At 42.7% G+C, this 125,528-nt stretch overlaps 2 protein-coding genes across 3 annotated transcripts; one reads left to right on the top strand and one right to left on the bottom strand.

The window, feature by feature from the left end:
- Positions 1-29,090: 29,090 nt before the first annotated feature.
- Positions 29,091-33,938, bottom strand: TIMM21 (translocase of inner mitochondrial membrane 21). The gene is made up of 6 exons (XM_084887174.1): positions 32,992-33,938; positions 31,827-31,889; positions 31,633-31,730; positions 30,107-30,180; positions 29,914-30,019; positions 29,091-29,810 (listed from the first exon to the last, which is right to left on the bottom strand). Exons 1-6 carry the CDS (start codon positions 33,284-33,286, stop codon positions 29,715-29,717), a joined length of 732 nt encoding a protein of 243 aa, XP_084743300.1. The 5' UTR covers positions 33,287-33,938; the 3' UTR covers positions 29,091-29,714.
- Positions 33,939-34,173: 235 nt separating this feature from the next.
- Positions 34,174-72,173, top strand: FBXO15 (F-box protein 15). 2 transcript variants are annotated; one of them, XM_084887167.1, is made up of 10 exons: positions 34,174-34,355; positions 40,617-40,727; positions 43,450-43,554; positions 44,980-45,222; positions 45,736-45,945; positions 47,312-47,438; positions 48,790-48,872; positions 49,968-50,110; positions 68,023-68,147; positions 71,854-72,157. In XM_084887167.1, the coding sequence occupies exons 1-10, from the start codon at positions 34,246-34,248 to the stop codon at positions 71,878-71,880; spliced, it is 1,284 nt and encodes a 427-aa protein (XP_084743293.1). In that variant the 5' UTR covers positions 34,174-34,245; the 3' UTR covers positions 71,881-72,157. The 2 variants fall into 2 exon arrangements, with proteins under 2 accessions (XP_084743293.1, XP_084743292.1); XM_084887166.1 differs by having other exon boundaries at positions 34,233-34,355; positions 71,792-72,173.
- The last annotated feature ends 53,355 nt before the right edge of the window (positions 72,174-125,528 follow it).

Genomic DNA, 125,528 nt, shown 5'->3' with positions numbered 1-125,528 from the left:
TGTTTTTCAGAATCATCATTGTGGGTGTGTCTGCAAAAGGAGTAGTAAAACTAAAGGGATTAAAACAAGAAATGTGTGCTCATCACCAGGGCTTTCTGTAATCTCAGAACACACTCCTAAGGAACTGTTGCTAATATATATACCTACCAGTAAGATTAAAACCTTTTATTTGGATTTCATGTGGACCCATATCATACACACTCAAAGAGAGACCACACAGCATCGCCATTGGGGAGAAGAAAGCTTGTGCAGGGCATAAAAACCTTTTCTTGAGTATGTTCAAATTTTAAAGTTATGCCAGGTGAGGTATTTCTTCTTGTGTGTGTGTGTGTATATATATATATATATTTTAAGTTTAGTTATGACTTTGCTTTAGTTCTCTAAAGGATATACTCAAGAACTTCATTAATACTAGAGTCATAATGGTAATTTTATTGTTCATCTTGTATTATTACTGTGTTAATGAAAATTTAGGTGAATACAATTTCTCGTAATTATGGTTTATAGGGTTATGTGTTTATATGTAATATTACTGTCGTTTTTCTTTTGAGCACTTCCTGGATGCCAGACACTGCCCTGAGAAATTGACATGAATCACATCCTTTGTCTTTGTAATTTCTGCCAAATCTTGTTTTGCAGTAGCATGGCTAGGATTGCAACCTAAGTCTGTGTGGCTCCAAATACATTTCCTTTGACTACAAGACTCGTTGCAGGTTTACATGCATATTGAAAGACTTCTACCAGGGTGGCTCCATGCTATGCACTATGAAGGATGCACAGGAATTGGATGCTAGGAGCTTCTATCTCGTCATGGAGATAAACGTCTGCACAGACCACTGTGACAGGAGGTGTACCAAGAGACTATAGAGCAAGTCCTAGGATGCTGCAATCCTAGAGGTATTCCATTGTGTAAATGTATTTTGCTTTTTTATTCACTCATACTGATGGGCACTTGGGCTCTTGGGCTGTTTCCAGATCTTGGCTACTGTACCTAAGGCTACAGTGAACATAAGGCCGTATATTATTTTGAATTAATTTTTCGGGTTTCTTAGAATATAGAAGTGGAATTGCTGGGTCATAAGGCAGTTCCATGTTTAATTTTTTGAGGATTAAACTGCATACTGCTTTCCACAGTGGCTGCATTCTGCATTCCCACCAACAGTGCACAAGAGTTCCCCTTTTTCCACACCCTCACCAGCACCTGCTGTTTGTTAACTTATTAATGATAGCCATTGTGACAGGTGTGAGGTGATACCTCATCATGGTTTTAATTTGCATCTCTGATGATTAGTATCAAGCAAAGTTTGGTTGGAAATATTAGGTCTATGAAGCCTTTCCTCGAGACACTTCTCTAAAGTAGGGCTCTACGCTTGCTCTTCTGATGTGTATCTGCAGTGAGGGCAGTTGGGCCTGTTGTGAGTTCAGATATAACATGTAATCGGTAGTGGAGGTAATAAATTAAATTTAACAGTATCTCTTCACTATCTTGAAAAATGCCTCCCTTCGGAGAAATGGTCTGGGAAGACTACTGTCAGACAGGTCATAGTATGAATTTCTTTCTCTTTGAGTGTGTATGATATGGGTCCACATGAAATCCAAATAAAAGGTTTTAATCTTACTGGTAGGTATATATTTCTGTTATAGAGAAGTATGATAGGGTGACAAAGACTTTGAGCCATAATTATCTTTTCTTTGGATAACATTCTGGAGAAAAAAAGTGGAAACATGAGGTCAAGGAGAAAAAGGGACTTTGTGAAATTTCTGTTGGTGATGGATGTGTGGCAAAGCCTATTTTACCAGAAGGAGAATGATGATGGCAGATTGCTCTGAGATTTAAATTGTACTGAGCACATTTAAGTGATGTTTCAGCTTTCTTTTAAAATGGCAATATTTAAAATATACCAACATTATGCCCTTTACAGATATTTAAATTCATGATGAAGAATTATAAAGGACAAGTGAACATTTTGTTTTAATTCTCTTAAGGTATAATCTACACAGGTGTGTGAAGATTGTGGTCTGCTACCCTGTTTCCCCGAAAATAAGACAGTGTCTTATATTAATTTTTCTCCCAAAGTTGCACTAGGTCTTATTTTCAGGGGATGTCTTATTTTCGGGGAAACAAGGTATGTGCTCGTCCACTGTTCTGCCACAATAGGAATTCAAAACATGATTTTAAAATAGGGATGGTATATGTTGAGCAATGTTCATGCTGCATGCTTAATTTTATTTATTTATCCTCACCTGAGGATATTTTTTCCATTAATTTTTAGAGAGAGGGGAATAGAGGGAAGGAGGGAGGGGGAGAGAGAAATATCTATGTGAGAGAGATATATCAATTGGTTGCATTGATATGTCCCCCACTGCAACCCAGGTACGTGCCCTTGATGAGGAATCGAACCCTCAACCCTTTGGTGCTAGTGCTCATGCTCTAACAACTGAGCACACTGGCCAGGACTGCTTGTGTAATTTTAACATCAGGCTGCCTAATTTTTCTTATTTCTTTCAAAATATTCAATTGGATTGTGTCAGTAACAGGTATTGCTTTAGTTCTCTAAACTAAACAGCCTGGCTCACAGAAAGCATTTGAGGATTTGAATTGAAACTACATTGTGAGTTGTATTGAATTTTCCATGGCTTACAAGTCTTTAAAACCCTTCTTCCCCCTGAACTGGGGACTGCTTCATTGGAAACACTACATCTAACAATATTGTTTTTAGGTGAAGGTAAGTGGGCATCTCTGAGGGTGCTACAATGGAAACCACCCACTCTTTCCGGAAGGCATCTGCCCTACTAAATCCAGGTCAAGATCCAGGAGAGAGGAAGTCTTGGCCTAAGACCTCAGGTGGAAACCAGTTGCCTGATTTGGAGTATGTTCCTATCCTCCCCCCACTCTCCCACCCCTTACCCCAAATCTTACTTTCCAAGTTCATCATTTGTGAGCAGTGCTGCTCTTTCCCTCAATAGGAGGAGCCTCACCCATGTCAGAGGGTCCCACTCTGACCCCTGGCTGTGCCCCTCCCTGTGGGGCCAGGCACTTTCCAAGCTACACTTGTTGCCCTGACCTCAGGGTACCTGCGCATGGGCCAGTGTGAGTCTCTTCTCCCAGTCCATCCTCCCAAGGACCAACCAGGATTATGCCCACATCTTGGCCTGAAGGGTAGCCAAGGGGTTAAGGTTTCCAGGGAGCTTGGATAACTCAGGTTAACAGTCTGGGAGCCCACAGGTGGTGGTGTCCTGCATGTGCTGGGGCTCCTTGGCAATGTGGGTATAGTGGCATCCGAAGGGAAGGTTGAATGAACTGGTTCTCCAGGCACCACTTCTCCACAGAACTGAGAGGAATCTGAAAATCCTAAATTCAAGCCCAGCCTTTAAGGCATTTGTCAAGATAGGAGGAGATACATTTTCCTGGGCAGACTTGTTAGCAGACTTATAGCATTAAATTCTCAGACCTGCTATGTACGTTCCTCCATCTATCCCTGCCCTGCAGATGTGAGGGGCCAGAGGCTCTCAGGGTTACTGTGGGGACCAAACTGACTGGCAGGCCTGCCCCCTCTGCCTGGCCACATGCATGAATGTTTGCACTCTCCCAACTGGGTTTCTTAGACCTGAGCTTCTCTAAAGCAGGACAAGGTCTGTGGTGTCTCAAATTTAAACAAAACGAATTGTAATTGTGTTATTTACAGTTTATAGCCATGTCATGTCCGGGTATAGGAGTCTGAGGCTGGGCCACCCAGTCTTCAAACTCCCATGTCTGCTCTTCTCTGACTACGTGTGTGTCTTCTCTCTGTCACCTTATCTGGAGGCGCCACTGGGTTTGGCTCCCTATCAGGGTGGGGAGCTCTGGTCCTTGGGATAGTAGAGTCGCCCTTGAGAAATGAGGTTGGCTCCTGGCTATCAGCATCAGCTGTCCTGTGGGTGAAGAGGGATGGATGGTCCCTGCCTTTGGCCTGGTCTCTGCTCTCTGTGTCTCTGGGAGGGGGACCATGTGAGTGAAGACGAATGACATCCACGGGGCTGGACTTCCGTTCTGCCCAGTCAGCTGTTCAGAGGCAGGGGCAGACTGTGGGAGGAGCAGCAGGACAGAAGGATGTTTTATGTCAATCTCAGAAACTATGGAAAAGGGCACAGGTGTTCCCATGGCAATGGGGGTGGTGGTGAGAGGGTGCTATCAGAAGATATACTTGGCGGTCAACCAACAAATTGAGTGTCTGAAAGAGATCACGAAATCCTTATGTCAATTCTGAAACATAAATCACAGTCTTATTTGTTTTGGGTTGTCCAATGTGAAAATTACTATCAAGAGGGAAAGCAAGTCCCAAGTTACAGGCGGGACACTCTCTCAGGGCAAGTGTCCTAGAAAATGGAGAAATATGGCGCTGCCCTGCCTCCCTCCACTCTTATCTCAGGCCTGGGTGTCTTCCTAGTCCCCTCTTCTTACTGAAGCTGATGACAAAGACCCACTGAGTCAGGAAAGTCAGTGTGAACCATAGGACTTCTGAGGCAAAAGGCAGTTATGTTAAGGAGGGTGGGTGGGGAAAGACCTTCCTGATGCCACAGGTGGTCTGGTCCCTGGCAGCTGCTGGTATTTGGTATCCTAAGAACCAGGCTGAAGCTGTCTCAGGGGTTGGCCTAGAAACCATTATACATCCAGGGTGGTGCTGTGGGGCTCTCTGGTATCCCCGTTCCCTTTAAAGAAGCAACTGAAACCAGTTGGCTGTGTCTGTGCTTTAGGTGCTCCAGAAAACCAAGGCAGAACACACAAAGGCAGGCATTTCACCTCCAGTCCAAGTCATTTTTGGTAAGAAAGTTTGCTGGTGTGTTTTAATATCCTTGGAGCCATGAGGGAACTCTGGAAATAACATTGCTGAAAGTCCTGGGACATAGCAGGTGCTGGCTGACTGAATAACTGAATAAACGAATCAATGACCCAAGTCCCTTAGCTGCTTTCCCACCTCCCATCTCTGTGTCTTACTCCCATCATCATCCCGTTATTTTTACTAAAACACCACTTTTCACTCGTGCCACCAAGTCCACGGCAGTGCCCCAGGGGCTCAGCAAACTACTGCTCTTGCAGGCAGGAGGCTGACTCTGACGTCCTTACGTGGGAGCCCGGAGCCCACGTGCCTTTAGACTCCAGTGCTTTTTCAGCCCGGTGGCTGGCGGGAGGCTGACAAAGATGTTATCTGACAGAGCTCTGATACTCTCTGTGTGACAGATGCTGTTGGCTGGTGAAGCCCTGTGGAGGCTCTGTGAGTGCCTCCATCTGGGAGCCCGGCCAGAAGAGTGAGGGCCAGGGAGGGCACGGGGTTATCAGTAGCAAACAGATGGAGGGCAGGGCGGGCTGCGTGCCGAAAGGCCAGGGAAGTTCTGTGAGTTTGATTAATTTCTGCTAAATTATTCTTTATCTCTGCCAAGCCGCAGTATCTTGTGATTTCAGCAAATACGCCTCAGACCTAGCTAGGTCTGGAGACTCTTAACAAGCTGCTAATTTTACGTGGCAGTAAGCCCTGTACCTAAAAGCCTTCCCTTTGAACTAAAACCCATTGATTTGGGGGGGGGGGGGGGCCTCCAAGTGACACTTTCCTCCTGGGAAAATAGTTTTTATTTCAGCATTCTAGACTCGCTACAGAGGCCTAGTGATCACTAGAGACAGTGTCTCTCTCTTATTGTGAGCTCCATCACCAATTTACCTGAGGGATGTGCAGAATTTCTGGGAGATACGATTTAGAGCAACTCAGTGTTTCTGGTTGAAGTTTCCATGTTACAGAAAGCAATGCTTGTAGGGAAATAGAGCCCATTTAATTTTCACAATCATTGCTATGGAGCCGTATGCCCTTTCTTGGGTGGTTTCCTGTATTTTTCAAGTTTATGTGGATCCCAAAACTTTTGTTTCCCTTCCTGTGAAGGTCTCCTCACGGAGGTAAGTTCTAGTCAAGCGTCTCTTCACCTGTGTGGCCTCGGTTTCCAGGACTCTCCTTCCAGACACAGAAGAGTCCTTCTTCACCAGCAAGCCCTGCGGAGTCTCGCAGTCGGAAGATGGGAGTGTGATGCGTGACCTCTTTATAAAAGCTCATTCCAAATGCTCACAGAACTTCCCTCCTTTCCTTTATGATTTCAGGCAGCTGTCTCCTCTCCCTGTTTCAGATGTTTGGATGATCAGAGTCCGGGAAAGTCATCAATTTATTTTCACTTATTTTAAGTCATTCAAGTGTTCATTCATTTGTCAAGAGCTTTTCTCTGAGTGCGGACCCACTGGTTGCATAACTAAGGCGCCATTTTAAATTTCCCTTCAAAGTAGAATGAGAACCGAGAGAAGCTTCTGGCATCCCTAGAGTTTCAGAATTTCCTACCTGGTCTGTTCCCACCCACTTAACAGCTCCTTTAAAAGCATCCAACTTAGCCTTTGCCATCTGTATGGGAACATCTTTTGCACAAACATTTTTTTCAAGTTGTGTCATACTTAATAAAATAGTGTAATTGCAGATATAGATGTCGGTAAACTAAGCAGCCTGGGAACCTGTACAAGTGATAACCATACCCTCACCAAGTTGGAGTAGGGCTGTGGGCACTCAAAGAGGCAGAGTCTTGGTGGCCGTGGGCTTTGGGTCTTGTGTGTGTCAGAGGACAGGAGACAGGCGAGTCACTGGTGACATGATTAGGCAGAGCTGGGTTGACAGAATGCCTAGTATAGATGGTTCTGCTGAAGCTAAACTATTGTTTCATTCTTGCTCATCTCAAGCTCAACTTGTGCATTTCCATTTGCAGTTTGTGTGGGCGTCTTATAAACAGGTGTCATTGTATGAGAGAGTCACCTGCCCCTCAGGGAGAGAAACCCAAAGGAAAGACCTTTCTGGTCACTTCTGGCCCAGCTGAAGTGGGGCCCAGATCAGCCAGTGGAGGTGAGTTACCGCTCAGGAATCCCTCTTCCTGTGGGGACATCCATACCTCTGGGGGGTGTAAAGATGGAAACCTGTGGGGAGTGGTTGCCCCTGACATGGATGGTCCCTCATCCTAACATCAGCATGAGGGGAATGTGTGCCTTCACACACGTGTTGAGAATAGATGAAGAGGACGCAAGCTCACACAGGTATTTGAATTTTTCCCCTTTAAGTGACTATTTGGGAATAGCCAGAAGGGATTTGGGTGAGGCCAGGTAAGCCAGCAATACCTGTGTTTCAGGCTGAAAGAAGGCTTTCCAGATTAGGCTATGAATGGTTTATACTGTTGGTTTTTCCTGCTCATCTTGCTCCATAAGCTGCAGAGTAGACGTGAAGCCGTAGCTGCTTAGAATAGCCCATCAACTTTCACCACCTACCAATTATGTGCTTTGGGGAAAAAGGAATCGTAAATCAGTTTGCATATACGCCATTCCTATGCCAAAGATGCCCATTTCCTCATTTTTTCCCAACTGCTCTCCTATCCTGGCAGAGGTGCTGCAATACAGGGGCAGGAGCCAGCAGGGCCTCATGAATGTTTACCCATCTTCTACCCTGGCCTTGCTGGGATGAGAGCTTGTCCCCAGCAGGAACAACTGCTTCATAAGCCAAAGAAAGCAAAACCTGGGCTTTGCATAGTCCCATGAAGGTCAGCAGAGGCCTCTCGTGCTTCTTGGTTTCCCCATCATCAAACAGTAATTTGGCCTGGCTGTCATAGCTCAGTGGTTGAGCATTGACCTATGAACCAGGAGATTACAGTTCAATTCCAATTGGGGTACATGTCTGGTTTGCAGGCTCGATCCCCAGTAAGAGGTGTGCTGGAGGCAGCCGATCAGTGATTCTGTCTCATCATTAATGTTTCTATCTCTCTCTCCCTCTGAAATCAATAAAAATGTATTTTAAAAAAAAAACCCAAGCCGGAACCGGTTTGGCTCAGTGGATAGAGCGTTGGCCTGCGGGCTAAAAGGTCCCAGGTTCGATTCCGGTCAAGGGCATGTACCTTGGTTGCGGGCACATCCCCAGTGGGGGGAATGTGTAAGAGGCAGCTGATCGATGTTTCTCTCTCATCGATGTTTCTAACTCTCTATCCCTCTCTCTTCCTCTCTGTGAAAAATCAATAAAATATATATTAAAAAAAAAAAAAAAAAAAACCCAAAAAATAAACAAAACCCAGTAACTTGGACATGACATTATGGTGAAACCTGATGCTGACCAAAGTTCAGAGCTAAACCTTTCAAATCAAAGTGCTCGCTCTCAGGGCGGGGAGATGAAATGATGCTGTTTATTAGTAAAACGTGGTCACCTTTCTGTCACTCCTACTGACCGATTTGCCTGTTTTTAAACTCTGTCTCTAGGAAAAGTCACAAGCTCCTTATGAGCCCAAACTTACACAGGACACCTTAATTTTTTATACGTACCCAGTTAGGTAATCACTCTCATTGCCAGGGCCAGAGTTCAAATAGCCCTAAAGTCCATGTGCATTCATTCTAAAGGGCTGCACAATGAAGAGTTACTTACGGTTTTAATATAGTGAGAGTCAGGTGTGGAGAAACTCTTAGCGTTTGCTTTTCTGATGTGGGCTTTGCTGCCTCACGGCTGTGTGGGGTTTGATATTCAGATGAGAAAGTTATGCTCATTGGCATGGCTTACCCTTAGAGCAGTGATCGGCAAACTCATTAGTCAACAGAATGGCAAACCGCGGCTCAAAAGCTGCATGTGGCTCTTGAGCTGCAGTTTGCCGACCACTGCCTTAGAGACTAAAGGCCTGAGCCAACATCTGGCCTCACTCTTCTTCTTTTTTTTTTTTTTTTTAATTTTTTTTTATTGTTTGAAGGATTACAAATAGTAGTACATATGTCTCCTTCTTTTCCCCCCTTGACCTTCCCAACCTCCCCTACCCCCCCCCCCATATGCCTTCACCTCCCCCAATCCCCCCCCCCCCCCCATGTCTTGTATCCATTGGTTATGCTTACATGCATACGCACAAGTCCTTTGGTTGATCTCTTACAGCCCCCCCCACCACCCCCATCCTCCCTTGCCTTCCTGCTATAGTTGGACAGTCTGTTCAATGGTTCTTTATCTCTATAACTATTTTTCCCCATTTTTTTTTCTTTGAAAAATCTTGCAGCTGCAGACCAGAAATAATCAATTAAAAACCTCTCACCTGCTTGGCACTTCCCATGCAGGTGACTTAGCATCTAGCTGGGAGCAGGGCTTTGCCCAAAGGTGCTGTCAGGCTAGGCCTGCCCCAGGCACCTTGTCTGTGGCTGGTATTCTCCTCAACCACTGAGGTCACTAGAAGTCAACTGAACTCAGATTTCCAGTCTCGAATGGGAAGAGCGGTATTTGAAATGGATGCAGTGTTGTGTATTTTTGCCTAAAGCTCTGTATTGAGTTTGTGACTGAAATGATTAAAAGTGACAGCTCCTGTCAGCTAGTGCTCACTTACCCATGAACATCCCTTCTCAAGCCAGCAATGGACTGGGCCTTCTGTTAGCTTAAAAAAAGTACCTCATCCTGGCTGGGGGGCACAATTGTTTGGAGTGTTGTCCCATACACCAGAAAGGTTGAGGGTTTGATTCCTAATAGGTGAGCATTTAGGAGATAGCCGACCAATATTTCTCTCTCACATTAATGTTTCTCTCTTCCTCTCTAAAAAAAAAAAAAAAAAAAAAAAAAGTTAAAAAATTATATCCACAGGTAAGGATTAAAAAAAGAATCTCATCAAAACTTCCTTTTTCTGCAAAATGTTGACCATGTGATTTTCAGGCACAGAATTGAGTCAGGACGTCACAGAGAAAAGGTAGGAGCGAGTATGGCGGCTGGCTCAGGAGTGCAAGAGGACCGCGCCAGCTCCAGGGACGAGGGTCTTCCTGTTTCTGGTAGCCTCACTTCTCAGTAGGTGTTTTGCTTTTTCCTCTCCTCTTTGCATTGTGTGGTACAGATGCTGGCAGAAGCTAGCTTCTTGGACTTGGCTACCTACTGGCTAGAGCCTTCTGCAGCTACTATTCCCCTTTAGGAGGGCTCAAGGGTACCTGAGTTCCCAAGCCTCACTGGGGCAGGAGTTACTGTCTGTACCCCACCTGTGTCCTTGCAGCCTGCTATTGATCTAATTTGGGTCAGTTCTAGTGGGAGCTCTTGGATTGCTGCATCTCTGCCTGACAGCATTCTCTTGACTCTGCCTGGGATTGTGGCTGACCCTCCAAAGGGTAGGGAGGTCATATACTAGTAAATAAATCACTCTTAATAACATATTAAGTTAAAAACAAGATATCAAAGGGCATTTTAACATACTTAAGACACTTTCTGAGTTAAAAGCAAGAAATACATTAGCACTCCAATAGCATAGATATAATGTTATATAATAATAGCAAACTATCTGTTAATATTCTTCCAACAGGTATTTTAAGCATCCTACTTGCCAGCTTTTAGTTTATTAGAAATCTATACTAAAAACTATTGATCTAATTTTGTTACTGATTCACATATACTGCCTGCTTGGTGGAATAGATCAGCAAAACATGTCACTGTCATGTCATCTTACAACTAGAGAACTGTCACACTCTAGAATGTGCAATGATTACTCATTACATTTGATCATTTATGTTTCTTTTTACTGAGAAAATATTTATCAACTATGACCATGCATTGGAGACAGTTTTTACTCGGAACACAGACCTGCATGCACCCCGTACAGCCGGAGGCACAAGCATAAAGGAAGGGGACTGGGTGGGCTCTGGGCTGGGACAGAGGTGGGCCCAGCACAGTCCAGGAGAGCCCAGAGTGAGAGGCAGACCAGAGATAAATTAAATATACTTGACACATAGAATCTGAAATATAACATGCTTTCCCTACCCAAAAAGAGCTGGGGTTGTCCAAAGCCTGGCCTCCAATCAAACAAAATTTTCATTTCGAGTCTGGCATGTTGCAATTCCAATGGACATTTCAAGCCATCTTGCAACACAGGCTGGATGGCTCTGCGGGACTGACTGCCCTCAGGGGACACTCTGGGAGGCCTGTGCTTTTGCCTCACTGTTATCTCCCAAATCATCCATCGGTGAGAACATGCCTGTAGCCTTTGGCATGCTGCGTGGGATGAAACAGAAAGGGTGTTGGATTAGGAGCTGAGAAAAGTGGGCTTTTAAATTGGATTTGGCCTGTACATGACTGTGACCTTGGCCAAATAAGTGGTATAACTTCTTTGGGTCCAAATTTCTCCAATCATGGATTAGTGGAACAGTGATGGGCATATTTTGTTGCACAAGAGGCAGTTTAAGGAAAACATGGTCGTCATAGATTCTGACCATGTTACCTAATACTGGGTAAGGGGATGGGGGCACCGAGGGAAGAGGAAGCTTGGTTGTGCGAGGTGGGGACAAGTTGATGAAGCTGCAGGCTCCGGGATGCTGGTCTATGCTGGGTGCAGTGTTCCCAGAATTACAGTAAGTCCTGCAAAGTGACCCAGAGCTGTGTACTTCAGGGTGGCAGCTATATACAAATCTCTTCTACAGGTTAAGGGTCCAGAGTGGGTGGTCCTGCTGCCTGTAAGGCCAGCTGTCTTGGGTTGAACAATAGCTGTGTGTCTTGCTGAAGGCACAAAAAATTCTAGGGGAAAGGTTGCTGGGTACACGTGTGCGCCTAATGAACATCCTCCTGCCCTGAATGCTCAGTTCAGGAATAATAAAATAATGGAATATTTGAAAAGTGATTTTCAAATTAGGAATAAGTAAAATCTTAAAGTATGAGTATTTGTGAGGGAGTCTTTTTCACTTTAAAATATTTTTAAATTTGATTTTAATTTTTTAAAATGTTTCTTTTTTATTGATTTGAGAGAGCGTGAGGAAGGTAGAGGGGGAGAGAGAGAGAGAAACATTGATGAGAGAGAAATATTAATCAGCTGTCTCCTGCATGCTTCCTACTGGGAATGGAGCCTGAAACCTGGGCATGTCCCCTGACCAGGAATTGGAACAGCCACCTCTCTGTGCATGGGATGACACTAAACCAACTGAGCCATACTGGCCAAGACAAAAAAGATTTTTAATTGTGGTAAAATACACAACAAAATTTGCCATCTTAACCAATTATAAGTGTATAGTTCAGTGCATTATTGTGCAAGCAATCTTCAGAATTTTTTTCACAAACTCTATACCCATTAAACAACTCTTTTTCCCTTTTCCCCAGGGCCTGGCTGCCACCATTCTACTTTGTTTCTGTAAAGTACGGCTGTATTGAGCTGAGCAGCATGTCCATTATGTAATTTGCTTTTAACATGCAAGCATGTAGCCAAAAGACTCAAATAGCTCCCAAGGCTGTAAAAAGTGAGTTTTGTCATTCTTAGCCTCCAGTCCTTCTGTTAAGTTCTGTTATTTTTCCAAAGTTATTCTGTGCATTTGTAAATGTATTTCGTATATTGCCCTAAACACACACATATACATATCACATTTAAAAAATAATAAATTTATTGGGGTGACATTGTTAATAAGATTATGTGAGTTTCAAGTATACTATTATGTTATACATCCTCTGTATATTGCACTGCACACACCACTTTTTAAAATAGGTTTTTTAAAATAATAATTTATTGATTTTTAAAAAGAGATGGAGAAGAGAGAAACATCAATGTGAGAGCACAAACCTGCAGGCCATCTTACATCAAGATGTTTCAAATATTTTGTTAATCCTTACCTGAGGGTATTTTTCCATTGATTTTTAGAGAGTGATTTTTAGAGATACAGAGAGAAAGACTGATGTGAGAGAGACACATCGAATGGTTGCCTCCTGCATGCACTCTGACAAGGTCCAGGAATTGAGCCTGTAACCAGATTTGAGCCCTTGACTAGAATTGAACCAGGACCCTTCAGTTAGAGCACTGATCCATCAATATTGACTAGGACAAAATTGTTTTTCAATAGGCAAGTATTCACCTAGTATTTTTGTTCTTTGGGATTTTCTTTGGCTCTTAGATTTTTCACCCACCTGAGGATGAAATATTATTTTGCCCATAGGAGGTGAGTTAGGAAGCCCACTTTGCTTTGGTCCGGGTGGTGGCTGTGCAGTTGTCTCAGCACCACTGACTGACTAGTGACCTTTTCTTTCTGTTAGGAATCCCACCTCTATTATATCCTGATTTCTTATATGTACAGGGGTCTGGTTCTTGATGTTTGGATTCTGTTACTTTGGTCTGTCTTTTCATGTACCAGTACCAAACTATAATATTTTAAATACTCTAGTTTCATAATATGTTTTAATGTCTGGGAAGGCTAGTTCCTGCTTCATTTGGGTTCTTTTTTCAGAATTTTCCTGGTTATTCTTGGATGTTTAGGATGTTTATTTTTCCAAATGAACTGTAGAGTAGCTTGTATCATCTTTTTTTTTTTTTTTTTTTTTTTTTTTTTTTTTTTTTACATTATTTTCTTTTTTAAAATAGTTAAACAAATGATCACCTTTATTCTGATTTTCAGATTCCAGAGAATTTAGGTAAATTGTAGTTTGGTTTATCTACAATAGCAAGTTTTAGCCATCTATCTACCAAGGAATTTAGGGCTTTTCTTTATCTTTCTTTCTCTCCCTCCCTTCCTCCCTTCCATCCTGCACTGAGTCTCTCCCCTTCTAGTTCTGATGCTTTGGAGCTGGAGGAGTTCCTTGGTAGCACAGATGCAGGATTAAGAGGAAACTACCTTTGCCTTCCTTTCTGCAATGCCTGAGACTGAAGGAGGAGGATGTGCTTTATCCTACTGGGAATCCATCCCACTGGACCAGAGCAGAGGCACAGAAATAAGGCTTTTTAAGCTGTAAATGGAACATGAGATAATTATAAAACTCTAAATATGGGTAGGTTCTGAATGATATTGAGCAATTACTGTTAATTTTTCTAGTTGTAATAGTGACATTGCTATGTAAAGGTTAAAGATGCATATTTATAGGTGAAATTATATGACCTCTGAGGTTTTCTTTTAAATAATCACTCAAGATTTTTATAATTGTTGAATTGGTAAATAAACATGGGAGCTTATTATACTATTTTCTATGTTTTTGAATATATTTGAAAATTCCATAATAAAAATTTTAAACTGGAATAAAAGAAAGAAAGACCTGGTTGATCAGTTTCCTTTACAAAATGAGAGATGGCAACTCTTAAAATCAGGAATTGTAATACTCTATCTGCCTTTGAATGCAATATTTGCAATTTCATTCTCTGGAAATTATAGAGTGTGTTTTGATGGCAGCAGTTAATGAGCAGAATTTGCCTTGGACCTCGTGCAGCCTTGCAAATCCCCAGGCCGCTGCTCTGCCTCAGGTTGCAGCTAAGGTTGAATGACATCTTTTGAAATCCTTAATTTGTCTTGAAATGATATGTAAGGGTTGCAAAAGTGGCTTGACATGTGCTTACCTTTGTCCAGTTCTGAATCCACTAGTGAGCTGGGTGTTGTCTTGGGGATCAGGGTACACATGAGGGAGAGGAGCTAGGCTGCTGACTCATCCAACTCTACTCAGAGCCAGTCCATGGTCCCCAACATTGAGATCCACTGTGCCCAGTACATCACATGAGGACTGATGAACATTTTATTTGTTTTTTTAAAGTGTTACATATGTCTCTTTTTCTCCCGATTGACCGTCCCCACTACTATTCTATTTTTGTTGATGAACATCTTATCTGACATAAATATTTGCTTGTTTGATTGTGCTTACATCACATTTTCTTTCCTTCTGCTGTTTATTCACATCTGAAGTTCTATTTACAAGTCACAGAGTTCATTCACAAGCATTGCTCCGAGTCGTAAGGACACTCACCCAGAACTCAGCTGTGGGAGCACAACCTGCCTCACTCCTATGGGTTCTGCTCATCCCCAGCCTGCAGTGCAGGGAGCGACCCTTTGCAGTTTTGCTATAGAATCTAGTCCTCACTTGTCCCTGTTGGGTTCTGTGTTATTTGAGGGTTACCTTCATAGGCTCCATACTGAGTGTGCTTCCCAGGCCTCCCAGGTGGCTGCCTCTGGCCCAGCTCAGCTCAGCTAGCAGGAGGTACCAGGCAGAAGAGCAGGGGACAGGCAGGCATGCTGACGAGATTCAGCACTAGGGGCATGACTGTGGCTCTAACTCTGCTGGCCAGGCTTGCAGTGAGTGCAGGGAATCTGACTCCACTCTCCTCCCCTCTGTCCCTCTATCTGTTCCTCTGTCCCTCTGCCCTTCCGTCTGTCGGCTTGCCTCCCTGGCCCTTGTGTCACTTCGGAGTGCTATCACCTGCTTGGCAAAACTTCCTGCATTGAGTGCACTCTCTCTAAAATACCAGCATGGTGTCCGTTCTCTGATCCAGCCCTGGCTGATGCAGTGGGTCTTACACCTTCATTCTATCATTGAGGAAATGGAGGCAGAGACCATGTAGCAAATTCAAGGTGTGAGGACCAAACCCAGGTCTTCAGACCCCAATATCAGAGATACCCAGAGACCAGCTCACCTCAAGTCCAATACAATTGAAAGCTGAACATGGACCATTCTACACTCACATTTCCCCATAATATCAGGAGTCCAAGTAGATCGGTTTAGAGGAGTAGCATGATTTTTAAAAATCAAATTGGGAAAAATGTAGAAAGCAGATTGTTTTAGATAGATTTTTTTTTTATTCCCACCCTCCTGATCAGTTAAGGGCAACCTTGAATGCATATTTTTTAAAAGGTCTTAAGGAACAATGAAGTGCCTCTAGTCTGTGAGATACATTCACTTCCTGATGTGGAAAAGTAGTTTCTGAGTATTTCATCTCCTCACATTCTCCATTCCTGGGGCAAGGCCACTTTTGCCCCCACCCACATGCCATAGCAGTTACTTATCTAGGCCATCCCACCACCTGGTGGCCAGTTCAGGAAACAGCCCCAGGCAGCTGCCTCCCCTGGACGCCAAGTTCATTGAACAGCACCATCTTTCTGTTGCTGGTATACAAATACTCCTTCCATCCCTTCCTTCCCTATCCTGGCAAGAAAACCCTTCCCTTGCCCTATAATTTCATCCCTTGTTTCATTGAAGATCAAAAGTATCATGGTTGTGAGCTATTCTCAGCGTTTTGGTGGTAAGTTGATGGTTAGGCACATATTCTGTGCTGGAATTTTATCATTTTTAGACTAATGAGACCTAAATAATGAGCCATAATTTAAAAAAATATATATTTTTATTGATTTCAGAGAGGAAGGAAGAGGGATGGAGATAGAAACATCAATGAGAGAGAGAGTCATTGATTGGCTGCCTCCTGCATGACCCCACTGTGGATCGAGCCCACAACCCAAGTATGTGCCCTTGACTGGAATCAAACCTGGGACCCTTCAGTCCGCAGACCCATGCTCTATTCACTGAGCCAAACCAGGTAAGGCATGAGCTGTTGAAGGTATAGCTGTTTTATCCGTGATTGTATATGCCCTATTTTGTTTTTTGTTTTTAACATTTTTATTGAGATATATTTCACACACCAATGCATGCTCTATTTTGAGACTGGAAATATTCTAAATCTGGAATTCTGGCCTAGATTGAAATAATAAGACCATGGGCATGCAAAACTAAAAATAGAATTTTTTGTACATCATCTCCCACAGTTAGCACTGCGTCTGGTTATTTCAATATATACTGGTACTTGCATTTTCCAAAGTAATCTGTGTTACACAGTAGGCACAAGCTCCGATGAAACATTTTGTAATAGTTCTTTTACTTTGACTTATATCTCTCCAAGGAAGATCTTTAATTCTGAGTGCATGCAGCATAATAAAAGTCTTTCATCTCACTGATCAGTGTTTATGAGAAACTAGTGAAAAAAATTAAATGTGGGTATTTATTTTCTTAAGCTGCCTTTGCTCCCAGCACTGAGTTGAACTGAGCAGGATAAACAAACAATTTCTCTGTCCACTGTTTACCGCACAAAACACTGATGGGCCTTGCACTTCCTGGGATTTTTAATTTCTACTGTTAGCATGACATGGTTATATGTATCATGGGCTTAGAAATAATATTCCCATGTTATTATACTTTTCCTGGTATAGTTTTCCTGGTTGAACACTGATTATTTTTTTGGTTGACAATACTCAGGATCCTAAAACATTTGCTCTTTAGAAGAGAAAAATGAAATGTCGCACAACCTGACCTGTGTTGCTTCAGTTCTGGCATCCATGTGAACACAAAAAGCTACTGTGCTGCCTCCCCCTCTCCCCCAATCATGGCTGCCTTTATGCTGCTGATTTTTCTAGAGGGGATTCCTGGGTGCTCAGTCATAGCTCATGACAGACAAAATTCCTCCTAATCTCATAGATCTGAGATAAAGTGAGCTACTCACGCCCGCCCAGGCAGGTACCGGAGCTTTTAATTTCCAGGAAGTTCAAAAGTGCTCTTTAAATCCGAAGATCATGACCAATTACTTCTTAGTAAGTTTTGACTGAAAAATAACATGTCAACGAGCTCAAAGTCTGCCCCTTTGAACCTCACGTAGAGTTTCTTATACTCAAGTGACATTATTCACATTAGGAAATTTGAAAATTTTTTTTTAATGTAAAAACTCCTCTCCTTTCTTTAACTTAATTTCCAAAGATTTAATTGTTTTCCTCCTGTTATTATTACTATAAGTTTCTATTCAGAATAAATGAGGCATGATATTTTTGGTTAATGATCAACTTATTTCATGAGATAACTAAAACTGTCCCAAATGGTCAGTTACATTTCAAATTATTATTATAATTTATAATAGTTACTTGAAGCCCTGTGCACAAAATTTGTGCACTCAGGAGGGGGGGTTGTTCCTCAGCCCAGCCTGCACCTTCATCGGCCCTAACCCAGCAGTTGGACATCCCTCTCAATATCCGGGACTGCTGGCTTCCAACTACTCAACTACTCGTCTGCCTGCCTGCCTGATCACCCCTTAACCACTCCCCTGCCAGTCTGATGCCTAACTGCTCCCCTGCTGCCCGATTGCCCCTAACTGCCTGCTTTTGCAGGCCAGTGGCCCCCAACTGCTCTCCTCTACCGGCCCAGTCACACCTAACTGCCCTCCCCTACTGGCCTGATCACCCACAATTACCCTCTCCTGCTGGCCACCTTGTGGTGGCCATCATTGACCACGTAGGGTGAGGGTCAATTTACATATTACCGCTTTTATTATATAGGGTTATTACAAATTTATTATTGCGGAAAACAGAAGGTAAACAATATTTGCCATAATTGGATCTTCAAAATTAAATATCAGAATAATACATGTTTAACATAAAAAAGTTAATAGAACATACCCAAGCCTGGATGGTTTAGAGCACATGTGTCAAACACAAGGCCCGCGGGCCAAATCCAGCCGCCAGGCCTTGCAATGTGGCCCGCACCGCGCTGTCATCACTGCACTCCGCTGTCAGTTTATGACATTGTCAGTTTATGACTGTTTAGTAAACCATTCGGCCCACGATTTAGGCTGGATTTTAGATTTTGGCCCCTTCTCTGATTGAGTTCGACACCCCTAGTTTAGAGAGTGATGGGAACCAGGCTATATGTCTCTTTAATTCAGGGGGAACGGTGAGTGTTAATGATCTCAAGTATTCTGATGAAGACTCTATGGACTTAAGAGGCTAACTCACCCAGTGACTGAGCTAGTCAGTTTAGAAGGCCCCCTAAGCGGGACAGGTCTTTCTGATCACAGGATCCTCAGTACTTAATACCTGAAATGTGCCTTCAATACCTGTTGAGAACCATGTTTCTCAATAGCAGTCTCAGCATTGAGACTCTGGAATAAAAACATATAGGAAACTGAATAACGTATGTTCTAATCTCAGTAAACTGTCATAAAAAATATAAGCACTCCTAAATTGTTTGCTTATCATTTGGACATTGAATAAAAAATGATTCTCAAACAGGATTCTATTTGGGTCATCACTTATCAGGCAAGACTCAAAGCTCTTCAGAAAGAATTTGTGATAAAGAGTCCCTGACAATTTTATCCTTAACTGGGGTCTGAATTTTCAGTACTTAAAGACCTGTGACTTCACTGATAGGCCTCTGGGGAGGTGAGCAGACCTTGCTGAGTGTCTCCCTCCACCTGCACCCTGTGATGCATGTCTAATCTACAGGTTGCTTGGTGACAGCCAGCACCCCTCCTCTCTAACCCCACCCCACCTGCCACTTCTTTGGGGGATGGGTCTTTGTGGCGTGGGTGGAATTGTTGGGCTCTCTCCAAGAACACAGTTGTGGAGTGTGGAGGGTGGTTATCTCCCAGGACTTCCTGGAGGAGGAGCCAGGCCCCGAGGCCAGAGTGGCCAGCTGTCTCCAGGCAGTGAAGGGAGCCAGCTGCTGAGAGCAAAAAGTTCAGAGAGGAGATTCCTGCTGGTGTCAAGGCCCAGCCCCAGATGTCCTTGCAGCCCAGCTACAGCTGTGACTTTCCTAGTATCCGGCTCTTTGATTCCAGGGGCTGTTAAATTTCTTTTATGCCTAAACTTGGTTTCTGGTACTTGAAGCTACAAAAACCTGACTTATACAAATTAATTTATTAGATACAATGTCAGTTTTATTCCCAAATAGCATACAGACATACACATCTGCTGTGGTTGACCCGAGAAACTGAACTCAGAGGAGAAGGCGTGCAGGTGTCAGGGAGAAGGGATCTGGGTGCTCTGAGGGGGGTGTCTTCTAATAACTGTGGTACTCACACTGCCATGGAAGCCAGAGATGGAAGGGAACTTGGAGATTCCCTGGCCTGTGTCTCATCTTATAGACCTATCATGGAAGCCTGTGAGGGGACTGGCCACTGGCCACACAGGTCCTCTGCCATCACTAATGAGGAAAATCAGCTCAGCAGCTCCTTTCTGCTCATCACCAAACTTCCCACACCAACCTGGCTGGGATTTGGGTCAATGGAAACCTCCAGTCACTAGCTCAGACCAAGAATCTGTCCCATGGGACAAGATGTCTAGAGGGGCAGGCCAGTGCTGTGTGTTATTTGGCTGCTTGTTTTAAGTCAGATTCATCAATGCCCAGGAGCTCTCACCTTTGAGTTCTCAGATAGCAAGCCCTTCCTGGATTTATTGGCATTCCCAGACCTTGGGGAAGAGGAAAGAAAAGGGACCATATCTAACACTTAATCAGCCTTCAGTTACATAATCTCATTTAATCCTCATAAGCAGCCAGTGAACAAGGTCTTTTACTGTATGAGCTTCTTGGGTTGCAGAACAAAATACCCGGACAGGGAAGCTTAATGTGATAGAGCTTTATTTGCTCACAGTTCTGGAGGCCAGAAGTCCAAGAGCAAGGTGTTGGCAGGACCACCTTCAGGGGGAGGGTTTCCAAGCTTTGCCTCCATCTCTCCTGTTGTCTCTGTGTCTTTTCTCCTGTTATAAGGAGAAGGTCATTGGATTTAAGGCCCACCTGAATCCAGTAAGACCTGCCTTAATTCACATAGCAAGGCTCTTATTTCTAAACTAGAGGCCCGATGCAATAAAATTCATGCACTGGATGGGTGTGTGTGTGGGAGGGGGTCCCTCAGCCCGGCCTGCCCCTTCTCACAGTCCGGGAGCCCTCAGGGGCTGGAGGTGACCCGGCAATCGGGAAGGTGACACCCCATCACACCTCTGCAGCTGCCATTGCCAGCTATGTAAACCTCAGCCAGCCCTGGTTACCTAAGCCCATCCAAGGTTTGCCTGGTTACCTGGACAGCTGCCACCTTAGGCTTGCCTGTGCCTCAGGCCACCCCTGGGTGGCGGGGACTGAGGGAACTGGGAGATTCCAGCAGCAGTCGTGTGGAGCAGCCAGATTTGCCTAAGGGAAGGCCCAGCCATGCCTTGCACCTGCCACCCCAGCAGGCCTGAGGGGACTGGGTGCTGCCATCTTGTGGCTGTGGGAGCTGCCATCTTTGAGGGCGAGGCAGTCAATTAGCATGTTCCCTCCTTGGCTGTGGGCGCCACCATCTTTTGAGATGGCATGAGGTCAATTAGCATATTCCCTCTTTATTAGATAGGATAAGGCCACATCTAACCCCCACCAATTACCATCATTTTTCAGGTGAGTGAGCTAAAGTTGAGAGCAGTGAAGTCACTTCTTAGGTTTTAGTTTGTAAGAGGTGCAGAGCCAGATTCAAAGCTGCTACTGTTCAGGGTAGAGCCAGGGCCCCTCTTGCTGGCCAGGAAAGAAAAAAAAAATCCCTTTTGCACCTGCAGCATGTGCCTAATGTTCCTATAACCCACCCAGGTAGTATCATAGCAATTTGCTCTAAAAAAGGTGCTGATACCAAGTGTCAATGCAAGTCAGTGGAAGCAGCCTCGCCAGGGTGCTGGGGTACCCAGGTGCCAGCTGCCCTGAGGAGACCAAGATGCTGCAGCCTCTTCTAGGGACTTAACAAAATGGAGAAGAAGTAGATGTGAAATTAAAACTAAAGGAAAAAAGTATCCCAGGAACAAAGGTCCCATCTTTAGAGGAATAAGGATACTAGTTTTAACCTGGGAATATAAAATAAAAAATTGCCATTTAATCTTTTGGGCTGCTAGTTCCATGACCAAGTGATTGTCAGGTGGCCCTTTATTGAGGTGCCTGTCAATTGTCAGACTGTCACACCTCAGCCATCATAAACTTGTCAACTGTTGGCCACTAGAACTGAGCTTTCTTGAGGACAATTTCTCTGCTTGACAGACAGGTTAATGATGTAAATACGGTTTAAAAGATGTCTCTAAACACCGAAGTGACAAATGGAACATACTTAATGCCCAGAAGCATAATTTAGCATTGGTATGCCATTTACTGGTCATTCGTATGAATTCATCAGCTCACATCCCCTAAGATGGGAAGCATGGCTTAATTTTAGTTATTAGATGTAACTGATTGTAACCTTATTTGACTTGTACTTGACCTCTATTCTTTACAGACTTTTGACTAGTTCCAATTAGCTTGTTTCTTAGCCCCTCACATTCAGGATCTTTCAAACCAAGCTGTTCTTTGGCAACTTGTCCCTTGTCCTTCAGGTTCAAAACTTCGCTGACATTTTCAAATTGACTTTTACCTCCAGCATCCAGGTCATTCATAAACCAAGTCCTATTGATTTTACTTTCCAGCATGTCTGGTCTTGGTTGCAGATCTCTGCTCTATGGCTCTAGCTCAGCCTCTGCTGACCCAGCATCTCACCTGGACCTTTGCCACTGTGTCCTACCCAGTGTCCTGCCCGATCTCACCTGAAGGATAGCACCCTCCTCCCCTTTGCACAGCCCGGTGCCAACTACAGGAAGTGTCAAAGGGGACCAAAATGAAAATACGTGTATCTCCCCTTTGAGGAGCTCATAGTTTTAGCTCATCCATTACAGTGTGGCCAGAGAAGCCTCCCTACAGCATCTTCCTGTCCTCATACCCCCCCTAACGTAGGCCCTCCAGCTCCCATCACAGCACCTGTAATTGTATCTGCAGGCCCTGGTGGGAATGTGTGGTCTCAGAAAGTCTAGGATATGCCATTGGAGCCCACTGTGGACTTCCTTTATGGCTCTTTCCCTCCTGGCAGGGTCTGTTGGCCAAATGTCACCTGTATCTCCAACACAGAAGCCACTTCCTGCCAGGCAGTCGCTCCGCTGTGGCTGGGTCAGCTTTCCCAGAGAAGCTACCTGAGCCACCTCCTATTCTCTGTGGTCTCTGTGCACCACGGCTATGTTGGTTCAGTTGGGGGCCGAAGGTGTTCCTGTGTCTGTGCCACTTCTGTTACCCTGTTTCCCCGAAAATAAGACAGTGTCTTATATTAATTTTTACTCCCAAAGATGCGCTAGGTCTTATTTTCAGGGGATGTCTTATTTTTCCGTGAAGAAGAATACGGTACACATTTATTGTTAAATGAAAATAAAGGAAATTTATTACCTGTATACAGTACGGTAGTACAGTAGTTGTCAACACAAACCAGACAAACTGAATCCTACAGTATCAAGAATTTACTCATTTATTCAATGACAATCATGTCATCATCTTCTGGAACATCATCATAACAATCCAATTCCTGAATTTCCTGGTGAATTTCTTGTGACTCCATTTCTTTCAGAATCAGTGGACCAAATCTCTCATGTTTAGCCTAGGGGGGCCTTATTTTCGGGGGATGCCTTATATTTCACTCAGAAGGAAACCTGTAAGTAGGTCTTATTTTTGGAGGAAACACGGTATTTGAGCACTAAAGCTGCTCTGCTCAAATGTTTGGGGGACCCAGGATCCTAGGAACCCATGGTTTAGGGGTCAGCACGTAGGGTCCTTCTGGGGTGCCCACATTCACTGTTTCTTCTCTCCATCTGGCCATCCTCTTCGGCTCTGAGTTTCATCAACAGCCCTATTCTAACCAGGGGCCCTTCCTGCCTGGAAGCTTAGTAGCCTCCACCCTTCAAGAGTCTGAACACTTTGGGTGGGTGTATCTGCCCTCCCACCCTACTCCCCAGCATTCCTTAGCATGCTGCTTGCTATCACCCTTCTGGGCCTGGCTGGCCCTTCTCTCCCTCTGCCAGTGATTTCCTGATGGCTCGGGTCAGGAGTTGGAGTGGTGGGGCAGCCCCATTGGGCCTGGTGCCTTAGCCTGTGGCTGCTGAAAACAAGTAGATGGTTGTCCGGTACCTGTTTTCCAAGTTGGACTCTATATCCAGTTGACTTGTACCTCCAGTTTACAGCGCTGGGAGCTAGTGGGGAGGGGCTGAACCAAAGCCTCCAGGAGTCCCTCGATTGCTCTCTGATATGAGCTGCCTGAGCCAGAGGGAAGTGGGGCAAAGGGTGGTGTTCAGACCTTTGCACCGGCAGGAATTTCAGGGCCCATGCTCTGCTCTTGTTGGTTGGAGGACTGGCTCCTTCAGCTCCTGTGTGTAAAATAGGAGAGGACATATCCCACTTCACCCAGTGGGACAATGGCAGCCACACCTGCTCACACTGCACTGGCTGCTCATTGTAAGGGGGAGGGCAGGGATAGTCCCCAACCAGGCTTCTAGAGAAAATGGCTTTTGTTTTTACCTTTTCTAAAGTTGAAAATACCTTTTAAAAGCTTATAAAAAGTTAAGTTTCTTATTTAAAACATCATAATGGTGCTTAGTACGTCACTTTAGGTTTACTGATGACATCTCACCAGCCCTACCTTTTCCTGTGCAGAGGCCTATTCTGACCCTCACCCTCCAATCCTATATAATAAAAAGGCAATATGCAAATAGACCAAATGGCAGAACAACCAATCAAAGCATACTATGCTAATAATATGCTAAGGCTGCTCAACTGCTTGCTATGGCATGCAGAACATGGCAGGCCTCAGCAGCAGGCAGCAGAGTGCAGAACATGGTGGGTGTGGGTTGCTGCAGGATGGTGGAGCAGGTGGGTGGGGAGCTCCAGACCAAGGCGGGGTGCCAGTGGCTGTCAACAGGGTGAGCCTCTGGTGGTTACTAAAAATTCTTTGCTCCCTTGTGCCAGTCCTGCCTGGTGCTCACACCTGCTGCTGGCACCAGCCCCAATTGCCCCTCAGGGCTTCTCCATCTCCCCTGCTCCTGAGGGGTAATTGGGGAAGTAGCCCTTACTTGTTCCCGATGCTGGCACCAGCCCCAATCGCTCCATGCTGTCAGTAGGTGCAAGCAGGGCCTGTGCCATCAGCACGAGCAGGGCTGTGGGCAGACAGAGAACCAGGGGCCAGTGGGAGGGGCCGAGCGGGGCCATGGAGGATGGGCTGGGCAGCTAGGGACCTTACTATGCATGAATTTTGTGCACTGGGCCTCTAGTATTGTGTAATTATTTATCCCACCAATTAATATATATTTGAGGATAAGGATGGAGTCTTTCTCCATTTTGTGGCCTCACTGGCTAGCACAGACTGTTACAATATATAAATATTTGTTGAACACAGGGAGGCTATGTAAATAACTTAGTTTTAATTGCACTTAACAGGGATCTTGTAATTTAAAGGATAACATATAATATGGGTACTAAAGAAACAGATATATTTAATAAAAGCTATTCTAAAGAAACAGTTGTCTTAAAAGAATTCCTCTATAGAGCAATTAATTACAAATTTAGGAAATTCCATGAATCTGACATTCATTACAATGGGTGTCAGTGGCCCCCTAGTGGCCCCGAGGGATTAAAACATTAGTTTTAGGTTAGAAACACCGAAATTCTCTCAAGATGGCTTGAGAACCATCCTCTGCTGAGCAGAGCGAAGGGTTTGGAGAGGGACAGAAAAATGGCAAAAGACACTTGTTTACGGCAGCAAAAACCAAAATCCCCCAAACCTTAGGTGCTGCGAAAACAGAATCCAGAGCTCGCTCTTCTGACTTATTACTCTGCACGTTTCAGAGAATTATAAACAGTTTTGGGGGCCATCTCTGAACTATGGAATCATTTTATTGCTTTAAGCAGCTTGTCAGTCTAGTTATGGGACTGTGGTTTGCACCCCCCAGATTCGAGTAAAGACAATGTGCTCTACCTTCTCAGCACCCTGGGGGAGGGTGCCCAAAATAGTAATTGAGATAAATAGAATAGTTAAGAAATTTTTATTTTTTTAATTTTATTTATTTATGTATTTATTTATTTTAACATTCCAAGATAAAAATTTGTTAAGTAATAGTCCCTGTAAAATGACAGAATAATATAAAATATGTATACCTTTAGATTCAATTATAATATCAACATATAAAGAAAAATATATAAGATTTTAAAATCAGGCACATGACTTATTGCAAGCAGTGTTTTGAGCATTGAAAATAATTAATAAACTCTCAATATGTGAAAATCAAATACCCAGAGTATCACTGGCAGACGCCCCCACAGGGTATCATAACTCTTGGCTTGCCAGGGTCCAAGAAATTTTTAAATAAAAATTAATACTATGATAAACAAAATACTAGATAGGATCAGTAGTACTGATTTTTCTTTTCACCTCAGTCTCCACTGTGGCTTGGCAAGGAAGTTTTCTCTTCTCCCTAAATGAGTTTTGTTAGGAAAGCAGCGTGTTAGAGCCCACTGTCTAGGTTGCTGAAATCCCTGGGTTTCAAGCCAGATACCGTGACCTTACCAGGTGCCAACAGTTGGCAAAGTTCATCACTTACCTCATATGACTCCTTTTAGTGGAGACTCATTCCTGGCTGGGTCTGACCCAGGAAGGCAGAGATTCAAAGGGTGAGAGGGACTGCTCACCCATTGCTGTTGGCTTTGAAGGTGGAGAAAGGGACCAAGAACCCAGGAATGGCAGTGGCCCCTAGAAGCTGAGAACGGCCCCACATAGGGCCCTTGGTTCTACAACTGCAAAGAACTGAATTTGCCTAAAACCCAATGACCAAGAAAACAGATCACCGAGAGCCTGAAGAAAGGATCAGAGCCCTGCTAACTCTGATTTTAGCCGGGTGAGACCCACGTTGGACCAATTACTCACAGAACTGAGCAATAATACATTTGGGTTGTTTTAAGCCATTAAGTGTGTGGCCATTTGTTATGGCAGCCATAGAAAATGAATAGTTTCCAGATGGCAGAAGCTGGGGAGGTGCTTGGAACCATATCTGTGGCTTGCCAACATCTACAGGTGCTGGTAGTTAATACGAGATGACAATAAATTGGTGAGACAGGGCATATGCATGGGCACCAATATTGTCTGCCACAAAATGGAAACACAAATGCACACACGTGCACATGTAAAATGAGAGGAGCCTGACCACAGCAGATACATTCTTCAGTTTTGGAGACCAACTGAATATGATTTCAAAATTCATCAGTGGATCACAATGAATGAATTTACTGTCCAAACCCCATGACATGTCATGAGGGCTGTCTCAGGAGCAGATGGAAAATGGGTTGTTTTATGGAAGTCGTACATTATTGCTAACCGGACCAACTCTCAAATAGTCACCCATGAAAAACATCACCCATGAGTGATGCTAAATAATTTCATGTTGATTTTATTCTTTCTGTCTTGAGCTGGGGAGTTAGATCTATTGTCTTGCCAATGATTTCTTTGTTAAGGAGAGAGAGAGAGCATATGTCAGACTTAATTCTGACAAAAGGGACCCCTGATTGGGGATGAAGAAGTAACAAAAGCCTTGGAGAAAAATGACGGAATCACTTTCTATTTCATATAAATGACATAAGGGGATACTGCATATAGTCAATTTCAGAAAAGATTTTGAAGATGGGAGTAAGCCTGTGGACAGATGCCAGAATCAGAGTAGGAAATGGCAGTTTATTAAAGCAGCTCTTTTAAGAACAGAAACTTTAACATGAGGTATTAAACTATAGAAGGAAAGAAAACAGCTATCTAAAATACTGCATTATTACATTTTCCCATGGTTATACAGAACCTGAGTACAGATATTTTTTCTTTTGAAAAAATAGTTTTGATTATAAAAGTAACTTAATGATAAGCTCGTATCTTAAAGGGGCATGGTATGGTATACTACGAAATGGGAGGTACATAAAGATGAATTTTTAGGAAAAATCTGTCCTAAACCTTAAAAATAGGGTTAGGAGGTAGGCTAAACGCCAGGCAGCTGAGACCAGGTTTCTGGGACACTATGGTTTGAGCAGGTCCTATGAAAAGGTGGATGACAGCAAGCAGACCTCTCAGCCTGTTAAATGTTGCCATGTCAGTCAAGGATAAGGGTACTGAAATGGGACATTCTATTGGAAAGAAGAAAAAATGGGCGAGACAAAGACCAAGTTAGGAGTTCACCCAGCCAATTCAAATATGTTACATCAGGGAGACAAGATGTCTGCTGTGATACTTTCTATAGTTTGTAAATGTTTGAGATCGTTCACAATTAAAATTAAAAAATATTTTAAACAAGCGGTTAAACTGAAGTATAAGCTAAACTAAGCAGGGAGATGGTCTAAATGCTGGTGATTGCTTGCCTGGGGGCCCATCTATCCCAAATATCCTACAAGTTCAAGTACCCATCAGAAATTTCTGCATAGTTCTGAGGGTGAAGGGAAAAGCATTTTGTGGGGATGCCACAAAACTGAAGCTACCATAGATAAGGACATTTTTAGACATGTCCCAGCACCTAGCGAACTTTATACAGATATGTGATATGCTCTTGTTAAGGTCACTGTTTTCCAAATACCCTGTAACTATGTCAGATAAAACAGGTGTCAATATTCAAACAGTCTTCCACACAGACTTAAGTGACTCACTTCCCTGCTGCTTCCAGCAGTGATGTCTTGGTGCGAGTTCTAAAGGGCTGGGGCACTTCATGGGGACTTGCTATGGTCCAGGCATTTGTACCTGCTACCTTTCAGTCATCCTCACAAGCCAGCCAGTGAGGCTGGAGGCTAAGGTACCTGCACAAGGCAACACAGCTGGTGAGAACAGAGGCAAGTCCTTTAGACTTTAGGGCAGTCACTTTCCCACTATGTACAATGGCCCTGATTCACGGAGGGAACATACGAGATATATTAGATCACCACAACTCATATAATGTGCACTATCTTCCTATGACCACTTTGAAGAGAATGTACTTATCATTTGGTTCCTACAGTTTTCAAGTATTTTCAGATATTTATCTCATCAGATACCAAAGTATATGGAAGGTAGCTGTTTATGACATGTTAATTTTTATTCCACAGTTTTTATATAGCTACTAGAGGCCTGGAGCATGAAATCTGTGCAAAGGAGGGGGGAGTGTACCTCAGCCCAGCCTTCACCCTCTCCAATCTGGGACCCTCCAGGGATGTCCGACTGCCCATTTAGGCCAGATTCTGGTAGGATCATGCCTAAACAGTCAGTTGGTCATCCCTCTCACAATCCAGGACTGCTGGCTCCCAACTGCTCACCTGCCTGCCTTCCTGATTGCCCCTAACTGCTTCTGCCTACCAGCCTGATCACCCCCTAACCACTCCCTTGACAGCCTGATTGATGCCTAACTGCTGTCCCATGCAGACCTGGGTCCTCCCCAACTGCTCTCCACTACATGCCTAGGTCCCCCCATCTGCCCTTCCCTGCATTCCGGTCACCCCCAACTTCCCTCCTCTGTCGGCCTGATCCCTCCCAACTGCCCTCCCCAGCTGGCCATCTTGAGTCCACATGGGGGCAGCCATCTTGTGTGTGGGAGTGATGGTCAGTCTGCATATTATTTTATTGGATAGGTTAGAGGCTTGGTGCACAGGTGGGGGCCGGCTGGTTTGCCCTGAAGGGATGTCCCAGATCAGGGTGGGGGGTCCCTTGGGGCATGGGGTGGCCTGAGGAGCCTGTGGTGGTTTGCAGACTGGCCACGCCCCTGGCAACCCAAGCAGAAGCCCTGGTATCTGGGTTTTATTTATCCTATACAATTGGCGACAGCCATTTCTGTTGAGATTTATGTATCTCCTATAATTGAAACTTTGTAGCCTTGAGTGGAGGCCTAGGCTGGCAAGGGCAGGCGGAAAGCTTGCTTCCTCCATTGCCTGGGAAACGCAAGCCTCCCTCCTGCTCTCTGTGGCTACAGCCATCTTGGTTGGGTTTACTTGCATATTTGCTCCTGACTGGCTGATAGACCTGGCTTATGGGTGTAGCGGAGTGATGGTTAATTGCATACTACTCTTTTATTAGGTAGGATATTACATAAAAAAGCACAAAACAATGAACTCTATTTTCTTATTTACATGATGCCCAGGATCACCTAAAATATGCACTATTTCAAGATTTTTATTCTACAGGAAAATCTGATTTAGTTAGTCTAAATGCAACAACTACCCAGATCCATTCACTTTGATGAACTGTACTCTTTCCTGACCTATTCAAAACTGACTCTGGGAGAGCCGTGCAGAGCAGAGCTGACAGTCTGCACCATGCAACACCCATGAGGAAATGGCCTGGGTGCTGAGCCTTTCATCTCAGGATCGGTTATCTTCAAGGACAATAGTTCTTCTAGGATAAGTTTCAAGGTCTACAAATATATATCGGAATTCATATTCACCACTTTCTGGGTTCTGAAAGAAAAAAAAAAAAAAAAAAAAAGATTTCAAGGTGGCATTTTTCCTTCCAGTGCATTCCACAACTGCGCACTTAGACCAAGTCTCCCCCCCTCCTCACCTCCTTCACTTCCGCATGCACTGTCCCCTGCTTCCCAGGCTCGGAACCCTGGATGTAGAACTTCACTCGCACGTGTTTCAGCCCATCCTTTACATATTCAATAAAACTGTCAAGAAAAGGAAAGAACAAACACCTAAATCCCTTTCACTTAAAAACAATCCCAAGCCTTCCAAATGCAAGCCACGTGCAGTACCTGACGTGCTGCCTTCGACCACGTCTTGTCAGCTCCCCATATCCTTTAATAGGCTCACCAAAGACACTGATTACCTGCAGAATAAATACAACATTTTATTATTTAATTTAATTTTTTTTTTTTTAAGTTTCTTAGGAAAATATTTCAGTAAGCCTAGGACCCTTTCAAAATGACAACTCCAATAATGAAAAAAGAAAAGCTATCATAAAAAAATCACCCCATAACTAACTAAAATATTTCCTGTGCAGAGACTGATCCAGGTAACTTTATGGTGCTGCTTGCAGCTTTAGAATTGCATTGGTGAAGTGAAGCTACTCCCACTCTTCACAAAAAGAAGCACCACCAGTGCTCATATATTTAAATGCCTGAACATTTGTAGTGAAATTTATCTAATGGGGTCTAATACTAAAAGCTATGGGGCAAAAATTTTTTTTAAGTCATTAAGCCCAGTGGGAAAAAACCTCACATGTTTAAATATTTAACGAACATAAACATTTAATAATGACCTATTTAAAACAAACCAGGTTCTATAGGTGTGAATCAATTACTAATGGCAATGAAATGGAAATATAATTTTTATTGAATTTAAAATGCAAACACTTTGGAACCTTAAAAAAATGGTATCAAACTAAAACAAATGTTGCCTCAAGTCTATAAAATTTGTCTTATTTTGTGTTGGGCATCTTCAGCATCACATTTTTCTTTCAAAAGTTTAAAGAAATAAAGCGTGAGAAGTAAACTTAAGAACTGTGGAGCTGAGACGAATGGCACAACTGTTCAAACAACATAATACTAGTAAACACATCAGTACCAAACATGAGAGCTTTCTAGTCTTTAACCAGGTACAGTGCTGACAACATTGACTATTGGAATTTAAGTATCTGTAGAGCTCTTTTAGGCAGCAAATTAAGTTATGACTTCATACTATCCTACTCTGTTTATTCTCTGTATTTTGTTTTGTTCAAAAGGCTGAAGATCTAGGAAAGGCTGAGTTTGTGAATGACATCTCTTTAGAGATGCATCCTAACATTTAATTATGCTACTCCTATTTATTTTCAGCTCTTTGTCAGTTTCCCCTTCTGCAAATGGGATAATAGCAGAACTCGACACAATGGTTTATGTACGATTTAATAAGGACAATGCACTGAAATGCTAAGCACAGTCCTTAGCTCATACTATGCTCTCTATAAGAATTACATATTGTGACCATGAAGTCTCATAATAACAGTCTTATAAAAAGGAATGATGTGAGAGACACTTAAGAACTGTGTAGCTGTTTTAGACTCTGGTATATTCTAAACATTTATTATCTATGATAACTAGTGAAATGACTTTGTCTTATATAATTAAGATGAAAACACTGTCAGTGGATGTTTGGGTGCAAGTATAGAATAAAGAGCTAAAAGCATAAACAACTCAAACATTATTATTATATAAATTTCACTAGTCTTAGAACCAGTATGTGAGTTCTGCCTACTCTCTCTTCCTATTATCAGAGTTTGTGTAACTCTACCTTGAGGACTCACCTCGGGATGTGATCTGCACTTTTCTAAGGCTTTCCCATATATCTTATTAGGACTGGATGAAGAAAAAAGTTCTTTAAATATCACATAAAACAGGCCACCTGAAAGTCACAGAAAAAGAAGATCAAGCAAAGTCAGGGCGATACAATTAGTAAGTGAAATAGATATTCGGCTTTTATACTTGCTGTGTTTTCAACCTGTAATGCTGATTCCAATAATCACCACTATTAAATAGGTAAAATCTCTTCCAGCTTCTTTAACTGTAAAGAGAAAAAAAGCACTGAGTCACACCTGTGCCAGACACAAGCAGGAACCTTCAGTATTTCTAGGTGAGGTGTGGACTTAGGACCTATGAATGGGTTTGTGTTCTAAAGCAGCTGTTCTCAAATGTCCCTGTGAATCAGAACCAATCAAAAAACATCTGAGAGGGGGATGGTAGAGATGGTGCTATTCTTAAGAGACTGAAATGTACAAGGGTGGTGGTCCCCATCATATTCCCATGTCATTCACCAGTCTTCCTCTTACAGAATCCACAGATACTAGAGGATGACATGGCCCAGAGAACACATTATTTTCCACCTCTGTTGACAAGGAGCAACAGACAGTAACAGTGGATATGTATTGTCTTGCCCAGGATTTGTTACCTTTCCCAATGTGTGATAATATAGTTTACGTAACCTGGACATTCTGGGCCTGGGATGTCTAATACAGCAGCAACATGCCACACAGGGCTATTTAACTTAAAAATTGAGTTCCTCACACTAGCAACATTTCAAGTGCTCAACAGCCACAGGTGGCTAGTGGCCACCATACTGGGGCAGCCCACATACAGAACATTTCCATCACTGAACAAGTTTTAATTGAATAACCATGCTCCAGACTGAGCATAGAAAAAAAATGGAAGCTCATAAAATCCTTGTGAATGGTTGTCCTAAAGAGCATTGCCCTGGCTATTAGAAAACCGAGATTAGGAAAAATCTGTAGTTAATATTCAGTTGTGTGAAACTGGGAAAGTGTGCCTCCTACATTACAATACTAACGTTGGGAAGATTGAATGTCAGAGTCAAATGGATGAAATAGCACCTGGACAATCTCTTTCCACCCAGAACTAAAAGTTGAGAAAATTTTTGTAGACATAATTCAACAAAGTTATATCAAAATCAACTTTCAAATTTGAGTTCAAATCTATGGAGAATATTGCATACGCTTATATTCTCTGATGCTAAACTATGTTTAGCGGTTCTACGTTTTATTTTGTGTGAGTTGTCTTTCCAGCTTTTGCATTGAACTTCTACAAAAAGGTATGGGCAACTGTTGTCATGTTTGTTGAAAGTCTGGTCCTCACAGGAGATTTCTCTTTACCTTTCTGTGCTGCTGAGATGGCGGTTTCCCCTCTCTGACTGTGCACAGATACTTGCTTGTTGCTGTCCTCCTTTGCCCTCTGGAGGCCCTGTCCCTGTGTCCAGATGGTCCTCGGGGTGACTCCAAGGATACATCCAGACGGCACCGTTTTCTGCTCGTGCAGCCCCCATCTCAAACTGGCCTCAGTCTTCAAGCAAGCTTTGTTAAGTACAAAGTATGGCAAATACGAGCGCTTCCCCGAGGACCTGTGCAGCTTCTCCGTATACTGTACAGCTCGTAGAAAAGAACAAATCATTTTCACAGCAACCCGCTCCGTTTAGGGAAGATGACAACTTCCACTAGCAAAGCTTCACTGGCCCCTCCACGCCCAGCCCGGTGCGTGCTCAAGTGCACACATTCACGCCGGTAAGGGCAGCACTGCGTGCACGACAAAAACGTTAGCTCCAGCAGCGTTAAGACGAAAGGTCTCCCGAAAGAAATTTGCTGTCCACCTTCCCTTCTCTTTGGTCCTTTTTTTACTTGAATAAATGTGTTCGGCTTACCTTCTAGGCTGACATTCACACTCTGCCCGCCATGCCTTTGCAAAGTAGCCTGGGAAACCACTAGGAATCCTGGGAATAGTAGTTTGAAAACGTCACTCCTCGCGGAGTTGCTGCGGCGGGGAAGACACAAGGACTACATCTCCCACAGTGCACGGTGGCCAGAAGCAGGCGGTACTCTCGCCGTCTCCCAGACGACCTTGCGCGGATGGCCCTACGCTGCACTTACCGTAATTTGTTTTGGCTGGATTCGCGCAGCAGTTGTGAGCAAAGTAGTTCTAGAACGCACCAAAGTCAAGTTAGCATTTGCAAACTGTGTGTCCCTCGATTCTCTATAGAGGACTGCGTAAACTGAAAATTCCTCGGGTCTGATGGTGGCTTTCCCCTCCCTTATGGGCAAATTATGGATAGCCTCTGAATTTCAATTCTTCTCTCCCGCTACCCCCCGCCCCCTCCGCCTGCCCCAAATTAGAAGTAGCGCGAACTACCCTAGAGCTGAAAAGTGGAGAGGAACGAGGCCGCCATAGTTGCGACACGGGGTTAAAAAAAACTCCGAGCGCTAAGAAGTTTCTAGAATCCTCCAGGGGGCGGGTGGAAAGACGCGTCTGCCTGCGCGCCTCGGGGGAGCGTGCCGGAGGTGGGTGGGCGTGGCTAAGCGCGAGTGGCGCCGAACCTTCGTGACTTCGCGCTGCCCACGCTTTGCCGCCAGGTCGCCATGGCGACCGGACGCGCCCGGCTCCTGCACCAGCACTGGCTGGGAGTCCAGGCGCTGCGCCTGCCTCTCGGCGGCCTTGGCGCCATCCCGGGGAGCATCCCAGGGTTCAGGTGATGGTCCCCTCCCTTCCTGCCGCCCCTTCCCATTCCTGTTCTCCGGCCCCTCTCTGGCGCGTCGCGGGCGGCTCCTGTTAAGGAACGGTCTGGAAAGACGGCGGGAGGAAGTGTCTTCCACTAGGAAGCGTGGGGTCACCTCAGGTCATGGTATGAGTCGAGGAGCCCCAGGAAATCTCCCCTCCCTTTCCGTTAAGTCGGTTAGTGGGCACTGCGGGCGTAGGAAGCCCCTCAGCCCCTGAGCAGCGGCTCGCGGCTCGTGGGCTCCACCTGCCCCGACACAGGTGCCCGCCTCCAGGTCCTGGAAGGGCAGCGCTCCGTAGCGCGCCCCCAGAGTCCTTCCTCATTCAGAGACCAGGAGTCACCTTTCGTCTTTTTATGACTTTATAGCTTAGAGAAGTAGAAACGTTATGATTTTCTGTACCGACCACGATTCCTGAATACTTGAGGACACAGGACCCCTAAGCAGATCCCCCGGATGGAATGCGCCCTCCAGTGCAACGCTTTCTTGCATTTCCAACACTTTCTGTTAGGCCAAGTCTGAGTCTCTAAGCAGGATGTCTTCAAGAGGTCACCCCGCAGGGTTCAGATCCGAACGGTCTCCTGCTGGTGTTCCTGCTGGGGCCTGTGGTGGTCTCTCCTTCTGACGTCTAACAACTCGTCCCCTCCATTTCTCTTGGGGTGCCCAGGAACTGAAGAGGGAGGGGGGTCCTATACCACACCGAGAAAAGGCAACTTTGAGGAGTGAGATGGGGAAGGGGCAGGGAGCAGAAGGCTGCAATTGCTTTACTGATCTTAACGCCCAGGGGAAATGGCCCTTTTCCCAATGCGAATGAGCCAGCCAGTATGTGAGAAGTATCAACCTGCTATCATGGTACTTTACTATTCATTTCATCCCGAGCGTTCCTAGCTCTGTACCCATCATCCCGGTTAGTTTACCAGGTGTAGGGATAATGCTGAGGACAGTTTGCATTCTTGAGAATTACCTTTTTACTTTGAAGTCTTCTTGATATACAGATGTAAAAAGTTGCCCATGTTATGCCTTCTAATACACCAGATGTATCTTACCCTTAAGCATTAAAAAGGAGTTGTTACTTACCAGTTTCACTACTTGTCAGTTTTGTTTTCCCGATTCTCCAGGACTAGGTCCCATGTCCACCCTAGGGTTCCAGCACCTCACTTTCTCCGGTTTCTGAAGCAGGGACCTACCTGCCCCTCAGTGTTATGGCAATAGTTGGTTCTTGAGTGAATATCTGTAATGGTAGATACATTGCAACTCTTGAGACAAATGCTTGCAAAAATTCTTGGAAGTAGGAGACAAAGGCTGGGATTTAAATAGGGAGCTTAAACTTTATTTTTTTTATTTCTTATTTTTTCAAATATATTTTATTGATTTTTCACCGAGAGGAAGAGAGAGGGATAGAGAGTTAGAAACATCGATGAGAGAGAATCATCGATCAGCTGCCTCTTGCACACTCCCTTCTGGGGATGTGCCCACAACCAAGGTACATGCCCTTGACCAGAATCGAACCTGGGACCTTTCAATCCGCAGGCTGACGCTCTATCCACTGAGCCAAACCGGTTTTGGCGGGAGCTTGAACTTTAAATCATTTTGCTACTATTACTTAGTCTTCTCCCCTCCCCCACGATGTTTTATTTATTTAAAATAGTTGTTTTAATTGATGAGTATCTTGCCGAAACCGGTTTGGCTCAATGGATAGAGCGTTGGCTTGGAGACTGAAAGGTCCCGGGTTCGATTCCGGTCTAGGGCATGTACCTCGGTTGCTGGCATATCCCCAGTAGGGGGTGTGCAAGAGGCAGCTGATCGATGACTCTCTCTCATCTATGTTTCTAACTCTCTATCTCTCTCCCTTCCTCTCTGTACAAAATCAATAAAATATATTTAAAAAAAAAATAAAAAATAAAATAAAATAGTTGTTTTAATTGATGAGTATCTTGACTAATTTAACTTATAGGACCTTGAATTTCCCTAGTTTGACTTAATGAAATTATAATTTCTAGAGGTTGTAAATAATCTGAAGTTCACTTTAGGGGAAAAAAAAGAAGATAGTTTTTATATGTAGTGCTCTGGGCCTCTGCTTTGTATCCCAAACAAGTCACTGTGATTGCCTAGTTAATGCCTTAGTTTTCTGATTTGTGAGATGAGAGACTTCTGAGATCTGTGTTAATTGTGGGAAAACATCAGCCAAAACCGGTTTGGCTCAGTGGTAGAGCGTCGGTCTGTGGACTAAAAGGTCCCAGGTTCCATTCCGGTCAGGGGCATGTACATTGGTTGCGGGCACATCCCCGGTAGGGGGTGTGCTAGAGGCAGCTGGTCGATGTTTCTCTCTCATCGACGTTTCTAGTTCTCTATCTCTCTCCCTTCCTCTCTGTAAAAAATTAATAAAATATATATTAAAAAAAATTAATTGTGGGAAAACATCAATAAATAGGCTGTACTTTCAAGTGAATAGGTGCCAGTAGGTAGGTGAACACATGGAGTGTCTTCCCTACATGTAAAATAAATGCAGCAATTGGGGGAAGTGTTAAATAATTTAATTGATAAATAGTGTAATCGATTTTTATCACAAGACATACACACATATGTTATCTACTTGAATACAACATTTGAATTAATTTTTAAAGACCAAATAAGACACTTCAAAGAAGTTTTGAGCTGTCTGTAAGTTATGCCCCTAGATATTGGGGACTGGGTACCCAGGATGCTGTGAAAGGTTTTGAGAACCACTGCTCCAGCCTGAAGGATTGTGCTATGAGACTGATTCCATAATTGTGTGTGTGTGTGTGTGTGTCTCAATGTTGAAATCAAAACAACAAAAAACCCCCAATTTATTACACACTCAATATATTAAGTAATGTTAGAAAGTACATTAAGTTCTGTTCTTTCAATCCTCCAGCCCCCATTTAAAAGCAACCATCACCAAAAAGCTTTGTAACCTTGTAATCCTATGAATCAGATCTATTACTGGTTAACACCTGTTGTCTTCCCTTCCAGACTTCTTTTCTTTGTGTATTAACCTTTTCTCTTAAGAGAGAAATAAAAAATAAGAATACATATAATTTATACTTATAGCATGCATTTTCAGTTATGTTCTTAAGCACATAGTTATTGAATGCCTTCTGCATGCTGGTCATGTTGTGGGTGCTGAAGAATCAGCAGTGAATAAAACTCACACAGAACACCTTGCCAATATGGAGCTCATCTTCCAGGGATAGTAAACAAGGAGATAAATAAAATGTATAGTGTTAGATGGTGATATGTGCTAAGGAGAAGAGTAGGGAAGGGGTATAAAGTATTTATGTGAGTGTATGAGTATATGTAAGTACATATATGTGTGTGTGTGAGTGTATATGAGCATGTGTAGTGTGTGTGTGTGTGTGTGTGTGTGGTGTGAGTGTGTATGAGTATGAGTGTGTGTAGTGTGTGTGTGTGTGTGTGTGTGTGTGTGTGGTGTGTAGGGCATGGATTGGAGTTTTAGAGCTTGGCTGAAGTTCTCAGTGAGACTCCTGAAGGAGGTGAGGGAGTGAGAGGACACTTGGAAGGACATCATGAACTTGTTTCTGTCTCACAGGCTTTCACCTGTGTTGGAAATATACCCTTTCACTGACTGAGCATTGTTCCTTGTACGGAGGCCATGCAGTTTAACCAACCCCTCTCTTTTTCCCCAGCAGACAACTTTGAGATGGACTTTCCTGAGTGAAGTGATAGGGCACATTGTTTCGCCTTAGGCTATATTTCTAGAAATGAAATTCCTGTCTTAAAAAATGTGTGTGCCTTTAATGGTCTTAACAGACACTTCCAGGCTTGGCTTTCCTCACTGTGTGCACCAGTTTCTTCTCCAGGCCCTGAGTGAGCACGCCTACTCATCTGCCATAGCCAGTCTTCATCATTTATTTGTTTTCGCTAATTTGCTAGGTTGAAATGGATCAATACATCATGTTAATTTACTTTTCTCTGGTCCTTTGTTAAGACAGCCTTAGAAAACTAATCCTATCTAATAAAGAGGGCATATACAAATTGACTGTCATGCCATCACAAAGATGGCGGCTCCCGGCCCCTTAGACCCCGTCAGAGTACCCCAGTCCTTTCAGCCACACTGGGCGTGTGTGTGAGACAGGTGCTTGGTGTGGCTGGTCCCACCTTCAGCGCCCCAGCTGCCCAGGACCGGCCTGAGGCACAGGCAAGCATTGGATGTCAGTTGCCCAGCTCCCCAGGGACGCCTGAGGCTCAGGTAACTAGGGCTGACCAAGGTTTGTGCTGCTGGCAGTGGCAGCAGCAGAGGTGTGATGAGGGCATTGCCTTCCCCTGATTGCCAGTTCACCTCCTGTTCCTGAGGGCTCCCAGACTATGAGAGGGGGCAGGCTGGGCTGAAGGACCCACCCTCCAGTGCATGAATTTTCATGCACCAGGCCTCTAATAGAGTTAGAAAATTGTATTTTACCTCTCACTACTGGGTTAGAGCCAGGGCAGTGGAGTTGAAACTTTTCTGTTGTGGAAATCTTTGCTTAAACAAAATTTTCAGCAGAAGTACAAAAATATATGGCACTTTTAATTCTCTGATTGAAAGTGGAGCGGCATAGCTAAACTTTCCAGTTTAGCATCTCCCTGCCTTCTGTCCCTCTGCTTCCTGCGCTGCAGAGCACAGATGAGGAACCACTGCGTCAGCCTAATTGCTTCCTGTTTCCCCTCCGCACACTGGTTAGAGTCATAGGACAAAGGCACATGGAGTGCCTTTCGCTGGAGCTGGAATGGAGAGGCAGGGTAGTCAGCATTTTTCCCCTCGGTGAATTTGTTACCCTCTGGGATCTGGAAAGGATTCTGGCAGGCATTCCACCTCTCTTGAATTGGATGCCAGCATGCAGATGATAGCTTATGTTTACTGAGGACTTGCTAGGTGCTGCTCAGAAGCACACAGGCAAGGCCAGGTGATCTGGGCGCTTGCTGATGTGTACATCTCGTGTGTTGTCTCTGCATTCAGCGTCAGGCTATGCTGAGTTCCTGGGTGGTGCCCTCCCCGTGCTTCCTAAGTGCTGCTTGTGCTGGGGGTTGAGGTCTTACCCTGTTCACACCTGTCCCTGTGGATTACATTCAGCTTCCACAGACATTGTTGACCTTCTTTCCAAGTTCTTGTGATCCCTCATTCCCCCCCCCCAATTATTGCCCATGTCTTCTTTGAACAGTCCAAATATATCCAGGCAACCTGCTTGGTGGAAAGAACTGATGTTGGTTAAGCTGTTGGTCAGCTGGTGAACAAAGTACAGACTCAGAGTATGATGCGGATGAACTGAGCATACAGTTAAGTACGCTCCAGGCCTCCGTCCTTTCCTAATGAGCAGGCTGGACTGAGGGTGAGTCAGTAGCTGGTGTGCATGTGGTAAAGCAACCACTTCCAAATCTTTCCAAGAGAAACAGCCTATCACAGGGAGCAGCCTCTGCCAGCTGCTGCCTAGAAACAGGAGGCCGTGGGCTCAGAGGCTTTCTGGGCTTTTCAGATCCCTGCCCAGCTGCCACTGAGTACCACTGTTTTTGAGGACTAATTTTAATAAAAAAACAAAACAAAAAAACAACACATTTTGGGAACTTCTGAAAAGGACTAATTGCATAAAATATTGTACCCTGCTTAATCATATCTTAAAAGCCATAGATGGTAAAGTTCACTATTATTTTACATACCACTAAATAATAAAAAAATAGACAATGAAAGTATATTCCATTGCATGTGAGGGGTCAAAGAGTGAAAACATTCATGGGTGAGTGTGTGGTGCTTCTGCGGCCGTGACTGCCGAAGCGAACCGGTCCTTGCCCCTCACAGGCCAGCGGAGCTGTGGCTCCTGTTGGTGTTGGCGGGTCTGGGGCACAAATCTAATGTTCTTTTCTTTTTCAGGTTCTGTTGTTATATTATTGAAATTGGACAGCTAGTATGTTTTATCTCCTTCCTTTTTATTTCCACTGAGTACATTTTACAGAACCTCTTTGCCGCTGGTAGCCTGTAAGGGGAGTGAGTGTGAGATGTTAGTTTTAGGACCCATCAGACTAAGTCCAGTTTTCAGGCTCCTGACTCAGGACTCAGGTTATCTTCAAGGCTGACCCCCCACTCCCCCTGTGTCTTTCTTTGCAGAGATGAAGTTTCACCGTCCGTAATCTTTGGAGTTTAGGAATCCGTTAAAATGCTGTTGTGGGGAATGGGCAGTTCACTTTGCATTTTAGTGATTTGAATTTTCCATGTTTACTTTCAGGAAGGGGCCAGGTGTCCAGTCTGCTGCAGCCGGTGCCCCTCGGAGGCAGCATGCCCCGTGTGAGAGGCACCGCAGGAAGGCCTCCCCCCACTGCCCTGTGCTTCTGGACAGGTGAGGGGGTGTCGTCTGCCACTTTTTTGGGAGGCTGTTGGGATGGAGTTATTAGAGCAAGTTATAAGCTGCACACACCAAGCTGTTATTCTGAGCTCTCTAACAATAGAACTGTGTAGGAAGAATCTATAACCCGGAGAGTTTGATATGAGTCAGCAGCCTGTCTCCACCACCATTATTAGACTAGTTTTATGAAGCTAAACTTCTAAAAATGATAAGTTGATTTAATTTTCCTTTAAAAAATATTTTTGGAACTTCTGAAAAGGAAGCCTTTTCTTTAAAATTATTCACTTTCCAAATGATAGAGACCCTTGAAAAAGAAGAAGATTAAAGTGTCATCCTCTAACTCACGGTTGGGGAATGTTTGGCCTGAGGACCGTATAAGACCCATGAAATCATTTGATCTGGCCCTGCATGAGTTAATTGAATGTTTGACCAAATATAGCAGGGTAATTTTTAAGTTGATAATTTTGTGTGTCTTGCAAATGATGTTATAAATATCCAGCCTTGGCCAGTTTGGCTCAGTGGATAGAGCATCAGCCTGTGGACCAAAGGGTCCCGGGTTCAATTTCGGTCAAGGGCAAATGCTGGGTCTTAGGCTCGATCCCCACTAGGGGGCGTGCAGGAGGCAGCCAATCCATGATTCTTTCTCATCGATGATGTTTCTCTTTTCCTCCTTCTCCCTTCTTTGAAATCAATAAAAATGTATTAAAAAACAAATAAATATCCAAATGTGCCTTGGCAGAGAAAAGATTCTGTACCCCTGCTCTAAATGTTCAGGAAGTCTCTGAATTTTTAGTTTTCAGGATTTTGGGAACCCACAGCAGGATTCTGTACTGTGGCCTCAGCAATGGTATCTATGGAACATTTTTTTTTTTTAAATTGCACTTTGAAATTGATGTTGCGATGCCTGTGTATTCATGCTGTTCTGAAATTTATGGAGTGCTAGCTATATGCTAAGTGTACTGTGGAGCCCCGAAGGCTTGGAATTATCACAGACATTTTACAGTGGAGGGAGTGAAGCTCACATAGTCTACAAATGGCAAAATTCAGATTAAAACCTAAGGTGCCTGATTTCAAGTTTTGGTTGTTAGTACTATTTTCATAACTAGCTCAGCTAACAGGGCACATACTTTTAGTGTGTTTTTAAAAAGAAATGAAAAGCCAAAAAGTAAAAAACATTAAGGATATAAATTCTAGCTCTAAACCCTACACTCTGGGAATAGGATCTGTTCATACTACATCTGATGTAGTAATAGAGCAGATTCATTCAGTTATTCCTCTTTTTTTCTGAGGATCTACCTCATTCTTTCTCAGTGTTATCAAGTTTTTAGGGGGGATTGTTTTCCTATAAAATGTTTGGAAAGCTGGATTTCATCATAACTTAAATGTTTAAAATAATTAAAATCATAATTAGAGACTTTGGGCAAGCCCTTTAAAACTTTCCAGATGGTTTTTCTTTTTTTAAATATATTTATTGATTTTTTACAGAGAGGAAGGGAGAGAGATAGAGAACTAGAAACATCGATGAGAGAGAAACATCGACCAGCTACCTCTTGCACACTCCCTACTGGGGATGTGCCCGCAACCAACGTACATGCCCCTGACCGGAATTGAACCCGGGACTTTTCAGTCTGCAGACCAACGCTCTACCACTGAACCAAACCGGTTTCGGCTCCAGATGGTTTTGTTCCCTCCAATTCTTTATCCCAAGACACCCCCTGCCCATCTTCCAGTACAATCTTCTGTAGCTTCCTTCTGTTGCTCCCTTTGCTGAAGGTCACGGCCAGTGCTTTCTAGGCACTTATAGGGGTTTGTAGTACCCTAAGGTCGTAGAAACACAGGGGATATTGAGGATGCATCTCAGTGTTATATTTATAGGGCACATAAGTAAAAAAGAAAAAGACACTTGAGAAAACCTTAGGGGGTTTGGTGTTTCCCTGAAGCTCAGAGCAAGCAGTTGCAAGCTGAGGACCCACAGAGAAGGGGGATGCTCTGAACAGCAGAGCTCAGTGGGAGATGCATTGATATTTCCTATTCCATTTACAGTTTTTGTTTTGTTTTATTTATTAGAGGCCTGGTGCACAAAATTTGTGCACTTGGTGGGGGAAGGGGTGGTGTCCCTCTGCCCAGCCTGTGCTCTCTCACAGTCTGGGAGTCCCATGATCCATTGCCCCACAGAGGGAGGCCTTGCCTACCTGCCACAACACTCTGGTTGGTGACCTGGTGAGATTAATCACATCGCACCTGCCTTGGCTGGCCTGGTGCCAATGGGTGTCTGGATGGTCATTCCCCTATTCAGCCATTCAGTCGATTTGCATATTATGCTTTTATTATAATAGATTTTTTTTTTTGAGGAGTAGGAATTCTGTATTTTTCTTATTGATAGCTGAGCATCTATTCTGTCTCTTCTTTTATTTTCATTTATCTCTCCATGTAGTAATACTTTCATTGGGGAGGTAGTGAAATCCTGCTGTGTGACCCAGTGTCGGAATGTAATGGAAAGGCTGGGGAAATTAGCTCTTTGCACCTGGGGTCTTGGTGTTGGTGTCTGTCATAAGAATTGTACCAACCAGAGCATTTCCATGGAGAACATAACTGAAGGTGAGGAAGCTGGTGGCTTTATGTGCAGGATGGGTGTGTTACCGCCTTCTCTGTGGAGGTGAACAGCCAGTAGTTTTCCAGGTACCACACCCACCTCTCTGATCTCCTACCCTCTCAGCTTGCCTTCAGAAATCTTGCTGAAGATTCTGTCCTACCTGGATGCCACGAGCCTGCTGTGCACAGGATGTGTGAACAGGCGCTTTTATCACCTGGCCAATGACAAGTAAGGAGAAAGCCAACCCTCTCTGTTGTGTTTTGATGGAAGTCCTGAGAACTAGTAAGGTCGTTTTAACTAATTCTTTAAAAGTTAAAAATATTAATTTCAAGAGTATTTTTAGGCATACTATTTTATATGATTTATGTACTTGTATGAAACTTTCAAAGCTTTGCATTTCTGTGCTTAAAGAAAGGACTATTTTTTGCATGAACTGAAAAAGCTCAATCTTAGTATTGGTGGCAGGTGGCGTTTGGTATGCTGGCCAGGAGCACCTGCTGTGTCCTGAGAAGAACAGAGACTTCCCTCTTGGCTACCGGCCTTTTCATCTCTTTCTGCACTAAATAGAATGTAGAGACATAAGCCAGTAAATAATTAAATTTATTGATGTGGATGTCACCTTTAACATTAAAAAAGAGATTTTAACCTCTGTCCCAGTCTCCCTTAAGAGCAGTTTACTTCTCTTCCCTGAAGCAGAGCACTGGCTGGGAGAGAGGCGCCTGGCCCGGCTTTGGCCCTGAATGACAGAGCTGCTTCTGTGGCTTCTCGTGGCCTCCAGTGGGGTTGGAGGACCACAGACTTTGGGTCACAGCTACGTTTAAATTCCAGCGTTGCAGTTAATCAGCTTTCTGTATTTGGATCAGTTATTCCATTTCTTTGAGTGCCTTTGTGGGGTTATTGAAGAGGCCATGAAGTGGGGGGCTGAGAATGTGAGCTTGGGTGGAAGCTCTGTGGATTCAGCCCTGGTTCCACACTGACTCCTGTTCACAGATCCGGGCCAGATCCCTGCTTGTCTAGGCCTCAGTTGCACTGTCTGTTTAATGGGGACAGTATAGCAACTGTCCCGTGGATTTGTTGTAAGGATTAAGTGAATTTATGTATAGAGTGCTGAAACAGTGCTTACACACAGTACTCTGCAATGGTAACTGTCATTGTTAGTTGTTAGTATTCTTCATTTTTCTCTGTGCAAGCGGCACATATTCACTGCTGAAAAATTAAGACTTAGAAAACAAAAAGAACACGCAGGACAGTTGGTGTTGATATTTCTCTCTGTGTGTCTATATGTATATACTTACCTCCTTTCTGTATATACTTCTTGCCATTTTCCCCTAACAATCTCCTACTCAGTTATTTGTATAGGAAGGCCATGGTGTGGATGATCCCAATTTCATGCACTCACTCATTTTAACCTGTCCCTGGGAAACAAGATTTGCCTTTTATAAGTGTTTCTAGGGTTAGTGAATCTAGAACACTCATCACTTATCTCAGACTGCAGTTCACCTCAACACATGCAGAACTCTTAAGTGTTCAGCTGGGCACGTTGCTGGAATTAGACAAGTTAAAAATTATTGTGCATTTTCAAATGAATATATTACAAGGACAGTTAGTGGCAGTGTCTTTTAGCCTGTTAACTTCTTCCCTCTTTCCCCTCAGTTTTATTTGGATCAGAATCTATTCAACTGCCTTTTCACCTAAGAAATGTAACTGGAGAAATGATCCAGTAGAGAAGTCAGTAGCGTCTATGAACTCATTGTCAGTTGAGGACAAAGAAGCTGGATATTGGAAGAAGGAATATATTGCAAAACGGATAGCCTCTGTGAAAGCAGCTCTAGCTCAGGTCCTCAAACTTGTCAACCCCTACACGGGCCTTCCTGCCAAAACCAAGGAGGCCCTCAGGTACGCATGCTTCTCCCGCACCAGGCACTGCGCTTTCATGAGCACTGCTGACCTTGAAGAAGAACGATGGTGTAAGCTCAGACGATTGTGTGCCTGGGACATATGAGCACTTTATATTTTGAGAACCTGTTTCTTGATATTTGTGTGTGTTTATGTGCATGTATAAAATATATAGTATTTTCCCACTCTGTGCAAGTGGTCTCCGGTTTTTATGAAGAGCAGAAATAACCCAGTACTATGCTTTGGTAAAGCAAGGGAATCTGAGGTATTTCTCCTGGGTAGGATTTTTATTTATTTATTTTATTACTTATCTATGTATAATATTACCAGTACTGAAAACACAGATGTTCCTTAGGTGAAGAGAAAACGTTTAAAGGGAGAACTGTTAGGGCACATTCTGAGAACTTTGATGTTGGTGTTATGGAAGCGGATGCTTTAGAGATGATAAGTGAAATTGACTAACATTTTTTTTTCAATGAGGCCAACATTATTAGCTTGCTTTTATTTTTCCAGAATATCCGGTCTTGGTTGGGTAATTATATTGAAAGAAAAAAGTGGGAAAGAACATGTCATGGAGCATGCTGACCTTTTCATAAACCACTCCTCTGTCATGGTTGTGTGGTACAGCAAAAATTGGCCCTGTCTGGCCACACTATCAACCTTAGACTTATGCGGTGTGACGCCAGTCTTGATGGACTGGCACAAACCCCCCATCAAAAATGGGTAAGTACTAATTCAGCAGAACTTTTGGGTGAGAACATCTTATATGGAAACTAGAGGCCCGGTGCACAAAATTTGTGCACAAGTTGGGGGAGTCCCCTCAGCCCAGCCTGCACCCTCTCCAAGCTGGTACCACTTGGGGGATGTCCGACTTCCATTTTAGGCCCAATCCCATAGATCAGACCTAAACCGGAAGTCAGACATCCCTCTTATAATCTGGGACCACTGGCTCCTAACTGCTCACCTGCCTGCCTGCCTGCCTGATCACCCCTAACCTCCTTTGCCTCCTGGCCTGATCACCCCTTACGGTCCCCCTGCTGTCCTGGTCACCTCCAACTGCCCCCTTGCTGGCGTGGTCGCCCCTTACTGACCCCCCCTGCCGGCCTGGTTGCCCCCAACTGCCCCTCCTTACCAGCCTGGGTCACCCCAAACTCTCCCCCCCACCCCCCGCTGGCTTGGTCACTCCTTACTGTCTCCCCACTCCCCGCTGGTCTGGTAACCCCCAACTGCCCCCCTCTGCCAGCCTTGTCATCCCTAACTGTCCCCCCTGCCAGTCTGGTTGCCCTTCACTGCCCCCCCCCCCAACTGGCCTGGTTGCCCCCACCTGCTCCTCCTGCCAGTCTGGTCACCCTTTACTGGTTCCCCCTGCCTGTTTGGTCACCCCATGCAGCCTGCTGTTCAGTTGTTTGGTTGTCCCTCACTAACCCCCCTGCCGACCTTGTCGGCCCATGCATCCTGCTGCTTGGTCTTCTGTCCAGTTGTTTCAATCCTGACAGCCCCTAGCTTTTTATATATTAGGATACTAATTGGCATCACTTTGTAATTTAAAAACACCACCAGTATATTTTAATTTGATTATGTCCTAAGACTTCTCTTTCATCCTGGCTCAATATAGGATAGGAAAAGAATAGGATTATCACAGTGTGATTAGGTCTAAATTTAGGTTCCTTTTCTCTTGGTTATCTAAAACAGTTAGGGAATGACATTGTAGTTAACAAAATTTCCTGGATGATGGAACATGCACTGAGAGTCCACTTGATTGTGGCTGTGTGCTGGGTGTGAGAGTGCTGGGTAAAGGGTTCTTTCTTTTCTCACCTCCTTGATTCTTCAGCTTCTGCTGGCTCCAAAGAGTAGCCTGCAGGAGCCAGGGGGAGGGAAAGGAAAACATGGGTGGGGCAGATATTTGGGTGTGGTCATTTTGGTTTTGATTTATAATATTGTTTGTGTCACTTGCTCCTCAACATGCCACTTATTAGCAATTTGCACATTATTAACGTGCTCTTCCAAATCAGTTTTAGGTACACTAATAACAAACCATGGACATGAGAGCTCACTTCTCTCTTTCCTTTCTTTGACATGCATTGCAAAGACCTCGATGGCCTTCTCTAGTTGCAAAGTATAGTCTGAGTAACTTAACCGACTCCACCTTGGTTGGCTGTGACAGATTTGTTAGGATCTTCCATCTCAACCCAGGCCTCCTGGTGGGGCTGTGGAAGGTAAGACTTGGGCAGCCTCATGGGTTGTGACATCCCTCCCTCTCAACCCCATGTCCATTAGCATGGGTGGGACATCAAGTGTGCAGTCCTTTCAGACTTCTCATTCTGTTTTACTATCTTACTAGCTTCATTTTATAGCAAATGGTCCTCGATTCTGTGAAGGGTCCTTTCTGTTCTCTCACAGACAATAGAACACCTTTACTGTCACGGGATGTCCTGTCCTTTCCAGGCAATCCACGTTCCTTTCTCTTTTTCTGTGTCCTTTTCTTGTCAGCCTCTGTCTGCACTTTCCTGGGAGTCACTCCCACATGTTCCTGACCCAGTGGATGTGGCAGTGAGTGCATCTGCCCTCCAGGGAAAGGTGTAGGTTCTTTCCTCCCACCAGGTGAGGTTTCTTCATTCACCAATCAGGCCAAAAGCCAGCTTCCTCCTTGGGGCTTGTTTTCATTTCCATGAGAAGCATCTGTGCGATGTTCTCCTGTTTACTATGGGTTCCCCGGTGGCTTTGGCCCATGGATATTTTAAGGTAGCAGTTCCTAAATTTTAATTCGGAGAACTTGGTGTGTGTCCATGTAGGCAGATTCACTGGGACCGGCCTCTAGTGTCTCTCTCTGCTACTTTCTCTTTCCAACCTGCCTGGCTTCAGAGTCTCTCCCTCCCCGACTTGGTTGAGGCACCTGGGGGCAGGGCTGCAGTTTCCCTGACTGGAATCCACCTATCTCTTTGGGCCTGTGGAGTTATGGGACTCTGGTTAATCCAATTGGCCTCTGCCTGGCCACTGGGTCACCTTCACCAGGCAGTGACATCTGTGAGTTTGGGGAGGAATGGGTGTCAGTTTCTTGTACTGTCCCATTTTCTGGGTCCCTAACCTGATGGACAAGTGAAGAGCTGGAATCTAACCGTTCCCACTAGGTTTGTCCAGCTAAGCAGGTACTCGAGAGAGGAAGGCCATGCCATGAACGTTAGGTATTTGTGGAATTGATCTCGTGTTTGTGCAGCTCTTTCAGGAATCGTCTTTATTTTTGCAAAGAGCTTGAGACAACCTGGAACTAACAAGTCCTGTTTCCACAGTTACCATGTATAGTACAGTATTTTGCTATTTCACAAATATAAGGATGAGCCTCCTTTTACTGTACACTCTGCGTGTCTGGTTGAGTCATGGTCCTGCTGTCCATGTGACACATTCCTCTTTACTAGATGGTAGCACTAACAGAGCCTCAGCCCAAGGCCAGCTTACAGTTGAAGGTCTACCTTTGTCTGCAAGGTGATAGTGCTGCGAACTTCACCACGACCTTGGGAAAGATTAAAACATTTCAGCTGAAAAGTGTGATTTTACTAATTAATGTTTCAGAGAGCAGAAGAACTGGCTTTCGTCATGGCCAATCTGCACTTCCATCACCTCGTGGAGAAGAGCACATTGGGCTCGGCCACCCTGTACGTATCCGTCCATTGTGCATTTAGTTTTTGTCAAGTCAACACAAACAATTACAAGTTGATACCATCTTAATATTCTGAGAATAGCTACAAAGATATTCTGTTCTTAATCAGCAGACATAAACCCACAGGCATAATTACTGAGCTGTTACTGAGATAATTGGATTATTCATGAGTGCACATTTGCTTTATCTGTTCTGGGTTAAGGATTCTGTGCCTTGTAGAACATTATTTATAGGGCAAGTACCTACACTGCTGAAAGACGCAGTATGTCCTAATGCCTCACACTGTGCACTAACGTGAGGTCTCATACCTTGGGAGGCTTGCAGACCCATAGTTGCTGGCTAAGTCCGGCCTGCAGGTGTTTGCTTGGTCTCTGCAATGGAGGCCTTTCAGTGAATGTGAGGGTGTTCAAGTAAGGAACATGCTTTCCATTTCGCTACAGATGTCTCACTTCTAAATATTCCCTGAAAAGCTTCTGAGTGCTTTTGTTTCCTGTGTATTACTGTTTCTCATATTGAAGAAAACTTTTCTCATTGTGGCTCTGGGTCTTTTGCCCAAGTCCCTAACTTGTGGGGCTGTTGTAGGTATAGTTAGTTATAGGTGCGCAGGTGCTTTAACACAGGGCAGTGAGCACAGTGCTGAGCCACTGAGGAGCAGAGTTGTTGCCATGGGTGGTCTGTGGATCCCTATGGAGCTCACATCTCTGCCTTTTGTGTGTGTGTGTGTGTGTGTGTGTGTTAATCCTCACCCAAGGATATGTTCCCATTGATTTTTAGAGAATGGACAGGAAGGGGAGAGGCACAGAGAAAAAATTAATATGAGGGAGATACATCAGAGTGGCTGCCTCCTGCCCAGGACCCTTCAGTCCGTAGGCCGATGCTCTATCCATTGACCCAAACAGGGCTCTTTTTAGAAGTTGGTAGGCAGAGCAGGAGGCATGGAGTTTCCTGGTGTTGGAGGTTATTGGGGTTCCTGCAGGGAATTGATAGGGCTAGTGCTTTGAATGTATGCTAGTTTTTTAAAGAGTATTTTCAATCAAGTACTTTCTCTCTGATATTGACAAATTCGTGTGTGTTTTGTTTTGCTTTTTAGCCCCTATGAGCTGCCTCCTCACACCCCACTTTTGGATGACAGTTCTGAGTACGGGCTGCATGGCTACCAGCTCCACGTGGACTTGCACAGCAGCGGGACCTTCTACCTGTGCAGCACATTTCGAAATCTCTTTACCAAACAAGGTGACATTGAGTTTCTGTTTGAAATGGAAAGGTTGGGGAGTACATGGGACCCAGTTTTGTATCTGAGTTACCTCATACCTGGCCACTTTGCCCTCTCAGACCCCTGTGTCACCTGAGGATTGGTGAATGGCCCAGGCAGATCCCATCCCTTTAGCTCCTGCTCTATCTCCACCTTCCTTTTCCTCTCCCTCCTAAACATCCTCCACTCATCTTCTCTGCTGGTAGTTTCCTTATCGTTTGCCTCACCGTATTCCCTCTTTTAACTTCCGTGAGACTTATTTTATGGCTCAGAATACATAAATGTTGGCACACACTCCACTTGGCCTGAGGGAGAATGTATGTTCTGGTTGGGTGGGATGTCATCAGTGTCAGGACAGGAAAAGGTGGTCGAGAGTGCTGAAGTCTACTGCATCCTTGTTGATTTTCTGCCTGCTGGTCTTGCAGTCATGGAGAAAGGAATATTGAAACCTCCAACTATAATTGTGATTTGTGTATTTCTCATTGATGCTCTCTCCATTCTGGCTACTTCTAGTCTGAAGCTCTGTTATTTCATTCATAGGCATTGAAGACTGTGATGTCTTCTTGACAAATGGGCCTTTTTATCATTTATGAGGCAACCTTCTTTATTCCGGGTGATGGTTTTGTTTTGAAATCTATTCCACCTAATAAACACAAGCATTCCAGCTTAATTTTGACTAGTGCTAATGTGATATGTTTTCCCTCCTTAAACCCATTTATATCTATGCATTTGGTCACTGTGCTTCTTCAGTCCCTTATGATATATGGCAGTCCACCCCCCTTTTTATGCCATTTATTTGTTGAAATGGAATCTATTGTTTGTCTATACAATTTCTGCATTTTGGATGGTTGCTTCTAGTATTAACACGTTTCTCTGGTAATATTTAGGTTTTTTCTTTTTTCTTTTTTCTTTTTTGGCAAGAATCCTTCCTAGGTGATGCTCTGTACTTTATATTGAATTTATCAGAAGGATGTAGTATCTGCTTTTCTAAACATTAATTATATTAAGAACAATCAGGGACTCAGAGAATTTTCAGACTAGTCTTTGTATTATGGTTTACCAAGTAATGGGAACCTACAATATATTCACTTACTTATATTAGTGATTTTAAAATGATGATTCCCTAGTTGTAGTGTTCTTTCTATATCTATTAGCTAGGACTCTTCTGTAAAGAAGAATTTTCTCTTATCAACTACTTAGTTAACCTGAAATACGTTAGTATAGGAAAGACAGGGGACATGCTTGATTCTTTCTCCTCATTAATTTACAGAATAGAGAGTTAATGTTCCAGCAGTCTTCAAATATGACTTGTAAGTGTTTTTGGGAGGAATTGTTAAAAAAATGTCATTTATGTATTTTAGTCTACTTGCAGTCATTATTCTTTTAACTATTACTGTGCTCTGCTCCTGTGTGTGTGTGAGTGTGTGTGTGTGTGTGTGTGTTTTAAACATGGCTCCAGTCATCCTTGGCAGCTTGATTGCATTCTAATATGACAAGATTGCTCAAGCTCATCTCGTCTGTTTCCTGCCCAGTCTGGAATGAGTAGGTGCATTGGTTCCTTTTAGTCACCCTACACTGTGGTATTTAGAAATCATAGTATGGATCCTAGAGCTGCATGGTACTCTGGGGTTTTCATTCCCGTTAGGGTTTTCAATAGACAAAGCTAAGAAGTTTGCAGATTTTATGTGAAGAAATAAGTTATACATTTATTTAAATTAAATATCTTAGAAACTTTTAATGAACTTCTTAGATTATATATTTGCATATTTTTTCTTAGGCTGAAAGTCTGTTATAAACATCACAATATATAATAATTTCAGAAGAACAAAACTGATATAGCTAATAACGAGCCTATTGAATACTCTCTAAATTAAGGATTTCCTTGTGGTCCTTCATGTGCTTAAGATATATTATGCTAGAGATATAAAATTAAGTCACCTAAAGTAATCTTTCTCTGAGTTGGCGTGCTACCACTTTGATATGCAATTAGTGATTTTTCCATTTAATTTTTTATTTTTCAAGATTGTTTTGCTATTTTTCTACATAAAAAAAAAAAACTATCACATTTACATGGTTCCAAAGTTGAAAGTCTAAAACAAGGTGGTTTAGTGAGGTTTATGGGTACCTTGCTTCTTGACCCCTATTCTTTCCCTCCCTCCAGAGGTGACCCTTTATAGTAGTTTTTTGGCTTATTCTATAAGTGTTTCTCTTTGAATACATAATGCTGTACATAAATACATCCATATTTCTCCCAGTTTTTTTTTAAAAAATGGAGCATGTTACTCCCTTTTAAGTTCCTTGCTTCCCCCCAATTAATAATATATTCAATAGATTATTCTTCAGCCCGAGAGAGAGATCTTTCTTATGCTCTTCTTAAACAGGTACATTGAGAATAAAATGAAACGGCTGTGTAGGGCTGTGTTGAATGTTTCTCTCGGTGGTCCCCAGTCGTTGCTGTTACACATAGTGGTATAGGGACTGGCCTTGTTCACACTTCACTTCATAGTCTGCCAGCTTGCCTTGGGAAGCCTTTCTTAGAAATTGGATGCTAGGTCAAAGGGTGAATGCACATATATTCTTGAGAGACACTTGCAAATCCCCCCTGATAAGGTTGTACCATTTTGTATTCCCAACTTAATGGGGATATTATGTTAATAAAATGTTTTATTCCTAAGTATGTTTGTTCTAGGTTTTTAAAATATATTCTTACAAGTTAAGGTGTTTCTATTTCTAGATTAGTTTTTTTAAAAAATCAAAAGAAGTATTTCTTTTGATTTCTAGAGAGAGAGGAAGGGGAGGGAGAGAAAAACATCAATCGCCTCACCAGGGATCAAGCCCTCAATCTCGGGCAGGTGCCCTGACTGGATAATTGAACTGTCAATCTTTCCATTAATGCTGATAAACCTCTGAGAATGTTAGATGTTGTTATGACACACAGGGTGCTAAGCGAAATGAAGGACAGTGGAAACCGAGACGGGGATAATTCACCTTTGTCTGCTTTCTTCACAATAAAAACACATTTTCACCCTAAGACGACTTTACAGGAGATTGAGGTGTTTTTCTTGGCACGTGGTTCTATGGTCAGGCACCAGCAGAGGGCGCTGTTGTCATCAGAGTCACTTCCATGGTTAGAATAGTACAACTAGAGTGACTTCTTCTGCAGTCTTTTGTAGCTCCATGTGATATATTTAGCAAACCCTGGCTCTGCCAGCGCAGTTGGGCACGACAGTACTTTGCCCCTGTTTTTAAAGAACACTTTCTCTCTGTCAAGGAGAAACAGTTTAGCATCATACTTCTGGAACTGAGTTGGCACTGTCTGTTGTTTGTCACCAGTGAGCTGTGAGAAACCTGGCTGACTCCAAGGTGGCTGTCTGCAGGGAATGGCAGGAAATCATTCGTTAACAACCAGCTATCGAATGCAGGCACTGTGCACAGCTCAGGGGGACAGATGTGTGGCAGACACAGCCTGCTTGCCCTCCACAAGGCGGGGGCAAGGGAGCCTGCTGAGCCAGGCACATGGAGAGGGTAGTGGCTCTGAGGATTCCTGGACAGGAATTCTGAGGGAAGTGGGGAACTGCATTGATATGACCCAGTGGGAGACATTCAGAGGCAAGCATCCCTGTGCCCGGTGCTGTCCTCATCCGCCTGAGCCTGTAGCTGAGGCTCTTGTCTTAGACTCCAGCTTTGGGCTGGTGTGTTCAGTCCCCGGCTGGGGACCACCTGCACGCACACGTGTGTGTGTGTGTGTGTGTGTGTGTGTGTGTGTGTGTGTGTATGTGTATGTTCCTCATTTCTTAACAGATCTCCTGACCACCTGACAGTGTCCCCCTCAGCCAGCCACTGTGTCCAGGAACAGGCTTTTCCACCTCTGATGGTAGATAAAAAGGCTCTCTGTCCTTTCTTCTCTCCCCTAAGATTCATTTGACTGTTTGTCTTTGCAACCTTTGCTTAGTCCTCCCCCAAGACCTGGGGTGTTTTCTCTTTGTACTTCTATGTATTCTGCCACCTGACCAGTCATGGCTGCATGAAGAGTCTTTGTAGAAGGATCCCAATAATCTCTCTTCAAGGAGAACTTATGGTCCCAAACCAGTGCATTTTGCTAACTGCTCTTTGTGTGTTGCCACTAAAATGAGGCTGAAAGGAAGTTTAGGTGAATAAATATTTGCCACTTGCATTCAATTAATGAGAGGCAAGAGGGAGGGGAGGAGAAGCAGACAGGAAATGTTGAAGGAGGAATTTATAAATGAAAACTAAGGGAAGCTTGCAAATATACCTGGTGGGGTTGTCTGTTTACATTTTGTTTTCTGTGCTTTTGGAAATGTGGATGGACTGTTGGCATTGGGTCCCCAAGACCAGCTCCTGGCTCAGGATACAGTTATGTCATTGGCTACAATTTATTACAGCAGTAGGGCACTGAGCAAAATCAGTGAGGGAGAAGGTGCAGGGGGTGATGTCAAAGGAAACCGGGTGAGTCCTCAGGAGCCCTCTTCCTGAGGACTCACACAGGATCTGCTTATTTCCCTGGAATGAGATGTGAGAACACATGTGACATGTTAGTCACCTGAGATGCTTGTTGGAGACTCAGCCTGGCCCAGGGCTTTTAAATTAAAAAAAAAAAAATCAGAGAGGAAGGGAGAGGGAGAGAGAGAGAGAGATAGAAATATCAATGATGAGAAAGAACCATCAGTTGGCTGCCTCCTGCATGCCTCTCACTGGAGATTGAGCCCACAACCCTGGGCATGTGCACTGAATGGGAGTTGAATTGTGACCTCCTGGTTCATAAGTCGATGCTCAACCACTGAACCACACTGGCCACGCCTGGCCCAGGGTTTTTAGAGGGGTTTGGTCACAAAGGTACCCTCTGCCTGGCACTACCAAATTTCCAGACTCCTGGAAGGAAAGAGACATTAAGCATAAACCACATTGTGGTACAAACCAGTAGGTGCAATGAGCCACACTTGACACTTAGGAATGGATCCAAGTTCCTAGACACCAGCATGGGCCACCCTGGCAAGCAGGTCTTTCTAAGGACAGGCAGTTTGGGCCTGCTGTGTGAACTCCTTTACAAGGTCCATGAACACACAGATGAGGGAATGGCACAGCCAGTGAAAGAGCAGGCAAGAAGCTGTCCAGTGTCTTTGAAGTGCAAATAGAGCTTGAAAAAGGGTGTGATCAGCAATGCCAAGTGCGAAGGAATGTTTTTATTTTTTTTTATTTTTTTAATCTTTGTGTCAAGCTAATGATTACCAATTCTCAGAACTGAAGGAAAAATGTGTTGCACAGTACAGTGTACTTATTTTTGTCATCAGGACCAAGAGGGAGTGATGCCAAGAAGCCAAGGAAACAGAGTTTTAAGTAATAAAGTGAGGTGCTTCTGTCTTTTGACTTTTATCTGCATTGCTATAAAAATGCATTTAACAGCTAATGTCTTACTATGTGGTTTGAATTTCTGAATATATATGAATTATAAAGAAGCAAATAAAAATCACTCAAGGGCAACTGTTTATGTTTTGGTCCATTTTCAGATATTTACTTGTGGACCACATTGTGTAAACAACCCACTTCTTCCTCTCATAATTGCCTTGTGAGCAGTTTCCCATGTCACCTAATAGTCCTTGAAAATTTGATTTTGAAAAGTTGTATGACATTCCATTGTTTGGTTTTATCATGATTGATTGACCTGTTATCCTAGTGTTGGGCGTTTAGGTCCCCATTTTTCATGATTATAGTGCTATATCATGAGCATTACTTTGAAAAATCTTTGATGATTTGAGAGGTGAAAAGGACATCTGGTTTAAATTTGCATGTTTTGAATATTAGGTTGACTATTTAAAAAAATGATTGACCACAGCAGAGGTTTATGGGCTGCCATTAGCCAGCTGTTTAGGGGGTATCTTTGTAGGATCCAGCTTCAGTACTGCCTTTCATGGGTGTGTGGCCCTGGCCCTCAGTGTCCTTGCCTGCAGAAAGTGGTAACATCAGGACCTCACTTACAAGGTTCCTGGTGGATGAGGGTGATGTAGTAAGGGTTGCCTCCAGGATGCTTCGCATGTGTTGCTGCTATTGTCCTTATTTTTACATTCCTTTCCTTTAAAAATATTTTTATTGATTTCAGAGAGAAAGAGGACAAGAGAGATAGAAACATCTAAAATAATAAAAGTGTAATATACTAATTAGACCAGACAGCTGAATGACCTTCCAGACATCATTCCAGCCATCCTTCTGATAAAGCCGTGGCAGCGGGGGCTGAGGTAGAGGTGGTTAGGGGTGATCAGTTAGGCAAGCAATTAGGGACAATCAGGCAGGCAGAGTGGTTAGGGGCAATTAGGCAGGCGGGCAAGCAGTTAGGGGTGATCATTCAGGCAGGTGAGTACCGTATTTTTCGGACCATAAGACGCACTTTTTTTCCCCCAGAAGTGGGGGGAAAAAGTCCCTGCGTCTTATGGTCCAAATATAGCCTACACATATACTTTTTAAAAAAAAGTTTTTTTACTTGCCCGGCTCTGTGTCGTCTCTGTGTGCTTGCCCGGCTCTGTGTGCTTGCTGCAGCCACTGTCCATTCCTCCGTGCCCAGAGTGTCTGCCCCGCTCTGTAAACCCCGAGTGGTAGAGGAGTTCCCATGTATGGTAGTCAGCCTCCATGCCCTCGCTGCAGCCATATCTCCATGTCAGCCCAGGTGCGGTGTACGGTAACTGCGTAATCCAAACCGTAATCATCGCCTGTACCCCTTGCTGGCCCATACTCCGTGCCCGGAAGAATGCCGCGTCTATTCCCCCAATCATTCCTCTCCACCCTCTGTTGCCGTGCTTGACTACTGGGTAGGCGTACTATAGATCTCAGCAGAACCTTTACCATAAATCTTCAACTTTATTCTAATTTATTACTGAAGTCTCTCATTATTGTGTTTTACAGTACATTTTGTCTTTGCTGACTGTATTTGTTAATAATGGTTCTAAATGGTTCTAAATGCTGCTGTTTACTTTACAGGGTTGATTACATGTGTTTATGACGGTGATGTTGGGTTTTAATGCACATAAAATATTTTAGGACACTATTTGTTTCAGAATCTTTTTTTCTTCATTTCCCTTCTCTAAAAACTGGTGCGTCTTATGGTCCGGTGCGTCTTATGGTCCGAAAAATACGGTATTTAGGGATGATCAGGCAGGCAGGCAGCAGGCAGAGTGGTTACAGCCATCAGGCAGGCAGCAGAGTGGTTAGGGGTGACCAGACAGGCAAGCAGTTAGGGGCAATCAGGCAGACAGGCAGAGTGGTTAGGGGCAATCAGGCAGGCAGGTGAGCAGTTAGGGGTGATCAGGCAGCCAGGCAAGCAATTAGGGGTGATCAGGGAGGCAGGCAGAGTGATTAGGCATGACCAGTCAGGCAGGTGAGCCATTAGGAGCCAGCAGTCCCGGATTGAGAGAAGGTGCAGACTGGGCTAAGGGACCCCCCCCTCCCCCCCACTCCCATGTACTGGGCTTCCTACATGCCCCCTATTGGGGATTGAGCCTAAAACCTGGGCATGTGACATGACTGGGAATTGAACCTTGACTTCCTGGTTCATAAGTTGATACTCAACCACTGGATTACATTTCTTTTTTTCTTTTTTCCCCCCTTTTCTCTTCTTTTCTTTTCTCCCATGTTTCTTCTATTTTGTTTCAATTTATTGGGGTGACATTGGTTAATAAAATTATATAGGTTTCAGGTGTACAATTCTATAATACATTATCTGTATGTTATATTGTATGTTCACCACCCCAATTCCAGTTTCATTCCATCATCATTTATCCCCTTCTATACCCTCTTCTACTTTCCCCTACCCTTCCTCTCTAGTAATACCCATTCTTTTGTATCTATGAGTTGTTTTTTTCATAATACTTTCACCTTCTTAGTCCAGCCCTGAAATCTCCTCTCCTCTGACAGTTGTCAGTCTGTTTTCTGTATCTATGAGTCTGTTTCTATTTTGTTTGTTAGTTTGTTTTATTTATTAGATTCCACATACAAGTGAAATCTTATGGTATTTATCTTTCTTTGATTGGCTTATTTCACTTAATACTCTCCAGGTCTATCCATGCAAAGGGTGATATTTCCTTCTTTTTTATATCTGAGTAGTATTCCATTGTGTAAATGTACCACAGCTTTTTAATCTACTCATCTCCTAATGGACACTCAGACTGTTTCCAGATCTTGGCTATTGTAAATAACACTGATAAATATGGTTGTTCATATATTCTTTTAAATTAGTGATACTTCCAACTTGTTCTTCTTTCTCAAGATTGCTTTGGCTATTTGGAGTTATGATTCCATATAAATTTTTGGAATATTTGTTCTAGTTCTGTGAAATACACCATTGATATCTTGCTAGGAATTGCACTGAATCATAGATTGCTTTGGGTAGTGTGGACATTTTAATGATGTTAATTTTTGCTACCCATGAACATGGTATATGTTTTTACTTATTTGTTTCTTTCTCCATTTCTTTCTTTAGTATCTTATAATTTTCTGAGTGTAGGTCTTTACCTCCTTGGTTTATTCTTGAGTATTTTCTTTTTTACATTTCTTTTCTACCTGAATTTTTGTATGATAAATTCCATTGTTTTAAATGTTTACGGGATTTATGTGAGTTATGTTCTTTGCAAGTATTTTCTTCATTTTTTCTGTTGCCTTTTGATTTGGTCTGTATTATTTTATTTTTTTAAAATATATTTTATTGATTTTATACAGAGAGGAAGGGAGAGAGATAGAGAGCTAGAAACATCGATGAGAGAGAGTCATTGATCAGCTGCCTCTTGCACACCCCCTACTGGGGATATGCCCACAGCCAAGGTACATGCCCTTGACCGGAATTGAACCTGGTCCCGTTAGTCCCCAAGCCGATGCTCTATCCATTGAGCCAAACCGGTCTCGGCTGGTCTGTATTATTTTGGATCTCTCAAAGGTATTTTGAATTGTATGTAAACCTATGCTTTCTTTGATTAACATAAAAATGTTGTCCAGCCTGTAGGTTTACATGCCTGCCCCTTTTAGGTCTCTCTTTCTGTGGTGGAAGACCAGGGCCCCTTCTGCATGTGTCCTCCCTGCTTCCCCTCCACCTTCCTGTTGCATGGCAAGATGTTTCAAGCTTTACTTGTGTGTTTTATTATGAAAATATATGATCCCCCCAAACATAAGATTTCATAGTAATGAGCTTTTATCAAAGACTTCTTAGTTATTTCCATCCATTTATTCTTTTAGATGTATTTAATAATTACTTGGGCAGATTAAAAAATATCTCATTTGCATTTTGATCAGATTTGTATTAAGTGTGTACATTAATTTGGAAGGAATTGATCTATTTTTATTTAGGGTTTTGGACTATCCATTTAAGTTAGGAGAAATGTTCCTTATGTAGGTCCTGCACCTTTCTCTGCACATTGATACTTCCTTTTTGTGTTGCTCCTGTGATTAAATTCTTTTAGATGTTTCTATTAGTTGTTTGTTAAATTTGTTCTATATCCTGTAGAGTTTTTGCAATATGTTTCTCATTAAAATACTGATTAAATATTCAGTGCTTACTCTTTAAGGCATAACAGGAAACGCTGAGGGGATAAAAGAAGTTATGGGTCCTAGAAACTTCTTTTTTCCTACCCAAAACATGGAGTTATTCCACTCTTTAGCACCAGAACCTGATAAGCCCATAAAATCTCCCTTTAAGGTTTGTTTAAGGTATTTTTTGCATATATTGTGCTATCTCATTTTTATTTTTTCCCAAAATAGATGACTATTTTTTGTTCCCTTTATTCCTTGATACTAATTACTTTCTGTGTTTCTAGGTCAGCTTCCCTAAGCACTTATCATAACAGGAAGGCATTAGAAGTAGTACATTCCTATCCTGTAGTGATTACCTAGAAAAATTAGAACAGATAATTTCTTAGAGCATCTTCATCAATGATTGTTAGTACATTTTCTCTGCTTTGTAAATTTGGTGACATAAAATATCAGCATTACATATCACCACTCACAGAATGGAGAGCCCAACTACCCATGCATTCTGTCAGAACTCCTCAGGGAGGGCATGATTTGCCGGGCCCTGTGTGACATGCAGCTGTGGACTCCTTGTCAGGAAGTCCAACGTTAGGAATCCAATATGGCAACAGCAGAGGTTTAGGCTGGGGGCCTCTGCAGCTCACAGGCTGGGCCCTGAGCTGGCTCTACTGTGAGCCAGGATTTGTGTGGAGGAGCCTCGTGCCTCTGGAAACCATCAGGGGAGCCCCTTTCATCTCCCTGCATTTCTGGACTTGGATTTATGCTTCAAATTTGTCCTCAAAGTTTTATTTGCTCTTTCTTTTGGGGGATTTGAGTGCTTTTAATCATTTAAAAGGAAGGATGGGAGTTTTTATTTTGTTTTCAAAGAGGTTGAAATAAGATTTGTTGCTTTTTCAAAGATGTTTATTAAGGTGATTGTGGAAATAGAATCTCTTACTTAAAACAAGTAGTTTGAGGAAGATAAATCTAATAAGGAACATAAATAATGGGTCGTCTCATCTTTGCCCCATTGTGAATTATTTGGTGTTAGGATTCTAGATCCCCAGCACATTGAGCTGAGAGCTGCTTCTCAGATAACAAATGTCTTATCCTCCATGATTCCTGTGCCTCACTTCTACTGAACTGTTAGGGTTTCTTCTCATTGTTCCAGGACTTTGACCTCTTCTTGGCTTCACTTTCCAGGATACACAGTCTGGGCTATCCTGTCAGTGTCTCATCCTTTGTAGCTTCACAGAATCCCTTTCCTGATGTCCTGGGCTTCCCCCCATGGATAACTACAACACTGCTCACCTTGACATTGATTTTCTAACTTCTTAAATGAGCAGCAGTTCCTTAGGAAAAATTACAAATGTATGTCCATTGGGACTGCCATTACCAAGAGTAGCGTTCCCACTGTCTCCAGCCTCACTTCATCTCCTTGGCTTTGCTCAGGTCACAAACTCAGCCCTGACTCAGCCCTGTGGCCAGATGAGCAGGATGCTTTATTCTGAGCCCAGCTTCTAGCTGCCCTCTGAAACATGAGGCTGACCTGGACTTGTTTCTTAGGAACATTGGAAGAGAAGCAGAAACAGCTAACCATATACTTTCCCCTTAAATGTCTTTGGAAGGCTAGTCTAGAAAAAAAAGTAATTTATACTCAAATGGACTGGACTGATAGAAAATTGATCCAAAGGCATGCCAGGGAAATAAAACTGAAAATACCACTCTAAGCCTTTAAATACATCATTAGAAAAAGCTATTTTCAAACACTATTGAGTTAATGAACAGTGAATTTTAAAAGAGTCTCAGTACATAATTTGTTCTTTGTAAAATCAAGTTAATTGTCACCATATCAGGAACAATATGACTGACAAATGTGGCCTATTAGGACCCTACTTTATATGAAAGAAGTAGAGACCTGTGGCTCAAAAGTTTATAGGAGATTTATTGATGCCATCATACCCACCAGGCCTGAGCTGGGGAGGGAAATTTCCTAAATAGTAATTATAAATTTTACTTTTTCAATCTCTTTAATTCATTTGACACTTGTAACTTAGATAGCAACCAAAAAAAGGGAGTGAGAGTTCTGATCCTTCTCATGTTCAGAGACCTCGCTTTTGATATTCCACTATCTATGTTTATAAATAGCTACTTAAATTTCATGTGGATCAGGGGTTTGGAAAATAACAGGTATCTGAAAACAATTAGCTGAGAAAGAGAGAGAAGACATGGACATGCCTTGAGGAGATTTATGTTAGAGACCTAACAGGGAATGGGGACACTAAAGATTTCCTGTCCTTGAGAGTTAGTGCCAACTCTGTGTGATCATTAGACTCTAATGATTATACTGTCTTGTTATTCATTGTTCCTCTGTAGCATCAGGTTTCTGCTGCTTTAAATTGTCAATACTCTGTGGCAAATATTTTTGAGTTTATAAGGTCTCCTGATAAATCTTTACCCGGAGAGTTTATATGAATGTCTGTTTCATTTCTTTGTGTATATTTACCTGAGGTGGTGGACTAGGGTCCATCTCATTCAGTTTTTATCTCATCAGGTTTCTCTGCTTAGTTAACCCGTGTTCTGATTTTCATACTCATATAAATGAATCACACAGGGTATGCTCTTGTTTCTGGGTACTTTCACTACGTTTCTGTGCATCTAGATTCTTCCTTTCAGCAAAATGCCTCTTAATTTTGTCTGTGCTGTTGCAAGTATTGTTAGCCATTCCTAGCTACTGATGAATAGTAGTCCACTGATTGTGCAACAGTTTGCTGGCCCCCTTGTCCCCACCTTTCCTCCTCACTGGCCTGCTCACCCATACCTGCCCCCCTGCTGGCCTGCTCATTCCAAGTTGCCCCCTCCCCTGCTGGTCCTGATCACTTCCAACTGACCCCCATTGATGGCCTGCTCACTCCCAACTGGCCCTCCTGCTGGTCTGCTTACCCCCAACGGCCCCTGCTGTCCCATCCTGGGCTGATCACCCCCCAGTGACCCAAGGTCCCAGGCCCTCCATTTTTATTTTTATTTTTTTCAGCACCCTCTTGAGTGGAGGCCAGGGCCAGCTGGAAGCAAGTATCTAGGATTTATTTATCTTCTATAATTGAAACATTGTAGCCTTGAGCGGAGTCCAGAGATGAGTGGGAAGCTTGGCTTCCTCCATTGCCAGGGGAAACCCAAACCTCCTGTTTGCTCCGGCTCTGTGGCCATTGCCATTTTTGTTGGGATTTATTTATCTTATGTAATTGAAACTTTGTAGCCTTGAGCAGAGGCCAGATCTGGCCAGGGGGGGCAGGAAGCTTGGCTTCCTCCATTGCCGAGGCATCCCACGCTTCCTGCTTGCTCCAGCTCCATGGCTGGCCACCATCTTGGTTGGGTTAATTTGCATACTCACTACTGCCTGGTTGGTGGGCATGGCTTGGTATAGGGGGGTGATGGTTAATTTGCATGTTTCTCTTTTATTAGTGTAGATACCAGACATTTTTGTAATAGGCAAGAAAATTTTATGATAAGAATGCCACTTTTTTTTAATGTGTAAGAAAATTTTATGTATAAGAAATGGCCAAGTTTTTTTTTTTTTTTTTTTTAGAATGATTGCACTATCTTACACTCCTCTCATCAAATGTTCTGGTTGCTCTATATCCTGACCAACATTTGATGTCATTAGTCTTTTAAATTGTAGTTGCTCTCTTGTGTGGTGGTAATAGTAGCTCATGGTGGTTTTGATTTGCATTTTCTGATGGCCAGTAATGCTAAGTACTTTTTAATGTGCTTATTAGTCATTTGCATATCTTCTTTTTGAAGTATCTCTTAAATATTTTGCCTTTATAAAAATGAGTTGTTTTTTCTTTATTCCTGAATTGTAGGAGTTCTTTATGTATTCTGGATACCAGTACTTTTTCTGATACATGTTTTTTAAATACTTTCTCCCAATCAATGGCTTGCTTATTCATTTTGTTAATATCTTTTAGTGACAGAAATTTCTTATTTTGATGAAATTTCATTGATCCATTTTTTTATTTTTTATTTTGTGGATGTTGCTTTCTTTTTCTATCTTAAAACTTTTCATATTTCAGGTTATGGAGATATTATTTATTTCCTTCTGGCTGTATTTTGGTTCTAGCTTTTATATTCAGGGCTATGATCCATCCTAATTAATTTTTGAGTAACAGATGAGGTATGGGTTAAGGTTCATTTTATTTTCTCAGAGGGATAGCAAGTTGTTTTTTTATGAAAAGACTTTCTTTTCTTGTTGGATTATTTTGATGTTTTTGTCAGAAATCAATTGCTTATAAAGTATTAGGTCTATTCTGGAACCATCTCTTCTATTCTGTTGATCTGTTTGTGTGTCTTTATAGCAACACCATACTATCTTAATTGCTGTAGCTTTATAATTAATCTTGAAGTCAATTTTTTTTTCTTATTTTCAAGATTGTGTGACTATTTTAGATCCTTAACATTTCCATATAAATTTTAGAATCAGCTTGTCAAATTTAATTTATTTATATATATTGATTATTTACAAATTATCTATTAAAATGCCTCCTGGGATTATGATTGGGATTGCATTAAGTCTATAGATCAATTTGGATAACTGGATATCTTTTTTTATTGTTTAAAGTATTACATGTAATAGTACATATATCTCCTTTTCCCCCTCCCATCGACCTCCCCCCAGCCTCCCCTACCCCTTGTCACATGCCCTCATCCCATCCCCGTCCCAGTGTCTTGTGTCCATTGGTGTGCTTATATGCATGCATACAACTCCTTTGGTTGATCTCTTTCCCCTTTCCCCCAACACTCCCCTGCCTTCCTGCTATAATTTGACAGTCTGTTCGGTGCTTTACTGCCTCTGTATCTATCTTTTGGTTCCTAAGGTTATAATGTTCTTTATTTTCCATAAATGAGTAAGATCATATGGTATTTTTCTTTCATTGCCTGGATTATTTCACTTAACATAATGCTATCCAGGTCCATCCATGCTGCTGTAAGTGGTAAAAATTCCTTATTTTTTATAGCAGCATAGTATTCCATTGTGTAGATGTACCATAGTTTTCTAATCCACTCATCTGTTAATGGGCATTTGGGCTGTTTCCAAATCTTAGCTATGTTGAATCGTGCTGCTGTGAACATAGGGGTGCATATATAATATTATATTCTTTCAGATTGGTGTTTCTAGTTTCTTGGGATATATTCCTAGAAGTGATTACTGAGATTACTGGGTCAAATGGGAGTTCTATTTTTAGTTTTTTGAGGAAACTCCATACTGTTCTCCACAGTGGCTGCACCAGCCTGCATTCCCACCAGCAGTGCACAAGGGTTCCTTTTTCTTCGCATCCTCACCAGCACTTGTCATTTGTTGATTTTTTGATTGGATATCTTTTTTTAAAAAAAATTGATTTTAGAGAGAGAAAGAAAGAGAGAAACATTGATTTATTGTTCCACTTATTTATATAATCATTGGTTGCTTGTATGTACCCTGACTGAGGATCAAACCTGCAACCTTAGCACATTGAGGTAACATTTTAACCAGCTGAGAGCTACCCTGCCAGGGATGATAGGTAGATATTTTAACAATAGTGACCTTATATCCCTGAACATGGTACATCTCAACTTTCTGCTTGGCAGTAGACTGGCCTTTAGATGGAATATTATTGTTGAGATAATCATGTCAGGTACTTAGCACACTTAACCTATATAACAATCTCCATTGTAATGACAGTATTTATTATTAATTTCATTGATCTGAACAAAGCTTTATAAACTACTTTCCATTTGTATCTTAATTTAACTCAGCTTGGAGCTTGATCATGGCTGAACAGTCACTGAATGGCTAGGTAGAGTTTGGAATGAGATCATTGTGACTCCCAAGGTGATGTTGGATCATGCATGTCACTGAAAGCCACTTTGGTCAGGCTGGAATGACATTTCCCTGCATTTGGTGTGGTCTTATTGATTGCCTAAAGTTAGGATTTATTCTGAATGGTTTCAGGAACATAGGAATTCAATGAGGGCATGTTAGTCACAGTGAAGGGACCTAGGTCACTCACAACCTAGAGATAAGGTAGCTTGGGAAGGGGCAAGAGTGAGTGTAGGACTTACAGATGGAGAAATTACCAGACATTTAGGGGAGTTATAAATTTTCCCTCTGCATATTTTTATGGTAATTTGTAGATTTTTCTCTCCTGGCAACAATACAAGAGCACATCTTCATGAGAATTTAATCCACTTTGTAAACACTCAGCTAGTATGAAACTAATCAGTGATTGTTTCCCCTTTTTGTATGTATTTTAATCTATTATAACATAGGCTCTAGACACAGAGCAAGTTTGCATTGTATCTTTACCAGTTATCAGCAGTATGACCTTGGATAAGGTACTGTTACCCTCTCTCTGCAACGTTTTCTCACCTGTCAATTCAGAAAACTATAATACCTATTTAATAGCATTATTTTAAGGTGTTCTTTTAAAGTAGTCTTTTATGTTACTATAGGTGAAGTGCTTGCACACCTGGTGTGCAAGTACCCAAAATTATTACCTGCTTTATATGCACACACATTCATGCACACCTTCATTGCAAAGAGAGAGATGCCAGAGAAGTGAGGGGGTGGGGAGCAGGGGAATATAGATGCATACATAAAGTGAACACCTCTGCTCATGTTCCAAATAAGTCAGAGTCCTTATGCATGCTACCGACACTTGAGTGAGACCAGAGGCCCTGCCCCTCTGCTGACTAGCTTAAAGCAGATTGTTTAAATGTAGGACGAGCTTTACCTCTTTTCTCTAATGGACACAGCAGTCACAGAGGATTGAAGGAAAGTGTGCTGACCTTTAAGATACTATGGATATTACAGTTGTATCTGGGAAGGGGAGGGTGTCTGGTGATGATAAAGTAACAGCAGTCCTTGCCTCCTCCACAGACTTCAAGTTCATTAGCTCCGACATTGCCATTGAGATGTTATTGGCTGTTATACGTTGGGGTCCATTTTCAGCAGTGTCCTGAGGATGAGCCACATGGAAAATGAAGTCCCGTTTCTGTCCGGCACGTCCGGCTGCGCCAGCTGGAGGCCTCTCGCTTCTGCGCACGGCCGTGCAGGAACACAGAGCAGGGCAGAGCCACATCTGGTCCTTTCGGATTGTCATTACTGCGCCTCCGCTGAGGCCACTCTTCGTAGAGTTCCTGCCTGCTGTACTGAGCCCTGTGGTGACAGCAGACTTGCCTGGGAGGGCAGTGTCATTTGGCTCTCACTACATACCTTGGGCAGGGGGAGTGAGGCTGCGTGGTTCCTGCTAATTACTTGCAGCCTCTTCCTTGGAACAAAAGCAGGTTAGGCCATAGCAGCCTGCTGCCCTGGCTAACACCCCCCTCCCTCAGGGCCCCAACACCTGCCTCACACGGGTCTGTCTCTCAGAGCACCTTGTGTCACAGAAGAGGCAACGGGCAGAGTGTGGTCCGCATCTTTGGGCTATCACTGCATGAGAACACTATAGAATTGCTAGAATAGGGCTTTGGCTCTTAAGGTAACCCAAGCTTTGGTTTTATTTTATCCTGTGACATTGCCAGCTAAGGGTCAAAGAACATGTACTCTTCCCCATTTCTCTTCCTTCTGCTTTGCCCCATGATTCACATCACATGTTACCTCTGTCCAGGTGTCTGTCTCTGCAGAAGTCATTCATCCAGGGAAGGTGCTGATACGTGTGCCAGGCGTGTTTCAGACTGAGGAAATGGGTGGGTACCTGGAGCTCAGCTTTGCTGCAGACTCTCTGACCATAAGTGCCTTGGAAATCAGAACATGCATGTGCCTGGCTTGTGACGGGCCCTTGGTGGCCAGGTTGCTCTTAGGTGGATTTGAGTTGGTCAGTGGAGGGACAGAACCTCTGGTCTCATTCACGCTATTGGTAGCACGTGTAAGCATTTTGACTTACTTAAAGCATGATTAGAAGTGTTCACTTTATGTGTGCATCCATATTCACCTGCTCCACAACCTCTCACTTCTCCATCATCTCTCTCTGCTCCCAACACTTATCATCCTGTCTGGGCCATGTTTGGGCTCTCCTTTCTTAGACCACACCGTCCTCGTTTTCCATTTCCCTTGCTGTTAGCTTCATCTGCCTCATTAGCAGTCTCTCCATCAGCGATGGGGTGGGTATCCAGGTTCACCCTAGTCCTCTCCCTGCTTTTTCAGAGCACCTACACATTTTTCTGTGTCTAGGACGCAGGTGCACTGCCCTGGCTTTCAGCCAGACACTTGGGTTAGCAATGCCAGTGCTTCCTCCACCAGGGGCTCCAGTTCTTAGCTGCGAGGCGACCTTCATGCAGCAGCAACCCTGCAGAGTCCCGACTTCTTGTCCTGCATCAGTATACAGTAACTCAAAACACATTAAATTTTTTTCAGGATGTATTGAAAATGGATATGTGAAGCTCATTGTGATACATTTTCAAAATAGCACAGAGCATCTGCCTCTGATTGGCAAAGTGGGCCTTTCCTGGAGAACTGATGTCTTTGATGGCTGCATAAAGGTAAGGGGCTGCTTTCTTTCCTTAAAGTGCCCTGGTCTCTGTATAAGGAAAATGTCTGTTGATATATATGTATGATATTGCTTTTAAAGTTTTAGCCTTATTGTTCCGGTAGCCAAAGGTGTGTGCATGTCCTTTAGCCACTGCCAGTTGGTCGTGCCTTTTTCAGTGTTCCCTGAGAGAGGTGGAGGAGGCCTGCTGCGCGATGCTGGTTTGCAGCCTATGCCCCTCAAAGCCCTTCGGTCCATTTGTTCTGTGGAGAAGGAGTGGAGCTGTAGGTCGGACCAGGGCACTAACATTGACTCAAAGCATTTTAACTACTCATCTGCCAATTCAAAATTTATTGCAGTTATGACATCCAGGACACAGCTATTTCCTTGAACAAATATGGATGGGAGAGTGGATTTAGTGGTTGAGAGTTGGCAGAGAAGGGGGAAGAGGAGGAGGAGGGAGTGGAAGAGCAGGAGCAGGGATGTTCTAACATATGTTCATTTCCTTCTGTGGTTCTTATGCCCATGGCTGCTCCATCTTTATTTTGTGGGAATGAATAGAATATACATATTTAGTGGGATGGATCTCTTATGAATGCAGAAGTCCTCCAGTAACAAAGTTTTATTCTGCCATACGTGTGTGAACACCTCATTGGAACTATCAGTGATGATGACTGAGACCAAGAGCAGTATTATTATCAATGAACATTAAAGGGATTAATTATCATTAAATACAGTTGACCCTTGAACAATGCAGAAGTTAGGGTGCCAAGTCCAAATCCACATATAACTTTTGACTCTCTAAAACTTACTACTCATAGCCTACTGTTGTCTGGAAGTCTTACCAAAAACATATACAGTGGATTAACACATTTTGTAAAAAATGGATTTAGATGGGTCCATTGTACTTCTGGCACCAGTGCCAGGGTGGCATGTCCCTGTCCTGGGTGAGGCAAGGCTCCCTGTTGTGCGGAACGAACTGGCATAGACCAGGGGCACTGGGCAGGCTGGCAGTTCCTGCAGGGATAACACTGTGGTAAAGAGCTTGGGCTTTGGTTCACGTGTCTGTGGGAAGTTACTGAAGGTTTCATGTGCCCCCTAAGTAATCTGCTGAAGGGCATTGGTTTTTGGGCCCTTGACCTTTCTTCCCAATTTCCTTCTCTCTGCCTTGCCCAGGATGTCTCCCCAGAGCTCACAATTCTAACTACATTTCTGTTCTGTGGGTTCAGCTGAGGAATTAAGAAAATTGAGAGCCCACCAGACCAGCAGTTCAGTTGTAAAGGGTGAAGGTAAAGACAGGTTTGGTGGTTTCCAGAACCACCCACCACCTGTATTACTTGGGAGCTGCCATGGCCACACATGATCCCCTCCTCAATCAGCCATGCTGATGGTTGCTTATTCCAGCTCCAGCCACGAGATCAGACAGAGACATCTTCCAGCTCTCAGTTTTGGCTCTGGTTCCAGGTCTCAGCTCAGTAAGGCTGCAGTGTGGACAGCCCTTATTCTTGTCAGTGAGCTGTGGTTCCTGTCATGCCAGAAGCAGAGGGGTCAATGATGTGGTTCGTTAGGCTGATGGGTGCGGGTCTGGGATCTGGACAGGCATCAGTACCAAAGTCCAGGCTCCGAGGCACTCCTGGGGCCACATGGATGGGCACCCCCTGCCGTGGATAGGGCTCTCAGTTCTGGTCTGTTTCTTTGCAGTCAGGGGTCAGGGGTGCTTCACGGGGTCCATTCTTTACTCAGGTCTCTGCCACAGTGGGAACCAGTCCACATCTTATTTTTTCTAAGTTTTGGAATGTTTGCATTATTTACATTTCTCTAAGATAAACATTTTTTTTTTTGAGTCAAGAAAATGTATAGCACAAAAACCCATGCCCTTTGATATGCTCATTCTCAGATTCAAGTGGTCAGCACTGTCAACCCATTTAGCTGTGTACAAACTTCTAACAGCAAGTCTATGCTGATGTCTGTGAGAACTCTGTAATTATGCTATTATCTACGCTCAGTCCATGCTGATCTCTAATAATAATATCTAAGTTGCAACTATTAACACACTAATATAGGGCATGAATTATGGCAAATAATGAGCCATGTCTGAAAAGGTTAGTGTTAGAAGGGTTTACTCTTGATATCAGTTCATTGTTTCTTGAGAATTGAATTATTGATTATTGAGAATGAATTAAAATATGTATGTAAACTGCTGGGATCAGTCTCCAATACATAGAACATGTTAAAAAATACAGTTCACATGTACACACATGCTCTTAGCAGCATTGTACACATTAGCTAAGAGGTAGAAGAAACCTAGCTGTCCATTGGCAGGTAAGTGGATACCCATGAAAGGGAATAGTACTCTACCTTAAAAAGGAAGGAAATTCTGGCACCTGCTACAGCATGGATGAGGCTTGAGGACATGATGTTAACTGAAATAAGCCAGACACAGAAAGGAGATACTATTGGATTCCACTTATATGTGTAGCCTAGTGTAGTCATATCCACAAAGACAGGAAGTAGAAGATTAGGTGTCAGGGGCTGGGGGAAGGGATTGGGAGTTGTTTAATGAATTTGGTCAAGAATTTCAGTTTTGCAAGACGAAAAGAGTTTGGGAAGTAGGTGGTGGTGATGGTTTCAAAACATGCCAATGAACTATATACTTAAAAGGGGGGTATGATATATTAAAAGGGGAGCTGCTAAATTTAAAATGTAGTCCATTAATAACATTAGTAGATAGAGAATAGACTTTCAGCTGTCAGAGGGGAAGGGAGTTGAGGAACTGGGTAAAAAAGGTGAAGGAATTAAGCAAAAAATTCTCCCAAACTGATAAGACACAGATAAATGGTGATTACCAGAGGGCAAGCGGGGGGAGGTAGAAGAGGGTAAAGGAGGGGGAGAAGTAATGATGGAAGGTGACTTGACTTGGGGTAGTGAACATACAATATAGTATACAGATGTTGTATTATAGAATTGTATCCCTGAAGCCTGTATAATTTTATTAACCAGTGTCACCCCAACAAATCCAATAAAGAGACAACAAAATAACAATAATTATCAGTATCTCCAGTTCTGTCTCCTGCCCCTGAGTTGAATCCTTATTCAGTGATGCCCTTTAGATCCAGTATGTCTGAACCAGGCACATTTCTTCTACCCAAATCCTCCTCATGTTCAGATACCAACTTCTGCTCAGTTTGTCTCATATCTCTTCTTTCCTGTGAGTTACTAGACTGCTCACTGAGGGCTGTTACCACCAATGGCCCACTACCACCAGTGTCCACATCCTGGTTCTCCTGCTCCTCACTTACTGCTCTCATTCCTTTACCAGACCTTCCTTGATTATACCAGTGATGTGAGCAGGTGCAGTGGTGGACAGACCCACCTTGACCTCATGACTCTATCTGTGAGCCCAGCTGTGCCCCATAGCTTCCAGTCCTACACATGTGTCCCTTTCCATCACGTTCTTTGTGTGTGCTGTGCCCTCTTCCTGCGATTTTGTTCTTTTCCATTCTCCCTCTTCTTTCACTTGACTCTTGTATGCTTCACTTACACTTTCATACATTTATCAATTAGACCTGACAGCCAGTTGGAATCAGCTGTTTTGTCCTCACACGTATAAATATTTGTGTTTTTTTTTTTCTTTTTCTTTTTTTTTTTTTCCTGTAGAGTTGTTCTGTAATGGATGTAACTCTCTTGGATGAATATGGGAAACCCTTTTGGTGTTTCAGCTCCCCAGTGTGCATGCGATCTTCTGACAACCCCTCTGATGGTCCTTATTTCGTGGGACCGACATACTGTATTGATTATGAGGACTCGACAGGAACAATGCACGTGGAGCTGGTATGGATCGAGGAGACAGAAGAATACTTCATTGTCAGCATGGTCCTCTACCTCAGCATAGCGAAAATAAACCACTGGTTTGGAACACAATACTAAATATTAGCATTAGGTGGGAAATTGTTGATATAGTTTATTTTGGACTAACCAGATTTATTTTTGGTATTGAAAGTAAAAATAAAACAGTAATCCATTTGATGCCTCTTATTTCACATTTGAAATTATGATTCATAGGTCATTTTAAAGTTAATGTTTAAAGGATTTAAGTTAAATTTTTATAGATTGAAAATAGCACATTTTGATGAAAAAGTCATCTAAAATAAAGAAAAAAGATATTTAATTCTATTCTGCCCTTATCCTATCTAATAAGAGTAATATTCAAATTGACCATACCTCCACTACACACAAGCCATGCTCACAAGCCAGTTGGGAGCAAATATGAAAATAAACCCAACAAAGATGGCTGTGGCCACAGAGCGCAGGAGGGAGGCTTGGATTTCCCCGGCAATGGAGGAAGCCAAACTTTCCACCTGCCAATGAGGGCTTAGGCCTCCACTCAAAAATGGCAGCAGTCACGGAGCTGGAGAGAGCAGGAGGCTAGGGTTGCCCCCGGCAATGGAGGAGGCCAAGTTTCTTTAGCCCTGGCCAGCCTAGGCTTCTACCCCAGGCTACAAAGTTTCAATTATAGAACATAAATAAATCCCAATAGAAATGGCTGCCACCATGGAGTGAGCAGAAGGCTTGGCTCCACTCCAGGCTACAAAGTTTCAATTGCAGAAGATAAATAAATCCCAGATACCAAGGCCTCCACTTGGGTCTCTGGGAGGAGTGGCTGGCCTGGAAACCACCACAGGCCGCTCACTCAGGCCACCCCATGGGAACCCCCACCCTGGTCCAGGACACCCTTCAGGTTAAACCAGCTGGCACCCACACATGCACCAGGCCTCTATCCTATCTAATAAAAGAGTAATATGCAGCCGAAGCCGGTTTGGCTCAGTGGTAGAGCGTCGGTCTGCAGACTGAAAGGTCCCAGGTTCGATACCAGTCAAAGGCACGTACATTGGTTGCGGGCACATCCCTGATAGGGGATGTGCAAGAGGCAGCTGGTCGATTTTTCTCATCGATGTTTCTAGCTCTCTATCTCTCTCTCTCTTCCTCTCTGTAAAAAAATCAATAAAATATATATATAAAAAAGTAATATGCAGATTGACCATCACACCAACACACAAGATGGCTGCCCTTATGTGGTCAAAAATCCTGCCCCCATGTGGACACAAGATGACCTCAACAAGATGGCCAGCAGGGGAGGGAAATTGGGAGGGACCAGGCCTGTAAGGGAGGGCAGTTGGGGGTGATCAAGCCTGCAGGGGAAGGCAGTTAGGGGTGACCAGGCCAGCAGAGGAGGGAAGTTGGGGATGACCAGGTCTGCAGGAGAGGGCAGTTGGGGGGAACTAGGCCTATAAGGGAGAGCAGTTGGGGGGGGGGGACCAGACCTGCAGGGAAGGACAAGGGGGGACCAGGCCTGCAGGGGAGGGCAGTAGGGGCAAACAGGTTGGCAGGGGAGCAGTTAGGCACCAATCAGGCTGGCATGGGAGTGGTTAGGGGGTGATCAGGATGGCAGGAGAAGCAGTTAGGGGCAATCAGGAGGGCAGACAGTTGAGCAGTTGGGGAGCCAGCAGTCCTGGATTGTAAGAGGGCAGTTAGACATTCCTTGAGGGATCCCAGATTGGAGAAGGGTGCAGGCTGGGATGAGGGACAACCCTCCCCCCATGCACGAATTTTGTGCACTGGGCCTCTAGTAATTTAATAAAAAGTTATTCTATTTAAGCATGTGAGTGTGTGTGTAGGTGGTATATTGTATGTTGTATGGATATATTTTTTCTTTATTGGTTAGAGCCCCAGATGATAAAACATATTTAAGTGGGAATTCCATGGTATTCATTACAATTAGAAAGTGCTATACTTACAGCATTCAACAGCCATAATAGTATTTTACTAAAACAATGTAAATCAGACAGATAGCCTACTTCACAGGGAAATAAATACCTGAAATGCTATCACTTTAAAAATATATATTTTATTGACTTTTCTTACAGAGAGGAAGGGAGAGGGATAGAGAGCCTGAAACTTCGATGAGAGAGAAACATCTACCATCTGCCTCTTGCACACCCCCTACTGGGGATGTGCCCGCAACCAATGTACATGCCCTTGACCGGAATTGAACCTGGGACCTTTCAGACCACAGACCGACCTACCACCGAGCCAAACCGGTTTCGGCATGAAGTGCTATCACTTTAAAGAATCAAGTGGCACAGATGCAGTCAGTGGGGACAGAGTTGGATGCATGGATCTGTGAACACATCCTCTGCAGAGCTGTTTTAAGAGAGTTGATGGATGCTTGGGTTCACATAGAGGTAACATATATGTAAGCAGATGGTTTTTAGGTATTTGGTTTCAAATTTGTTTTAGGTTATACTGATTTTTTTTTTAAAAAAATTATATTTTTATATCCAACTTAAAGTTATTCACAAAAGTGAGTTTTAAAATGCTGTGTTGCTCCTGCTGGGTCAGGCATGCTTACATTCCCCTCCTGTCTACTTCTCATTCTTCTAATACTGAATGATCAGTTTTCCTTTTGGAGGTGTGTAGGATAGGGAAATAGAATAACGAGCTGGAAGACAGCACTAGGAGATTCCTGCTGCAGATACTGTTCCCTTCCCCCCACCCCCACCTCCCTGACCTCCCATGGTGTCACCAAAGAGCAAGCATAGAGCACCTGCCCCATCTGATGAGAGTGGGGAGATGGAGAGGCAGTGTGGCTGGAGTGGTAAGCTGAGACAAGATCTGGGAGGCAGTTGGCAGAAGCCATGTTTCACATGCAGGATTGAAGTTGAAGACAACCTTGAAACAATGTGGTGACTTTTTGGCCTCACTGGGTTACCTGGTGGTGGGGCCAGATATCCTGGCAGTACTGGGAGCAAGGAGGAGCGCCGTTCTCTACACCCCCACTCTGGCAGTATTTGGAGAGAATGAGAAGCCAAGTGCCTCTGTGATGGTGAAACGTGGTGATATGGGCTGGACTTACTGATAACATATCCACTTGGAATGGAGCGTGTGCTTAGCATCTGTCCTCCCACTAACCTGTGAGTGTTATCTCCAGGATCTAACAGGACACCAGGCTCATAACCCACACACAATAGCCATTTGTTGAGTTGTGGAAACTACTATATGGAATATAGAGCTGGGGTGGGAAGATGAAGGAAGGTTCTGAATGAACCTTGAAGGAAATGTATTGGGCAGAGTGGGGAGGGGAGTTAGGCAGAGGAAGGACATTCGCAGTCCTGGTGTTTGTCTCTCTCAGCAGAGCACTGTGCACTCCAAATATCACCAAATGATTCAGGTCTGAGACTGTGTTAATCTTTTTAATGCCGCATCTTCTCAATTTGCCTCCATATTTCCAAATAATATCCTCCTGTGGCTGTTTCCTGACTCACCAATTCTAGGAATGTATTGACTTGAAGTAGAGAAACTCTATACCAGCCAGGGAGTAAGTATAGCTTATGTGTGTGTGCTCATTTGTGTGTGTGTTTCATAGAAAATGCACTGGGGAGAAGAGAAACATAAATGTTTTGAGAGAAGAGAAAATGATAAAATGGGAATATTGTCTAATGTCCTCACCAAATATTTTATTTACCTACGTGGTGTTGATCTATAAATCTCACTCTTATTCTTACTTTTTTCCCCTCCACTTTTTTTGGTCATCTATTCACACTGCTGAATATATTCCTAATTTGTTGCTTTTAACTAGAATGCCATGGTCCACAGCATGCATTTCCCCTCTGTATTTCTTAATCATTCCACTGGTTATAGACAGCACATTAATGATCTCTGGCTACATAAATAAATCCCCCAAAAGCTTGTGCCTTCACACAGCTATTTTACTGCTCCTGATTTTGTGGCACAGCCATTGGGGAAGCGAACATATCTGGTGTGACCAAGGTCACTGGCTGGATGACCCGAGACAGTCTCACCACTATCCTGGACCACCTCCAGGCTGCAAGTCCCAGCATTTAACAGGATGCCAAACCCTGAAGCTATCAGTGTTGGGGATCCTATTGTCAGGAAGTATTGTCATTGTGTAGCAGAACCACAAGAGCCAAAAACTTGAACTTTTCTGTAAAAAGAGAACTTCAAAATTAATTTATATTTGTTGTTGAAATGGCTCATAATTACACCCAGCAACCACTTTTAGCAATTGTCATCAAAATGGTCACTCTTGGTAAAAAAAAAAAAATTATCCTCACTTTCAGAACTTCTGTGGTAACTGCTTATCACTAATTTTCACAAGGAGTGATGCATGTATCTGCATAAGACTTATTATAAACACAGTATCTGCAGTTGAAGTATAAAAAATATGAGAAAGTTTGGGCTGCCTCATTTTTACTTGCTGGGCCATTTGTTTATTCACTAGATTCATCCATTCAGCAAACATTTATTGAAAGTGTTTTGTATTGGAATACAGGAAAAACACAGTTGAATAAAACAATTTGTTCTCCCAAGGAAATAATAATCCAGATGGAAGGTGTGACATGTTCCTAAAAAATGATCATGCAAGGCAGAGCCAGAGAAAAGCCATAAGGGAGTTTTGGACGAAGCACTTCTAAGAGTTGGCGCAGCAGACATTTTCTTCTAGATGGGAAGGGTGGAACTGATGGTTATTAAGCAGATAACATGCATCAAAGACCCATTATCCATGTCATCTGGGTTTTAAAGGTGGACTCTGTGCTGATGGGTGGGTACAAAGGTCAGAGGAAGAAAGAAGGAACAGCTTGGGGAGTAGAGTGAGCAAAATCATGGCTTGAGGTGAGAGGTAGCATGTCCATGAAACAGAAAGTGGGCAGGCATATCCAGAGAGTAACAGGAAGGGAAGATGTAGATAGATTCAGACCACATTCCAGAGGGCCTTGGATGCCAATACATTGCACATACTTTTTAGGAAAAGCAAACAGATTTTTAAGCCCATGAATGATCTCATCATGATTCTGCTTTAGGAAAGTTAACTTGAATGAATGCAGTGTTTGCTTAAAGCTCCTTCCTGAAGTGGGAAAAATGGAAAATGAACTAAGAAGATACTGTATAAATGCAGAAATGGAGGGATCTCCTACTGGGGAGGTTGGTACAATTTCCCATAGCCTCTGTTCCTGGGATAACTCCAGGCTGCTTTCTCCCTGTTTATATCACTAGTGACCATCTTGTTTACATGTTTACTTGTTTAAAGTGCCTCCTCCCATTGGAATAGGGCAGTAGTCAGCAAACTGCAGCTCTCGAGCCACATGCGGCTCTTTGGCCCCTTGAGTGTGGCTCTTCCACAAAATATCACGTGCGGGCACGCATGGACAGTGCGATTGAAACTTTGTGGCCCATGTGCAGAAGTCAGTTTTCAGCCTGGGTGAGTCTATTTTGAAGAAGTGGCGTTAGAACTCTCAAGGGGCCAAAGAGCCGCATGTGGCTCTCGAGCTGCAGTTTGCTGACCACTGGAATAGGGGATCAGAGGCCTCGGCTGCATCATTTATCCTCAGTGCCAGAACAAGGCTGCATACACATGCATCTGTTAATTATATTTTGAATGAATCAAGATTAATAGAAAAAAAGAAGTTAGAAATAGTTGAGTCCTAGTTTGATTTGATTTTTTTTCCAGTAGAAATGGATTTTGGGACTGATATGGAGAACTACCTAATCTCTGTATAGATTTACACACTTCCAAAGTGCTTACACATTTTTTATTTATACCCCCTTACAGCCACAAAAGCCAGTCTGAAAGGTGGTTGTGAATTTATCTGATGTTTATTGAGCACTTACTCTGGCCAGATGTGGTGCTTACAAAGACACATTTGAAACAATTCCTACACCTCTCATAGTCTGATGTAGACAACCCATATCCACAGATAATAATGTCTGTTGTAGGGTTTCCCGGAGAAACAGAACCAATAGCATGTGCATATGTAGATTTATGATAAGGAATTGGCTCACATGATTATGGAGGCCGAGATATCCCAAAATCTGAGATTGGCAAGTGGGATGTGGTGCTGGTCCAGATCCAATAGGCTCAAGACCCAGGAAAGGCTCATGTTTCAGTTTGAGTTTAAAGGCAGGAAAGGCATGTCCAACTAGAAGGCAGTTAGGTGTGTGTGTGTGTGTGTGTGTGTGTGTGTGTGTGTGTGTGTTATTCTTTTCAGACCTTTAAATGATTGGATGAGGCCCACCTCTTGGGCAGGGCAATCTGCTTTACTGAATGCTCTGATTCAAATGTCCATCTCACCCAGAAGCACCCTCCCAGACACACCCAGAATCCTATCAGACCAAGTGCCTTTGCACTCCGTGGCCCAGATGAGTTGACACATGAAAGTAGGTTTTGATATGTCTGTTGTTACTGTAGAGATGCAACGGAGTTCTATTCAACCAACTCCATCTTGGGCAATTAGAGAAGGCTTTGTGAAGGAGGTCACATAGAAACTGTTGATCCATACTACTATAATCTCTATTACTTTAAAGGAGAAAACAGATACTTGGGGATTAAATAATTTCCCATCACACACAGACAGGAAGTGATAAAGCCAAGAGCTGAGCCCACATCTTCTGGTTTCAAATTTTATACTTTTGCATTATCCAGAATAAGAAATTCTAAGAAAGAATTTTATTTTAAGATCTTGAAAGAACATCCAATTTTTAAAAGCGAATATGATTCAGGCCTTAGTTCAGTTTCACCTAAGCTGCCTTGTGAGGTCATTTAGAGTCAGGAGAGGGGAGGCCTCCCTTTGCTGCCCCTCGGCCTGTCAGCACCGTATCCATGGTGGAAAGAGCAATGGTGGTGGCCTTTGGCTTTGGCACCTGGGTTTCACAGTTCTCTTGGCTTTGAGGTAAATGAGGATCTATGGTAATGACATAACCCTCTCATAGCTCATGATAGAAGGAAGGTGTTGGGCCATGTCCTGTGAACTCTGTTGCTAAGAAGCTCATTTCTTAGTGCACCTGCTTTATGTCTGCTTTGTAGACTGGTTTACCCACAGGCTTTTTAGCTCTTGCCCCCTCATAACATGGGCAAGCAACTGGACTCTGGGCATGAGGTGTGTCATCACCTCTTATATGTGCTGATGTAGTAAATACCCAGCATAAGTTAATATAGGTGAATTTTTATTTTATTTATTCATTTTTTAAAACTTTTAATTGAAACTTAATGGTAAAATCAATCCTATAGGCCCACCGTAGGTCTAGTGCCCTCCCTTCTGGCACAATACTGGCTGTCTCCTAGAGCCACCCCCAACACAGAATGGGGGTCGAATTCTGAAGAAGCCCTGGGCAAAGCAGACATCTCAGTTGTATTTCCTAGAAAAGTCCTATTTCTGACTTTCACCTGGACTTCCAGTTCGCTTATCTGGCTGGTGACCGTCCAGGCACTGATGTGCTCTACTCAGGGACTCAGAAATTGTGATTCTTCTCCTGATCTACTCGCAGAGTCTGCGAGGAACCACACACCTGCAGGATATGAAATGCATCCTGCTCCAGTGTTGCTGAATCGTAGAAGGAAAAGTACAGAACTCCACTCTGTCTGCAGTCAAATCACTTTCAAGGCTGTTCTTGCTGTGGATTTTCAATAGTCATCTGAAAGGAATGTTCATCATCTTAATAACGTGAATTAATCATAAGCCCAGCCTGGTGGACAATATTGCAATCAAAGCAACAGACTGAAATGTTCCAGACGGAATGAGAACAGAGGAACATAGCTTAACTCAGACATATTGCAGCTGCACCCAACAAACCTCCAATCAAAAGAGACTTACAAGCCATATCTAAAACTCTTTGGCTGTTGAAAGTGCTTTTTGTTACTTAAAGTCAGCAGTGTAATTTCAAACTCAAACAAGGCAGAGAATTACAGTAATTATGGACATTGTGTGATCAGAACATTTCCATCCAAATGATACAGTTGAAGTTGTATCTTTTTGAACCAATTGAATTCTATCTCCCACATCAGTTTTTGAAGAATGTGATTGTTATTAATAAGCCATTAACAGGATGTCATTTCCTCCTCGGATACCGACGATAATAACTTGATTTCTCCATAAAAGTGAGTCATCAGAACACTTAGAAATTGTATCAGAGGCTAGATTCAGTGTGTGTTTTCTCCCATTTCTGACATACTTGATTCTTTTGAAAATGTGCCTACTCCTTTTTTTCAACAATTTGTTTTAAATTATACAGGAGCCAGAAATTGCCCCTTTGTTCTCTATAAAAACTTTAGAGCTTGCCGCTTGGAATGACTGTGCAGCGTTAGAAACCTGTGTTCTCTTTATTATTAACGCAGCATAGAGCTTAACGGAGAGTGGGAACCATCATCGATTGTGTGCAGGTGTCTTCGAACCATTGATCGTCTCTATCTCCACAATATCCCCGGAGAGTAGGTACTGCTGTTCCCACGTCTACATAGGGCACACTGATAACAACAGAGGTCTGTGACACTCAGGTTACCCGCATCAAAGGCCAGCATCTGTCTTCTGGAACATTCCTCTCCCTCTGGAGCAACTAAAGATTCATTTAGGTTAATATTCACTCCCACGCTGTCAACACAGAGCACGCTCCGCTAGTCCGTGGCCAGAGGAGAGCGCTCTGCTCTGTCCTTAGGGTCCACTCCTAGGAAGACTCATCTGCAAGGTCCTCTCCAAGCTTTAAGATAGCCGCTACACATTCGGGGCTTGTGGAGCTATTTGGGGACGTTTCCCAGCAATACAAGGATCAGCACATGAATTACGATATAACCACACAGGGAGAGTGCGTGGCCATGAAAATCACATGACGCCTCAGCAAAGCAGTAGGATGCCTTTACACAGGGACCAAACCCGTGCCAGGAGTCAAGGTGATGCTCTTGCATCACCAGGAGTCTTGGCTTTTCTGTGCCCAAGGGAGACGCTCTGTCCCTGAGGGTTAACTAATGAAGTGTCTGAAAACATAGTTCATGGGTGAAAAGCCAGGAAAGGAAGCTGCCACGAGGATCTGCAGCCAGCGATCTCAGAGAGTGAGTGGCAGGTTGATGAGGAAAGACTATGGTTGCCTTTCTGATGTGTCATTTAGGCGGTGGTGCTGTGGGAACTCCAGGAGCAATGTCTGTTAGGTGGTTTGATGTATGGGTCTGGAGCAGCGAGAATTTGGGACTAAAGATACATTTAGCATTAGCTGATGACACTATAGTGCTACACAGGGAGACAGCATTTTTGTGACTTGGGCAAGTTTCTTAACCTCTTTAACTTTCAGTTTCTTCATTTGTCAACTGAGGCGAATGGTACCCACAGGCTATTGTGATGATTAAACATCTGTAAAGACTGATGTCTGCAATGAGCTTAGCCTGATAACTAGCACATAGTACATACATAACAAATAGTAGCCAACGGGAAATAGTTAATGGGATACAAGAAAAGAAATAGAAAGATAGGAGGAAAGTGAAAGAAAACTTAGTTGCTTTTCTTCTTAATGTGCAAATGCAACTTAATTCTAAAGTTATATTAGTGATATTCTTCTAAGTAATAACTGTGAGTTGAATTGAAGTACTTAAATCTTTTAAAACATTTTCTTATGCTCTGTTTATTATATTTCAGATGAGGTAAAATGGAAGAAATCATTTTGATGGAGTTGTAATTTAAAAAAAAATCTGTATCTCATTTCACATGAATGAGGTATGCTCAAATCTTCTCTTGATTTGATAGTATTGCTTATTTTAGTGCAAAGAGTAAGTTTTCACTTATAACATCTGTTAAGGGCTAGGCATATTTTATTTAATTAAAAATTAACTTGTGTAGAAGAGGAATTTGAGAATTAGTTCTTGTTCTAAAAGTTTATAGTATAAAATAGTTGTTTTAGGAGTTTTATCAGGTTGAAATGTATTTTTCCAATTAATGGTTTGCCCAGGAAATGACTTATAGTTTCCTATAAACATAGGTCACAAGTATAAGTGGCAGGTACAAATGTTCTGGACATGTCATCATCCATCCCTGTGATTTTAAATCAATGGATCGTGTGGTTCTTCTGTCGGGAAAATTGATTGAGACTCTTGAGGCCTCACTATAATATTATTCCTGTCACCCATGCATTAAAAATATTCTTTCCATGCAGTTTTCCCAGTAGCACTGTCTGTTTAACCTTGACAGTCAGATGACATTGTGTATGACATTATCACATGGCAGAGGCAGCAGAGCCTGGTGACCATGGACCTCTCAAACTCCGGAGAAAGGTCAAACCCTGTAATAATGGGAGGCAAATTAAAACAACAATGAGAAACTAATTTCATCTACCAAAATGGAAAAGAATAAGAAACAAAAATATGTGGTATTGTTAGATCATGGCACAGGGATAAGCATCCTCTTTCACAACTGGCATGGAATTGGGACAATTTTTGATCAAGGCAATTTGACCAGAACCATAACAAAATATTTAACCTTTGGGTGTTCTAATTACATATTCAAAATTCATGCAAAGAACATTGAGAAATATTCTCAGACAGATTTGTGTACAAGAATGATCACTATGGATATAGTAGTGATGATGTGGAAGTCAACTTCCCAGCAATAAGAGGATCAGCATGTGAGTTATAAATAACCATACAGGAAGAGCGTATGGCCATGGAAAGTCACATACGCCTCCTGCTGGTGTTACTCTTTGGTTAGAGCATTGGAACTGAAGGGTCACAGGTTCGATTCTAGGTCAAGAGCACATACTTGGGTTGCAGGTTTGATCTCCTGCTCCAGACAGGGTACACATGGGAAGCAACCAATCTCTCGCATCTCTTTCCCTTCCCTCCTTCCCTTCCACTCTCTCTAAAAGAAAATCAATGGAAAATTATCCTTGGGTGAGAATTACCAACAATTTACATGACAGGAGTATGATTAGTTGATGAAAATGAAAAGAGTTTTTCAGTGTCCAAAGCAGAATACAAAGTAGTTATGAATATGGACACAAACATGCATACAGGAAATGTGTGAGGATGAAGCCTTAGTTATCTATCTCTTGCAAACAACAACTATTCATTATTTCTCATGATTCTGTTGCTTGACTGGGTTTAGCTGGTGGTCAGCCGTGGATTCTCTACTCTTAGATTTATTTGCTTAAACAGAAAACATTTCTTTAGTAACGTAATATTTCTTGCCTAGAGTGAAATTCTTCAATTTGTATTATAAGTGCTATTTATTAAAATTTGTGTAGACCTGTCCAGAGAATCAAGGTTTTCTCCCACAGACATTAACTGTGTAGTGTTGGGTTGCTCAGTAAACAGTGTGAATTGGACAGGTGGTCCCATGGGATGTTTCTTGTTCTACTGCTACATAGCTGTGTGGTTTTCTTCTCTATTCTTTTTTGTTAATCCTCACCTGAGGATATTTTTTTCCTTTGCTGCTGCTGCTGCTGCTGCTTCTTCTCCTTTTTTTTTTTTTTTTTAGAGAGAGAGAGAGAGAGAGAGAGAGAGAGAGAGAGAGAGAGAGAGAGAGAGGAACAGAGGTAAGGAGGGTAGGAGGAGAGAGAGAAACATCAATGTGAGAGAGATACATTGATTGGTTGTTTCCTGCACTTGCCCTGACCAAAGCCAGGGATCCAATCTGTAACCCAGGTACATTCCCTTGACCAGGAATCAAACTTGCAACCCTTTGGTGTGCCAGCTGATTCTCTAACCACTGATAAACACTGGCCAGAGCACTATTTTATTTCCTTTGTTTTTGAAATATTTAAGATGAAAGAGAGGTCTAGTGTGATTTTTAAAATATTGATTCTATAAGTTTAAGTTTATATCAAGAAGACAAGATGAAGAGTGTAAATTGTATCTTCTGATCAAGAATTGGAATCTAGTGCTGACCAAGGGAATTGGAATCATCTATTGAATGGGGCAGCAAAGGGACATCGATGCTTGGTTCTGTGTTAAATATCACCACTGACCTGCAGATTGACATCTGGGAAATTAAGGCCTGTATGTGTGCTTCAGTTCCTTTTTCTCAAGAGGTTACTATGAGATGACTATCTCCAAAGAATAACATTCTCCAAAACACAATGAGATTTCTAATGGCCATATGATATTTTACCATTAATGGAGAATCTCTAGGAAAATAATTAAAATTTATAGCCATAGACATGAATGAACACTCACTACACTGACCTAAAAATACACCAGAGAGTATTTGTCCACAAAATCTCCAATTCAGGCCTGTGTAATTGTGATTACAACTCCAAACATAATTTTCCATGAACATAAACATTTTGGGGAGTCATTGGGATTGAACAATATTGGAACGGTTGCTAATAGGTTCTCTTATTTGTAACTCTGCTTTTTTCATAAACTGACAACTTATGAGATCAAGATATTAGCATCAAGCCATATTGCATAATTTTCACAAGTCCAAAAATCAATAACTAAAAGATAAATAATGGTGATGATAAAAAGATAATATTAAATATAAGTAAATAAATCCATCCATCCATCTATCCACCCACCCGTTCATCTAATGTGATACAATTTGATACCTGGAGGATTGGTAAAAATGAAAAAAATTTGATGATATTAAATTTTGGCAAGTTTGAGGAGCAGAGGGAACTTTTTATATACTGGCAGTTGCTATATAGATTGGTACATCCATTTCCCAAACAGTCTGAATAATTGGCACACTTAGTTTTTGATCTAGCAATTCTAGTCCTGGGCATTCTAGAGAAACTCTTGTACCTATACACTAGGAGGCATGCATTTTCATGTTTACAGCAGCATCTTTCAACACTTTGGAAACAATCCACTAGCAAACTGCACAGATAAATTTTGGTATGTTCAGACAGCAGTGAAAATGAACTACAGACCCACATATCAACATGAAGGGATCTCATAAAGTTATTGTGCTTGTTTGCTAAGGCTGCTTTAACAAAGTACTATAGACTGGGATGCTCAGACAATAGGAACTTATTGTCTCAGTTCTGGAGGCCAGAAGTCAAAAATCAAGGCCCTGATGAGGTTGGTTCCTCTGAAGAGTCCTGAGGGAAGGATGTGTTCCAAGCTTCTCTCCTTGGCTTGTAGATGACTGCCTCTCCCTGTATAACTGCACTTAGTTTTTCCACTGCCTGTGTCTGGGTCCATTTTTTTTTTATAAGGACACTACTGATATTGAATTAGGGCCCACCGTAATGGCCTAACTTTAACTTGATTATCTCTGTGAAGACCCTCTCTCCAAATAAAGTCACATTCTAAAGTCCTGGGTATTAGGGGTTCAATAGAGGAATAATGAGAGGACACATCCAAACTATAACATTTATTTTATAATCAGCCTATCAATATTTATTTGTATTTATTTAATCAAAATATGTTTGTATCTCATTCCACCACACTTAAGGAAGTCCATGGCTTTCAAAAGGTTCTCAAGAAGGTCTATGACAAAAAAGTTAAGAAACAATTGCAGATTAGAAGTAGAACTTCTACCACTATTATTACTACTCTTACAATGGTATTATTATTGCTATTACTACCACTGTTATTACTACTCTTATAATAGTACTACTATTGCTATTACTCTCACTATTATTACTACTTTTACAATAGTACTATTATTGCTATTACTACCACTGTTACTACTATTACTACTACCATTATTACTACTGTTACTATTATTACTATTATAGTACTGTTACCACTATTACTACTACTGTTACTGTTATGGTTACTAGTATTACTATTGTTACTATGGTTACTACCACTATTGCTGTTATTACTAATACCACTTTTATTACCTGTACTACTGTTATTACTACCACCATCACTACCACTACAATTACTACTACCAGTAGAACCAGGATGGGTTGTTAAATGCTAGTCACACTGAATTAGGGCCCATCCTAATAAGAAAAGTATGCAGAATCTTTTTTTGTTGGGCATTTAAAAAATAAAATGCTTTTATTTGAGATGGTTTATGTATATTACTGTAAGGAATTACTCTGTTTTTCACAGTTTTACTGAGATATAATTGACATACATTACTGTATAATTTAAGGCATATTGAATAGTGGTTTGATGTATACATATTGTGAAAGTATTAACACAATAGGTTGAGGTAAAATCCATTTTCTCATATAGACAGAACAAAAAGTGAAGGAAGAAAAAAAGTAAAGAAAAACTCCTGTTGATGAGAACTCTTAGGATTCACTTCTTAACTTTCCTTCATATCACACAGCAGTATATGTTGAACAGTGTTAGCTGTAGTCATGTTGCACATTACATCCTTAGTACTTATTTATTTTATAACATGGAAGTTGTACCTTTTGACCACCTGACTCCAAACCCCCCTTCTCATAATCTTGTTTTCTGGTAGCCACAGCCATCATTTTTTGGTAGTCTTTAGGAGTTTCTATTTATAAAATCATGTCATCTGCAAATAGAGACAATTAATACTTTTTTCTTTCAAATTCTGATACTTTTTTTTCTTGCCTGTTTGCTCTGGCTAGGATTTCCAAGACCATGTTGAATAGGAGTGGATACCTCTGTCTTATTTCTGATCTTAGAGAAAAAGCTTTCATCCTTTCATTTTTGGGTATGCTGTTAGCTGTGGACTTGTCATATATGGCCTTTAATATGTTGAGATACATTTCTTCTATGCCTACCTTATTAAGTTTTTATCACGAGTGAATGTTAAATTTTGTCAAATGCTTTTCTTCTGATAAGATATGCTTTCCTTAGTATTTTTTTTTTTTTGGACACAGGATCAAGGGTGTTTAGGAAATGAGGAAAATCTCATGGTCCATACACTTCCCATTAAGTCCTCCCATGCAGGGCTCTCTCTCTCTCTCTGTGGTGTCATACTTTGCAGATTTAATGAGTAGTAAACCCAGGGGTTAATAACATTGTTAAGTACTTGATGGTCTTTTGGGGGCTGAAAGTCTTTGCTACAACAGGCAGGTAGGAACCTACTTGGTCTAGGCATCTACCTACTTGTTAGCAATACTAAGATGAGGATTCTTCACATTGGACTTTAATAAAAGGACACAAGTTTTGTTGAGAATTATTAAATTCATATTCTAAAGTATGAACTATCTAATTTTACTATGTATTAAATATATAAACATCATTAGAGATTTCCATGTGGTTATGATATAAATAGAATGTCACTGCCCTAATTATCATAAGTTAGGCTTAAAGCAAATATGTGGAGTGGGGGTGGGTCACTGGATGCAAAGCCTTGGAAGGTGGGGTGTGGAGGTTCTGTGGTGCTAGAAAGGAAAAAGCAATGGATATCCCAGGACATGTCACGTGTGGTATCATGTGTGAGTGCATGCATGTCACATGTCATATTTGGACATGCCAACATGAGCTGCACTTAGCATTTACACATCGTTCTAATTTATAGCATGGAGACCTTTGGGGAATGCTAGTCTCTTTAGTTCATATGTATCAGATAGATATGAATATGATTTCAATCATATTTATTGAGAAGCCATATTTGGAACTGAATATAAAATGCTATCTACATCAGTAGCATCATGGGACTGAATCCTGTCGGGAGGGCTTGTGAAGAACAGCAAGGCTTGGAATCAGGAGCTGACAGGCAATGGCAACATGTCCACTAGTCACCCTTGTCTCTTGGTTTCAGGACCCATCCTAATCCTGCTCCATCCACGGCTGGGCTATCAGGACACAAGGCTCTCTGGTTCCCTTATCACATCACTGTCTCTATGCCTGCGCATGGGGGATGGCATTAGATCACAGAAAAGTGGCAATGAGGAGCAATCAAGAGGGGATGAGGAAGTTGTACCCACTTTTCCAGTTTGCTGCATTAAAAATTCATCTCTGAGCTTTATTTACGCAGATGGCTCTTTAAATTCTCGTTCAATGCATGGGAAGGTTCTAGTGTGCGAAATCATGTGCATTCTCTTGCAGTAGAGTTAAAAAATAAAGGTCACATGAGGCAAGAAAGCTCTTTCTCAGCTGTGGAGGAGAAGAAAAAAATCTAAGAATTATTGTTGACCAAAATGAAAGTATTATATTCTTTGTTTTAGTCTGAAGGAGAAAACGGAATGTTTTAAACATGTGCAGTACTGAAAATCACTGTATTTTAAAATAGATCACACTATGATTTAATCATTGTTAATCTAGACTAGAATAAATTTGAGGCTCCCTGATACTGAGTCTGTTTAGCCGAGGATTTATTTACTGCTTTTATCCTTAAGAGAGGGTGAAGTCTGAATAATTAATTACCTCTACACTCGAGCTCTCTGCCTCCACACTTGTTTTATTTCCATATAATTGGGCTTAAAGGAAATATAAAGACATTAGCCAGATTTTCTACATGGTATGGAAGGATGTTTCACTCACAGAACACAGGAAGAGTATGAGATCTTGAAATTCACCATGAATTTTGGCAGATTCCATGTTTGTACTACTGGTCAAAAACTAATCGACCAGCTGGCTTACACATTTAAAAAATGTTCAAACTATTGGAGGCTTTGGTTAAATTCCTTTACGAGGCAGGGTAAGGAGCTTCATGTCAGCAGGGGTGATGATCCACTGGGTGAGCCTCTGCTGGGAATGCTTACTAGTATACTGGCAGGAGGAGTATTTTCATTGGGGGTGCAGAGTGCCAGGAAGCCACATGCCCATGCCTGCATCTTCATGTTACATTACTTGAGAATCTTTTCTTAGTATATGCATCTGAGTGGTAGGTTGCTTTGCCATGACTAGTTTTAACATCTTTGTGTGGATTAATTGTCAAATCCTTTCTTTTTTAAAAAAATTTTATTTTGTTTTGGTAAGAACATGACATGATTGTTGAATTCGGGGATAATATTGTTGAGTAGATCTTTGTAACTTCATCTTTTTCCTTAATTGAGACTTTATACCCATCGATTTGTACCTCCCAAGTTCTCCCTCTCCCTGCCCCTATTCTGCTTTTTGCTTCAATGAATTTGACCATTTCAGATGCCATATGAACCACCATATGATCCATCAATCTTACTTCTGGGTACTTATCCAAAAGAATTGGAATCAGGATCTTGAAGAGATATTGGTACACCATCCGTTGCATCATTAGTCATAATAGCAGTGGGACCAGATCCTCTCTGAGGTCACATCTGGAGGGCAGGTTTAGGTGAGGCAGGAGGGTAGAGATAGGCCCAGAATAAGACACACTGTATTTGTACTTAGGAAGACTGCCAGTATACATGGGGTTGGGGGGAGGGGAGGGGAGGGTGTCATTATTAACATTATCCTGCAACCATAGGCACAAACCAGGACTCCCTGCTCCATCATTTGGTAGGGTGAGGGTGACATTGTTTGGCGTTTCACTCTTCCACCCTCATAGTTCTGCCAGACCTTTGGGGACTGGAGGTGAGAGATGGATGGACCCTCACATAGGATTCCCCTTTATGATCTCCATGAGGTGATCTTCTCAGGTGGCTGCTCAGGTCCTGGTACAAACAGCACCTGATGGAGGTGGACCCTGAAGAGTCTGTCTCCACTACTGTGACACTCTGAGTATCTCTTGCTTTACTAAGCTAGTTGTCAGGTGATGTGGTCTCATTCTTTATATGCTTAAGTCTTCACTGTCCATCTCTCTCCACTGGTACACAGCAGGACCTGTGTATCTAGTTTGTTCCCGAGTCTTCTGTGCCCAGCCCAGTGCTGACCCCATGGACACCAAATAGATATTGTCTGAAAAATTCGTCACCCACTCAGTTGAGTCCCAGAGTGTCCCAGAGTGAGGCTGGAGGGGGAGAGGGCACTGTTTGATTTGTGTGACTAGCCAGGACCTGGATTCAGGGCTCTGACCTTGGCCTTAAGTATGGCAATAGTTTCCCATGCAAAGGCAGCCCTAGGAGGACCGGCTCCCCTCCTCCCGCTCCCTGTGGGCTCTGCAGAGGCCGCATCGCATGGCGATTCCTCTTTCATCCTAGAAAAATGATGCCTCTTTTGGTCTATTTCTTTTAATGGAAACTCCTTAATAGCCCCAAAACAAATGCTTGTTTTGTGAGCAACCAGCTCCCTGAGCCCTCTCTCTGGGAAATAAAACTGAGTGATTGTGAGAGGGAACTGTGTTCCTCATGAGCCCTGTGGTGTGATGGGACTGTGTGGAAGGAAGGTCACAGACTTAGGATTGGAAGGCTCGTGGAGATGAAGTCATTAGACTCCTGCTCTGAACAAAACATCCGCGAGGAAAGGAGAACATGACATGAGGCAATTTGGCAGCGACTCTTTTATGATTAGGACAATGGATTGCCCACAGCCTTTTGCTTCCTTATAAGAGTGTATATGGAAAGAGATTCTTGAAAAGTGTTCATACTTGCTGTATATGGCGCACCCTGCTGGCCAAAACCTTCGGTGCAGACTTTCCCAGGAGAGGTACCTCCAGGAGTTCAGCTGCCATGAAAGGCAACCTTAGGGGCCTGCTTCCTAATGTGCTTCCCTGGAGCATGAGACCTTGTGCAGGTAAAGGTTAATGCTGGTGGCTTCTGCACAGTCAACCTTGTCAGCACATGCAGCCCAACTGCCACTCTGATTTATCGCCTGAGCACAACTTCATAAAGAGTTTCTTTAAGGCAAGTGGGAACCCTTTTGGGCCAGCATTTGTTGTTGAAGTTGCTGATACCATTGGACTCCAGGCAGCATGGTTGGTAGCTGTGCAGTCACCTCCCCGCACTCCTCTTCCCCCCTATCCCCCCCCCCCCCCCACACACACACGGACAGACAAAAGCAGTTGTTCCAGTTGTGTGGACCTGCATAGAGCTTCCTGGAGGTGGTGGGAGGTAGAGCTTGCATATTTATGAGGCTCATTGATTGATTCTTTTACATGTATTCTCAAGTGACAACTCCAGCTACCTACTGAGACAGAGATCTATTTAAGGGGACACCTTATTTTGGGAAATGTTAAATTTTTTTCCTAAAAGGGTAAGAGAATTTATCAGCTTTTTTGGTGTGTGGTTCCTAGAGAACTTTGTCAATTTAATGATGGCTTGACAGGAAAGTTTCATGGATGACTGTGAAGTGTCATTGGATTTGGAACTGGAAGGGATGTTGGAATCATCTATTCCAACTGCTTTATTTTATAGATAAACACTAAAAGTTCTATGGTCCCCCAGGGTGTGCTGGGCAGATCGAGAGGTGAACACAAGGTTTTCAGACCCCTGGCCACTTCAATCCTCACACCTTCATTCCCAGATCTTAGACTGATTCTCCCCAAGTCCTGCTCCCTCCTTCATTCTTTTAATGTTGGTTAAATCTGGACAGTGGATCCTTAAAATGGGTTTGAGGATTTCTAGGGACTCCAGGAATTTGCTTGAGATATACATGAAGGTCCTTGTATTATGTGGGATATTCATAAATGTCAATGCAAACTTTTCAGGAATAAGAGTCTATCACATTCATCCTATTCCCTCAAAAGAACCTGTGACCTAAAAAAAGATAAGGGTCTTCAAAGAAGAGAGCGCTGGGTGAGCTCTGGCTTTGCATTCATTCCTTCAGGTGTGGTTCTGGACCTGCCAGTCTCCTGGGTGAGCACCAACGTGGAAAGGGCTAGAAAAGCTGGAGGAAGGGGTGCATGGGACAAACGACTTGATGCTTTCAATCATTGAACACATAAGTGGCTTGCAGTCCATCCTGGTTCTGAGCTTCCCTAGCTGCCACTTAGAGTGTGACAGTGATCAGGAACAAAAGCACATAGTGGCTTCTTGTATTGGCCTCCAAAAAGGATGGTGTAAGCAGGACCCTGTCCTGGAGGCCTCACAGAGCATATATACAAGGACATGGTTGCCGAATGACTTATACTTAGAAGATGTTAGATATCTTCCCAGCCACCACGTTTGCAGTTCATTTTAGATACTCTGGCCTGATTTCACATGGAGGGATCAGAGATATGTAGCTCTTGGCATCAGTTTCTTTACCATTTCAAAATTCTTTCAAAACTTTTTCTATCTTACTGACTCCAGGATTTAAATATAAATTGGTGTCTTTCTTTTTAAAATCTTCATGTGCATGTTGGGATCTATAAAGGGCCATATAAAATGCAAAACTTTTCTGTTCATAGAAGCTATAGAGTCATTTCAATCAATCAGTTGACAAACATTTACTGAGAACCTATTATGTACTGGGTCATGAAGGTGAAGCAGGCACATTTTCTGTCCCCACATTTACCCGCTCAGTGTGTCTGGGTGCACCTTCTCCTCTGACCTCTGGGCATGGGGTGCTGAGGATAGGAACTTGCTACCACCCAGCTCCCAAATCCACACCACTCCCACCAATCTTCCACCCTTCAGCTAGCGTAGTCCCAAAATTACAGTGGCCATCATCATTTCATTCTCATGGAAGCTCTTTGAGTTAGATTCCACTACCATCCCCATTTTACAGATGAAGAAACTGAGGCTTTTAAGAGGTGGTGGAGCTTGGATTTAAACCCAGTTCAGTCTGATGCCAATATGTGGGTGCTTAGCCACAGTGTCAGATTGCCACATGCCATACCATCCCCAGAGTACTGCCATCTTCAGCCTGGACTGCTTTCTTGACCCTTGATTTTCAGTTGCCTTGTATGTCTTTAATTCAATGATTACAAGTATCTTAAATTCAACTTCTCTCAAATTTGTAATCCTGGCCTTCTCAAACCTGCTCTTGTTATATTCTTGGGTTCTGGGCCCACATATCAGAGAGTTTTCTTTGCATCCTCCCTGTCAATAAATGTTTACAATGAAGATAACTTTTGGGTGAAATCATCTCACTCCCTCATGAGTGACTGTATGTCAATGTGGTCCCAGGCCCATATACATTCAGTATTTGCATGTTGAACAAACCCTATGATTACACACCTAGTTGTATGTAGCTGTACCCTCCTACAAGGCACAGAGAGCATAAGGATAAAATGAGGCTGGAAGAGATGGGTGGGGTTTGATTGGGAAAGTCCTTGGATATGCAACTGCTGCCTTCCACCACTCACTCCACCTGTCCACTCCTTCTTCTCTTTCAGGTCTCAGCTATTACTTCTTTTCTTTGGAGTGAAAGAGTTTTCAATGGGGAACTTCTCTCATCCCCCTTGGAAGCTCATCTACTACCCTCCTACCCATGAGTCTCTCCTGTGTGTTCCCTTTGCACTCTATGCTTCCCCAATCTTGGTGTTTGTCACTTGCAAGTGAGCTCTGAGCAGGTTCAGCACAGTGGGAACAGGAGTGAACTAAAGCAGTAAGTGGGCCGAAACCGGTTTGGCTCAGTGGTAGAGTGTTGGTCTGTGGACTGAAAGGTCCCAGGTTCGATTCCGGTCAAGGGTAAGTCCATTGGTTGCGGGCACATCCCCAGTAGGGGGTGTGCAAGAGGCAGCTGGTCGATGTTTATCTCTCATCGACGTTTCTAGCTTTCTATCTCTCTCCCTTTCTCTCTGTAAAAAACCAATAAAATATATTTAAAAAAATAAAGCAGAAAGTGGGAGAAAGAACTAGGACTACACTCAGGATCATACTTGAAGAATTTGGCAGGAAAGAGGGAGGGGCCATATGCCAACTTCAGAATTGTTACGTAGGCATGCCTCATACTTTCTGAGTGCTCTGCTGGTCTAGTTTCAGTTGGTTTACATACCTGAGATCATTAAAAATAAAAATGCAGAGCTTTTAAGAATTCATATTATTTAATTTTTTTCTCCAAATTCACTACCTTGGTGAGATTTTGTGATATTATGTTTCCTTGGAGGTTCCCTGCTGGCTATGTTTGACAACAGGATGTGAAAAGAGCCTAATCTAATTGCTCATTAGTCCTCTTTGTTAGGCAATTGTGTCATATTGTGTGCAAAGAGGTAAAGGGTAGTATATGACAGGGGTCGGCAAACTCTGAATTGGTCAGTTCCTTAGAGACTAACAGGAAACAGGTTGGAATCAAAGCGGATCAGCAGTTGTATTTACAAGGTATCTTTGGTGTTGAGTTATTGCAATTCATCTAGACCAATTTGCCACTCTGTTGACTAATGAGTTTGCCTACCTCTGTCATACACTACCCTTTACCTCTTTGCACACAAAATGACACAATTGCCTAATCATCACAGCTTCCAACTACATGGTAACATTTAGTCTATCAGTGGTCGGCAAACTCATTAGTCAACAGAGTGGCAAACTGGCTCAGGAGCTGCAGGTTGCTGACCATTGATCTAGACCCTTGAGCACATGTTTACTTTATGGCTAATTGAAAGTACGGTGCTAAGCGATTACTCATCCGGGAGACTTTGTATAGTTTTAGATCTTTTAAAATTTTTTAATTGCAGTTTACACTCAATATTATTCTGCACCAGTTTCAGGTGTGCAGCATCTACTTTACAGATTGGTCCCCCGATATTTCAAGTGCCGACCTGGCCCCATACATAGTTATTATAATATTATTGACTAATACTACTTGGCCATAAAATAGAAGGAGTCCTTACCATTTTTGACAGCCTGGATGGATCTAGAGGGTATTATACTAAGTGAAATAAGCCAGTCAGAGAATGACAAATATCTTTTGATTTCACTTATATGTGGAATATAAAGAAAACAAACAAACAAAATAGAAATAGACTCAGATACAGAGAACAGACTGACTGAAGGTGCCAGAGGGCTGGAGGTTGGGGAGTGGGTGAAAAGATGAAGTAATTAAGAAGTACAAATTGGTAGTTACAGAATAGTCACAGAGATGTAAATTGCAGTTCCAGGAATATAGCTTTAGATTTTGAAAGTGACTCCATATCCTACTTAATGGAGGGATGGCAAGTGTGGCTTTTTCTGTCTCCCCATCTCAGAGTCCCCGGCCCACCCCTGCTCAGCTTCAGCCATTCTGAACCCTCAGCTATTCCCTAAGGACAACAGCTGTGGCACCTCCCTAGCCTGTGCCATGTTCTCCCCTTTCCTGTCACCCCACCCCCCAGTTTGCCAAATAAAATTCTGCAAGACAAGCTCCCAGTGGTACTTCTCACCCCAACGGCTGGTTCTTCTTCCCCTTTGCCCACATGGGCCTAGAGCAGCCTTAAGTGCTTTTGCTATGATCTCCAGGCTCATTTGCTGTTACTGTTAAATGCTGAAGTCATTAGGACAGAACTCTATCTTCTCTGTTTCTCCACAACTGAGCATGGTTCCTGGCATAGGAACATCTTTTTGCACATGAAGTAAATTAATTATGGTTGACATGTTTGGTTATAATTGAAGATAATTAATAATCTGAGGATAATAGCCACTTTTCAGCATTCAGAATATTTTATCTTACAACAAGCATAATGTACAAAGAATCAGTTGATTTTTCTTCAAAAGTTGACAACACTCATTTGAGTCATTACTATTCAGAAGTGCACTAACTTACTTTTGTTTTTTATTTTATGTTCAATATTGAGAAAACATCTTAATTCTTTCTCTTACAAAAGCATACCTTAGACCATTGACTTCTTGGTCTTGCACGGGAAGGGTCAGGTAACGAGGCCAAATGAGGTAATTGTACTTTGTGACATGCGTGATGGACTTAAGAATGCTTTTCCAGAAAACCCATTTTTATATGGCAGTAAACTTTGTATATATAACATACCTGGGTGGAATCTTGAAAGCACAAAATGTATTTTATGTGCATATCTACAATAGTCAACTAGCATGAGGCAGACACACTCACTGAATATGGCAACAGGACTTCCAGAATGAAAAATTACAGTTCTACTGGTCTTGCCTGCTTTATTTTTTATTATTGTAGACTATTTATGCAGCTCAAGTCAATAGAACTTTATTGCAGAGGATTTTTAGATGCCTGAAACAAAGACAAGCTCATTTATTTCAGAATTAATGGAGTGAAACTTTATATGATGGCCATGTTATCATAACTATCTTCAGGATGATCGATAAGACACATGGCTTTTTGTGGTGTCCCTCGGGATTTCTATTCAAATACAGTGGAATAGTATACCCAGTGTACCTGCCATCTAGAGGAAGGGCAGGGATAGCAGAGAGTGTGCAGTCAGGGAAAGACATTTTCTACTTTCTTTTTCAGATAACTTTTCAGCAACCTTGACACATATTGTCTGCAGGATGTTTCATGTTAAGCATGAGGAACTCTTTTTGGTAGTCAGGAATCTTCTTCCTTTTTGTCTCAGAGGAAAATAATCTTCAGGAGATCTTGAGCTGAGGGGTTAGATTGACAAGAAATTTTATGTCAATTTTCAAGATTGAATAGCTCAGAAATATGTAATAGTCTTTAGGTGAGGACACAAACAATTCTGGAGGATGGCAGAGAAAAAGAGAGAGATAATAAAAACCAGAGTTCTTATAAGTTGAGCGGTAAAACATGACAGGAAGAAAAATTAACTTATACCAAAGGAAAATTCTGAGTCAAGTATACATACAAAAAAGATATAGCAATTCTCAATACAATTTTAGCATATACAATCCACATTGAAAGAATTATAAACTATCCCAATGCATAGAGCTAATATATAACTTTAATATGAATAATTGCAAAAGTAATGCAATTGAATACCTACTGACGTTGAAGTCAAAGGTATACTTCCTGTGTGTGAGTGAAAGTAGTTCAGTGTAAGTAAAGACAGGTCTGTCAGGGAAAATTGATTATATTGATGCTGTCTCTACATTCTGAGAAGCTAAATATGGGAGGAAAAACCTTTTAGACATTGAAGTGAACTATCATTGGTGCCTAACTACCATGAGGCAGAAGGAATATTTAGGATGTATATGGTCACCTTTGTTGCACACTTTGTTGGTTATGTTCTTACCTGCTCGCACGCAGCCTGGTTGTCTACTTACAACTTTATACAAATGAAAGGAACTAATGTGTATTGTTATTGAGGAGACAAATCCTACTGGCAGTGGATTAACAGCATCATCATTTCATAAGAAGAAATTTTTATAAAGCCACACGGTATATAGTATGTGATCTATACATAATTGATGCATCATATTAATACAGACTCAGCCTCCCCATAAATTTGACATTAATACATTTTCCTACTTACATGACTAGCAGCCAAAAACAAACAAACAAAAAAAAGATGCAGTCCGGAGAATGAGTAAGGAATCCATAAGTACCAAGTAAGGTCACTTATTTGTGAACTTGTAAATGTTTTCTGTATGTGGTTTTAAAATTTTAAGTCAAGTTGTGGTCAAGCCAGAGATCATTAACCAAACCTACAAAATACAAAAGTGCTGCAGCTATTTTTATTTTTATAAAAAGTATGATTTGTATATAATAAAACTACAGATTTTTAAGTGTAAGGTTGAGAAATTTTGACATCATTCTATTAACAAATAAGATATTTCCATTGACCCAGAACATTTTCTTGTGTTTCTTTCCAGCCTACTGATACCCCACCCTGAAGCCACCATTGTTGACATTTCTATCACCATAGCTTAGTTTGTCTAATTATAAAGCTCCATCTAAATGGAATCATATAGTACATACAGTATGCATGATTTTGTTTAACAAGTGTGTAACACTTGCTAACACTGTGTGTAACACTTGTGTATGACTTTGTTTAACAATGCCGGTGAGATTCACCATGTTGCATGTATCAGTGAAATAAATAAGTAAATAAATATTAATATATATGTTAATAACCTAATGGAATGCCATTGTTTATGCTCTCACATGTTGATGGACTTTGGCTTGTTACCACTTTGGAGCTATGATGAATACATCTACTATGAACATTCATATACAAGTCTTTTTGTGGATATATATTTTTTTCTTTTGAGTAGATACCAAGAAGTGGAATTGTTGGACCTATATGGTAAGTGTATGTTTAACTTTATAAGAAACTGTGAAATAGTTTCCAAAGGGGTTGTCCCATAGTCATCCCTCACCAGAAGTGCATTAGAGCAGGTGACTCCGCATCCTTCCAGCACTGGATGATGTCAGTGTCTCATTCTAATCACTCTAGTGCCTGGCAGTGGTGTCTTGTTGTGATTTTAATTTGCACTTCCTTGCTGATGAGTGAGACTCTAGTCATATATTGGCCATTCATATATCTTTATTTTTTATACTATATCTGTTCAAGTCTGCTATTAAAAAGTTGGGCTATTTCTCCTTTTATTATTGCGCTCTTGACATTTTCTGAATATTATAGTATACAAGTCCTTTACCAGTGCTTAATAGGGAAATCCAGTCCATTCAGATCTCCTGATCTCATTGGGAGCCCTGTAGAAGAAAAGCCGGGCTCTCCCCAAAGCAGGTGCAAGGTCCAGATAGCTCTGATACTTCCTGTTCATCTGCCTGCCTGTGTCTGAGAACTTCAGCTCATGCTCATGGGGTCCAGCCCATTGGTGATCCTCCCTGTCCCCTAGGCTTCAGGCTTCTTAGCCAGCGCTCACAATTGCTTAAGTCAATACTTTGTTTTATATATAATATATATATATATCCTACTGACTTTGCTCTCTGGTTGAATCCTGACTCATCCAGCCACTACTGTATTTCCATGATGACATTTCTTTAAATCTTGCTCCAAATGCTATTCTCCTTTCATTTTTCTGTCACCATTCATTTTTACATACTTATGCTAATCATTAATAAGTTAATTTATTTTTCACATACACAGTATGTTCAAGAATGAAAGACTATGCTTTATCAACACATCATTTATTCCCATTTCTGGGAACTGTTTAGTCTTTTCCATAGGACTTGGGAGGTATTTCTTGAAATTGCTGTACATTTTAATGGGGCTAAATATTAAGGGGAAAATAATAGGATTTCTCTTATGATTCAGCACTACACATTCTATTGGGCTTGGCTCTGAGTGTGAAAGCTGACGGTGTGTTTTATTTCTAAGCCTCACTGACTTTTTTTCCTCACTGACATTTTATACCGGCCGTGATATCGTTTAGCACTGTATACTTTTCTCAGAAATCTTCATAAACAACCAGGAACAAGTTGAACATCGAATGGCACATTTAGTGTGTCCTGACTCAGCAGAAGTGCCTTCGAAGTCTTTTCTGAAAGGCCAGCACTTGGCTGAAATACAAGTTAGTGAATGCTGCAGATAATTCAATGTCAGGCGTAGAGCTGCGTCCTAGGCTTCAGTGAGCAGAAGATTATTGGTGAGAACTCAGCCCCTTGAAGAAGTGTATGTCTCTTGCCAATATCTTAATGTTGCTGTACTTCCAAACTTAGTTCATAAACAAATCCCATAACTGCAGTTTGGCCAGATAGGCCTCAATATCTGGTGGTTTCTGGAGTATATAATGTGGTAATATTAAAATAATTTACATTTGAGAGAGTATGGGGGGAGGCAGTTGGCCACGAGTCACAAGTCCCTGTACTTTCCTGCTGAATACGCCAGGCTGCAAGGCTGACTCATCTCCATTTCTGGAGTGAATCACCTGGGAGGCGTAGGCAACCACAGCATCAGGGGCAGGGGACTGGCTTGTCTGCAGTTTGTTGCAATGTTTGCTGTTTGTTCAAAAAGTGCTGAGCCTTGGGTTTCTTTTCTGTTATGCAACCATTCTATGTGCAGGAAATCATCTGGGCCTGCTTTGTCATCCATATGGGACAGGGGGTGCGGGGAGCATGGGCAACCAATGAGAACAGGAAGCTCTGGCTTTTGCAGTGAGCACTGAGTCCTTTATCTCTGACCCCGAAGTCTTGTGTCTTCTGCCAGCTTCCCTGAAACAGTGACAGGACAGCTTATTGCTTCTAAGAAGGGTAAAAATCTCAAACCCTCCACATTTTTATGAAGTGACTAGTCTTTGTTCAGAACTACGCTCTGCAGCTTCTCTGTAGCAATCCATGTCAACAACATTACACACCACAGCAAGTAAGATGTAAAGCACTTACTGTTCCAGGTACTGTGCTATAACCTTTCATTGTAATATCAGGTGTTTCATCAGGCTACATACAATGGAAAAGTTACCGGATGAGAGTTTACTTTTTTCATATGAACGAGAAGTCTAGAGTTGGCAGCTAAAGACTACTATGGAGACTCCATCATGCCATTGAAGGTCCAGACTCCCAACTTTTTTGCTGCCAGTCAGCATGTGACTTTGATTTACACCTTTTTCCTTTCACTTCTGATACCTTGGGCCCTCCCTCTTAGATCATGACTTTGCTTCTTAATTCACTTAGAAAATTAAAGAACTCTGACAATCATCTCCACAGATTGCCTATTCCACATCTACCCAGGCATACATATGTACTTTGTCCCCTAATCTATTACTATTTATGCTTCTCAAGGTGGGGTCCTCAGACCAGCTGCAGCACCATCACCCAGAAAAGTAAAATCTAGGGCCCCAACCCAGAATGCATGAATAAAAATCTCTGGAAGTGAGGCCAGCATCTGGGTTTCTACATGCCCTTCAGTGATTCTGCCTGTGGGAAGGGTGGAGGACCACCTCTGTAGATGGATTATTCATGCTCTTAGCAAAATCTAGATCCTCTTTGGGGTTCCATCCCTCTCATTTACCCAAAGACATCACTCTAGAAATTCTCTTCTCTCTTCAACATTATCCAAATTTCCTTCTGAAACTGATCATTCCCATTGAAATACAAGCATGATATTCCTCCATTCTTAAATCAATAAACCAGAAAACTTCTCTTGACCCAACTCCCCCACCAACTACTGACTCATTGTGCCTTTCTCTTTGGAACAAAACTTGTAAGAGTGGTCTATCCTCACTGTTGCCAACCCCTCCGCTCTCATTCTCTTATCCCACCCATGACTCTGTCAAAACGTTTCCTGTGGGGAGCAACAGTGACTGCCACATTGCTTAGTGTAGTGGTTGACTCTGAGGCACCATCCTACGCAAGTAGCATTTGACACAACTGTTCACCTCCTTCGTCTAGACATGCTTTACCCATCACACTTGGTTTTTCCACTTCCTCATTGGTTCTTCCTCAGCCTCTTTGCTCTTCTCCTCCCTCTATACTGTCTTCCAACCCAGGTCCTCTGTTTAGACTCACTCCCTTGACAACTTCCTGATTATAGTTTACATGTGGTGACTCCCAAATGTATATCTCTTCCCTGAGTGCCGGTACAATATTGCCCTTCTGATGTCTAATAGATTATTCCTTCCCAACATTTACAAAATTACATTCTTGCTATTTTGTCTCCCAAAAACCTGCTTCCTTAGTTTGCCTTATCTTTGGAGGTTTTTTTTGGCTATACATTCAGAAGAGTTATTCTTGATGTTCCTCTCACAGTATACATCCAACATCTCAGGAAATTCAATTGGCTTTATTTTAAAAATATAATCAGTATCAAGCTACTTTTTAGATACTCCATTGCCACCACAATGGTCCAATCAACCATGATTTCCCCCCCTGAATATTACAAGAGCCCTTTCTTCCCCCCTCCCTATTGTTATTCAAAACGTAGTAGTTGAAATGATCTTTTAGAAACCTAAGTTGGATATGGCACTCCCCTGTTAAAAATTCTCTAATGGCTCTTTATGTCATTCAGAATAAAAGCCAAAGTTATTTTAGTGGTCTGCCACCCTATAAGATATGGTCCTTGCATCCCTGCAACCCATTACTTGTGCCCTTTCCCAGGCATATTTGATGTTCTCTAGGGACACCAGCCTCGTTCCCCTCTCCCCTCAATTGGCCATGACTGGCTCTTCTCCTTGCTTGTGCTCTTCTCCCAAACATTGGCATGTCTCCCTTATTTATTCCAAGTGTTTCACCTAAAATCATCTTCTGAGTGAGGTTCACCCTTATCTCACTATTTTTGCTGCCATCCCTATACCCACTTCCAGTGTTTTTCTTGCTCTTTTTCTCCCTACTTTCCCAGATCTAACATACTATTTAATTTATTTATTCTATTTTATCATTGCCGCCCACGTCTAGAATGTAAGATCCATGTTGGTCTCTTGTGGTTCCTGAGGCACTGGGAACAGGATCTGGTGCATGGTGACAATAAGCATCAAATATATCCTTTCACAAATTAATGATAATTATCATTAATTATTTCATGACTTTTCATGGTGATTAGATAGCTGTACTTCCTCCAATCTCACATCCACATTCTAGCAGGAAGAGCAAGACATGAAGACTGAGAAAAAGATGAAAGAAGGAGGAGGATGAGGAGGAACTGATAGGAAGAAGAAAGGAGATCCATCTATTTCAGGAAAAAAAATTAGAAGTATCTAGCAAGCCACTGACTAGAACTGAGTATGTGAAAGTATGAGCATTTTACTTGAGTGTCTAGTTTCACTGAGCAAAATTGGGACTTTGCCAGTAAGAAAATAGAGAACAAATATTGAGTAGGTAGCTGATAGCATCTTAAAAAAATGTTAATATCTCTGTAATCTTCAAAACTACCCTTTAATTAAATAGACATTATTATTCCACTATTATAGAAATGATAATAGGGGTTAAGTTGCCCAAGGTCACAGAAGTGGGTAAGTTGCAGAGCCAAGACTGAACTCTGATCTGTCTAGGTCTATCCTGTTATTACTAACAATCATATACAACTGCTGATGGCCCTAGATTCCTCTTAATTAATTCAATTAACTAACAGTCTTTTTATTTATTTTAAATATATTTTATTGATTTTTTACAGAGAGTAAGGGAGAGGGATAGAGAGTTAGAAACATCGATGAGAGAGAATCATTGATCAGCTGCCTCTTGCACACCCTCTACTGGGGATGTGCCCACAACCAAGATACATGCCCTTGACCGGAATCGAACCTGGGACATTTCAGTTCACAGGCTAACGCTCTATCTACTGAGCCAAACCGGTTTCGGCTATTTATTTATTTAGCACCATAGCATGTATGGTTTAAGCAGCAGGAATTTATTTCTCACTGTTTGAAAAGCTAGAAGTTGAGATGAGGGTGTCAGTGTAGTTGGGCTCTAGTGAGCCCCCCCACCATCCTGACTTGCAGATGGTGCCAGGGTGGGTTGGATTGAAGGTGGGAGGGTTGAGGTAGGGTGAGAGAGAAGCTTTCTGCTCTCTTATAAGAGCATTAATCTCATCAAGGGGGCCCAACCACACGACCTCATCAAAGGTCCCATTTCCTAATACCATCATGTTGGGTTTAGGGGCTTCAACATAAGATTTTTTTTTTTGTGGGGGGGGGGTGGGGACAAACAGTCAACACATAAATATTAGCATAGTAGCCGGGACCGGTTTGGCTCAGTGGATAGAGCATCGGCCTGCGGACTGAAAGGTCCCGGGTTCGATTCCGGTCAAGGGCATGTATTGATACCTTGGTTGCGGGCACATCTCCGGTAGGGGGTGTGCAAGAGGCAGCTGGTCGATGTTTCTCTCTCATCGACATTTCTAACTCTCTGTCCCTCTCAAATTCCTCTCTGTGTAAAATCAATAAAATGTATTAAAAAATATTAGCATAGTAAAATATTATGCTATACACTGTAGAAGGATATATTTGATGCTTATTGTCATTAAGAATTTTTTACTCCAATAGGCATGGTAAGATATAATCACATGAAAAGATGACCAGTGAATTCATTACACAAAAATCCATGTTAGCAGAGTTTAGAGAAGAAGACTATCTATACTGGTGGTTTCAGAGAAGAAGTTTGGTCTGGGCTTTGGAGACAGAGTCCACATAAAAAAACAAGAAGGGACATTTAGATAGTAAGAAACTGTATCTTGGTAGAAATGATAATATGTCCTTTCTTAGGACAAATTCTGAGAAATAAGACTGGAAGATTAATTATAATTTTCATGGATCCTGACACAAATGAAGACAGATGGTTTTAATCAGCATCTGTTGGTACATTTACAAGTTAGGAATGTGGATGAATGTGAATTTATAGCCATCTCCCCTCATTAATAAATAGAAAAATTTTGATTGGTAAACTCAGGAGTGTGGAGCCTCCTGATGGCAAGGACCATGTTCTCTGTAAAATTCTCCTTCTGGAGAGCCTGGCACATTACCTGTTTGCTGGGCAGGCCAAAGCTGAGGGCACCAAACTTTGAACCTGCCACACATACAATGAATTTTTTAGCAGTGGCTCATTTATTTTAAAATTATGTTATGATTATTATCATCATCATTATTATTTTTGCTATTTCTGTAATTATGTTTTGTTAAATGCCCAGCAGCTACTGTGGCCATAGTTGATTGGCTCAGGGGTCTGCCAGAGCCAGAAGGAACCATCCATGGGCTGGTCTAACAGCACCCAGGCACTTGCAAATATTTCCCCAAATGATACCCCCAATGAATCCTACTATGTTTCCCTGGAGATATATCAGCAGGGCTGAAATAAAATTTACTTCTCAGTGACATACCATTAGAAGATACTAGAAAATGATTGTGGGAAAAGAGGAGAGTCCAGGAATAGAGTTGTTTGTAAGTGAAAGAATCGACTGGGAGGAACAGAGGTCTGCCTAGAAAAGTTTCCACATGTGAAAAAGAAAATAAGTCAAACTTATAGATTCAGAGGACAATGACTTAGGGAAAGGGAATCTACAGGTTTAAGAGCTCAGAGCCCAAACAGTAAGGGAGGAAGAGATGTCTAAATGCAAGAGTACACAGCAAATCCACAAAGACCTGAATGACCCAAGGATGCTACAGAGCACTTGGATCTCCCTTCTTAGGGAGAACCAAGTGCTCTGTAACATCCTTGGGTCATTAGATGCTCAATAACCTGGACCAGAGGGTGTAAGACAGAAGGAGAGACAAAAGGCAGAATGGAGATATACAACAACATTACCAACAGGGAGATCCTTTCAGTTGCAGACTCCAGGACTGAGTGACCCACTTTGTAAAGATAAATTCTCTCATTAACCTATTGGAATTGTAGTCATGTCTGGAAAGACCTTCTTAAGTTATTGGCCTATCCTTCTTATTCTTTAGAGGGTAAATAAGAGAGTTGTCTTGTCACTGATAGGAGGGGACAAATATGGGAATGGCTTGCCTCTGTCCCCCAAGGTTTGGGCACCTTTTCAATCTACCCCCTTCTTATTTCTGAGCATGGCTTCCACATTCTTGTGCATCAACCTCTTTAGTATCGATAGATGTGATTGTTTCAGCACAGGCATTGGTGGAATAAGAAGACACCCAACACTTCTGGTCCAGTGGGGCTTTTTACCTTAGTTAAGATCATCTGCATATTCCCTCCCCAACACCCCAACCCCTGATTCAGAATTTCACTTAAAATTTCGACTTTGTTTATGCTTTGTTAGTCCCATAATTAACTTTTTGGGTAAAATAATGATTATTTTCATTCTGTGAACTTGTTGTGAAATAAGAGACAGTAGGGGCTGATATGACTGTAGAAGTTAAATGTTGTACAAAAAACAAAAACAAAAAACCCCCCACAAAAACTACCCTAGTGCTTAGCTTTAGGGCCACAAAGTAGGTAGATGGTAATTACTTGACTCAACCTGGAGAACTATGAATGATTTACTAAAAAATCTGTAATAACATAATTTATACATGATGAAAATCAAAGAGAACCTCAATTCTGTAATGAATTAACCACTCAGTGATTATTCATGAGTGGTAATTAGACTCCTGAGGTTAAGTTCCTATGTGTTGTGAAGTCAGTTTATGCTGAGTGATCAGGTGGAAAAAAGAATAATGATGCAGGGTTGGTATTCTATTTACTGTGGTCTCTTTCTGCCACACTGTGAGGTCACTTATGACAGTTCAACACCTTGTCCATCCTGTGCCCGCAACAGGTCCTTGATAACTAAGTCAGAGGGTGCTCCGACTTAAAATGTAGTGAGATCTGTTGCTTTAAGACAGTGGTTCCTCATTCTACCAGGCCATTCTCTAATAATTGCTGGTTTCCTCCTATTCCAACATGGGAGAGGGAGCTTTGTCCACCATCGCTCCATCCTCGTCTCAGCCCCTGAGCAAGCAGGTGCTCCTCCACTTCGCTTGTTTTATGCACTTGTTCCATTCTCACCATGAAGTTTAATAGTCTCAATAAACTTTTATCTTGCCTTTTATGTGGTTGCTACAAAACCTCTAAGGCTGTCATTTTAATGATATCCTTTGACACCTTTCCAATTGCTGTCTGCTCTGTGGTGTGGAGATTGGGTGTCTGGATCTGTTCCAAGGGTGGGGGTTCTGCCTCCACACCAGAGGCTGTTGCATCCTGAAGGGTCATTGACTTTGGAGGGTTTCAGGACTATGGAGATGCCTTTCCTGCCACCACTTCATGGGGTCCCGTTCTCCATAGACTCAGAGGCACGAATCTACTTTAGATATAAGTTTCAGGTCATGCTGAACTTGAACTCGTGTCAGGACCATTCAGTTGGTACTTTGCAATCTTCTTCCCTTTCATGTATTTAGACATCTCATGCAAAAGTGCTTTCAATCCCTGCTGGGATTTTACACTCTGTGATGTAGGCTGGGCAAAGGAGGCAAGAGGAGTGGACTGCAACTTCCACTTAAACACTCATATAATAGTTTCATAGTGCCCAGCGTAGTGATGGGCCCCAGGGACCTGAAAAGAGAGAACAGAGGGTTACAGCTCGGGGCATCTGGCAGTTGCCTCTGGTCATGCCCCAAGGGTCACACACAGGATTTTAGCAGGGAGCTGGACCAGTTCGGGTAATGGCCTTCTGAGGGGATGATAGGTGACAGTGATGGACACTCCTCAATTACCCGGAGCTCTTGATCACACACATCTTGTGACTGGTCTTTGATTATGGAATTACCAATCTTTCTACCTGCAGTTGTTCCAAGTTTAGTCTTTAACTTAAGGGGATTCTCCCTCCCCCCTACCCCAACACACAGATTTCAGCAGTAGCATTACTTGTAGCTAGCTTATGATTCACACAGCTGTGCTTTTCCTTCACTCATGTGCTTTTCTACAATAAGACCACACTGAGTGCTCTGCCAGGCAGGACATTCCCAGCGCCCAGAGATTCCTCCTGGGAGATGAGGGCAGGGGTCAAACCTGGCCTAGGGCCAGGATAAGTTCTTCAACACACAGAAATCTACTCTAATCATTTCCCATCTTACACATGAGGAAAGTAAAGCTCAAATCGGCTAAGTAACACTTTGTGATTGCTGAAGCTGGGTCTGCAAGCCAGAGAACGTGATTCCAGAGGACGAGTCTTAATGTGGTTCTTACACCGGTATTGGCTGAAAAGAATCATCTCCATGTGACCAAGTGGCTAATTTAAATTAAAAAACAAACAAACATGGTTTTATTGATTTTTTTGGAGAGAGAGTAAGGGAGAGGAATAGAGAGATAAAACATTGATGAGAGGAAATTATTGATCAGCTGCTTCCTGCACATCCCCTACTGGGGATTGAGCCTACAACCCTGACATATGCCCTGACCAACAACAAAACTGGTGACTTCTTGGTGCATGGGTCAATGCTAAATCACATCATCTGGACACAAAATTCTTAGTGGCCAGACTTTATAAGTGGCCAGACTTAGTGGCCAACATTATAAGTTGCATATTTTGGTTTTGATGTGCTTAAATGAATAATATATATATATTTTTGGCCAACAAAAGAAAGACAGAAAAGAAGAGAAAAAAGAAGTCTGTATCTTCATTTGTTCTAAAAATGTAGTGGAGGAGATTTCTTGACAGGAAATCAGTATGAGGATGGACTTCAGGATAGGTGCGGGGAGGAAGCTTTAGAAAACAGATGAATACTTATGAGTTTTTTCCTTTTTGGGGTCAATGGACATGGGTATTTTGAAGGGCAGAATATGAGATGAATGAAGGGCAAGGAAATGGCAGAAAAACAGAAACCAGAATATGTAGAAGGTATTTTTTTTTCTCTCAAGCGTCTCACTCCAGTGGGTTCTCAGGTGGCTAATGGAGGAAACAAACAAATGGATGGCTTTCACCAAAGTAGAGCAAACAGCAGTGACAGAAAGTGGAGCAAACATTGATGATACCTGGGAGTGTTAATTAAATGTGAGTAAGGAAATAATACACACAGTGAGCACTTACTAATACAAATCCTAAGCACATTCTAATACATAGAGATAATCCCTCAAGTAAGCAAGAGGTGATATATTTGATTGGAATAACTGACACAAGAAGCCCCTAAAAGAAAAATGGTCCCTGTATAGCAGTTAAACCAAATTGGACACAGTGAAGCTCATTAAGGTGATAAGTGGGGCTTCAGGATTGGCAGGCCTTATACATTACATTGACCTTCAGACAGACTTGAGATCCAAGCTTGAAGCACTAAAGAGTGTGATGAATGTGACAGGAAACCCCTTAATATTTTTCTCTTTATTCGGTAGTTTTACACTAAATCTGAGTTCCATTTACAATTCTTTGGTTCTTGGTAACAGTTGTCTAGCACCTCTGTCCAGTTTCCTCTCCATTCCCCCACTGGGCCACATCGGTAATTCTCCCCTCTTCTTTTCCATTTTGTGCAGGGAAACAGTCACAACTTGCTTAAAACTTTGGAGCTCTTTCCCATTATTAGTAGATATGGAAAAAGTATCAACATTGCATAGTCTATCTGTATTTCCCTTGTCTTCCTGCTTCTCCCACCAGGGTGGTGGTTGCCCCAATGTCCTGAAGTGTCATCCACAAAGCTGCCTGGCTTTTAGGACCAGTGCTAGCTCTGACTCCTGGAGGGAAAACTCTTTCCTTTCTCACCTCATTTACTCTTCTTAGCTCATGTATCACCTCTTCAGGAAAACCTTCTCTGACCCTCCAGACTAGAAGACTCTCACTGTGCTTGAGTCTTTCCTTAGGGTAGACACTTCAATTGTGTATTGATGTCAACACCTTTACTCCACACAAGACCAAAATCTGCAAGGTCAGGGGACCTTCAATTTGCATCACCAAACTTAGCACATCGTCTGTATGGAGTGTGCTTTAGGTTATGTGTGATTACCTGGTACAGAATATGGTTAGAGCACATGTGTCAAACACAAGGCCCGCGGGCCAAATCCAGCCCGCCAGGCCTTGCAATGTGGCCCGCACCGCGCTGTCATCACTGCACTCCGCTGTCAGTTTATGACATTGTCAGTTTATGACTGTTCAGTAAACCATTCAGCCCGCGATTTAGGCTGGATTTTAGATTTTGGCCCCTTCTCTGATTGAGTTCGACACCCCTAGGTTAGAGTGTTATCACCTGTATGGAGTAAGGTGTAGAGTGTGTGTCATCACCTGTATGGAGTATTGTGGAGTACTTTCCATCACCTGTATGAGGTATGGTACAGAGGACTTTCCATCACAGTATGGAGTATGGAGTACAGTATGTGTTATCACCTGTATGGATTATGGTGTAGAGTATGTATGTGCTCATTACCTGGTATGCATTAGCTCATTTAATTTTTTTTAATATATATATTTTTTATTGATTTTTACAGAGAGGAAGGGAGAGAGATAGAGAGCGAGAAACGTCGACGAGAGAGAAACATCGACCAGTGGCCTCTTGCACACCCCTTACCGGGGATGTGCCTGCAACCAAGGTACATGCCCTTGACCAGAATCGAACCTGGGACCTTTCAGTCCGCAGACCGACGCTCTACCACTGAGCCAAACCGGTTTTGGCTAGCTCATTTAATTTATAGGAGAAAGTTGCTACTATAATCTGAAGTTGCTATGAACCTCATATGGTTCAGATGAGGAAAGTGAAACATGGAAAACATAAGTAGCTAGTAAATGTAGAAAACAGTTAAGCCCAATCAGCCTGTCTTCACAAAGTGCATTTTTAATCATGGTGCTAAACTGTTCTTTAAGAAAAGGAACTCTCTCCTGGACTTCCACCTTGATTTTATGCCTTATTTCACAGGACTGCAGCTTATTTAGTTATGCTGTTAAGCTTGAGTGGCATCCTTTCATTCATTCTCCCTTCTTCCCTTATTCCTTGCTTCCTTCCTTCCTGCCTTTCTTCTTGTCACTAGAGATTTTCAAATGTAACATATATGGGGTACCATTGTTGGACATAGGGATACACTTCTCAACACAGTGTTGATAAATAGTTTTTGTCTAGATGTATTCATATTTACCAATGTTCAGCAATTAATTATCTACCTGTCTATCTATCTATCTATCTATCTATCTATCATCTGTCTATCTACAGCAGTGGATAAGAAAGGAGAGACCTATTCCAACAGGGAAGCCAGTCAGATTAGACAGGTTCATGCTGGCCTTCTGCTCTCTGTGAAGTCACCTACAGCTCTTCTTGACAGACGGATGGAGACATTAGCTCAGACACCTCACTTGTCCAGCTCTGGGTGAATTTCAAGTACAAACCCACCTCCTTTCTCATTCATCTAAGAACAGCACTCAACAGCCTCCCAGCAAAGTGGCCAGATGCAAATCTCTGCCCACGGGAGGCCAAATTCCCGTGCTTCTGCGGGAGGTGAGCTCCCCGGGCATTCACTGGCCTCTTCCTCCAAGGTGCACGGCCACCTGGCAGTGTCTCATTACCCACGGGCCAGCTTTAAGCAAGGCCCACTAGTTTTGCCTTGGATGAAAGAATGTACCTTTTGGAACCTGACTTCTGAGGCAGCATCGTTTCAGGACTTAAAAAATAGGGTAGCAGATAACACAGCCTGGAGCTAGTTCAGGGAAGTCTGACACGGAATGGAGTGAAATGTCTTTTGTAAGGCCTTGAAGCAACGAGGTACTTCCCCTTGGTTATGTAATTGTTTATCTACCGCATGGGGCATAAATATGAATTGCTGTTCTAGGACTCAGGGAAAGAAATGCAATTTTATCTCTTTTTAAGCACCATGTTCATTTTTGCAAGAAGATTCAATTATTCCCCCACTTACGAGGCTATAAACGAGTGAGCTGGGCCGGCTCCTCATACCAGCCCCTGTCATCCCTATTCAGATTAGTTTTCACTTTTCTAAACTGGTCTGCCTGCTGCTCCTGGAGGCCAGCCAGCCTCTCGGAAGAGATGAAATAATCCTCCCCTCACAACTTCCTACATGTTGTGCTATTTTGTTCTCTCCCAAATGTCACCCTCTCCTCACATACACTTTTCCCCGGGTGAGGATCCCAAATGTCTCCGTGGCTGGTGTGTCTGTGGCCTGCCATGTGGGCAGTCCTGCAGCAGATGCTGAGCTCAGGCCTGGGCTGTTCCATCACATCACAGGAGGCAGGAATCACAGTTTAACCACCAGTGGACCCCTTTACTTTGTCAGAGGCAGAGGCAGAGGCAGAGGCAGAGATAATCACAGGAATAAATTCCCAGGCCAGGCAATGGAATGAGGGGCCTGACAGAGAGCAGGTCATGCAGCCAGCTGCTAGGACCCTCACATATGAGCACCGTCCACCCCACACCTCCCTTCACTTTGTTGGTAATACACTTGCCTTAAAGCGCTTTGAGATCCCACCAGGTATCTGGGAGACAGGGACAGACACCCTAAGAACATCCTTTCCTCTGGTATGTTAGGTGTGGAGCATGGGTAACACACACTGCACCTGCCTGCGTGGAGGTCCTGGGAGGAGGATTAAGTGTAAGGAGATTTAAGGTATCCCTGCCCATGCTTCACCTAGCCCCCTCTAGCATCTTCTTACCTCTGATTTATCCATATGACTTGGGCACATCGAGGCAAATTCCAGCCTGCAGTCACTCAGCAGCATCACCAGGCAGCGTCTCTGCAGCACTGCCGGCCCCTATGCTGCCGGCTCCCACTCTGTGAGTGGGTGAGTGTGGGGTGTTCTCTTGCTTCTGTCCCTCACTCACACTCTCTGAGTTCTTCAGTGGAAGAAGCCTGCCAGTGAGAATTCCTGCTTCTTACGCTGGGTCTCAGCTCCTGTGACACTTTGTCACTGGGGGAGTTACGGGGTCCTTTCAGGGTCACATCCTGCCCGACCTGGTGAGCCAGAGTCTCTGTGAATGGGACCATGACACCCAGGCAGAGTGTGTGTCTCAGATGTGTCCCAGGTGGCTCCAAGGTGAAGCCAGGGTTCAGGACAGGTGCACCTACAGGTGGCTAACCCCTTGGTTTCTTACTTCCTAAGGATTCAATGGAGGGATGGGATGTTCATCGATACAGACAATTAAACAGGTAAGTTGTGAAACACTGTGATAGATGTGACCTGAGCTCTGTGAGCGCTGACTGTGGAGCCCAGAGGAGAGATGGCACAGCTCACCAGGAGAGGGCAGGGAAGCCCCAGGAGATGGGGGTTGAAGAGCCCAGGCTTTCCCTGGGAGAGGCGGCGAGGTGGAGGGGACAGCAGGTGAGAAGACACAGGTGCCAGTGAACCTGGCAGGACAAGGGCAGTGATGTGGGCGGGGGCTTGGTGAGAAGAAAGTCTCTCAGAGCTAGATCGGGCCCCCCCTGTGCCTGGTTCCTTGTACCAAGCTCAGCTGTGTCCTAAGACCAGGGGCAGGTGGATGGTGATGTGTGCAGGAGGTGGACAAACTTGGGGTCTCAGGGTGCTCCTGTGGGCCTGGATGGGTGAGGGGTACAGAGCGGGTGGGACAGAGTGGTCTCATAGCACGTTCCCTATAAGTGGGTTTCAGGAGCTCAGAAAGATGGTGGCTCCCACATTTGGGACGGGAGGGAGGAGGGGAAGGAGGTGGTAGGACATCTGAGTAGAGGGTGATGCCATTAGCAGAGGCTGGAAACAGAGTGGGGTTCTTTCCTTCTTTTTTTCTCTCTTTTTTTAGGAAAACAAGAAGATAAGCTTAGATAAACTTAGATTTGGGTGTGTTAAGCTTACAGTGCCAGCCAGACACTGAGGAGGAGGCAGCAGGTGGTTAGTTGCAATGTGGGTCTGGACTCAGGTAGGCCGGCAATGCAGAGGGAGATTGGGAGCCTGGGCATTTGGGCAGAACTGGAGCCAGGTTAGGGTGGTGGTCCCAGCGGAGAGAGGTCAGCCAGCAGAGAGGGGCATCTTGCACAGGGTTCTGAGGTCAGAGGGGAAGGAGCGTCCCTGAGGAGCCTGGCAGGATACTCAGAGGGAGGGGAAGAGCACTGAAGAAAGCAAACGGCTTGTAAAATGCAGACCTAATTATGTCTCTTCCTGCCTACAGGCCGACAGGGGCCTGTTGTGACATGGAGTTCAGGATCCTGTTTGTGGGGGGGAAAGGTCCAATGTACCCAGCCCTTTCTCTATGCTGTCACTATTCCTCAGTCATCATGCATCCCACTCTGATGGGGCCAATTGAGCTCTTGTCTTCAAGTGTACCAAACTCACCCTGGGCCAGGGAATTTTCATGTGGTTTCCTCTGAGTGTCATACTCTACCTTCCATAATCTGGTGAACTCCCACTCATTCTTCAAATCCCAGCCAAAATGTCATTCTTCAGGGAGTTTTCTCCTTATTCCAAGGCCAGAGTATTCTATTTCCTTTATAGAACTTGCCCTGGTTATTTTTCTATGAGGCATGTTCATAATTACTTGTTTAATGGATGCTTCCCACTCGATTATAAGTTTATTGAGAGAAGGAAATCACATTCATTTTACCCCCTATGCTTAACACAGTGCCTGAATGTGCTTAAAACAATTAGATGAAAAACAATGCACATTGAGTGTATATTAAAACATAAAAAATTCAAGGGGTTAAAAATATATAGATGAATCAAAAAGGATAATGGTTTAAGAGTAAGCAACCGTACTGGCCAATCATTAAGTCCCTGCAGCGTCTATAGTAAGAGCAGTCTCATTAATGTGGGGCAGATCCAGGTTTTATAGAGTTGAATTATTGAATTTCAAACAAAAATGGAAACAGAGTCCTCTGCTTCGTCCTCTCCCAAAGAAGTTACCTTCATTCCTACATGTTCCCTTGTCTTCTTTTAGTAACCTCTCATTTCTTAATAATAACAGCAAGAAAAGTATGATTTATTTGCTACTTAATCTCAAAATCTCACTCTTTTCATGGCTCCCAAAGCATCACAGTGTCTGTGAATTTTCCTCCTGGTCTAATCTTACGTTATCAAAATGCCAGGTTCCTGAAATGTTTCTTTCATTTTATAAATATGTTGCTCAAAAATCTTCTGAAGTCATCAAAGCCTCAATGGCAGGTTGTAATCTGGTTCCCAACTCACTTTCCAAATTTCACTCCCAGTAGGAACCCTGTGCCATGCTGCTTTTCAGGACTGGGCTCTGAGTCCAGGTCACTTAGCAGAGTTTCTGTGCCCAGCATTATCCAGTATTGTCATCTCATTGCCTACGCAGCCTCAACTTTTCCATATAGGTCCGGCCCAAGTGCGAGCATCTCTAAGAAGTCTCACTTTAGCTATCATGACTTCAATGTGCTGAGAGTCTGCCTACGCCACGTGAGCAGGGGCAAATATGCTTCCACACTCCTAAAGGTGGGGGCTAGGTCTCTTTGATTGGGAGAAAAGGTATAGTCAGTCTACTGTGTATACAAGTAGTAAGCAGATTCCCAGCATTCAAACCAGGAAGAAACACCTAATGCCAATTAAAGAGATACATGACAAATATAGGTTCAACACCTTTAATACATTGGAGATTATATCTGTGCTGATGAACAAGTCAGTTTGACGATAGAACGAAACTGGTCACCTTGTAATATACAGTAGTATGACCTTAATGTTCCTGCCCTGTGCCCCCTCCCTTCACATGTTGTAATTCTAACCCTTGGTGTGATGGTATTTGGAAATGGGACCTTTGGAGGTGATTAGCTTATGAGGGTGGAGACCTGATAAGTGGGACTAGTGCCCTGAGAAAGGATACCTCCCATCATTCAGAGCTCACAGCCATAGAAGACACAGCTCAAGGTCAGTGTCTGTGAGGCAGGAAGGGGCCCTCACAGACCTGCAATGTGCCAGTGAGTTGACCTCAGACCCTAAGCCTCCAGAGCTATAAGAAATAATGTTCTGTTGTTGATAAGCCTCCCAGTCTGTGACATTTTGTTATAGCAGCCAAAACAGACAAAAGCATGTAGCAAACAATAATTATTTTAACCCTGTAAGGGTCTCTAGAACAATAAGTATGGCATAGGAATTTTCTAGAAAAAGGTTTCTCAACCTTGGCTCCAGTGACATTTTGGACTGGTCATTTTTTTTGTGTGTGGGGCTGACTTGGGACTATAGGATGATTCTCAGAGCCCACTAGATGCCAGTAGCAACCCCATCCAGTTGTGACATCCCAAAATGTCTCCAGACATTACCAGAGTCAGGGTGGGGGGCACAGTGGCTCGAGTTGAGAACACTATTCTAGTCAAAATGTTTAGGCCACCAGTGACATTGGCACCGGTGGAAGAGGCCAATTGATACCCTTTGTAGTTCCTCACTCAGGCAGAAGTTGGCTGTGCTGTGCGCTGCTCCCTTCAAGAGCTCTGGGTGTGCATCCAGCCCTGGGGGCACCTGGAACATGATCAAGTGCCAGCTCAGCCCAGCCCAGCCCTGGCAGCGGCCTCTAGGAAAAACACTGTCTTCTGTAAGAGAGCACCCTGGAGCTGGCTCAGTGCACCAGCCCTTCTCACCTACTCTCCAGCAGCTGGTGCTGGGACCCAGCTCCCTCCCTGGTGCGTGAGCCTTACGAAACCGCCCTGTCATTGTCCCGGGATGCAGAAGGCACAGTAGAGCAGTGTTTCCCAACCTTCTCTCATGATGAGAATCACCTGGTGGAGTTGTTAAAACACAGATTCCTGAATCCCAACTAAGAAGTGCTAAATTAGAATTTTTGAGAACATATAGGTAAAATTGCATACCTAACTTAGTGCTCTGTATATAACATCTGTGTTAGAGCACTAGTTAAGTATACAATTTTACCTATATGTTCTCAAAAATTCTAGTTTAGCACTTCTTAGTTGGGATTCAGGAATCTGTGTTTTAACAACTCCACCAGGTGATTCTCATCATGAGAGAAGGTTGGGAAACACTGCAGTAGAGGATCGTCAGCGAACTTTCAAGTCGGAGGTACTTATTGGAGTTCAGGCACCTTTATGGCCTGTGATTCCAGGGCCATCCGACCACCCAGCCATTCCTCTGATCCATTAGTCAGGGAGACATGAGAGCGAGAGTGGGGGCACTCGGAGTTTAATTAAGCATACCTCTGTCCTGGGCAGGAGCCCAGATGCTCTGTGATGAGCGAATCTGAAAATCAATCACAGCCGTGGGAGAGAGACTGGGCAACACTAATGAGCTCAATAATAATCACTTGTAAAACACGTCCTAACTTTGCAAGCGTCCTGGGGGTTGGTCCATCCTGAGAGCGCAGGAAACCTGTGCGCCCAGGACACCTGCGCTTGGAGATTGGGGCGGAGAGACAGGAGCCACGCGTGGGTCTCCTGGATGCATCCTTACTGCTGAGCCCAGCGTCTCAAGAGAAACGAGTGGACCCTGGGGACCCGGAGCAGGGACGCCCCACCACTCACGGTGAGTAACTTGCTTGCATGAAAACGCAGCCCCGTCAGTTGTGGAGCTGAAATGCATGTGGAAATGGCTTCCTAAACTCAAGTGCTCCGCACATAGCGGTGGTAGGTACCCCACGTGCAGCGTCCAGGTCAGGGACGGAGAGTCAGGTGCTCTTCACGGAGGGAAACCGGCAGTGGGTCCCGGAGTTGGTCCTTCCACGGGCCAGAAGGGGCCTCTGCAGATGTCCTGGGAACAAGGAGACAGGTAGCTGCCTCAGCTCACCTGGCTGCGGAGGGGCAGGGAGGAACCATCTGGAAGGGTCGGAGAAACTCACGTTCCCAGGTCCCCTGCTGCACATGGACAGGCCAGACCTGGTGGGATCCACGAAAGGCAGGTGGCTGGAATGCAGCCAGTACCAGGCATTTGGGGACCTTCTGTGCCTCCCTGAGGATGGCCTGTGAGGGCCTCCATTGCCACAGTAGTGGTTTCTGCCTACCTTTCATCTTCTAGCCCTTGTGAGTTCTCCCTTCTCTGTCTTCGTGATCGTGGTAAACTAACAAAACATAAAGGTGGCCACTTCAACTATTTTTAGTGCACAACTTAGTGACACTCCTTCACACACCGTTGTACAGCCATCACCACTGTTTCCAAAACTTCTTCCTTCCCTCCAGATAGAGAAACTCTAACCAGGAAGCAATGACTCCCACCCTCAGCCCTGCAACCTCTAATCTACTTCATCCTCTAGGAATTCACCCATTCTAGACTCTCATGTCAGTGGAACCCTATAATGTGTGACCTCTGTGGGTGGCTCTGTCTCTTAGCACACTGCTTAGTCTTTATCAGTATTCCAATCCTTCCAATCAGTATTCCAATGCTTAGTCTTTATCAGTATTCCAATTTGTGGCTGATGCCATTTCATTCTGTGGATTGACCACATTTCATGTATCCATTCAACTGTCAATAGACATGTGGGTTGTTTCCACCATTTGGCTACTGTGAATAATTCTGTGATAAGATTGGCATACAGCCGAGACCAGTTTGGCTCAGTGGATAGAGCGTTGGCCTGAGGACTGAAAGGTCCCAGGTTCGATTCGATTCCGGTCAAGGACATGTACGTTGGTTGTGGGCACATCCCCAGTAGGGGGTGTGCAAGAGGCAGCTGATCGATGATTCTCTCTCATCGATGTTTCTAACTCTCTATTCCTCTCTGTAAAAAAATCAATAAAATTTATTAAAAAAAAAAAAAGATTGGCATACAGATATCCGAGTCCCTGTTTTCAGTCCTCCTGGGGGCATGCCCAGGAATGGAATTGCTGGGTCCCATAGTAACTATGGTTGGGGTTGTGAGGAACCATTTCAGCTGTCCCCCACACCAACCTGGAAGGACAGAGAATTGGGTTCTGGGGAATGTAGTCCCAGCCGTGGGTGAACAGGGCCTCACTGACCACATAGTCCAGTACACTCCTGGCTGTTCCTGAAACGTCCTGGTGAAGAGGGCTCTGACTGACCAGGTGACCACACTGACACCTATGGAATTTGGGCCAGAGAAAGCAAAGCCCTTTGGCCAGTGAGAATGTCGCAGACCGTCACAGACTGTTGGGTGCAACTTGCCCGTTGCCAGGTCTGGCACTGGCGAGCCCACCAGGTACTCTGTCCAACACCTCAGCCCTGACTCACAACCTTTGGCAACTTCCCTTTGCTCGCATAATGACTTAGGTTCTAGTTTCATCCCCAGGTGGTAGGCTTTCACAATGCAAATGGAACAAAAAAGCAGGAGCTGTAAATTTAGGCTATGGGAGTGCTTAACTGATTAATAAAAATAAAACTCACAGAAATCCTGACAGGGTTGAATTAGTAAATCTGGATGGTTGTCTGCAGTTATTTCTGGCCCATGGAGGGGATGTGTAAAAAAAAAAAAATGTGGGCAATGGATTTGGTTACCGTATTTGTTCAAAATAGGTGATAATCCTGATGACTTTGTCCCAAGTATTAATGAGAACTGTATCTTTAACTGTTATCTTTCTTCATTTAAATGTGTGGTCCAGTGATGAGGACAGGGTTAAATTATGTCATGAAGATGTGGCTGGGGAAGGGGTTTGATGCCAGGCATGAACACCTGCATTCGTGCCAGGTCCCTTGTGGGCTCTGCTGGGAGATGGCCTGAGTCTCAGGTTTGTTCCACTTACAGTCTCAGCCCCAGTGGGCTTGGAGAGCTAAGTCTCCCTCCTGTGCACTTAGGGCCATTATTTTGTTCACTGGATTCATTGAATGTATTCTTTCATCATGCATTTATCATGTAAGCCAGAGTGAGAATTCACCCTCTCCCACAATGGAGGGCAATGCTGGCCCCTGGCTCTGGGACAGAGGCTGTTTTCTGTCTTTTATCAGCTGTGAATCCTGGACAAATATGGAACCACACTCTCTTGGCCTCAGTTTCCATGATTCTGAACTGGGGTAACAATCCGCACTGCATGTTCTCATGAGGATTACTCAGGAAACATAAAGATATTCATATCTTGGCTAAAGGTGCTATTTTGAGTTTCAGCACTGAGTACTTAACATGAGGGCAGAGGGACTTCATGGATATCTCCGAGGTGTCTGCCCTTCAAGAGCTCAACCTGGGTCATCGCACCTTAGGGTGTCCTTCAGCGAGGCAAGGGATGCACCCTTGATTTTCAGCTTAGTCTTAAAATAGTCTGCAAAAGTGTAAGAGTCAGGATCTGGTGATTTCAGGAAATGCTATTGTGTTCCCTTTCATAGACTCTCCACTATCCTTTCTGGAACTGAAGGGGTTCTACAGTCCTCCTTGGGAGGTGTACTTTAAGCTAAAGGCAGTTGAGACCTTGTGGGCCCGGGAGAAATGTTACACATACATCTCTCTCTCTCTCTCTCTCTCTCTCTCTCTCTTACACACAGACACACACACAAATCAATATGTTTTATTGATTTTTACAGTGAGGAAGAGAGAGGGGATAGAGAGTTAGAAACATCCATGAGAGAGAATCATCGATCAATTGCCTTTTGCACACCCCCTACCAGGGATGTGCCCACAACCAAGGTACATGCCCTTGACCGGAATTGAACCTGGGACCTTTCAGTCCCCAGGCCGACGCTCTATCCACTGAGCAAAACCAGTTTTGACTACCTCTCTCTTAAAGGGGGTAAATTTGGGGCCTTGCTCATGATAAGAGTTATTACCAGAGACAACTTCCTGTGGCCCATTTATAGGGCAGAGTAAACTTTAATTACTGACCATCTGCTCTTATCAGCCTTAAAATGACCTTCATCCCCTCTGAGAGCCCAAGGCGCCTTACCTCACCCCAAGCTCAGGAATGTCATGTGCCTTGTTTTAACTTTCTGTCTCGCTCACCTATGTGGGGTTCCCATATGTACATATGTAATTAATTTTGGTTATGTTCTCTAGTTAATCTAGTCTGTCTCATGTAGATTTAATTATTAGACTAGCTGAAAGAACCTAGAAGGATAAAGCCCCCCTCCACCCAACCTCTGCCCTCAGAACCACCCTGAGCTTTTTATGTGTCCAGGAGTGTTGGCACAGGCAGTGCTAGAGTCCCATACCCCTGGCCCTCTCCTTCACAGTAGTTTCCCAGGAAATATGGGAAGCGTGAGAGGCTTTCAGCTGTTTTGCTTGGGGGAACTGGTGCTACCTGATTAAGGAATGGCTCCATTTCAGACAGCTTTTTAGCTCATTACTTGGATTGAAATGATTTTTACCAATACTGGATCTCTCCAACCAAGACACAAATTAAATGTCTGTTTCACACAGATTGACTCATGGACATTTTATTCCACTTGTAACCAGGGTGAGCTGGTAATGGAACTCAGTCCCCAGGGGTGCCATAAACAGCACAATAAACTATCCACTGTGAAGTTTGCATCTTTTCCTATAAAAATGCATTTGAATTTACAACAGCTGCTATTATTCTGTCCAGCTGGGCCCTTAACTCAAATTCCACCTCTAACTAGGCAGTGGAAGAATTTGAATCAGGTAGGTAGCTCATTCTATTGCATAAGCACAAAGGCACTTTGGAGGAATGTAAAGAGGATATAAAAATGTATTAAAATTCAAAAGGTTTCGATGGCATCTCTGTTTATTCAAATGTAATAAGTGATAGATTGAAGTCATAGTTTATTTTGGACTAAACATTTTCTTTTATATAAGTGACTTATATAGTTGCATTTAGCAAATCACAGAGTGTAATAAAATATTTGAGAAAACAAAGAGAATATAAATTTAAACCCAGATAGCAGATTTCTCTTTTGGCCTTTTTTGTTTTGTTGTGTGTGTGTGTGTGTGTGTGTGTGTGTGTGTGTGTGTTCATTTCAAATCCTCCTACTCTCCTACTTTGCATTGGGCAAAATATATAAGCAGAAAATTGCTCCTTGAAAGAACAGATAAATATATAGGAGACAGCTCTTCAATTTGGGAGGTTAAAATTTTAATTTTTCTTTTTTGGTGGAGAATGGGGAGATAATGTGTGGGGATGTGCTCCCTCATCTGATATAGATACAACTTATAAGGTGACCAGATCGTCCCGATTTTGGCAGGACAGTCCTGATTTCTAACACTTTTTCCCGTGCTCTGTGGCATTTAAAAAAAGTCCCGATTTTTGGAAAGAATCTTTCTAATCTTTCAAAAAATCGGGACTTTTTAAAAACGCCGCAGGAAAAAGTATTAGAAATCAGGACTGTCCCACCAAAAGTGGGATGATCTGGCCACCTTAACAAGTGGCAGGCTCCTTGAAGGCAGTAACTATGCCTTAAACTGGTGCCAGAAGGAGTTTAATAGACATTTTTCATTTCATGTTGCCAGAAGTTAGTTTTTTTCCTTGGTTCCTCATTTCAGTCCATAATTATTTTCAGTGGGGTCAGTGTCCTGGCACCTATAAGTTCACAAACAATGGGTAAATAGTATTTTAAAAAAAAACAGACATGCCCTATTATTAGGCATAACTTTAGGTTAAAGTATATCCTATAGGGTATCTGGCTTTATGATTTCAATCCATGCTGAGAAGTGGGAATTGAAGAGGGGGCCTTCTACCTACTGATTTCTGCAGCAGGAACTCCCCAAGGGGGTTGGGCCTTCTCCAAACACAAAATTGTACTTTTAACTCAATTTGCTCATTTAATATGCATAGAATAAGCTGACTCCACAGAGCTCAGTATTCTTAATTTTGGCTTTTGACTGATTATTCAGTTAATCCTATGAGGAGGGAAAGAAGTAGAAATTCTTTCTCCCATTTTTCAAATCGAATGGACATAAAGTAGAAAGGAGGTAAGAATCTCTAGAAAAATCCTGTGAGAATTCCTACTGTTCCACATCTCAGTTCACTTATCAGACAACATTGCCTTCAAAGAGGAGGGAGAATTATACTACACCTGACTAATTTCAGGTATTAAAAAAATATTTTCAAGTTTTTGATGCATTGGATAAATGAGTTCTTAAAATATTTTGTCTAATTAGAAATAAAGGTAAAAATACCCAGATGAATTATTTCAGATTTAGAAAGGCAATTATTTTCTGATGCTAAGATATTACTGAAATTAAAATGTAAATTTTACATACTTTGTATTAAGCTCCTTGTAAAGGAAAAGAAGTCAGCAAGATCCCTATTGAATTTTCAAGATGATGCTATAAACAATGATAATTAATTGGAGAATTAAAAAAAAAAATCAACCAAATGCTCTCTAAGATAGAGTACAATACTTTGTATTGTTTTGTCCTTGGGGACCATGACTGACCGTTTTTTTGTTTATATAACTGAGCATATAAAATTAAGATCAATTAATGACTTAAGTTGTCATGAACCAAATGACAATCATTAGAAAAGGGATTTTAGCTCAATTAATATTAAAAGTCATAAATGTCATCTCTCATTTGAAAAAACATATTTATGTGGCTGCAAACCCAACTTGATATCAATATATTATGCTGAATCTAAATCTTGGCTTATTAAAGGAATAACAGGTGTAAGAGACTGGAATATGCCATCCCAAGTATGTCTCTTTTCCATAAGGATTACTTTGAACTGACTTTTTGAGAAATAGCAGACATAGAAGCTTTAATAACAGAGTATAAATTGTCTTGTTGTAAGGGAAATTTACATTTATAAAGGAACTAGAGGCCCAGTGCATGAAAATTTGTGCACCTGGAGGAGTCCTTCAGCCAGGCCTATGCCCTCTTGCAGTCCCAGACCCCTCAGGGGATGTCCACCTGCTGGTTTAGGCCTGCTCCCTGGGGGGAATCAGGCCTAAGCTGGCAATCAGACATCCTTCTGGTAGCCCAGGAACCCTCAGGGGATCTCCAACTCGGCTTAGGCCCACATCCTTAGTAGCTGCTGAGGAGGCAGAAGAGGCTCCTGCAACCACCCCTACACTTGTAGCCATCAGCCCAGTTTGTAGCTGATTGGAGCTCACTCTGTGAGAGTACACTGACCACCAGGGGGCAACTCCTGCATTGAGTGTCTTCCCCCTGGTGGTGAGTGCACATTATAGCAACTGGTTGTTCCATCATTAGGGTCAATTTGCATATTAGCCTTTTATTACATAGGATTCTTCATTCGTAAGAAAGGTTGTCTTCTTCTCTGTGCCAGGAAGAGAAGGATGTCTCTAAATCCCGAGAGATCATAGAGAAGGCACTGACTTAAGTCTGTAGAAAAACATTACTCTTGCTTACCATACTGTTCCTAGTCACTTCCTCATAACTTGCCTCCCACAGCCTTCTTTTTTTCATATTGAAGCCCAAGTTCTGGCTATCTCTTTGAGTTATTGTCCCCTAAATTTCTCCCACATTTAAGTGGGATATATTGTTAATAGATTTAATTTTGTTTTTCTCTTGTTAATATGTCTGTTATAACAAGGATACCAGCTTAGAATCTAGAGGTGTGGAAGGGAAAGGTTTATTTCTTCTCTATCTATAATAGGAAATCCCTGCCATCGATAGCCACATGTTCTTATCTGCTGTCTGCTTTTCTTTTATGTTTAGAATCTTAAAATGCATATCCCAGACTCTAATCATGATATTTTTCTTTTAAGCACTTAAAATTATATAAATAATATTCATTGGAGAAAATTTAAGTCAATAATATTCACTCATGATCTCAAAAGAATCCTAGATGGTTTGGCTTAGTGGATAGAGCATCAACCTGTGGACTGAAGGGTCCTGGGTTCAATTCCTGTCAAGGGCATATGCCTGAGTTGCAGGCCTGATCCCCAATGCAGGAGGCAGCTGATCAATGATTTTATCTCATCGTTGATGTTTCTATGTCTCTCTCTCTCTCTCCCTTCCTCTCTAAAATCAATACAAATATATTTTTAAAAATCAGAGAAAATGACAATTAAGTTTGTGGACATTTCAAACTTTATAGTCTTTTATCCAACTATCAATTCAGAAACAGAACAGCATGTTATTATAAAGACTTCCCAGTATCCTGCTCTTTTTAGTGAATATACTGTAAATATCTTTCCATACTGATAAATATACATAAATATTATTATGATAAATGAAACTATCATTATATGACTTATTATTCACAATTTACTCAAGTAATTGTCAGTTGTTGGACATTTAAGTTGCTTATAATTTTTTCTTATTTTAAAAAGTTTATAAATACCCCCTGTCCCTGTGCTTCCTTTATTACATAGTAATTTGCTTAAGATAAATTTCTAGAAGTGAAATTTTTGGGCCAAAGGGTTCTATATTATTAAAGTCTTCACTAGATTGCTCTCAGAAAAATCTAAAAATTTGTATTTTTAAAAACTTTTTTGGGCTAATTTTAGAGATAATTATTGCATTTTATTGATTTCAGTTTGTGAAGAACACTTTTTAATGTATTCATTGGAAATTCTTTTGTAATTAGTCTATTTATGTTCTTTACCTATAGTTTTCATCAGGATGTCATCTATATTGTTATTTTTTTCTAATAGTTTATAAACATATTAAACATATTAATCACCTGCAGAGCATATCTTATGTGGACTTTTTCTAGTTTTAATTAAAAAAAATATATTTTATTGATTTTTTTTTTCAGAGAAGAGGGGAGAGGGATAGAGAGTTAGAAACATCAATGAGAGAGAAACATCAATCAGCTGCCTCCTGCATACTTTCTACTGGGAATGTGCCCACAACTTACTCTACATGTCCTTGACTGGAATAGAACCTGGAACCCTTCAGTCCACAGGCTGATGCTCTATCCACTGAGCCAAACCGGTCAGGGAGAATTTTAATTTTTAAATTAAAACAATTTTTGGATTTTATGCACAAGGGTTATAATTATTTTTTATTGTCTAAAGTTTTACATATGTCTCCTTTTTCCTCAATTAACCCCCCCCCTCCTATCCCTCCAGCCATTCCTACCATGTCCAAGCCCCCACCGCCTCAGTGTCTGTGTCCATTGGTTATACTAATATGCATGCATCCGAGGGGTCATACTTTTTAAAATATGTTTTAGGTATTCAAGCTTTCAATCTTTTTCTCTGTAGGTTCTGCCTTTCATATTAGAATTAAAAAAGCCCTTTCTCACAAAGTTATAGGAACATTCACCTATATTTTCTTTACTTTTTATGATTAAAATTTTAACCAATCTAACATAAGAAAATACAATTAAAGTTTCCCTGAACTGGTTCCTGATTTATTGAAAATTCTGTCCTTCCTTATAGTTGGGAAAGTCTGTCCATACTCCCTTTCTTGAGTCTGTAGCCCAATCAGCAGCAGGCCCAGGCATAGGCCCTAACACAGGAGAAAGGGGTGTTTTCCTTCAAGAATGCTGTGAATCCTTTCTTCAGAGCCAGTGACTCACTGGACTCTTTTGTCCCTGGGTTTGAGGCCTCAGGATCTCAGCCTCTCTTCTGATTTGAAGCTATTGCCCATATTGAATGTGCTCCTAGAGTTGTTTCCTCTTTTTTCTTCTCTTCTGCCTCATCACATCTTCCCTTTCTTGTTGCCCTTTTATGAGAATTAAACTGCTTAGCCCTGTGGGGAAACAGCCCAGCAATTCTACAAGTGATAGATAAAAAGAAGCTATTGAAATCCCCAAAACATGGATCCTAGACCTTAGTCTTCCCACAGAGAACCCAAATTCCTATCTACAATGCCCTAAACCATTGTGCTTCTGATTTTAGGGGACACCAAGGTAGCAACAGCATTTTTCTTTCCTTGGGAAGATGAATTACACCTTGGAGGTCCTCCTTGATTGGGAGACACTTGGTGCGCCTGGCCTTTTCAACAAGGAGCCCTCTGGGAATTTTCTCAGATTCAATTCTTATATGGAAAGTCAGTTCTTGTCAACATAAAAACCATTAAAACACATAGAGAATTTTGGTGAATTTATTTGAGCCAAACTGTTGATAATTGCCAGGAAGCAAAAATGCCAACT

This window comes from Pipistrellus hanaki (genome assembly GCF_964339955.1).
Source record: "Pipistrellus hanaki genome assembly, chromosome: 6".
Taxonomy (NCBI): Eukaryota; Metazoa; Chordata; class Mammalia; order Chiroptera; family Vespertilionidae; genus Pipistrellus; species Pipistrellus hanaki.
This window is presented reverse-complemented; position numbering and strand designations above follow the sequence as displayed.

What these genes read in the sequence shown, in the direction of transcription:
- FBXO15 (XM_084887166.1), top strand. Translation starts at nt 34,246, where the DNA reads ATGGCGACCGGACGCGCCCGGCTCCTGCACCAGCACTGGCTGGGAGTC. An exon ending in GGGAGCATCCCAGGGTTCAG is followed by an intron (nt 34,356 to 40,616) that starts GTGATGGTCCCC and finishes GTTTACTTTCAG; the next exon opens with GAAGGGGCCAGGTGTCCAGT. An exon ending in AAACCCCCCATCAAAAATGG is followed by an intron (nt 45,946 to 47,311) that starts GTAAGTACTAAT and finishes TGCATTGCAAAG; the next exon opens with ACCTCGATGGCCTTCTCTAG.
- TIMM21 (XM_084887174.1), bottom strand. Translation starts at nt 33,286, where the DNA reads ATGATTTGTTCTTTTCTACGAGCTGTACAGTATACGGAGAAGCTGCAC. An exon ending in TATTGGAATCAGCATTACAG is followed by an intron (nt 31,731 to 31,826) that starts GTTGAAAACACA and finishes TGTGACTTTCAG; the next exon opens with GTGGCCTGTTTTATGTGATA. An exon ending in GGTCGAAGGCAGCACGTCAG is followed by an intron (nt 30,020 to 30,106) that starts GTACTGCACGTG and finishes TTTTCTTGACAG; the next exon opens with TTTTATTGAATATGTAAAGG.